This window comes from Panicum virgatum, chromosome 8K (genome assembly GCF_016808335.1).
Source record: "Panicum virgatum strain AP13 chromosome 8K, P.virgatum_v5, whole genome shotgun sequence".
NCBI classification, from domain to species: Eukaryota; Viridiplantae; Streptophyta; class Magnoliopsida; order Poales; family Poaceae; genus Panicum; species Panicum virgatum.
Genome location: NC_053143.1, coordinates 55,245,880 through 55,349,776, shown reverse-complemented (window position 1 = coordinate 55,349,776; position 103,897 = coordinate 55,245,880). Strand labels below are relative to the sequence as shown.

The 103,897-nt window shown below is 43.9% G+C and overlaps 8 protein-coding genes and 4 long non-coding RNA genes across 14 annotated transcripts; 5 read left to right on the top strand and 7 right to left on the bottom strand.

Annotated features, from left to right (window-relative positions):
- Positions 1-2,448: 2,448 nt before the first annotated feature.
- On the top strand, positions 2,449-5,661 carry LOC120645298 (disease resistance protein RGA5-like). Its single transcript, XM_039922099.1, has 3 exons — positions 2,449-2,919; positions 3,026-3,415; positions 4,572-5,661. The coding sequence occupies exons 1-3, from the start codon at positions 2,507-2,509 to the stop codon at positions 4,894-4,896; spliced, it is 1,128 nt and encodes a 375-aa protein (XP_039778033.1). The 5' UTR covers positions 2,449-2,506; the 3' UTR covers positions 4,897-5,661.
- Positions 5,662-10,487: 4,826 nt separating this feature from the next.
- Positions 10,488-21,753, top strand: LOC120645999 (probable disease resistance protein At1g59620). Its single transcript, XM_039922698.1, has 3 exons — positions 10,488-10,835; positions 11,111-11,452; positions 21,241-21,753. The coding sequence occupies exons 1-3, from the start codon at positions 10,488-10,490 to the stop codon at positions 21,751-21,753; spliced, it is 1,203 nt and encodes a 400-aa protein (XP_039778632.1).
- Positions 21,754-26,244: 4,491 nt separating this feature from the next.
- On the bottom strand, positions 26,245-28,680 carry LOC120645297. The gene is made up of 2 exons (XM_039922098.1): positions 27,771-28,680; positions 26,245-27,186 (listed from the first exon to the last, which is right to left on the bottom strand). Exons 1-2 carry the CDS (start codon positions 28,349-28,351, stop codon positions 26,640-26,642), a joined length of 1,128 nt encoding a protein of 375 aa, XP_039778032.1. The 5' UTR covers positions 28,352-28,680; the 3' UTR covers positions 26,245-26,639.
- Positions 28,681-28,720: 40 nt separating this feature from the next.
- On the bottom strand, positions 28,721-31,811 carry LOC120645295 (protein ALP1-like). Its single transcript, XM_039922096.1, has 2 exons — positions 31,379-31,811; positions 28,721-30,109 (listed from the first exon to the last, which is right to left on the bottom strand). Exons 1-2 carry the CDS (start codon positions 31,524-31,526, stop codon positions 29,070-29,072), a joined length of 1,188 nt encoding a protein of 395 aa, XP_039778030.1. The 5' UTR covers positions 31,527-31,811; the 3' UTR covers positions 28,721-29,069.
- A 4,512-nt stretch (positions 31,812-36,323) lies between these two features.
- Positions 36,324-37,082, top strand: LOC120645296 (zinc finger protein ZAT8-like). The gene has a single exon (XM_039922097.1). It carries the CDS (start codon positions 36,465-36,467, stop codon positions 36,939-36,941), a length of 477 nt encoding a protein of 158 aa, XP_039778031.1. The 5' UTR covers positions 36,324-36,464; the 3' UTR covers positions 36,942-37,082.
- A 4,560-nt stretch (positions 37,083-41,642) lies between these two features.
- LOC120645294 lies at positions 41,643-43,411 on the bottom strand. Its single transcript, XR_005664223.1, has 2 exons — positions 43,048-43,411; positions 41,643-41,815 (listed from the first exon to the last, which is right to left on the bottom strand). It is a non-coding gene; the product is annotated as an uncharacterized LOC120645294 (long non-coding RNA).
- Positions 43,412-44,411: 1,000 nt separating this feature from the next.
- On the top strand, positions 44,412-44,900 carry LOC120645998 (zinc finger protein ZAT18-like). The gene has a single exon (XM_039922697.1). It carries the CDS (start codon positions 44,412-44,414, stop codon positions 44,898-44,900), a length of 489 nt encoding a protein of 162 aa, XP_039778631.1.
- Positions 44,901-52,685: 7,785 nt separating this feature from the next.
- Positions 52,686-55,067, bottom strand: LOC120645293. Of its 2 annotated transcripts, XR_005664222.1 has the most exons (3): positions 54,662-55,067; positions 53,134-54,523; positions 52,686-52,905 (listed from the first exon to the last, which is right to left on the bottom strand). It is a non-coding gene; the product is annotated as an uncharacterized LOC120645293 (long non-coding RNA). The 2 variants fall into 2 exon arrangements; XR_005664221.1 differs by lacking the exon at positions 52,686-52,905 and having other exon boundaries at positions 53,092-54,523; positions 54,662-55,056.
- A 25-nt stretch (positions 55,068-55,092) lies between these two features.
- LOC120645997 (GDSL esterase/lipase At5g03610-like) lies at positions 55,093-56,020 on the bottom strand. Its single transcript, XM_039922696.1, has 3 exons — positions 55,913-56,020; positions 55,222-55,786; positions 55,093-55,107 (listed from the first exon to the last, which is right to left on the bottom strand). The coding sequence occupies exons 1-3, from the start codon at positions 55,966-55,968 to the stop codon at positions 55,093-55,095; spliced, it is 636 nt and encodes a 211-aa protein (XP_039778630.1). The 5' UTR covers positions 55,969-56,020.
- A 13,952-nt stretch (positions 56,021-69,972) lies between these two features.
- LOC120645292 lies at positions 69,973-71,330 on the bottom strand. The gene is made up of 2 exons (XR_005664220.1): positions 70,830-71,330; positions 69,973-70,388 (listed from the first exon to the last, which is right to left on the bottom strand). It is a non-coding gene; the product is annotated as an uncharacterized LOC120645292 (long non-coding RNA).
- Positions 71,327-76,183, bottom strand: LOC120645291. Of its 2 annotated transcripts, none has more exons than XR_005664218.1 (3): positions 76,059-76,183; positions 74,589-75,971; positions 71,327-71,441 (listed from the first exon to the last, which is right to left on the bottom strand). It is a non-coding gene; the product is annotated as an uncharacterized LOC120645291 (long non-coding RNA). The 2 variants fall into 2 exon arrangements; XR_005664219.1 differs by having other exon boundaries at positions 71,329-71,419.
- A 2,020-nt stretch (positions 76,184-78,203) lies between these two features.
- LOC120646425 (zinc finger protein ZAT11-like) lies at positions 78,204-78,983 on the top strand. Its single transcript, XM_039922995.1, has one exon. It carries the CDS (start codon positions 78,291-78,293, stop codon positions 78,777-78,779), a length of 489 nt encoding a protein of 162 aa, XP_039778929.1. The 5' UTR covers positions 78,204-78,290; the 3' UTR covers positions 78,780-78,983.
- Positions 78,984-103,897: the final 24,914 nt, after the last annotated feature.

Sequence of the window (103,897 nt, the reverse complement as noted above, 5' to 3'; positions counted from 1 at the left end):
TCCTTTTTTTATATTTATTTTATTTGAGTCTTTGAAAAATCATATTAAATCATAGAAAAGTTATAAAATAGAAAATTAATTTTTTTTCGACTCCATATGAGTAGATCTATGCAGTAAACATATGATATAATATAATTTAGTAAAAATAATATTTTTACTTTTAAATATATATTTTTTCTATTTAATTGATATCTATATTTTTCATGGTCCAATTATGATCAAATTTTTATAATGGTCTAATCATTAAATGATTGAGTTGTACTAAACATTTCATACTCATTGCATCATGTATGGCTGAGTTATAGATTTAGGAGTTTAATTCTAAGCTAATTAGACTCTTCGGTTTCTCAAGACTAAATAATCCAATGACCATGAAATTTTTACTGCAGATCAAGAATATAATTATTAGCTCACCATAAAAGTTCACCACAATTGCTCCACGGAAGATGTATATATGAATTATGAAAAATTCTTTTCTACACTCGCTTGTTGCTACTCCCACATGTGTATCCCATGATATAGGACGTATCTGATCCAATAACAAGTATGTATGTGTTGACGACCAAAATTGGCATCACTGGGCGTACCGGTCTGACCGGTATGCATAGACCGGTCAGACCGGTCAAGTTGACTTTGCCAAAATTCAGATTTGACTTAACCATTGCGTAGCTCTTGTCAAGACGATCAAAATGCATATATGGAACATGCAATTTGGACTTCGTATGAGAGAGTTATGGCTCCGGGAAGAACTGACTCAGACCCAGACTGGTGAGACCGGTTGACAGGGGTGGTCAGACCGGTCCGGACAGCCCAGTCCGAGTTAGAAGTTGTATTTTGACATGAAATTAACTAGGGTTTCGACTCCTAATGGGGTAAGACCATCCTTACCTATAAATATAAAGAATTACGGCCGATTGAGGGAAGCCAATCGATCAAATAATACAACTTTTATCTTTTTATCTTTTCTCTTTGCCCTAACTTTTCCCAATTTTTTAATTGTTGTTCCTCCTTCGTGTCTACGTCGATTGCGGACGTTCTAGGTGGCCTGCCGACCCTAGAACAGCTCTGCGTACGCCTGCCCCGACGGGTCCTTCCCAGGCGACGTTTGTTGGTTTCGCCGCCGGTCTGCCCAGCGACATATCCAATTTTTTAGCGCTGTGTCGTGCCGTCGCTCGCTGCGCGTTCTAGCGCTTTGGTGTGTTGGCCCTAGGTCTGCGCCAACAGTATGTCAAGTATGTGTTCATACTAGAATATCTATGATGTATATATGTTGGATATGTGACCATACATTAAGTATATAGACATACTTATTTTATATATTAATATTAAGAGTATAATCATAGTATATTAAAAAAATAGGGATGCTTTTGAAATTTTTCATGTATATACATTTGAAGTATCTTAGAATAAGTATATGAACATACTCAAAGTGATAAATAAGTATGCGGACATACAGACGATAGTATACTGATGACGAGAGTAGCTACACGCGAGTGTAGAAAAAACTCGTCCTATGAATTATATCATATAAATATTTGCTGCATAGATCTACTCATATAACGTCCAACAAAATTTAGTTTTTTATTTTATGATTTTTTAATTTACTATGATTTTCCAAAAATTCATCCAAAATAAATATAAAAGAAAAAAAGAAAAACCACTAAGAAAAACCACCCAAATAGATTATATGTTTGGTATCGTGAGTTCGAGAAAATAAAATACCCAGTTTTCAATTTCAGGATAGAAATGTGAACTTGGCTTATAGTTCAAGAGGTAAATAAAACTTTTTACTTATCTTAAGAAATGACTATTGTTACCACTAATTACCTATAGCAATTGCGATTGAAAACCATATTATTTATTTGGTTTTGTGGATTATTAATATGCATATGCATTGGAACTACAAGAGTAACATCTATTAAGTATTTGATTGGCTTTATTTTCTGTATAATATTTTCTTGATACTTGATATTGCTTTAATTAGATCGAATCTCATTACAAGCTAAAACAACACCCTTTGTGGAATAAAGCTCTCAGACCAATTTTTTTTTATTTTGCTAAATGATGAAACGAGGAAGACATGCACCAATAAACTAAGGCCAGTCCAATGTATGGTTTCATTACATAGTTACATAGAGTAAAAATTTAGTAACCGAGCCAGATGAGTGCTATGGGTTTGAAACTCCTTTCACATTCAATGAAACTCTCACTTTTCTTTTCTAATAAATATTCTGTCACATCAGTAAAATTAAATGCCCATAAAACTCTACAGAGACTAGGCTACTCAACGAACTCCACTCAATAATTTCGAGACTTGGACCAGCAGTATAGGGGGACTTCTATAACTCACGGTAGGTAATACGTCCCTTTCTCATCATCATCAGCATATGCCAGTGGAGGGCTCCACGAATTGATTCCTCGCTCCACCGATAAAGACGAGGGTCCTCCACCACCTGCTGCTTGCTGCGCACAATCCCAAACAATCAGGCAACCTGCTCAACGAGCCATGGAATTCGCGACAGGAGCACTGGGCACTCTGCTTCCAAAGCTCGGCCAGCTGCTCCAGGATGAGTACAACCTGCAGAAGGGAGCCAAGAAGAACATCGAGTTCCTCACAAGGGAGCTCCGGAGCATTCAAGCTGCCCTCCGCAGTGTCGGGGAGCTGCCACCGGAGCAGGTCGGCGAGCTGGTCAAGATCTGGGCCTGCGATGCTCGGGAGCTATCCTACGACATGGAGGACATCGTGGACACCTTCTTGGTGCGTGTCCAGGGCCCTGAACCCCCAAGCAAAAAGAGCTCCAAAAAGTTCTTTAAGAAGATGAGGGATATTGTCAACAAGGCTAAGACTCGTCACGAGATCGGCCAAGATATCATGGACATCAAGGAGCGTGTCAAGGAGGTGGCCGAGCGACATGAAAGGTCAGCATCTCTCAAACATTAATGTATTTGATTTTTAATTTTTCTCTTCTACAATTTCCTCTTATTGCCATATTGATTTCGAAATTTGCGTTGTTTTCTTGTATAGGTACAAGGTCGATACTATTACACCTGCCAAAACCTCCGTTGATCCTCGCATAACATCTCTGTACACTAAGACGGCTGACCTTGTCGGCATTGATGAGGCAAGGGAAGAACTAATCACAATGATGACAAAAGGAGATGACATGTCCACACAACAAAGGATAGTTTCTGTTGTTGGATTTGGAGGATTAGGCAAGACAACGCTTGCCAAAGCAGCGTATGAGAAGCTTAAGGGGCAATTTGATTGCACGGCCTTTGTTCCGGTTGGTCGGAATCCCGATTTAAAGAAGGTTTTTAAGGATATATCAATCGATCTTAATATACATTTCAATGTAGAAATATTGGATGAAAGACAACTCATCGACAAACTCCGAGAATTCTTGGAAAACAAGATGTGCGTGTCATCAGAAACCAAATAATGCTTCTACCATTGATGAAATAAGTACTTATACCTTGCACTTGTTTATTTAGCTAAGTTTTAAAGTAGTGCTTACCTTGCATCATTTCTGTTTCTCAACGAGCCCGTTTACCACCACTAGGGCGATTCCTTATCTGATTAGAAAAATCACACATATAATAGTCCTTACCACTACTACAACTCATATGTGCTGTCACCTAACACTCAGAAATGCTGGCTCCTATTACGAGTAGGTACGGATAGTCATCAGAATAGAAATTTGCAAACAAAATTCATAAATCACACGTTTTAAGTGTGAAATGTGCATGCATATGGTATCTAGTCTTTGAACTCATGAGCTCCCCCTTGCACGATACTTATCATCCCAACTATATGTCATAGCTACACATAATAGGGATTTGTATTCCTTTTGATCCTTATTGTCTAAAACTTTGATTCACTACTTGGGGACCTAAATAACTTTAAATCTTATTATTACTAATTGGAGACTTATTTCAAGCCTCCACGTGAAGCCACCTAGGATCCTGTGTGGAATTTGTACAAAAAATAGAGAAATCCAAAAAATTCTTACAAAAATTATGAACATTCGGTCATCAATAACTCTAAATATAATAGCCATTGGATTTGTTATCTTTCCTAATAAATCACCAACCTCTGCAATTATGAAAATAGATAAAAAAAACTCCTAAACATGTATCTAAATTACCCAACTCTGCTGTTATTAAAAAAAATCTAAAGTAGCCCTCTAATCTTCATGTAAATTACCTATCTATGTCATTATAAAATAATGCAAATAACCCCTAAATTTGCATATAAATTATACAATTATGTCATTATTAAAAGTTAAAGTAACCCTTAAATCTGAATCTAAATTATATAATTATAATGAAATATTAAAGTGCACCAATTCCAAATTTTAAATTACAATTTATATCATTATTAATATTATTAATGTTATTATTTATATAAAATACTACGTTAGATATGTGTCACCATCTATTTATGTATGATGAAAGAGATAAAAATAAAAATTCACAAACAAATGGTTCTATTAAATATACATACATGGAGGTATAGATTCTATAGATTGTTTTGGTGACTCATGACTTTGTTTGCTCTATCATGGTGGTAGGTACTTCATTGTTATTGACGACATATGGAAGACACAATCTTGGGAAATAATCAAATTGGCCCTTGTGGAGAACAACAATGTAAGTAGAGTAATCATAACTACTCGTACACATGAAGTTGCCAAAGAAGCTGGTGAGGTTTACAAGCTACAACCATTGTCAAATGAGAACTCTAGGAAGTTATTCTTTGCAAGGATATTTGGTGGTGAGAGCAAAATTTCTGATACTCAACCAAATGATGAGGTGTTGGCTTCTTTTGGATCACACAGTGCACGGATCGAGTGGTGTTCTTTCACCTTTCACATGAGTTACAACAAAAGATCCTAGACCTAGTACATGAACAAAGAGAACAAAAGAGATAAAGATGATGGACCCTTGCTGCTGTCCCTTGAACTGTAGCCGGCCATCTCCGGTTCGGTGATGGAGATCCGCACTAGGGCGGCGACGAGCGACGCAGAGACGTCCCGGGCGTAGCGGCATAGTCGAGGACGATAGCAGCGTCGCCGGTGGACAAGCGTCGCGGGTCAGGGGCGTCGGTGATGGCGTGGTGGCGCTTCCCGCCGCTGCAGCCGACCCTCTCTGATCGGGTTAGGGTTTTGAGGTGGGAAACAGTGGCGGCGGCGAACCTTGTATTCTAAGCCGTCAGTCCCCACCTCTTCTTTATAGGGCTGCGCGACGGGGGCCCACCAACCTCGTCTTGGGCTGGGCCCCCGATCAGGACGCGAGGTCAAGGGATCAGTTGGCCGTTGGGCCAACTGGTGGAGATCAATTCCAACATTCTCCCCCTTGATCTCCTCTTATACTTTCACCTTTATATCTTTTACTTCCTTTCATATTTCATCACAGATTAATGCATAGAGCAGTTTCATTGTCACGGTCGGTTGCCGATAGATTCAACAGCTACAATACATGTCTCTGTTCTGAAATAGATACTTTAACTTTGGGGCCCTTTATTGTCCGAAAAATATAGGCTATACCATAAACCCATGTCGACCGTGTGTTCTTTGTACACACTGGGCGCCAAGCCTTTAATAAGTGGATCCACAAACACATGTCTGTCATTCTTTTACTCAACACATTTCAACATAATTCCGGACTTTCTCCTTTACAACGTATAACTTTGTGTCAATGTGTTTGGCTCTACACTTGACTCGTTGTCATAGGAGCAAACTACTTAAATGGTTATCGCTGTTGTCAACCATTATCAAAACTCCGGGTACAGGTTCCTTTAACCATTTTGCCTGTCCCTCGACCTCGTATCATGCTATACCATGTCTTTGCATCACATTGATGTTAATTGTTTTATTTTGGAGATTTTCCACACAAAAACTCCAAGTGTGAAAGTTAGCGACAATTGTGGATTTCGCTACATATTTCACAAACTCTACTTTTGTACTCACAACCCTTTGAGAGCACTAGTTATTTCTTTCTTAGCATGAGGTCGATATTCTCAATTTCATTCCAGTGATCTATATCTAGATTGAACTTTTGCTAAAATGACCCAGATACACGAACTATGTCAGGGTAAATTCTTTACTTGCGCGCTCATAAAGCCTCCAACAGCTGAAGCATATGGAACTATTTCCATCTCACACTGGCTCCTGGAACACTAAAGTTCCCAAAACTGTCACCCTTGACAATAGGAACATGCGTAGGTTTACTCATATGCATACTTCATCTCTTTAAAATCTTTTCTAAGTATGCCTTTGTTGTAACCATAATACCCCTTTCTTTTTATCTCGATGAGTTTCAATTCTTAGAACGAAAACCAACCACCGAGATAAAAAACTTGAGGACAAGAATTCTTTATCTGAAATAGCATATTAACACCACCACTAGTGGGTAGGGTGTTATCTTTAAGTTGTGGAAATAAAATTTCCCATTCTTTAACTTTCCTTAAAACTATTGTCCTCCTCAATCTCTTTAAACCCAAATTTTCTTGCTATTTCTATGAACTTTAGATACCACCATCTCAAGGCTTTAAATGGGTTTCTTCTTGTGATATCTCATATATTCTTTCTTTCCATGACAAAACGTCAAGTAGTGTCATGTAAACATTTCTTCTCTTTGTGTGAAACTTTTGTCACAAGCCTTGCGTTATATCTTTCACCATTCCCTCTAGAGTCACATTTCTCTTTGTAGGTCCACTACAACCTACTGTGATGACTCTTTTAGGAATCATTTTCCTTTTCCATGGACTTAGCCCATAGAATTCTTGTGACTTCTTCAAATGAGGTGGAATCAACCTCCATTTCTTTTCTTGGCACATTATTTTCTATATAGGGCTGTTGTTGCTCTTTGCCAAAAGGCAATGGACTCTATAGGCTCTTGCATAACAAGACCCTTCTTTACATTATTCATCTTTTTTTGAAAAACTAACAACAGGTGTTGTATACAACATCAACAAGTATGAGAAACTTATTGCTCCTGAATCATCGAAGTGGACACGCATTCCTACTTCTCTTCAAGGCTTAGGTCTCTACATACCATGCTCCCCCAGATTATTCCATCTTCTGTAAAGATGGCATATCAGTAAATCTCTTGTTTGGGTTCCATCTGTTAAAGACTTTATATATGCTCTGAAGCACCGTCTTACTATCTTTGAGGGTTGTCCAGTATGAATACTGGCTAACTCACTATCTTCCTTTTGGAACTGTAAAAAGGTCCTGGAATTTAGCTATTTCTTTACATAGGGGTATCAATATAGTGACCGTTGTACTCCCCCTGGCGGTCACATTTATCTTTGATAGATCATCTTTTACTTTCAATGCATAGTATGCATAATATTGTCCATTATCTAAAGTGCAGGGGAGTATCTTTCTTAACTATTTCACATTTCTCCCCCTCGAAATGTGGCATGAAATTTTCTGCCACAATTTCGAAATCTATTCATAACTCTTGTGAATGAGGGAACTTTTATTACTTCATCCACATGATTACATCATATAGGACAAAGTAATTTCTTAATTCGTATGGGTGTACTTTTTTCACATTTCACTCCGAGAACTCAACAGAGTCCTTTATGACCAGTAATTTAGCGAGTCACGCTCGCGTATCATCTTTATCTTGAGGTTCGTATGTAACTTTCCATTTTTCTTAAACTCATTAAGTGCTTAATCACTATGACACAATAGAAGTGTCCGATCAATTTTAGAATAGCATAAGAGATACTCCAAAGTTCTCTCCCAGTATGGGATGTACCAAAAGCACATGAGTCATCACAACTTTCTCCTGCCATGTAGGATGAAACTATGCCAATTTTAACCGCAATGCGGGTATTATTTCATACTCTTCCTGGACATAGATGCCAAGATGAGATCGTGTTCAATCATTAATTCAGAAATTAATCCGAATATTCCATGACACACATGCTTAGTCTGACGTTGGTCAAATTAGCCGTGCATGCCTTATTACATCTCTGACTGAACTCAAAATAAATTCTTTTTGATAGAAAGTACACAAGAGACATTTCTCAAACTGAACTCTTATTACTCTATCTTCTTTTCTTGGATCAATATCCATGAGTACTTTTCCTTTTAAGCCATTCTTTTACAGAGAATATATTTTCTGATGCAATGACTTTCTTTCTTTCTTTCTGAGTCACAAGTACCTAGTTCATTTTCTTTTGTCCCTTCAAGAAGGACTACGGGCAAAACTTTGTCTGAAAAGACAATAATCAAAACTTTAAGTTCTATTCTATATCACCGTTGGGCAGAAATAGAATAAAACATCTTTCCTCTACATTAAAATCGCATCACCGTTGGGCAGAAACAGAATTAATGTATGAAAAACACAATTAACTTTGAAACCATATATATGTTCCTCAAAAGTAAATTCTTCCGATGGTTCGAATTTAATTAGAGGATGATTAACTTTATTGCAGCGGAAACAAGAAAATACATTTCTTTACTTTAACAGCAGTTCTTTATGTATTCTCTCAAAAGTGTCACTTTGATGCAACATTTACAAAAGACTTTAAACTTTAAGCTATGACTCATAAAATTATAATATTGTTATCATCAACGTTGGTCAGAAAATAATAATACTATAATTAACTTTAAATTTCTCTTCTTTGAGAATTTTCTTTATGATACCTGTTGTAAGGACAAACCAATACTCAACCTTGAGACTTCAATTGGCGAAATAATGCCAAAACTTAACTTTAACTTAAGACAACATAAGCTTTTCTGAGACTTTAATCTTTAAATGTGTCTTTGACCACAGGGAAAAACTCATTTAAGACCTTTAAACTATTCTTCCAATTAAATCTTCTCGTTGGTTCCGACTTAATTGAAAGATAACATCATTGTAGCAGCGGAAAACCTTTTCTTTACAGATACAGTACTTTGTACTCTTTAATTGTACTTTGTACTCATTTTCTCTCTAAATAATTTATCTTGTTGGTTCAAAATTAAATAGAGATAAAACTGTACAAAACTTACTCAAAATAAGCTCTTTAATCATGCTCTTAAAAATAATTCTCCCGTTGGTTTGAATTAAAATTAAGAGAAACAATTTTAAAACTTTGGAGCGGAAACATATTGAAATTTCTATTTTCAGAAGCAATACTGTGAAATTTTATCTCTAAACAATATACACGTTGGTGCAAATATGAATAGAGATCAAATTATAACCGAATCCATTCAAAACTGTATTGAAAAAGCTTCGGAGAAATAGAAAAACAATAAAAATCATAACTATGCAGGCGGCCCATAGCTTGGTCGCCTCCACTTGGGCCCGGAGCCCGACAGCCAATGGCCGGGCCGCCAAATTGGCCCACCGCGGTGTCTCCCTCCCACGCCCGCGTGGGCCGCTTGCCGGCCCAAGAACGGGGCGCGATCCTGGGCGGCGATTTTGATCAGACGGCTGTCCGTGTGTTCTGCTGGAACAAAACCCGGCGACGCCGGCGCCCCCCAAAACCCTAGGTCATTTTCTCTCCCTCCCCTCTCTCTCTCTACCACAGGATGGCGGCGGCGGCCATGGTGGCCACAGAGGAGGTGACGAGGTGGCGCCGCCGTGGCTTGCTCGCCGGCGCGCGCGCTCGCCGGTGAGTGAGCACGCCGCCGTCGAACTCGCCGTCGACAGCGCCTAGCTTTCAAGCTCGCGCGCGTGCGCCCCGGCGTCCCGATGGCGAGCGGCGGCTCCCTGTGCTGCGCTCCGGTGAGCGGCGGCGCAGCCCTGTCCCACGCACGTGCGGCCATTGGTGGTGCATGGACGATTTCTGTTCAATTCGAAATCGATTCGCTTTTCCTTGACTTTTGTTTCGATTCACATTCGAATCTTTCTTTCCCGACCTCGATCTATACGTGTGTAGGCTCTGATACCTTTGTTGGCTTCTTTTGGATCACACAGTGCACGGATCGAGTGGTGTTCTTTCACCTTTCACATGAGTTACAACAAAAGATCCTAGATCTAGTACATGAACCAAGAGAACAAAAGGGATAAAGATGATGGATCCTTGCTGCTATCCCTTGAACTGTAGCCGGCCATCTCCGGTTCGGTGATGGAGATCCGCACTAGGGCGGTGACGAGCGACGCAGAGACGTCCCGGGTGTAGCGGCGTAGTCGAGGACGATAGCAGCGTCGCCGGTGGACGAGCGTCGTGGGTCAAGGGCGTCGGTGATGGCGTGGTGGTGCTTCCCGCCGCTGCAGCCCACCCTCTCTGATCGGGTTAGGGTTTTGAGGTGGGAAACAGTGGCGTTGGCGAACCTCGTATCCTGAGCCGTCAGTCCTCACCTCCTCTTTATAGGGCTGTGTGATGAGGGCCCACCAGCCTCGTCTTGGGCTGGGCCCCCGATCAGGGCGCGAGGTCAAGGGATCAGTTGGCCGTTGGGCCAACTGGTAGAGATCAATTCCAACATGAGGCACTTGATAAAATCTTTAGGAAATGTGATGGAATACTGCTAGCTATCATCACAATGGCTAGTCTTTTGGCGGGTAAACCTAAGGAAGAATGGTCAGAGGTGTACCGCTCTATTGGTTTTGGCAATAATAAAGAAAACCGACAAATAGAGGACACTATGAAGATACTATCTTTTAGCTACTATGATCTACCTCCTCATCTAAAAACATGCTTATTGAATCTAAGTGTGTTTCCAGAAGATTTTTTCATTGAGAAAGGTCCTCTGATATGGATGTGGGTAGCCGAAGGTTTGGTTCGTGAGAAGCAAGGAATATCCTCATTTGAGATTGGGGAGGGATACTTCAACGAGCTTGCAAACAGAAGCATGATCCCGTTGGTAGAGAACAAGGAATGGGGTGTCACGGTATGTGGTTGTCAGGTTGATGATATGGTACTGGACCTCATCCGTTCCATTTCGTACGAAGAGAATTTTGTCGCCATATTAGACAGGAACAAAGAATTTGGGGAATCATCATCATTGCAAGGTAGATCTGCTGGCAGATTGGCCCTCCAAAATAATGATAGAATCATGGAGTCCCATATGGACATGCAACAACTAAGGTATTCCTTTCATTTGAGTGTGATATTGACATGCATTGGGTCCCACTTTCAAGCTTCAAGTTTGTACGTGTGCTACAGATACACATTTCCATTGGGAGCATGAAACGTCACCCCCATCTAGAGCATCTCCGAAATTTGCTTCACTTGAGGTACCTCCGGCTAATTGGTTATGACATTGGTTATGAGCTTGTAGAAGAAGTAGGAACTCTAAAGTTTTTGCAGACACTAGACGTGGAGGGAATGCAGACGGGGCATATGGTAACTTTTAGCATAGGCCTTCTAACACAGTTGCTGTGCTTGCGATTTAGAGGCATAGTTTGTAAAGTGCCAGATGGGATTGGTACGCTGACGTCCCTGGAGGAGCTGCAGGCATGCTTTTTGGAATCCGGGGAAGAGACAATGACGAGATTTGTGAAGGAAGTTGTGAGAAACCGCCCAATTTGATATTATTTTAAACGAACCGCCGGTCATTATCATTCAGATGAGAGTTAACACGTGCTTGCCAGAGAGCGTGCCACGTGTTATCCCACATCTAGAGACACGAACAACCGACACATTATTCATCCAAAATAATATCAAATCCGGTAGTCCCGGTATGTGCTCCAACATACGCCCAGGATCAGCATATGCACACACCGTTTACAATCGAATACATCGCCAATAGTCCACAAAGAGCAATTTTACACACTTAATATTACAAGTTTGATATAGGTGGGTTCAAACTTCCTTTACAAGCCTTGGGCTCATGAAAGTCATATTAAACAGAAACATAAAGTTTATTGCATTTACATGCTCTCACGAAGCTCGATTACGATAAAGACTTACTAAAGTAATGACGCCTTGCTCAAGGACATCATTACAGCCACCACGACCTACTCTTCCCCCGCGTTTGGATCAGCGGGGTAGAAATGGCCAAACACCACTTCCGGCTCACCTGCAACTAGGTTTAGAAAGCACCCTGAGTACAAAGGTACTCCGCAAGACTTACGCGATTAAATAAGCAAGGATCATGTATTGGCTCGAGTAAAAGCTTTAAGGTTAAATAATTATTGCATAAGCACTAGCTCTCTACACTATCACCTATTAGAATTAATTAATCTTGCCCAACCCAAACACTTTTAGTTGATTAAGAGAGTAATAACAATAACCAAAAGATCATTGACAAGACATGATTCCAAAACCAACAATACCGAAACTTTCTAAGAGGAATTCGGCGAACCAAGAGCTTGCTCATGTCCGAGAGCGCGGCAATTCGAATTGGTTATAACCTTGCAAGGGTGTACTACTTTACCCACACGACGCAAGGACCATGCGACTCACCCAACCGGCCAAAGTTGGATAAGGGGGTACTCGCGTCAACCGTTCCCAACATGGCTCGATCATTGAACCTCACACCTAGCTTACGAGTAGAGACTTAGTTCCACCAGGGACATCTCTAAACTTTCCTACACATAGGTCCACCTGGGGACACACTAAGCCTCTCTGCATAGCCCGTAGCCACGTAGCTAGGACTGCACATCAATGATCAAGTCAAAGAAGGTAATTGGCTCATCCGTTCCATTATATTGGATATGTGGTAGCACGGAAAGGTGCTCAAGTCTGATGGCATCCACTCGGTCCTTAATCGATCCAAGCGGACTATGCCCATGTGACTTCATTCTCTAGCCCCTATCATTCCGCTCGAATCTCGATACTACCCAACTCTTCACAACCAAACCGAACCAGTGCGCTCAAGGGTAAACAGTAAATGTGATCCTCCAAACCATTCCTGTCTAGCGAGCAATGTAAGTATTCTAAGCAGGGCTAAGCATCTAGTCAAGTTAAGTAATTAACTAACTAACTAGTGCCAAGAACAAGGATAACAAATCAAGGAAGGACTATGCATCAAGATAGGTACAACAATGCAATACATACATACTAGACATAACCCACATTACCCAAGTGACATAACTAAGCTAGTCAAATTAGATAGGTGCAAGGAATTATGCTTAGCTGCTTGCCTTGGTTAGCTTCGGACTCGACAATGAACGGGACTCCGGGTTCAGGCTCCACGGACTCGGTGGGCTCCACGGGTTCGACCTCCGACGGCTCGGTCACTAAAATGCATGAATGCGATACAAGAATTAAGAAATGAACTAAACAACAAGAATAAATTATGAAATAATTTGAGAAAGCAGAGAACAACACAAGGAACTCATGAAAATTGGTTGTGCAGTAAAAGCATTTTCCTATAAATAAACATAAATAAAACAGTTCTCAGCCACTCTAAACAAAGTAAATCAGAAAAGGAATGCAAACTAAACTAAACAAATCCAAAAAAATTATCTTAGATACTAGGCATGAAAAAAAAGCCAACAAAACTAGTTTTACTATTTTCTCACGTTCCAGAAAAAAGTTCTATAATAAACCATTTTCGGACAAAGTATAAGAAAACAAACTAAAACTTTGATAAACAGCAAGGAATCATGTGAAAAAGTTACACCACTGAAAACTACACCTCACAAGGAGTCTAACAAAATTTAGTTTGAAAATTTTAGAGCAATACACAAATAAATAAGCATTAAACTCACTTTTGGAAGATAAAACTATAGATAAATCTACAATACAATAACATGCAAAACAATATTTTTCTTGAGTAGATCTAAGCTAGAGGAATCCAACAAAACAAGTTTCACAATTTTTGGAGCTATACATGAATTTCTACACATTTTACAAAATTGTAGAAAAACTAAACCTAATAAAACCCTAGCAAAGTGCTAGGTGCACCCGGGTCTGGCCAGCCCAGAGGCCGACAGGACGGACCCACTGGCCAGCGGCCCACCCAGGCCAGGTCAAGGCGAGGCCGGCCTTGACCGCGGCGTGGGCGCGGCCACGGCGTCGCGCGGCGCGTCGCGCGTGGCGACGGCGACGGCAGCGCAAGGCGGCGCCGGCGTGGCAGGGCCGGAGAGGGGCCGAGGGCGCGCGCACGGGGTGGAGGAGGAGGCGGCGAGCCTCACCGGCTACTTGGACGGCGGGGAACGGCGGCGGAGGAGCGGCGCGACGAGCAGGGGCGGCGGCGGGCGGACCGGCGCGGCGGCGGCCCTGCAGGAGAGGGGAAAGGGCCGGATGAGGGCCAAAATCAAAGGAGGAGATGGAAGAGAAGCTCTCCCTGCGAAGAATCGAGCTACGGCTCACCGAGGGCGACGAATCGCGGCGGCCGGCGGAGCTCGAGCTTGCGGCGTCAATGGAGGAGGGGAACGGATAGGGTTAGGGTTTGAGGGGGAACGGGGCCGGGGCGGGGTCTTGAGGCGAGGAGAGGAGGGAGGGGTTGGCACGGAACACGAGGATGGCCGGCATGTGGCGCGACTGTTGGAGTAATGGGCTTGGCCCATTTATTCTAAAGCATTAAAAGAATTTAAAGCCCACTATTAATGCTAGGGAATCAATGTTTAATTCCGTACCGGGAATTGAGGAGGATCTCAACCGACTTAAAAGGTGGACTTCTTGTACACCACTTGTGAAGCCGGTAAGAGGAGGACGGTGAACCACACGCGCGCGCGCTCGCTCGCCTCGCCGAGCCGGGCCGGGCCGGGCCGTGGCCGTGGCCGAGGCCGAGGCCGAGGCCGAGGCGAGGCGCGGCGCGGCGCGGCGCGGCCGGCCGGACGGGCGGTGCGGTGCGGCGCGGCGCGGCGCGGCGCGGCGCATTTTGCCGTTGACAGCAATTAATCGTGCGATTAAACGTGCAATTAAATCTGTAATTAATGGCCATAACCGCATCACCTAAATGACTCTGATGGTGTCCAGGTTCAACGAACCTGAGCACCTGAGTCACTATATAAGGAGTGCCATTCCCCTCATCCATCCTGCACCAGAGCACTGAGGCAACTCGGCTCCTCTCTTCTCCCTCTCCAGTTGCAACAACTGAGTTCCCCAACGCTAATTTCTGCGCGCACAGAATTAGCGTGAGCAGGCCTCCGAAACCTTGCTCGCCTTGAGATCCTGCACGGGATAGGCGGACAATCAGGTTTTTGGGTAACGCTTTAGCGTGACTGCTCAAAAATACTAAGGCTTTGCCCGATTGTACGACTACTTCCTGGTGGACGAGCCGAACGACTACGTCGACTACATTCTGGTGGCCGAACGACTACGTCGACTACATCTTGGTGACCGTTCGTGGGACTGCACTGCGAACTTCTTCCTGCACCGATTTAGTTCGACTACTTCGACTGAGGCCAACCGAGTAGATGTCTACTCCAGTTGGTAACAGCGCAGCCAATGCCTCCGGCAACGGCCCCGCTTTAGGGTACTCCCTGAAACTTTGGTTATTTATATTGTTTATGCTTATATGTGCGATAAGTATAAACATGTTCACATGTTTTATTTTACTCCTTAAAGTCATAGAAATATTGCTAGTTTATACATTTAATTTTGGAATTAAAATATACCGAAAGTTGCCTAGATTTCTAACAATCCAAAAACCTGATTATGTTAATAGGCTTTCGGTATCTAGCTTTGCTGCATCAATCAAACCATCACCTTTTGATGGTTCAAATTACAAACGTTGGTAAGAGCGGCTTATACTGTGGTTAACATTATCGAGAGTGATCCATGTGAAAGAGGGTAAGCCTGAACAATTCTCTCCAGAGGAAGGGAGTGCGTTCGATGAGGCTGATATCCTCTTTCGAGGCTTGATCATTAGTGTTCTCGGTGATAACCTGGTGGATTCTTATATCCGGCTGCCAACTGGCAAAGCTTTGTGGGATGCTCTTGAGGCTCAATATGGAGTATCTGACGCCGGGAGTGAGTTGTATATCATGGAGCAGTTCCTTGAGTACAGGATGGTCGAAGACCGTTCTGTAGTGGAACAGGCTCATGAAATACATACTCTGGCAAAAGATCTCAAAAATTGCAGCAAAGAGTCCCCATGTGTGTTACCCAATAAGTTTGTGGCTGGAGGTATAATCTCTAAGCTGCCACCTTCTTGGAGGGACTTTGCTACTTCTCTAAAACATAAGAGACAGGAGTTCACAATAGATGGACTCATAGGGACTCTTGATGTTGAGGAGAAGGCGAGAGCAAAGGACATACGTGGGAAAGGAGTTGTTGGTGCTTCAAGTGCCAATCTTGTTCAGAAGAACAACTCCAACAAGAACAAGAAAAAGCCACCGCAGAACCAACCAAAGACTAAGAAGACAACCACTTTTAAGAAGAAGAAGAAGACGGGAGCTTGCTATGTGTGCGCTAGTACGGATCACTTTGCTGCAAAGTGTCCGAACCGCAAAGGCAACAACTCCGCCAACATGGTTATTAGCGAGCCTGGAGGAACTTCGGGGTACGGTAATTTATTACCTACTGTTCTTTCAGTCTTTGGTTCACCCGAGTGGTGGGTTGATACTGGTGCTAATATTCATGTTTGTGCTGATGCTTCTTTGTTCTCTTCTTACCAGACCGGCGGGACTTCCTCCTTGCTGATGGGGAACGGATCACATGCGCGTGTTCTTGGTGTTGGTACGGTAAATCTGAAGTTTACTTCGGGGAAGACCGTGCAGCTGAAGAACGTGCAGCATGTCCCCACCATCAAGAAGAATTTAGTCAGCGGCTCTCTACTGTGTAGATATGGTTTCAAATTAGTCTTTGAGTCCAATAAATGTATCTTGTCTAAGTTTGGTACTTTTGTTGGAAAAGGTTATGAAAGCGGAGGTTTGTTCCGTCTTTCTTTGTCAGATGTTTGTAATAAAATTGCATACAATGTTATTAACGTTGATGAAACAAATGTTTGGCATTCGAGGCTTTGTCACGTTAATTTTGGTTGTATGATGCGCTTAGCTAATTTGAGCTTAATTCCAAAGTTCACTTTTGTCAAAAATTCTAAGTGTCATGTATGTGTTGAATCAAAACAAACTCGTAAGCCTCATAAGATCGCGGAGGCAAGGAGCTTGGCACCCTTAGAATTAATTCATTCCGATTTGTGCGAAATGAATGGAGTGTTGACAAAAGGTGGTAAAAAATATTTCATGACTTTGATTGATGATAGTACTAGATTTTGTTACATCTATTTGTTGAAGTCAAAAGATGAAGCTTTACACTACTTTAAAATCTATAAAGCTGAAGTAGAAAACCAACTTGAGAGAAAGATCAAAAGAGTTAGGTCAGATCGTGGTGGCGAGTATTTCTCAAACTTATTTACTTTATTCTGCGAGGAACATGGTATTATTCATGAGAGGACGCCTCCCTATTCACCTCAGTCAAATGGGGTTGCCGAAAGAAAGAACCGCACTCTAACGGATTTGGTTAACGCCATGTTAGATACAGCGGGACTTTCCAAGGAATGGTGGGGTGAGGCTATATTGACTGCATGTCATGTCCTAAACCGTGTTCCTACAAAGAATAAAGAGATAACTCCTTTCGAGGAATGGGAGAAGAAAAGGCCAACACTGTCATACTTACGTACATGGGGTTGTTTGGCAAAAGTGAGTGTGCCAATAACCAAAAAACGTAAGCTTGGACCTAAAACTGTGGATTGTATCTTTCTAGGTTATGCTATTCACAGCGTTGGATATAGATTTTTAATAGTGAAATCTGGAGTACCTAACATGCATGTTGGTACTATAATGGAGTCCAGAGATGCTACATTTTTTGAAAACATTTTTCCCATGAGAGATGAAACAAGTTCATCTAGGCAAGAGTTCATCAAGGATGATGGCTCTGCTGAGCCGATAGAACACAATGAACATACACTTGTAGAAAATCCTGAGGAGGATAACAATGATGCTCCGAGAAAGAGCAAGAGACAAAGGACTGTAAAGTCTTTTGGTGATGATTTCATTGTATACCTCATAGATGATACACCCAGAACCATTGAAGAGGCATATTCATCTCCTGATGCTGACTATTGGAAGGAAGCAGTAAGGAGTGAGATGGATTCTATTATGTCTAATGGAACCTGGGAGGTCGTTGAACGTCCTTATGGATGTAAACCGGTTGGATGCAAGTGGGTGTTCAAGAAAAAGCTTAGGCCAGATGGTACTATTGAAAAGTACAAGGCTAGGCTTGTGGCCAAGGGTTATACACAAAAAGAAGGAGAAGATTTCTTTGACACTTATTCACCAGTTGCCCGATTGACCACAATTCGAGTGTTACTTTCCTTGGCAGCCTCTTATGGTCTTCTCGTTCATCAGATGGACGTTAAGACGGCTTTCCTCAATGGAGAGTTAGAAGAGGAGATCTATATGGATCAGCCGGATGGGTTTGTATCAAAGGGTCAAGAAGGAATGGTTTGTAAGTTGTTAAAATCTTTATATGGTCTCAAGCAAGCGCCTAAGCAGTGGCATGAAAAGTTTGATAGAACTTTGACCTCTGCCGGCTTTGTTGTGAACGAAGCTGACAGATGTGTGTACTATCGCTATGGTGGGGCTGAAGGAGTGATTTTGTGCTTGTATGTGGATGACATACTGATCTTTGGCACTAGCCTTAATGTGATTAAGGAAGTCAAAGAGTTTTTATCTCAAAATTTTGAGATGAAGGATCTGGGAGAAGCTGATGTTATCCTTAATATAAAGCTGGTAAAAGAGATCAATGGTGGGGTGATTCTTACACAGTCTCACTATGTGGAGAAGGTGTTAAGTCGCTTTGGTTATAGTGACTATAAACTTGTCTCAACACCATATGATGCCAGTTTAATTCTTAGAAAGAACAAAAGGATAATGCGAGATCAGCTGAGATATTCTCAGATCATTGGTTCATTAATGTATTTAGCGAGCGCTACAAGACCTGATATCTCGTTTGCTGTAAGCAAACTGAGCCGGTTTGTTTCAAATCCGGGAGATGATCATTGGAAGGGTCTTGAAAGAGTAATGCGCTATCTGAAGGGGACAATGAACTATGGAATTCACTACACCGGGTACCCAAGGGTACTAGAAGGGTATAGTGATTCAAATTGGATTTCTGATGCTGATGAGATAAAGGCCACAAGTGGATATGTGTTTACACTTGGTGGTGGAGCTGTTTCCTGGAAGTCTTGCAAGCAGACCATCTTAACGAGGTCAACTATGGAAGCAGAACTCACAGCATTAGATACCGCCACTGTTGAGGCTGAGTGGCTTCGTGAGCTCCTTATGGACTTGCCGATAGTTGAAAAACCGTTACCGGCAATCCTAATGAACTGTGACAATCAAACGGTAATTGTCAAGGTGAATAGTTCAAAGGATAACATGAAGTCATCTAGACATGTGAAAAGGCGGTTGAAATCTGTCAGAAAATTGAGAAACTCCGGAGTTATAGCCCTGGACTATGTTCAGACGGCTAAAAATCTGGCAGATCAGTTTACAAAGGGTCTTTCACGAAATGTGATAGACAATGCATCTATGGAATTGGGCTTGAGACCCACGTGAGTCATTCTATAGTGGAAACCTGTCCTATGTGATCGGAGATCCCGTGAATTAGGATGGTGAAACAAACTAAAGCCTGACTGTGAGAAGAGAACCTTTGTGAAAAGGGCTCATTCCGTGTATAAGGTGCATTTCTCTTCTAATCTGTATGGCAGGTTGGTCTATACCTTAATGTGTGCCATGTGGTTTCTTTTAAACAAATGAGTTGTTTTCTTGAAACAAAGATGTTGTCCTACAGAACATCTGAAAGGAACACACCTATATGAGTTTGACCACTGGTCATGGTCTATGAGAATTGGGTATTCTCTAGAAACTCATGAAGGGCCTGGAGTATGACTTATAAGCTCCAAACCGCGGGGATGCTTTTGCAGCCTAGTACCAGTGTAGGGCTCTGGTCAAACTTGTTTGCACAAAACTGGCAATTCAAGGCATAGTCCATTGCACAGTTGTGAATAAGTGTAGCCTTTGTCCTAGATGGAAGTTCAACTTAACAGTCTCTGTCGAATACTGGTATATCAATGAGAGAATGAGGGTATTTCTAGTGTGGCTTAAATTTCTTGGTGGGGATTGTTGGAGTAATGGGCTTGGCCCATTTATTCTAAAGCATTAAAAGAATTTAAAGCCCACTATTAATGCTAGGGAATCAATGTTTAATTCCGTACCGGGAATTGAGGAGGATCTCAACCGACTTAAAAGGTGGACTTCTTGTACACCACTTGTGAAGCCGGTAAGAGGAGGACGGTGAACCACACGCGCGCGCGCGCTCGCTCGCCTCGCCGAGCCGGGCTGGGCCGGGCCGTGGCCGTGGCCGAGGCCGAGGCGAGGCGAGGCGAGGCGCGGCGCGGCGCGGCGCGGCGCGGCCGGCCGGACGGGCGGCGCGGCGCGGCGCGGCGCGGCGCGGCGCGGCGCGGTGTGATGTGATGGCTATTTTGCCGTTGACAGCAATTAATCGTGCGATTAAACGTGCAATTAAATCTGTAATTAATGGCCATAACCGCATCACCTAAATGACTCTGATGGTGTCCAGGTTCAACGAACCTGAGCACCTGAGTCACTATATAAGGAGTGCCATTCCCCTCATCCATCCTGCACCAGAGCACTGAGGCAACTCGGCTCCTCTCTTCTCCCTCTCCAGTTGCAACAACTGAGTTCCCCAACGCTAATTTCTGCGCGCACAGAATTAGCGTGAGCAGGCCTCCGAAACCTTGCTCGCCTTGAGATCCTGCACGGGATAGGCGGACAATCAGGTTTTTGGGTAACGCTTTAGCGTGACTGCTCAAAAATACTAAGGCTTTGCCCGATTGTACGACTACTTCCTGGTGGACGAGCCGAACGACTACGTCGACTACATTCTGGTGGCCGAACGACTACGTCGACTACATCTTGGTGACCGTTCGTGGGACTGCACTGCGAACTTCTTCCTGCACCGATTTAGTTCGACTACTTCGACTGAGGCCAACCGAGTAGATGTCTACTCCAGTTGGTAACAGCGCAGCCAATGCCTCCGGCAACGGCCCCGCTTTAGAGTACTCCCTGAAACTTTGGTTATTTATATTGTTTATGCTTATATGTGTGATAAGTATAAACATGTTCACATGTTTTATTTTACTCCTTAAAGTCATAGAAATATTGCTAGTTTATACATTTAATTTTGGAATTAAAATATACCGAAAATTGCCTAGATTTCTAACAGCGACTCGCGAGGATGGACGCCGGCGACGGCGATGCGTGCGGGCGGCGCGCGGAAGAAAACAGAGAGGAGGGAGAGGGAGATGCTGACAGGTGGGGCTCGGCAGGGGATTTTCATTTTCTTCTCTCTTTTTTTCCAGGGCTGTGACAGAACTGGGCAGCCTCAGGGAGCTCAGGGTGCTCTGCACTGGTGTGTCTTGTCGGTTGTCGTTCAATGTGAGATTACAAGTGGAGTCCCTGCGCAACCTCGAAAAGATGGAGCAGCTGTCACTGATGTCCTACGATTCTATAGCACCTGCAGATACAACGGCATGGGAAGCAGCTGGCTTCCTTCTCCCAGCACACCTCCAGCGATTGATTGTGACTTGGGTACGCTTCTCTCGGCTCCCATCATTCTACATCAACCCATCGCATCTTCCCAAGCTCTCCCACCTGTCGCTGAAGGTGGTTGGAATCGATGAGCAGGACCTGAGAATCCTCGGCGGTTTGCCCGACCTCCATTTCCTCGACCTGGATGTGTGCTCCACAACTAAGGATGGATTCGGATCGGATACGGATGAAATCGGATCCAGATGTCACATTTTACCACATTTTAATCCGAATACAAATGCGAATGCGGATCTCATCGGATACGAATACAAAACGGATAGTTTGAATCCGAATTAGGATCCGGATACCTTCTCGATTTGAAACATAGAGCTATCATGAGTATCAGTTTATTTTGTCAACAATTTTATAGTAAATCAAAATCATTATACAAGTAGTGAGTAAAAGATTAGAAGATAACTAATAGAAAAAGAATATAATTATCTATGCATAGCTTTTATATTAAATATATAATACTAATTATAAATGTAAAATAAATAAATATTTAAATACTTAATAATTAATATATAAAAAGATTTTATCATTAAATAATTAATTAATTTGACTCGTATTAAATAATTTTAATCATGAAATAAATATATTAAATAGTTAAAGTTAATTTTTATATCATTACTAATTTTAATAAATATATTATTAGTTATCTAGCTTTCTAAGTAATTTAAATAGTGTGCATCATCAAGTAATTAGGTATAAAGATAAGTTTAACATTGTCTCACTAGTCACTTTTTCTTTGCGGATACGGACGAATACGGATGTGATCGGATATTCCTCGAATACGAATATGGAACCGGATAGAGAAAAGTTCTTAAAATCGGATTCGGATGCATCCATATGACATCAATATTAAAATTGAATACGAATACGGATATCCATATTTATGTTTTAAGCGGATATGAATACGGATAATTCGGATGTTCAGACATCCGGATCCATCCTTATCCACAACTATGGAAGTGGTATCTCTAAAAGATGAAAGCTGACCCTGCTACCAGGCCAAACTCGAGCACACAATTAGTCCACGTCTACAATAAAATAACATCAGTTGGATCACCAACTTATTTAATCGGACGGCCAGAAAGCTACTGCAAGTTTCCAGTTTTTTGTCAGAAAATAAGAATTTGTTTCCAGTTCTAGGTCCTTCTAAAGCACGGGCTGAGTTACTCCAGTCTCAAGCTGTCACGTGGCATCATTAATCTTTGAAAAAATTTCCATCCCCATGGCGCGTTACTCGAGTGCTCAGCTCCAAAAAAAAAAGTCAGGAACTCTTCCCCTTCGGGTGATTTCTTTCTCCTACAATGCTTAGTGTGGTCTCATATATTATCACGTCATCTTGAGACCATGTAAAAAACAATAAATACAATAGATTGTCTTATAAGCTGTCTCATAGTAAATACATAATTTCTTAATTTGTGTATAGAAAAAAGAAATATTGTAAGTTACCTAGCAACAACAACTCGTATAATGGTGAGAACGTGATCTTATAGTTCTTAATTTTAGCCTATGAGGCATTTGTCTCACGAAACAACCACTTTATTCTCTCTCTCCCTCTCCGCCTGGTGATCAAAAAATTCTATGTGGTGGACTTGCATGAAACGATCTATGATACCGCTGATGTGTAACAATGCACTTACCTTTATAACTTCCCATATTAAGTGAGGCTTAATATATCATCATTATTTGGAGCAGTAATTACGGTGACCAATTTTTTTTTTTTGAGAGCTAATTATGGTGACCAATTTGACAACAACAATCATATATATATGGCCGTGTTTAGTTGCTCTTCTAGAATTTTTTGAAAGAGAATTTTGTTATTTAGGAGTATTAAATAAAATCTATTTATAAAATTTTTTGCACGGATGGATTGTAAATCGTGAGATGAATTTAATGAGCCTAATTAATCTATGATTAGCAGATGGGACTGTAGTATCGCTGTTGCAAATCATGAATTAAGTAGGTTCATTAGATTTGTCTCGCGATTTACAACTCATCTGTATAAAAAATTTTGTAAACAAATTTTATTTAATACTCCTAAATAGCAAGATTCTCTTTGATGTGATGGGGTGTAAAAATTTTGGGGAGGGATCTACACGGCCTATATGGTGCCCATTTGAATCGCTTAGGAGCAACGTGAATTAGGCATTCCATTTCATAAAATGGAGATCACAATAGATGATAGTGATAGGCAAAAATTAACCCTCAGGAACACAAGGTATCTCATAAGGAATAACTGGCAACTCATTTTCTTCAACATTATTTTAGATCTGAGATGTCATGCAAAAGCTGGAGCTAAGGTCATGGTCTGTGACCAATATCTACCGCAGCAAAAGCAACTCCCTTTCTTCCTCTAATATTAGTTACATTTCCTCACAACTTCATGCTAATTTAATACGATATATTCTTTTCAATGGATTATAGTTTAAACTTCAGCTCCTTAATGAAAAAACTGCTCAGGCACGGTCGTGAAAAAAATAGTTTAAACTTCAGATATGTCTTTGGTGTACCTGTCCAATGAAGTATCAACTTTAAGTTTATTGTAGATAAACACACATACTTCAAACTTTATATTAACTCCCCGTATCCTAATGAGAACGGAGTTTCAACATGTGTATGGTCGACAATGCATAGATTTTCTCTACTGATGCTCTCGCAATATGCTCTGCCGCTATAGATAAAACAAATAAACAATAGATTCAAAGTCCTCGCACATGTTTAAATTCCAGTTATATTCAATAAACAAACAAGTAGGAGTATAAAAGATTTTCTAACATAAAAAACACTAGCTAATAAACTCCACAAAGGGTGCGCGGCGCCAGGTTTCTAGTGCAATAGTAATCCTACTAGGCCCCTACTTCTTGTTCCAGAAGCTGAGGCGCTTCAGCCTGTGGTATTCAGAGCACCTGTTGGTGCTGCCAAGTGAGGACGCTTCATTTCGTATGGATAGTGTGAGGGCTTCCATGCTCTTGGGCTCTGAAAAAAGGAAGGACGCCAGGACAGCGGCAACATCGTGCCCACCCTGCTGCCAAGCGCCCACGAGCTTTCCTTTCATGTCAGCGTGTGGGAATTCAAGGACGTCAATGACGATGACTGTGGCAGCCTGGTCTTAGAGTACTTTGCCTCGCTTCAGGATGTCAGAGTGGATATCGACTGCCGTGGTGCCTCTGCTGCGGAGGTCGAGCAAGTGGAGGCGGCGCTACGGCACGCAGCTCACGTCCATCCCAACCGTCCCACACTTGACCAAGAGAATAGGAGGTACTAGGGTGAAATGCATTTCTTCTTCTTCTTTCTTCTTTCTTTATTTTTCGACATCGATGGTGTACTCATCCCCTTAGCTACAGAGTATCTATCTGACTTGAGCATATATCGTATTTTACTAACACAATTCAAACATGCAACCAGGCCTAGAATTTTCTTTCATAGTAGACTTCTACTAAGAAAGCTTGCATACATTAATATGAATATCGAATTACGTGTCAAATTCTGAAAACCACGACCAATATTCTAAGTCTATAGCAATATAGCATTCTCAACTCTAAATGCTTAGTGAGAGTTCATATGTCTTGACCAAAATTTTCATCTACTAGTTAGTTGCTCTACTACCTTACTAGGCCCCGCTGTTAAATTGTATGTGTCAAAAGTTATTTGGTTGCTCAATATATTGATATCGATGCGCAACAAAAGATTCTATTATTTATTATCGCTTATCATGTAAGTGAAAAATAGCTTATCGACTCAAAATGGACATCTAATACGGAATTCCCTAGAATCTCCTCTCCTCTTTTTTTAATACTAGATAGACTAGTAGAATAAAAAAACATTCAGGCCTTTGCCTCATAAAACATTCTGTCTGGCCAACACACCAAATGTAGTATCTATTCACTAATTAATCACATATATAGTAATATATATTTCCCTAATTTCCCAGGTGCAGCCAGCAGGCACATCAGAGGGAGCTTGAACAACAACAGTACTTGAAGGAAATCCATTTCAGTCATTGGAGACTAGGAGTTGGGACTTTGAGCAACACCCAATTCCTCAACTTGGATCACGAGTGACACGACTCAGCTTCAACATCGGCAACGTCGTGATGATGCCGTGTCAGCCAAAGCGATCAAATCTTTATAAGCTTTGGCTTCGAACATCAATGTCTCCATTTCATTTTATATTTGTTGGACCAAATGTCTGTCAGCAATTCCACATGATAGGAACGTTTCGGAACTTTGATAGTAACCAAACTCCAAACAAGTTTTGCTCTCAGACTGTGTGTTCCATCATTTCCAATATATTGTTCCAACATTTTTAACATATGAAACAGTTTGCAAATAAAGTTTTGGAGAAATGTTCCGTTAGTATCTTCACTGAAAACTTGGACGTACATACTTTTTTTTCTTCGAACATGATCCAGTATATAAACCAAAGTCAGAGCTGCGCATATATTTTTTTCAGTCGTAAGTGACGTGCCTACAGACAGTAAGCGTATGCAGTCATTCCCCATCAGTCTCAACATCTACTTGTCAAATATCTCACAAGTGTACATAGAGCTAAGTGTGTGTATAGGTATGTGCGATGATTAAAAAGAATCCCCAACTAGATATCAATTTCCCTTGCCCCTGATGAAAACGAAAACAGAGCAACACTCTGTTTCCTCCTTGATATCTCTGTGTTCTGCAAAACCAGCACGGCTGCTCGAACGGTATCCTCCATGTGCTAGGTAGCTATCTGGATCAGGTGCTTGTTTAAATTTTGGGGCAAAACGTAGATTAAACTTGCATTTCAAAAAAGAAGGAAATAAGAACAAATTAGTACACTACTAGTCTACACGCAACCCCTAAAAAATCCGTGTTACACAGAAGCATTAGCTCCATGGACAGCAGGTATATTTGGTCAACCAATTTCACATCACAAAATCTAAAAAAAAGCAAAAAAATCCCTCAGCAAATTTTGAATTCGCCCTCCAAAAATGTATGAAACCACACCACACTCTATCCTGCTCTGCTTTCAGTCTATCTATCTACCAGTGCAAACGAAAACAGAGCGAGCAGGCAGCACTCTGTTCCGCTCGCTGCTCTGCCATCGCTCTCGCTTCCGGCGATTGGCACGCCGCACGGCCGCCATGACCCGACTTACTCCGGTTGTCCCCTAAGTGCAGAGCTCGCCGGAGCTGCTTGCTACGTGCGTACAAGTATCTCCTCGAGGGAGACAGATAGCTCGAGGCGATGGTGGTGGTGCAGCGACGCCGGGCTCGGCGTGGGCGTGGTCTCGGCGCGGCACATCGGGCAGCTGGTGCTCCCCCGCAGCCATGTCCCGATGCACTCGGCGTGGAAGTAGTGCATGCACTCCGGCAGCACCCGGACGGGCTCGCCGTCGTCGAAGTCGGCCAGGCACACCGCGCACGTCGGCTCCTTCCACGCCTCCTCCTTCCGGTACCGGCACACCACAGCCGGCGACGACGCCGCCGCTGACGCCTGCACCACCAGGTGCGTCCGCGACGTCGCCGCGCTCACCTCCACGCTCACGCCCGCCTCCTCCTCGTCGCCGTCCTCCTCCCCCTCGGCGCCGCCGCGCCGGTGGTGGTGCTGCCGGCGCCGCCTCCGCTCGGCGCCGCCGCCGCGGCAGCAGCAGGCTACGAGCACGCAGTGGTACAGCAGCAGCAGCACCGCCACGCACAGCAAGGTCACCAGCGCGATGAACGCCGGCGACTTGAACGCCGCCGGGCTCGTCAGCGACGACCACGACGTCATGGCCTGCGCCTCTGGGGCGGAGGAGCATGACGGGGCCCGTGCCGTGCCGGGCCTTATGAGTGGCAGCGGCAGCGGACAAGGCCGGAGCCAACGATGGTTACGAGGACACCGCTCTCCCTCTCTCATCAGCCAGCACTTGTCGTTGATGCCATTGATGGCAACGTCCATGGTTTTTCTGTCCCCTTGTGCTTGGATACGAACAGCTCGGTCTCCTTGTGCTCCTTCGACGAATCAAATTAACGTAGTCTCATGTTCCATTACATCACTAATGTAAATGCCAGATTAGCTAAGATAATGTCACGGTTAATCCCAGCACTAATCTCTCTCTCTCTCTCTCTCTCTCCCTCTCTCTCTCTCTAGAGTGCTTCTTATTCCTCTGAGGACCATCAACACTGACAACGCTACGCTAGTGAAGCATGGGTGGCGACGCTGTCGGGCGCCGGGCAGAAGACGACCTTGATCTCGCCGGGGGCGACGCAGTCCTGCGGCGTGGCCTCGACATCGGTGGCGTTGGTCCTCGTGTCGGGGCACCGGGCCTTGAACGCCGCCGCCTGCGACGCGCCGGCGCCGCACCCCCCGCCGGGCGCCCTGGCGCCGACGGGGCACCCGGCGGCGAGGTCCGCGGCGCAGCCCAGCGTGGGGCACCGCCGGCCCTCGGCGAACCCGTGCGGCGTCACCACCACCGGCACGTTGAACCCGTCCACCAGGCTCACGCTGTACGCCGCCAGCCCGCCCGGCCCGCCCACGCTCACCTGCGCCACCGTCACCGGCGGCGCGTCGCCCGTCGCGCACCGCCCGACCACCTCGTCGCCGTCCTCGTCGGCGGCGCACCCCGTGCGCGCCACCACGCGGCCCGACCACGCGCCCGCCGGGAACGCTAGCGTCGCCAGGCCCTCGCCGTTGCCGTCCAGCCGCCCCACGGGCTCGCCGTCGGCGTCGGTGGGGAGGGACGGGACGCCCGAGTTCGCGATCACCAGCGGCCACACCGGGTACGGGCACAGGTTGTGGAGGGTCAGGTTGGCCGGCGCGGAGGCTCCCGGCGACGGCTGCCCGGAGGAGGCGGCGGCGGCCACGGCGAGCGCCGAGATCATCAGAAGAGCTTGTAGCAGGCAGCTCTTCTTGGACGACGACATGGCCATGGCGGATCGGCTGCTGCCTGCTGGAGATGGAAGTGGCCGTGGGGTTTATAAAGGGAGGTGAATCGGAGATGGAGGTGGTGGTTAAGTCGCCGTAAACGCATGCATTTCATCGGCACGCATGGCGCCGCCATCTTCCTTCCATCACTCGTCACTCCAAACGAGTCTCTTGCGCTGCTATCAGCATCACACCGACATATGGGCCCACCGCGTCAGAGACAAAAGTCTTTCTACTGGGCTTGTATACTCTTCCTACAATCCGGCAAAATTAAATTACTTCAGGTGGGTTTCTGCGAGTGGAGCAAATGTGAACCTCTAGAGATTTCTAGAAACTACTAGATAGCAAATGGGGAGCAAATGCTTGCACAAGGCTCAACTTGAGAGACATCAATTTTTACCAGTATAGTAACATTTTCACTTCCAAGAAGTTTAGCAAAAAAAAAAAGTAAACTATGCAATTTTTAGGATCACCATGCCGAAGGCACTAACATGATAAACCAACCGAAGGAGCCAGATTGATTTGACATGTTTGCAACAGCTCTCAAGAGGATTACAGTGAGTTCCATTAGTCACGACAGATGCCCTCAGTCTGCCCCCCTTACAACTCTGCAAAACTGAACATCAAAAAGAATTCAGAGCTGCTGGCAGCAGACAAAAACAAGCACAACAGCGCTTTCCTCTTTCATTTTTCACATGCCCCGCAAAGTTTTCCTCCTCTTGGTCACCTGCCGATCAGGTGCTCGGATAGTTTGTCCCGCGCCTTGAGACCGTTCTCGTTGGTTAACTGGCACACCTGCTGCCTGTAATTCGCGTTGTGGTCGCTCGATGACGCTGCCCTTTGCTCGTCAATGGCTGTGTCCTGGAGGTCTATGATTATGTTATGCAGCAAGCAGCAGACATGGATTATCCGGGGCAGCTTATGCTTGTCCGGGCGCCACATCTCCCCCTGCAGGAACTTCCATGTGTCCTTGAACTTTGCCAGGGTCCTCGGACCGACTGTTCTTGCAGCAAAGTGCCTCCTGTTGAACTCGGCGTTCGACTCTGTGAGATCCTTTTCTTGGTATGGCGTGAGGAGCCAGGGAAGAAGGGGGTACCCTGCGTCACTGATCAAGTATTCGCCAATTTCTGATCCATCCGATACCTTCAGCTTGCCGCCATTCAGCCGCTCACCTTTCTCACACAGCTTGAAAAGGCCAGAGCTGTGCAAAATGCTTGACTCTTTCATGCTGCCAGGCCACCCAGTCACAATGTCCGTGAACCTCGTGTCTGCATCAACAACAGCTTGCAAGACCATGCTGTAGTTCTTCTCCTGATCGAGCCAGACCTTACAATTCGGTTCAGCTGAAGAAAGGCACATTGTGATGTGTGTTGTGTCGACAACGCCACAGCAGTTTGGCAGACCATGGATCTTCTCAAACTTGGCTTTGATCTTCTCCATTTCGCCAGAGTCTGGCCAGCGCAGGTGGTGGCTTGCTCGCTCCTCCATGGCCTCAATGAACCTCCAAGTTATCAGTGAGACGGTCGAGTGGTTCACACCAATAGAAGATCCTACAGTCACCAGTGACCCACCAGAGTTCAACCTTCGCAGAGCGATGGCCACTCGATCTTCTAAAGAAAGCACTGTCCCATCAAGAAAGGTATAGCTGCTGGACCTCACCATCATTTCATCTTTCACCAAGCTGCAGACATAGTCGAAAGCTCTTCTTGGCATTTTAAAGACAGACTCAAATCTTTGTGCATCCTCGATAGAAGATAACGTTCCTAAGAAGAAAACAAAAGTCCGGTTAAAATTTCCATAACTGGTAAGGCAGGAGCTCACTTGCAATGAGTTAAAAGCAACCACAGTAATCGCAGAAGAACTACATTAAAGCATTCTATCTAGCTTCACGACAGCAACGTATTTGTCAGGTAGTAAAGCCTACGGTATTTTTCCAATATGCTAGAGTGCATCAAAATCATAAAGTCGTAAAAATCAAGAACATAGGCATAACAAACACATACAAGTAGTAATTACTAAGTAGGTTCCATGTCAAGTACTCCAGTGTAAATATAAAAGTTCATACGTAACCGCGTCAGTCACCTGTGTGACTTCTATAAATAATACAAAAAAGATTTCTTTCAAATACTTGTCTGAAGTTATACTCAGCAAAATTGGGGCATGAAAGTTTAACTTATGAATAATAATAGTCCAGAAACAGGTTTTGGGGTTGATTGTGTTTAGTTAGGAGCTATCTCCTTTCTCAAAGTTACTCAGAAACACAATTTCGTTCATGACATGCCTCTACTTTACCAAATTAGGATTTGAGAAGTCCTGACTATTCTAAGAAATTTATGCAACAAAAAGAAAAAAAAAGTCCAATGTGCTGTGCAAACCCAGGATGGTTGATGTAGGTGCTGCTATGCTAAACAGCTGCATGAATGACATGGTGGACTGAACAATAAGCTAATACATCGTGCTTAGAGCAAGAATAGCTGTGATGTAGCTATCAGTCCTACGGAGCGATCGAGAGCATTGCTAATTTGCTATAGTGAAATTACGACTGAAAGAGGCGTTAATTTCAGACTACCCTGCAGTTTAATTTTAGCCAATCAGCTAGACTAGGCACACACATGAACCAAAAAAACTGAACTTAATTTGTTACCCTGCCAGCATATAGTAATCAGAATTCAGAGCTCAGTACTTGGCAACCTAGATTCTATCCTTCCCAATTTGAAACTCGAATCACACCTAAAACTGGAGTGTTGGCTGTTCATGTACCACGACGAAACAGCAGTGAAACACTTCTGAATCAGGCGAGTGGCATTGCTCCAACTCCAGCATTGCCACCACGCTAATCACGGATACTTCCTCCGACGATCGACGGAACCGCAAGATTAGCTGCGTAATTCATCCCTGGCGCAGCTTAGATCTACCAATCGCCGCCTGATGCTCGGGAGCTACCACCCAATCCGCAAAGAAATCTTTAATCGAGGCGTACGGCCCGCCGGCAGCAGCAGCGCCGGACGGGGAGGGGGGGGGGGACGACGCACCTGACATCCGCACGCAGAAGCCGCCCCACCAGTCGGCGGGCGGGCCGCCGGAGCCCGCGGCGGCGGCGGCTGCCATTGCCGCGGCGGCGGCCTTCTTCTCCGCTGCCGCCGCCTTCCGGCGGCGCTTGCCCCCTCGCACCGGCGGCATGGCGCCGCGGCGACGGAATCGGGAGGAGCGGCACCGGAGCGAGCGCGGGACCAATCAAGAAGCCGGGGCCGGCATGGAAGGCCTCGCCGCGGCCGCGGCGGCGAGGGGCGCGGGTGAGGAGGAAGCTGCGGGCGCGCGGAGGATGCCGGGCATGGGGAGTGGTGCTCCGGTGAGAGACGCGGGGCGCGGGCGCGGGACGCGTGGAGTTTGTGTGGGGGGAAGAAGCAGCGGCGAGAGAGAGAGGGGAGGAGGGCGGAGGAGCACGGCGAGGAAGAGAGGGCCAGCCTTGGCTCTTCTTGTACAAACAACCATGGATTCCATGCAGCTGTATTTCTATTTGTACATGTATACGTATATGTGATGTATCGTGTACGTATGTACAGTAGATACTAGATAGTGGAATGACAGTACGCGTGATACATACATACATATAGTTGTGTAATTCTACTACTGAGTATAATCTTTACATGTGTATAGATGTCTGTATATGTGGAAATATTTATTTACATCGAATACCAAAAAGGCGCAGATTTTACACATCGGGAATGTTGGATGTTTCAGACGTTGATATATAAGCTGGATTGAAAAAAATATGTAAACGAATAATACAACCGATATCTAAATAGGGGTGGTAAAGGGCCCAACATTTTGAACTAGAAAATCTAAGAATCGGGCCCTAAAAGGGCCGGGTTCTAAACATATGTATTTTTGAACTAAAAATTTTAAGGATTTTATTGGGCTGTGAAGAGGTCATTAGGGCCATGGCCCATTACCACCCCTATATCTAAGACAGACGTAGCATGCTCAACTTAATCTTTAAAGTATTTTTGTACCTTTTTTGGTCGTGTCTTGAAAGTAGTTTTTAGGTATACTTTAATTTCCTCCATGTAGTAAAGTGGAAACAAAAGGGGTTGTTGCAGATGTAACCACCCACAGCACACAAGGGAGAAGTAAGGTGGACTCGGTCAACGCCACCCTTGCAGTCTCTTTCACCAGAAATGTTTCTGATTGGAGGTGTCGCCATTAGCCTATCATTGTTGGATTAGTACTGTTTATCCAAATCATCTCGGCAGACCGTACTGCTCCTACTTGCACTGCTAAAATTAGAAATCTCAAGGTCGCTTTGTTCTTCAAAGCTGCTGCTGCTGCTGCCTGCTTCTTCGATAGATTTGAGGATTCTTGGTAGTAGTACTCCAAGTTTTGGATGTGTGAACAGTCAGTAGCATGAAGAAAAATGGTTTCAGTGTCCATTTAAGCACATGGTATTGTTGTGACCATCTTGTCATAAATGAATGAGATGATGGAGAAGCCAATCAAGCCACCAGGAGATTCAGAGGGAGGTGTGTAATTAAGGTCTGGCTGGTCCAATGCATTCCTCTGTTTCGGTGCGATCCATCCTGTCAGGATCCTGCTGCTTTCCTGGGCCATGATAGGCCACCGAGCAAGCAAAGCAGATTCGCCGTGGGCTATTTCTTTCTGTTTCATGGGCTCATTGTCCATTTTCGGCTGAGTTAGTTGCTTGGGGTTTTCTGCTGCTGATTTCGTGGACATTGTTCTGTTTGGCCCATCTTCTAGTTGTTGGTTCGGCCTAAATTTGTTTTATCATATTTGGCATTTGCTTCGTGACCACTTTGGGCCTTCTTGCTTTTTGCCCTTTTGCATAAATCGGCAGTTGGAAATCTAAGTTCAATAAACTATGCCTCCAATTACTAAATCATAATTAGTATATCACTTATTTATTAACTATAATACGGATTTTTTTCATTTAGAAAAGTAAGTCGTAATTGTGTATATGCGTGCTGCCATGTCGTGTGAATGCACACCATCTACTTCCTTTGATCTATAGGGCGTGTTGGGGTTTGAAAACGTCAAATTTCATAACTTTGACTAATAACAAGTATATAAACTATATGCATGCTCAGTAGAGAGTACGAAGAATACGGAGAGTACCATACAACTATAAGGGCCTGTTTGGATCGGAGGGGCTAAAGTTGAGTGCTAAACTACTTTAGCACTTAGCACCTATAAGTGCGTATACCTTTGCTAAAGTTTTTGGCTAAATTTTAGCTCATCCTATTAGCACTAATGGTTGGATACACTATTAGTAATGCTAAAGTTTAGCACTTCCACCTAGTAGTACTTGGATCCAATTGAAAACTAACTAAAACTAACGTCCTGCCCCATGCAGACCCAGCAGCCCCCGTGAGTCAGCCGGTCAACGGGTGGGGCGGGGCCGGGGGGACGCCCCCATCCCCGCCACGTTCCCCGTTACGTATTCCCCGCCCCGTCCCCGTAAGTCTTAACGGGGCAAATCTCTCCCCCATCCCCCATCCCCAGCGGATCCCCGATCCCCGTTGGAGCCCCGTGGGGACTGCTAAACAAGGTGAAAAATACCTCATTATGGTCATCTCAGTCAAGATATAAATAATACAAGTCAATAACAATAACCACTAGAGCATTGAGCCATTAACCATCGATTGTTAGAGTTTCTTCTATTCGACTTGGATCATGTTAGGCTACATATTATATGAGCCAGAATATATTTTTTTCCTTTTTCGGGAACCACGGATCCCCATGGGGCAAAAATGCCCCCCACCCCCGCCCCGCCAGCCCCGCGGGGCAAAACACCCCGTCCCCGTCATTCCTGGGGCAGATCCCCGTGGTTCCCCGGCCCCATGGGGAAAATTGACAGCTTAGACCCGTGTGGGGGTGGTGGTCCATTATTCCTCTTGGCCTTTTGGGCCACATCCTCCCTCCTAGATCACTCCCATTCTTTTCCAAATCACACCCCGGCACCTCTTCAAGCTAGGCAGATAATCTGCAAATTAATAAATCACCGTCTTCTCTCTCTCTCATCCGTGTCTGCATGTGAAAATTTTCATTGGGCCAAAAATTTCATCACGCCTTATCTGTTTTGCTGAAAGAAAGAGAACTGACTCATCGATCAGTATATGAATATAACATGTGCTCCGCGAAAGTACAGTTACTTAATTAGTTCACTATACGTACACCTAATACGCGCTTGACGTGTATGAGAAAAAGGGATAATAATATACGTTGTGAGAATTATATTGGACTTGTGACTTTGGAGATGTCTATATGCAAGGTCATTTTATTTTATCTGGCATGATGTGGACCCTTAACTAACTTGTAGTAACAAATCAGCCAAGTGCTAATTCTTTGGTGCTCATCATTGTAACCCTTATTAATTAACAGACTTGGGGAAGCAGATCAACGTTTACTACTCATTTCTGCAACATACTAGCTAGCTAGCTAGTTCAGTGGAGATGCATGGGATCTGGTGGGAACTGACTATATATTCAGACATGGCATGACGCGTATGTGCAGCGCGCGTTTAATAATGAATTGTATTTCTTCCCTCGGGGAAACATGATAAGCTCGGCGCTAATACCATTGGCGCGTCCAGTAACTACCTCCTACTTGCTGCTGACTTGCTGTGCTATGTTACTTATTAATTGGATCTATTAATTCTTGCATTGGGTCAATGCATATCCACAGTTAGTTTCCACACATGCGGTACGTGCACGATATGGCAGACTCATCATACATCAGTACTGTTGGTCTCATCAGCAGGCAGGCAACAAGCTAGGAAGCATGCTCTATGGCAACATCCAACACGCTATGTTTGGTGTTCCTGTGTTTCAATTCCAGTAACAATCCATAGAAATCTCACGTAAACTGTGTGAAAATTTACTTTAGAGAAGAATATATGAACCACCGTGTTTAATAATCCACATCATGAAAACGGAAGGTTCTTCGATCAGACTCACAATCAACTTACTGATCGACTATTGGTATTAAGGTCGTTGGCTAATCAACACAACCATTTTAATTTGCGTGTGGAAAGACTACGCGACTGGCCTGGCCATTCCATAAAGAAAAGTTGAAGAAGAATAAGCTAGCACTTACCAATAACATCCGCTTTTATTTTGGAGAGCTAGCTAGCATGAGGAATTGATGCAAATTTAAGCATGCTTTTAATTTGCTGTGTTTGTATGTGATTAATCTCTAAAGTCAGGCATGGTCATAACAAATCAGCATGTGTAACGCATTGCCAATCAAAAACAGGTGAAACGCGGCTTTCTCTTTTTTTTTTTAAAGAAGAAGAAGAAGGATTTCAAGTTGTTATCACACCAGATACGATACAAGTTTTATTAAAAAAAGTATTTGCATTTCTTGTCCAGAACGGGCGATTGAATTCTCATTTTCAGAGACTCGCACACACAGTACTGCTTACTTCACGCTGCTGGCCGGTCTTAGTTATTAGATCAAAAGAGTCTCAAACTAATTAAGATTGATCGCCGATTGAGCACTCCCTAGAAGAAATGAAAATCCTCACATACCGCTCTGTTGTGCTGGCAACCAGCAACAGTGCTTTTCTCTTACACCAAATCAACACCACCCACCAGCCAGACAGTAGTACTTTTCTCTCACCGCAAATCAACATCAGCCACCAACCGCACCCAACCGAACAATAAATAATGGATGTCCTTGGGATGTCCTCGAAACTTCACAGGTGACGCCACGAAGCTCGCGTCCACACATCGCGTAATAAGCAGCAAACCGCTGCAGCAGCAACTTAAAGAGCACAGAAGCTTCGCTTAGCTTGTTGTCGATCACACAACACGTGCGTGGCAGGCCCCCATTGGCCAGGACAACGTGTGCTACTAAAGCTCAATTTGCTTGACGCCTTGACTGTGGGTCAATGCAGGCATCACATTCTCTCATCGATCCGATCCTTGCTTTAAACCCTCCATCGACGACGATCGCCTATATAAATCCCTGGCTCTCCCTTACCATGAAAACATTCGTTCGGTAGCAGCAGCTTAAAGCTTACTTCGTGCTCATCTTCGTGCGTGCACACACACACAAACACACACGTGCTCATTCTATTATTACCTGCGGTCGTGTGTGGGCATGGCAACCACCGCAAGATCGTCGACGGCGGCGGACTTGCTGCTCTACCTGTCGCTGTCGACGGCGAGCAAGGTGATCGGCAAGGGCGCCGGCGGCGGCAGGCGCCGCCGGGACCGTGGCGCAGACGGTGCGTTCCGGTGCCGCACCTGCGGCCGGAGCTTCGCCACGTTCCAGGCGCTCGGCGGCCACCGGACCAGCCACAACCGCCCGCGGGTGCGCGCCGACGGCCTCGACCTCCTGCTCGGCGCGCGCCCCGGCAAAGGCGGCGGCGCCGCGAGGGACGCCCACCGGTGCAACGCGTGCGGCATGGTGTTCCCCACCGGGCAGGCGCTCGGCGGACACATGAGGCGCCACAGGGCGGCGGTGCTCGACGTCGCCGCTGCCGTGCCGGAGACGACGACGACGGCGTCGTCGTACAGCGATAATAGCGATGATGAGGAGGGCCACTTGCCCATTCAGTTAATCCAATTCATATGATGAATTAAAAGATCGATGATCAAACTAAGTTTGGTTTGCATTGGCGGTGTGGTTGCATCAGGATTATATTCAGGAAAATTACACAACTAGCTTGATCAGCGCACGCGTGTGTGTGTATATATATATGCATGTGTCACAAGGGTTATTTTATTGATCATATACTGGTTTCTGTAACAAGAAGTAAATAGCTAGTCTATATTATATTGCTTTTTTTTCATACCGGGATGAAGCCGAATATACATTATGGTTAACTAGCTAATATGTCCGCCATTGCTGCGGGAAGTCATATAAAATTATAAATATATATTGATTAGCATAGTCCTTGTTGGTCGAGGACTTTAGTTTTTTATTATTTTATTCGCCAAACGTTAATTCTAAACAGTCTCGAACCCTTAACTCAGCAAACGGTCATGGATTCCGATTAGAACTCCAATTGACGGACTAAGGAAATAATTCTTGCTTTAGAAATAGGTAAAGAATTGCTATATAGCTGCAACAATTTTTGTAAGCTTTAATATGATTTTTTATTATCATGGGTTGGTCTCACTACGGGACACAACACATTTGCCGTGTGCCAAGGGCACACGGCAAAGGCCGGTTCACCCACGGCAAAAACTTTGTTGTGTGTAGCACACGGCACACAACAGCCAGCAAAAGGGCTCTTTGCCGTGAGCCATGTCACGGGCACACGGCAAAACCATTGCCGTGTGCTCTTCTTGACACACGGTAAAATGTGTGAGGGCCACGTGGAATGCTCTCTTTGCCGTGTGCTACTTAGGGCACACGACGAAATATTGGCACCTTAGCCGTGCGCCATGCCCCTGACACACGGCAAAGATACTATATAATAACTCACTCCGCAAAATTTTCTTTTTTTTCTTCTAATTATCATATTGACATCATCAGCTCTTCTACACTTATCCCAACTATATATAAACAACTGCTTCTCCACAGCCTCAACAAGAAGTAAAATAAAAAAATAACTGAAAACGAATGGAAAGGCACAAACCCCTTCGTTCCTATATATATATAACGCTACCTCATGTTGCCACATAGCTAGTCCCTTCTACTAGCTAATTGTTTGGTAATGTCTACTCTAAATGAATCAATGCATGCATGAGCCCTACCCAACATGTACATATCAGCCGGCCCTCTCCGGCGAGGTGGCGGAGCAGTGCGCTATATATATGGAACACAATTGTGATGTATTCAAGGGAATGAAATAATAAATGGTAAAATAAACTAATAAATTTACCTTACTGCTGTTCTCAAATTATTTTTTTTATATTTTTTCTACTCGTAGAAAGTAATTATTTTTTTGCGGCCATGTTCCGACAACACAATTAAAACTTATTGTGTGAGTATGATGAATATGTACGATTATTATTAAAACATTCTAATTTGACTCTGCTTTTGAACGCAGCAGCTAGCACAAGCACACACCATGCACGTCCATAGATGATAGAGCTAGTCACGGCGACCTCCAGCGTGTGCACGAGCTAGACCTGCTACTACAAACTGTACGCGTACATTACGCGTGTCTAAGGAGATTGAAAAAGTCATCAGTTTGCTAGCTACTCCGATCCACAAGTCGTTGCGGTGGGCACACATTGCTGTTATCAGTATTGTGGCTCACAATGCAAAAGAAAGTAAGAGCCGATCGATCAAGCCACCAGTGAAGAATTTATTTATTTATTTGTCTGGTTGTTGCGAATAATAAAGGAAGAAAACAGAACAGGTGATGAGTTTCCTGGAAACTCCAAATTAAGGTGTCAGTGAACGGTGACAGCAGCATGCATGTGTACCTGAGCTCTCGATCCATATGCGATGCAAGTTTCTGAGAAACTTCCTAGCTAGGCTTGATCTTTCTCGCTTCGTGCATAAGCCAAGGGTCGCTCATGGATATGCTTTGCCAACGTCATCTCGTACCTGGATTTGTTCCCTGATATGCCTGATGATAGGTAGCTTGACCTCCGTGCGAGACGAGCTAGCTAGGTCTTAAGCTATGGGATGCACTCTCGCATTAGCGGATGCGATCACATTTATTCCCTTATCTTAATCTTTTGTTTGGGTCTTGATACATTCTTTTCATACTATGTAAACTAGTATGTCTTTTACATGCATGTCTTGGAATATCTGAAGGAAATGTGTATAACGAATAAAATAAGCCAAAATATCGCTATCGTCACATCACAACTCACAGGTCCTTTTTTTTTTTTCTCTTAAGCATGACGGAATGATGAGGACATCACTCCTATGGATATGCAAGAAGTTTCTCCACTGGACATTCAAACCATTCAAGGTCCAATCACAAGAGCTCGCGCGCGACAATTAAATTTAGAGGTGAGCTCGCTCCTAAGCGTTTCTATTAATAATTGTGAGAATGGTTTGCTACCTAATTTTTACAATGTGATTAGGAACCAAGGAGAGGGCCAGGGAACATATGGAGAGGAGCATGGAGGCGTGGAGGAACAGCAAGGGCCGCCAAGCCACATGGAGGCCGAATACAATTTAACTTCGAGCCCACCTCGGAGTCCAGGAGCAGCCTGACGTAAATTGGATGCCCAGACCACATCCGAAGTCCGATTTCGACGATCCACATATGGATGGAAAGCTAATTTCATGGAGCTTCTATTGGCGTTGGTTTCAGCCCAAACTCATTCTGAGTCGTTACGAATTGTCCGAGGAAGTTGGCTTCCAGAATCTGTTCTGGTGCTGAGACATCGTAATTTGGGCTTTGGGCCATGTATCTTCGTTGAGCCCATTAGGGGCGCGTCCAGGGGGGAGCCACGCCCCTAACCCATATATTTCAGTAGCCACCACCCTCATTAGGGTTCGGGTTTTGCTTAGATTCATTCTGTCAAGAACAGTTGTCGCCGTTCATCGGTTTGTGAAACTCCAACTTGTGAGATTAATCATTCATCTGCAGAGTCACTTCATTTGAGCTGCGTTTCTTTCGAGTTCTTGCTTGTGTTCTTCGTTGCGCTTACAGGGATTAGCCTTCTTGGCGAGGTCAACCGGGTTGTGATACGGTTGATAACCAGAGGAGTTGTAGTGCTAAGATTGCTGGATTCGGGTCTTAGGATCTGAAGCCCGATCGGTGTGTCTCGCTCCGCCTACAACGAGAGTTATCTAGAACCTGACGGAAGATCGGGAACCCACGTCCCCATTACGGAAAAAAATATCTGCATTTGTTAGCATGAACGCGTTGATCGATATGATCTAGGTGGGTAGCTAGCTAGCATTGCTTGCACGCATCTGCTTTCTCAATCATTCATCCATCCAGGTGATCGATCGGGGCAGCTAGCTAGCACTTGGTTTCTAGTACTACTGTGACAGAACCGCCAAGTTAAACGGCTTAATTAAGCGTAATGGCCATCATTTGAACGCATCAGGCGCATTAGCTTAATTAAGTGTAACCTGACAGCCTGTTTCCAACCCACAGGCCGATCGAAACACACCAGAAGTCTCGCGCGACGGCGAGCACAGACGGTACCAGCATAATATAATTTCACAAAAATAGATAATAACATATATATTTACACAATCACTTTAAATTTAGAATTTACATAAATTAAATGACAGCAGCGGATGAGAATATGACCTGAGAGGAAGAAATTTGATTGAGAACCAATAAAACGAAATGATAACTATGAACACGTGAGGACGTCACATCGAGCCCACCGATGTTAATCCTGGTTAGCTTTTATACCTGAAACAGGGTAAACAACAAACCCTGAGTATACTAATACTCAGCAAGACTTACCCGACCAGTGGGTATAACTTAGCCCACATATCTAGACATGCAAGGCATTTGGCTGGTGGTTATTTTGCAGAAAAAGCTTCTAAAAGTGGATCCTTAATTTCAATATTTTAGCTCCAAGTTTCCATATGCTTAAACCATCAACTAGCATTTGCACCTTCTAAGCAACCATAGCAAACATTGAAATATTAAAACAAGATAATTAATTCCTAACCATCATTTAAATTCCATATAGCATCACTACGATGTGGTGCTGTGATCAAGGTGCTCATATCCGAGATGCGACGTACGGCGGATCGATCCGATTTAACCTTGCAAGGTGGACCTAACCAACACGGCACGTATTTGCCCCGTCGGACTATACATGCCAACCATTCCCCTCCCCGCCTCGAACTACAGAACCGCCCCACCTACATATAGTCAGCCGGGCTCAATGAGAGACCACCAAAAGTAAACATAGGCATCCCAATTCTCCGCGACTACCCGACTCGCCCTAAGGGGTGGTGATGAAGTTCTGTACTTTCGAAACAAGGCAGTACTCGGCTTACCGGTTTCGACTACCTCCTACTCCCGGCATGCGGTTAGTACAATTCAAACTCGATCACAGGGCCAGGCAACGAACGGTCCTTAACCGACACAGGCGGGGCTAACCTTTCCCCGCCCGGTCTCCATTTTCTTTTCCTTATCCAACCTATTCCAATATTCCATATACTCAAAATAACGAGATAACCTATATCTCGCGAGTGACCCGAAATCACTCGTCTTCTACCGAGTTCTATTAAGCATAGCATTTCTATCGTCCGCTACATACTAGTATAACTCGAGGAGACCTAGAGATCATGCAATTAGGGTTTCAAATAATTCCTGAACCTAATGCACAAGTAATAGAAACATAATATAGGTGTCATAGTTTGAAATAAACGGATGTGCACCGGGGCTTGCCTGGGATGAACACTGAGTCAGTGTTAGTTAGATGATACTCGCTTGGCGAGCACCTGCCTTCGGTCATGCACATCGGAATCCATCCATCCATCTTCTAGATGGGTCCACCATTCACCGTCTTGTGGCTCGGCTTCAATGTCACATCCCTCACGAGGTTCATCTATCGTACCTAAATGAAATGCAGCAATGCATATGTATGAATGCACAGTTCTGAGTTGCTCAACAATATAGATGCTATTATTTTTCCTTCACGATAAAGTTGTAATCTAACAAGTAGCAACAATCATATCACATGGGCAATCGTTTATAGAGTAGTTAACTACATTTCTAACTACCCATGGCATCCTGATCAATGGCACAAAAGAAGTTCACTAACTGCACAAACAAACAGTAGTTGATTCCTATAACATGCAGGTCATGACTTGCTAATAATTAAATAACTCAGTACATAAATAACAAAAATTTCAGAAAAAAATTATTCTAAACAGAAGGTACAAAGAGAAATCTACTCTGTAAAAATCACGTCATTTCATGCATCCATTTGATCCGAACAATTCATTTATTCAGACAACTCTTAGAACAAGATTGAATTATACAGGTCAGACCAGAGCAAAACAGACGCTGAAAATTTAACAAGAGGTCGACACAGGGATGAATTAGCTATTGTGAATTTTTCATGATTTTATATACACAGAATTAATTTTGAGAAAATAAACAAAACAGACATCAATCTAACAAGATTCATTTTTAACTTCTATTCTAGTCATGAACTGGTGCTCAAACTTCATGGACAAGCTAAGCTATTCAAAAAGAACAGTCAGAAATATTTTTATAATTTATCATCAACCTAAACTATTTATCATAATTAAAGTTTACTAAGCAAGGATTAAATCAAAGAATTAGCTACACATGAGAACTGACCACGAAATTTTTATAGCAACACTAGAGTCACATGAACATCTCACCATCAAAATTTCACAGCAAGACATGGCTTCAAACATTAGTTAAGGAAAAGATAAAACAACTAGTCGTTATGTACCTAGTGACACAAAACAATTTGTACAGCAAAAACTTTCAACAAACACCCATCATATTTTGATTCTACTGCATAGAGCTTTTCATAAGGATTCCAGAACAACTGGATTTGCTATTTTACGAATTTTCTACGAATTTCTATTGAATTTCAAAGTTTACAGCTAGAAATTACAAAAGGGTCCTTAAAGCACTATTCATCTGAGTCACAGTCTATTCAAACAGCCCCCTGGATTTTCTTGAATTTCAACCCGAGGTCCCTGGTCGCGAAACAGAGCAGGGGCGGCGATTTCGGGCCCGATTCCGGCGGCAGGGCTCAACGTCGGCATGGGGAAAGTTGGGGAAAAGCTAGAGGGACTCGAGAGCTACCTCTGGATGGTCTTAGAGCGCGAGGAGGTGGTCCGTGGCGGCGGTTCCACGGCGGCCGGCGGCCGGCGGCGGTACTGTGCCGCTGTGGCGGCGTTCCGGCGAGGCGTGGAGGTGATGGCCGGGCCTGGGATCTGCGTTGGGACGAGAGCAAACGGATTTGGGGGTTGGTGGGGGGTCGGCGCTGGCTCGAGCGGCGGCTCGGCGTGGAGGGGCGGCCATGGCCATGGCGGGCGTGGCGACTGGCGAGCGCTCGCAGGCAGGCGGCGTAGGCAAGCTCGGCCGGTGCGTGCGCGAGAGCGAAGAAGAGCAGAGCAGCACGGCGCGTTGTGGCAGCGAGAGGAGAAGTGGAGCATGGAAGAAGCTTCGTGCGACCGGCGTTGTGGCGTGCGCGAACGGCGCCGTGGCAAATTTGGCCACGGTGAGCACGCACGGGGAGGAGAGAGCTACACGTGTGGCTTGATAATTTTGACCAAATTTGAATCTTCAAATCGTGTTTAGCACTCCTAATTGAGGGATGTTACAACTAGGGTTGAAAACGGTAATCTGAACTGTTCGAACAAATTTAATATTTTAAAATAGATATGTATAAAATTGGATGGTGATCATTTCTTATATTATCAAGCACATTATTACAAATAAGAATAAAATTCTGCATAAATTATTTTATGCATTATTTGCTCCCTACAACAAAAAAAAGTGAAAAACATACCGAATTTGTTTCCGAATCCATACCGAATTTTATATCTATCATTTGAGAAAATATAGGATGAATTTGAGGTTTACCTTTTTTGAATCTTTACAAGCTCAATGCTCAAAACAAGAATACAAATTTGTATACAAGATTCTATATCCTATTTATTCGCAATCAAAGAAAAACGACCAAAAAACTGATTACCGAATAATTACCGTTTCCGATCGTTTTCAACCCTAGTTACAACTACGGTCGAGTATAGTATCTAGCTAGGACTTTCTCAGTAAGTTGCTTGCAGTCGTCGTCGACTCAAATAAAGCTGAAGAAAGGAACAAATGAAATAAGGAGCAGCAACCAACTAACGGTAGCTACCTAGTATTAGCTGCACGACGATGATTTGATGAGCCACGCAGATGCTCCAGATAGAACAGAATCCGACACGGACACGGCAAGAACAACGCACCGCGTGTCCGTGTGAAACGAATCGGCACTATTCTCTTTTGTGCCACGTACGCACATCATCATCATCATGTATATCGTCTCATGTAAGCTAGTAGCTAGTAGCAGAAGCTACTATATATATGCAAGTATGCATCGCCTCACCTGCTGCATCAGCATCACGCATCCAAGTCCGGATAATTTCCAATTTAATTATATTTCCAGCAATTAAAACATGGAGCGTTGCTGTCACCATCTCCTCCTCCATGTTCACGGCGGAGAAAGAGAAGAAGAAGAGCACGGCCACCGATCGCCGGCGTGCCTAGACAACGAAGCAGCAGCGGCAGCCGCAGGCACGGCGTCTCCGCCGCGCAGCAATAAGCGTCGTCGCCGGCGCGGGCGGGAGCTGTTCGAGTGCCGGACGTGCGGGCGGCGGTTCGCGACGTTCCAGGCGCTCGGCGGCCACCGGACGAGCCACCTCCGGCGGCGGCCGGCGGCGGCGGCGACGGAGCGCCACCGACGGCCCGAGCCCGCGGCGGCCCACGCGTGCGGCGCGTGTGGGCTGGGCTTCTCGACGGGCCAGGCCCTCGGAGGCCACATGAGGAGGCACCGCCGGCCCAGCAACAACTGCACGGGTTATGATGACGTGGACCTTACGCAGATGATCGTGGACGAGAGGCCGCGTTCGTCGTCCTCGTTGCAGCTGCTCGACCTCTTCGTCTAGATCATCCATCCTCTCTACAAGTCTTCTTCTTGTGTTTAGGAATTCCGATGTTTTATGTGAGAAATAAATGTGTGCCGCAGCTAGCTAGCTGTAAATATCTTTCGTTTCATGCACCTATATATCTAATTAGTTATTAGGTGTGTATTGTTGTGTGATGAGCAAATAAACCATTATTTGGAAACTAAACAATGTTTCCAAATACTATTGGCGCATGTACTATACTGTAAAGTTTGAACTAATTAGCAAAAATACACGAGCTATGCATCACCAATCATGGACGAAGAATTATTATATAATTCCAAACTAATACTATAATTCCAACTGCAAACTAAACCTAATAATAATTAAGCTAATCCAATCCAGGCAATCCAATAAAAACTATCTAGCTAGCTATACCGATCGCTCGCCTCTTCGTCCATTACATTATTATTATTATTATTATTGTTATTATTTCCTTCCACGCATGCGAACAATGGATCCATCATCAAAAGTGCTCTAGGTTTGAGATGCCGAGGAAGGCCATGATGGGCCCCTGCAGCAGCTGCATGACGGCCCTCCACCCAGCCTGCGTCGGGTGCACGATGTCCCAGAACAAGTACTCCTCCGGGTGGTCGCACAACGAGTAGCCGCCGTCGAGGCCGCAATACCCGCCGCCGCCGTGGGCGTCGTCACTTTAGTCCAAGACTGAGCGCTTCTGGAGATCAAGTGAAGAAAGAAGTGAAGCACCGGTTGAATCGACGGTGTCAAGTAAAGCATCGGTGCAATCAACGTACTATGTTCCAGAGACGTTGTCAAGCGTGTAGCATCGGATGAACCGATGCCCCCATCGGAGCAAGCGTCGGTGCAATGACGTCAGCAAGGTGCAACGGCTATCTGCGGATCAAGAGTCATCGGAAGAACCGACGCCTAAGCATCGGTTCAACCGATGGTTCCTGAAGTTGCTGCGGCCGTGTCAGAGAAGCCAACGGCTAGTTCAGAGCACAGAGTGACCGGAAGAACTGATGCCTCTGCACCGGAAGTTCCGATGGCTGCGCAGAAATCTGCCAACGGCTACAAACGGCTTGTTCGACTTGGAGGCCTATATATATGAGTTCCCTCGGCCATTTGAAGTTTGCTGGAGTTGCTGGAAATCTCACACACACCCAAGAACACCTTCAAGCCATTCAAGAGCATAAAGATCAAATCCTTAGTCCTTAGCACAAGCTTTGTGAGTGTTAGTGCAAGGTTAGCTCTTGAGTGAGTGATCAAACAAGATTAAGATCCTTGTGCTGTGGTTCTAGAGTGAACCATCCTTATATCTTGGTGCGCCGGCCTCCTTGGAGCCTTGGTGGCTCGCCGTCAAGTCTACGACCCTTCGGCTTGGTGTGGAGCGGCGTCGACGACATTGTGCAGGGGACGAAGACCCCTCCTTCGTGGGCAATCTCCCTTATTGAAGATCGGGATCAAGGTGACCGTGATTGTGTTCACGGAAGAGACTTGATTGCCGGGAAGCGATACTCTTCGTGAGTGCTTCAACAACGTGGACGTATGGGCGCTTTTGTGGCAATCCGAACCACGGGATAAATCCTCGTGTCGAGAGTTCGCTTCCTCTCATCCCTCTCTTTAAGTTTCCGCATTTCATATTGCAACTTGTGTGCCTTTACTTTCTTAGTTTAGTATCTTGCTAGGATTGGCTATAGGTTGCAAAACTCTTTTGGGATGAGGGTTTCACACTAAGGTGAACCGTAGTTGCACATCTAGATAGCTTGATTTAGTTTAAGTTTTGTGCAAACTAGTTGGAGCCATAAGTTAAGGTTTTAAGAGAGCCTAATTCTGCCCTCCCCCTCTTAGGCTAGAGCACCCGTTCGCTTTCAATTGGCATCAGAGCCGGGACTCACTTCTCTCACAAAGAAAGCCATTTCCATTGGCAAATTTGTGTTTACTGGCTCATTAGATCGGTAGGCTTCACCGCCTAGTGAGTTAGCTCTTAGGGGGAAAGGATGGATCCTTTTAGACCAGCTCCACGGTTCGACGGCACGGGCTTTCAACGGTGGAAGGTTTTGATGCAAGCCCATCTCCAAGCGACAGTGCTAAACGTTTGGAGAGTAGTGAGTGAAGGGGTAAAAAATAATGGTCAACAAGAGAAGCAATATGATGTCACTGCTAAATGCATAATCTTGTCTTCTCTTAGTGACAATGTATTCAATCGTGTTTATTCTTGTGCAAATGCTAAAAGGCTATGGAAGACTATCATTGGAAACCATGAGGGCACGGAGGATGTTGCCAATAAAAGATATCATGTTCTCATTGATAAGCTTAATAGCTTTAATCAACTTGATGATGAGAATGCCGAATCAATGTACTCACGCTTGAACACTCTTGTGAATAAGATTAATTCCTTAGGTGTGAAGCAAATTGAAGACTTGGAACTCATTCGCAAGATCCTTCACTCACTCCGAAGGCTGGACTATGATTTGGTGACCACAATTCTATATGAGAAAGAGCTCGACACGATGACACCAAATCAAGTCCTCAACAAGGCGATTGCCCATGAGCTACGCAATGATATCAAGGCAAAAGCACCATCTTCTTCACCAACACATAGCGCACTTGCATGCAAACAACTCAAGAAGTTGAAGAAGATGGCAATCAAAGGTAACTCAAGTGATGAGGAAGAAGAGGATTCAAGAAACTCCTCAAGTGATGATAAAGAGCCAATGCACCCCAACATCTACAAGCAAGCAAAGAAGATGAACAAATACTTGAAGGAAATCAATTTAGTGGGGTATATGGTCTTCCTCAAAGATGAGCCTCACCATCAACTCATGAAGGTTGAGAAGAAGTTCAAGAAGAACAAGCAAAAGAAGGAGAAGAAGCCCAAGCATGAATCTTATGCCGTATTTGGTAAATGGGTAAGCGGTGGTGAAGAATCAAGTGCAAGTTCAAGTGATGAATCAAACAAGAAATTCACCACCCGTATGGGATCATCATACAACACTTGCTTTATGGCTAAAGGTATGGGTAGCGATGTAAGTGATGATGACTCTGACTCTCCTTCAATTGATGAACTTCTTGACCTTGTTCCTGAGCACCAAAAAGTCATTAAGAAGCAATCAAAAGAAATTAAAAATCTTAATGCTCTCAATGATCTAAATGCTTCTCTTGCTACAAATTTTGAAGATTTGATGTGCAAATTCAAATTACTTAGCAAGAAGCATGAAGAGCTCAAATTAAAATTTGAGAGCATTAATGATACTAATGACTCTTTGGAATTGAAGCAAATTATCCCTTGTGCAATTCAAATCTCTAGGATAGATGCTTCAACTTCTTGCATTGATTTAATTGATGAATCTTGCTCTAACCCTTGCAATGAGAAATGCAATGAGAATGTTGTTGTAGAATCATGTGATTATCTCATTGCAAAGGAGAATGATGAGCTCAAGCAAGAAGTGGAAAGGCTCATGAATGACTTGTATAGATTGAAGGGCAAAGACATAGAGAGCAATGTCCAACATTCTCAAGATAACCGTGAAGATATGGTGAAGAAGCTTGAGAAGGGGTCCACCATGACTTGCTTAAAGTGCCACAAAGAAGGCCACAAGTCCAACAAATGTCCTTAACCAAGGAAGAAGCTTCCGGATGAGAAGAACAAGAAGAAGCTCACAATCAAGAGTTCTCTCATCTACACCAAGCCCAACCGGAGGAACAAAAGCAATAGCACCTCCTATGTGATAAAAAAGAAGACCAATGGCAAGGTGGTTACTCACAAGATTGGGAAGAAGGAAAGGATTTGGAACCACTTCATTTGGGTGCCCAAGGATATCATCACCAACTTGAAGGGGCCTCAAATGGTGTGGGTTCCAAAGAAGACTTAAAGCCAATAACGGCTTCGGGGTATTTGGAGGCTTAGCTTACGAGGTGAAGTGAAGGTTCAAGCCAAAGAAGCTAAACTCAATACTTGGTCATTTGTTGCCCAAGTCCCCCATAATAGGGTAATGATAGCTAGATTTCAATTTAAATATCATGTAGCTCCATTGATTTTTCTAGGATGTTTGCATGCATTGCATCTCCTAGTGTTATATATGGCGGTTTGCTTGTGCCATGATTCAAACCCATGAGCAACCTACATGGTTTGATAAGTGTGTAGAAAGCTACGCAAAGTTACCTTTCATGGTGCATGGACTTCATGAGGTATGTATTTCATATATGTACCATGAACACAAGCTATAGGGTAAACTTCCCAATTGTGTCAAAATCAATGTGCATACATTTGCTTGATGATTCAAATACTAAATGCACACATTTAGGGGGAGTTCATCCTATGGCTTGTGATTTTGAGACTAACATGTTTACAAATTTATCTTTTGTAGTCTCACGTGGAGTTAACACTCTAAGAGAATGTTTCTCACGATCAATGTGAACAAACAACTCTATAAGAGTGATTAGATAAATTGTGCTTTCATGCATATTGAGTCATGCTCTATTAAACTTAAATGCTCATATTTAAGTTCATAGGCTATGTGCTCATACATTTGCTTAACCTTGGTGTACCAAGTGCTCTTTGTTTAAAGACTTTCAATTGGTTGCAAGTCACTTTCAATTGGTACATGCAAGGTAAATAAAGTGTCCCCCGGAGGTATGCAAGGTTCTAAACTCATTCAATTGGTATAATTGTCAATCTCTTATCATTTTTAGAGCTACCTCCATGCATGATATGGCCTAAGCTTTCTAGTTAAAATTTCTAGTTGTGTACTTGATTTTCACATTATCATTTTGTGCACATACTTATGGAAAGTTTAGCTCATGCCATGCTAGTTTCGTGATTTTGTGATCCACCATAGTGAAATTTTCAATTGGTATCTTTATTGATATCATATAATTGGATCATGAGTCATGGAACTAACTCCCTAGGCTACTAATCTTCTTTTGAGCTATATTATTTTGCAAGACCTTTTAGGTGCAAGACCTTTTAGGTGATTTGATTCCAAAGGGGGAGAAATGTGGATCAAAGCAAGGCATGTTCCCAAAAAAAGAGGAGAGATGTTCCAAGAAGGAAAAATATATTAAAAAAAAGGGAAAATGCCGACTGAATCAAATCAACATATGAGAGAAGAGTAGCAAATAAGGGGAGGAACAAAGGGGTATCATGGTTTTAGGGGGAGGCCAAGCCATCATTGGATGGTGGTAAACATCCAAGCGAGTGTAAGTGGTTCAATTTGTTAATTTTTTACAAATTTTATGCTTGCTTTGATTGTGTTGTCATCAATCACCAAAAAAGTGGAGATTGTAACGAACATGGCACCTTTTATGCCATTTCGAGTGATTTCGGTGATCGTATGACAACACAACCAATGGGACTAATGGTTTTGTTAAGTGAATATTTCTAGATCCAAGGGATGAAGTAAAAAGGCAATACAAAGCAAAACACGAAGAAAGAACTCAAAGAAACGCTGAATTGGACGAGTTCTACTGAAATCAGTAGCACCGGAAGAACCGATGCCCATAGCATCGATGCATCCGATGGTTGTCGGAAGATCCGACGGCCCTGCTTTGGTGCAAAACTGAGCGCCTTTGGAGATCAAGTGAAGAAAGAAGTGAAGCACCGGTTGAACCGACGGTGTCAAGTAAAACATCGGTGCAATCAACGTACTATATTCTAAAGACGTTGTCAAGCGTGCAGCAGCCAAGCTTTCAGCACCGGATGAACCGATGCCCCATCGGAGCAAGCGTCGGTGGCTCGGTGCAATGACATCAGCAAGGTGCAACGGCTATTTGTGGATCAAGTGTCACCGGAAGAACCGACACCTAAGCATCGGTTCAACCGATGGTTCCTGAAGTTGCTGCGGCCGTGTCAGAGAAGCCAACGGCTAGTTCAGAGCACAGAGTGACCGGAAGATCCGATGCCTCTGCACCGAAAGTTTCGATGCCTGCGTAGAAATCTGCCAACGGCTACAAACGGCTAGTTCGACTTGGAGGCCTATATATATGAGCTCCCCCGGCCATTTGAAGTTTGCTGGAGTTGCTGGACATCCCACACACACACACCCAAGAATACCTCCAAGCCATCCAAGAGCATAAAGATCAAATCTTTAGTCCTTAGCACAAACTTTGTGAGTGTTAGTGCAAGGTTAGCTCTTGAGTGAGTGATCAAGCAAGGTTTAGATCCTTGTGCTGTGGTTCTAGAGTGAACCATCCTTATATCTTGGTGCGCCGGCCTCCTTGGAGTCTTGGTGGCTCGCCGGCAAGTCTACGACCCTCCGGCTTGGTGTGGAGCGACGTCGACGATATTGTGCGGGGGACGGAGATCCCTCCTTCGTGGGCAATCTCCCTTAGTGAAGATCGGGATCAAGGTGACCGTGATTGTGTTCACGAAAGAGACTTGATTGCCAGGAAGCGATACTCTTCGTGAGTTCTTCAACAACGTAGACGTAGGGGCGCCTTTGTGGCAATCCGAACCACGGGATAAATCCTCGTGTCGAGAGTTCGCTTCCTCTCATCCCTCTCTTTAAGCTTCCGCATTTTATATTGCAACTTGTGTGCCTTTACTTTCTTAATGTAGTATCTTGCTAGGATTGGCTATATGTTGCAAAACTCTTTTGGGATGAGGGTTTCACACTAAGGTGAACCGTAGTTGCACATCTAGATAGCTTGATTTAGTTGAAGTTTTGTGCAAACTAGTTGGAGCCATATGTTAAGGTTTTAAAAGAGCCTAATTCACCCCCACCCCCTCTTAGGCTAGAGCACCCGATCGCTTTCACCGGCGAAGGCGTTGCCGCCCTCGTCGCACGAGCTGTAGTTGTGCGGCCTCGACAGCCACGGCGAGCACCCGAACGGCGGCACCGTGTTCACCAGCACCTTGCTCACGTCCAGCTCCAGCAGCGCTCCCGATCTCCTCAACCACCTTCGTCACCAGCTCCTCCTGCTGCATATATATGCAATTATATATATATATATATATACACACACGGAGAGTATATTCTGTGGCCGGCTATAGAATAGGTTATTCTGTGGCCAGGTAATCCAACGACCCGCATTGATCCGATCCCCAACTATCATCGTTTTTTCCTCACGGCTCATCCGTCCCCCATTATTGATGCAAGCTGAGCGAGTCCCCCGATTGGTTTACAAGCGAGCCGTGCATTTCAAGCCGAGCCATTACAGTAATACCCCATAAATGTCCGGTCCATCATTAGCGTCATTAATCGTATGGCATGATTTCAGGATGACTGACTGGCCAAGCGTTCAGCCAGGTGAGAGTGGGCGGAGCGTCCAGGTGATGCGTTGCCGCCGCAGACGACGCCTCCATCTGGTTACGACCCTTAATTAGCGGCAAAATTGGCACGTGCCAACGATTCCTTCGTTCAATGACTTGAGACCTCTACCATCTTCCATATATTGTCGTAATTTTCCACGGACAAATGCATAAAAGATGCAGATCCCTGAGGCCCCAATTTGTGGTGATTCTTGTCGCCTTGGAGAGCAGCCGTCATCGATGGTAGACGCAGTTCAACCATCATCTGCAAGCCCTGCGACGCCATCATCAGGTATCGTAATTTGTTTATTTTGCTTGAAAACTGAGTTGACAATCCATGTCGCCATTGCCTCACATGCGCAGGTTGTCGTAACTCTGGCAGCTTAGGTGGATATCGTAACTCCGGCAGCCTTCCATATTGCACACACGTCCGATCATCGATTTTCATTGCGACGACGCTGATAATGCAGAAGGCTATGGGAGCAATTCACTCGATGTCCGTCCGTGTCACGGCACCGGTGATGGCGCTATCACGTACGGGAAGTTAAATAGATGTGCTGTATGAATGTATAATTTGATGAATAGTAACTCCTCCTTTGTGTTGTATGAGACAACGACATGATCTTCTTGATTCATCATATTCTGAACGACCCGTTACTACAATGACCCGGCCCGGAGTAAAATTATTATAAATTAATTACGATTTGCCCATTTTCTGTTCCCAAATGACGCTGAGCAGACCTGGCGTACTATTTACCCAGATGCCCTTATCACCTGAAATCATCATAATGAGAACGGTAGTAAATAATTAAAATTTATCCCAAGCCAAAAAGGACGACAAATTATGCATTGGCACACTCACCATACTCCTATCCCTCATAACTATTTCCATTAGAATTATATGTAACAAAAAAGATTAAGTATAAGCAAGCAGAATATATATGAGAAATTAGAGCATAATGCCTCGTAGAAATGCAATGTAGAAATTAAGGAAATACATACGCTCCATGGTACAATCAAAGGCTTGGGGAAATGTAGCTTCTAAAACTGAAAGTGTAAGGAAATAAGGTTACCAACACAGATGCAACACATAATTTATCAGTTAAAATTGCAGTTTTGTGGTATATAAGAATAAGCCCTAAGATCCAGCTGAGGTCGTGCTGATGGTTGTGGCTGTCCAGCAGCATCGGCAGGTGGATGCTACCAGCACCAGTGATGGAACTTACTTCGATGGCCCAAATCCCTTGGGTGGTTTCTACCGAGAATGATTTTAATCTCCCTTGCATTTACTGAGGGGGCCTCATCTCCTTAAAAAAAAAAGGAAGTAAAAAACTACTCAGGTCATGAAACAGGAAACCATAGTTCACGTAAAAAAGTATCGCAGCTCATTGAGAATTTACTGAAAAATTGGTGGTAATCAATAATTTACCTACAGCTATGGTTTGTTAAACTTACTATGTTAAACTTACTAAAATTGCCATGCAAAAAATAATTAGAAAATTTACTATGTGGTGTGTTTACTAGTGTGAAGGGTCGATGGATATATAATAAAATTACAAAGTATTATGCGCTATGGTCTTGCAAGAACATATGAAAATAAATTAGTAAATGAGGTAAAATACTGAAGAGTAAATGAAGATAATGGAAACAGCTGCTAGTCTAGATGGACTTTTTTTATGATTTAGTAGAAAAAGGTTCTGGAGAACTAATCAACTTAAGATTTTGAAGTCAGGCTCCTTTGTAGCCCAAGATACTGAAATTAGGAAACACAGAGCCAATTGCCAGATCCACAAAACAACTGCGTGTTACGAGAAAGCAAGTCTAACCATAACAAATATATCAATTATGATTTCTAAAAAATCTATTTACTCGGATTTCTCGAAATGATTTACTAGAATATATGTCCCTCATACGTGATTTATGATAATCTTTATAAATGATTACTAGAATCTAAGATTGGTAATGGATTCATCAATTTACCAGTGTACAAAAATACCCAGATCAGTCTATTTTCCACGAACCCAATGAGATACTGAAAATAATGAAATCCAGATAATGCTATCTCAATTCATAGAACATCTATAGCATGGCAATTGGCAACTGACATATATCTCTTTGCTGCTGTCGTGGATCGGAAGCTCATTTGCCTGCACGGATAAATTTATCTTCAATACCCACGATGGGTGAGCAAAATTGGGGATTATCAGTAGTAAAAATCACCGAGAAAGTGATGACTCAACAACAAAATAAGCAATCCTGCGCTTTTCAATGGGCACGCACGAAAAAAATGGGGATAGTCCAGCCCCGGGTGATTATGGCTCAAATCATGACTGGTTTACCTGGGCTGCGCCAGTCAATGAACCCCCGCGCGGCAGCAACGATTGTTGTCGATCTGGCCAGAAAATGACGAAGTAAATCTCATCTGCTATTCCGCTTGAAACGTAGAGGTAGCGAATCAAAATAGAGTCATATCAAAACCGGATAGATCCAAATAAAAAAACATCGGGGAAAACACATGGGGGCATTTCACCTAGATGGCTAGATCCCCTTTGGAGGATGGGGGCAGGGGCACCTCCAGCTGCAAGATGCGGTGTTCCTGTGGATATAGCCGGTGGTGGGTTCGAATCAGATTTTTGTGCCGTAAACCTGATGAGCGATTGATGAAGCTTTGGCAATCGGGGGATCCCTGCAATGCCTGAGCGGCGGTGTCTCCGATGGAGTGCACATCCTGCTTCCTGCTCGGCGATAGAATCATCGCGGCGATGTTTGGGCGTCTGTGCGTTATAAGGAACGCGAGAAATTTTGGGATCGTTTTTTGTCTAATTAATTACAATGATCTGGCCATTGTGGCTGAGTCGCTGGGACTGAGAGAGCCGTCAAGTCCAGCCGAGCCGCGCGAGGAAGGCCGGGTGATGCGGTTTGATAGGAACGGACGGAAGGATTATGTGGCCACAGAATGAGTTATTTTGTGGCCGGCTACAGACCATGTGTTCTAAACATATATTTATATATATATATATATATATATATATATATATATATATTAGATGAGGTCGATATATATATATAATATATATAAAATATACGTACGTCGTCGTCGGTGGAATTTGAGTAGTCATTGCCGGAGTAGGCAACGAGCGCGACCGACCCCTTCAAGTCGCGGTCGTCGACGACGCCGGCGTTGATGAGGCTGGCGAGCTGCTGGACCTGCTTGGCGAGCCTGGGCACGCCGGAGGGCACGTCCATGACGCCGGAGTCGCCGAAGGCGAAGTTCATGCCGGCGGGGTCCAGGACGTCGTCCCACTCGTCGCCGAGGTAGGCCGGCGGCGAGGCGCGGTGGCCGACGATCTTGGCGAGGAAGTCCGACTGCACGAGGCCGTCGGAGAAGCGGCCGGTGGGCTTCCGGCCGTGGGACGCGTCCGACATGCCGAACGGGTAGCGCCACGACCGGGACGCCGCGCCCAGGCTCGGGTCCGACGCCACGTTGCCGTTGTCGGCGAAGTCGTCGCCGAACACGAACAGCTTGGGCCGAGGGTCGTCGGCCGCGATGGTGCCGCGGTGGTGGCGGTGTCGGTGGTGGTGGCGGTGCCGCCGGGATAGTGACACATCGCCTGATCGCCGGCGGCGGCCGCTCGGCTCGACTCCGCCACTCGGCCTGCAAATGCAATGATCCAAATAAACCATCCATCATGCATGCATCAGAATATAATGAAAAGCATATGCATGTGCTGCAGGCAAGGAATGCTAATGACTGACAATGGCTGAATGCTAGCTTAATTACCATTGAGCAGGAGGAAGAGGACGACGAAGCAGAGGGCCAAAAGCTTCATCTATCATGGTCGACAATAGTAGTGGAATGAATGAAGGAATGAAGAGAGAGAGAGAGAGAGAGAGAGAGAGAGAGAGAGAGAGAGAGAGAGAGAGACGGAATGATTGATCGATGGATGAGAAACAAAGGGGGGTTTGGCTGTTGTATTTATAGGGCTTTCAGTAGGGTAAACTGTGCTTTCGGTGGCTGCAACAGAATAGCTCAGAGATCCAAACAAACGATCACTCAGTTGCGTCGTCACGAGGAAGGAAATCCGAACAGTATTTAATTTACGGAGAAATCAATCACAACAGTGTTTGTTACGGGGAGAAATCCAGAGCTTGATTTTTCTGTTGATCAGATGGTCTACCACAACTACTTCCCGGCCCCGTGCAGCTCATCCCTCCCTCTGATCTGTCTCCACGTCCTTGCAGATACTTTTTTTAAGATTATTAGCTACCTTTTATTTTGTATACATCCTAATCGAAAATTTAGTGTGATCATCTCCCCTTGCTTAAGCTAGAATGCCATCACAAAGCTTCCAACGAGGAATAAGTTTATTTTTTTGCATAGCAAAACCAAAATAATGTGCATGTATGTGGTGCTAGTTAAAGGTTACTATATTTTATATTTGAGCCATCACGTATGTAGCTAGTAGCTTGTAATTATGTTCTGTATGAATCAAATAGATTGTGGTGATGTGTCAGTTACACATAACTTATCATTAATATCAGGAGCAATTTCTTATATATGTTCCATTGCAAAACTAAAAAAAATCGCAATCCATATTTGCCATCAATATCTCAAGGAAGCATGGGCTCCACATATATATCACTAACATGTAAAACAAGGGATTGTGCCAAATTGCAATGGTAGGAAAAATTGTCAATTGTCAATATATACTCCATTCGTCTCAAATTATTAGTCATTTTATTTTTATTACAGTGTATACTTTTTGTTATATATGCATCTAGATATATGTTATGTCTAGGTGTATAGCAAAAAATTATACATTTACAAAAGTCAAAACAACTAATAATTTTGAACAGCAGGAGTACATGAGAAAAGTTGAAAATGCTAGGTGCCATCAAAGGAAGACAACATATTTTTATTAGCACACAAGTTCATTGCGCGTCCTATGCATTTGAGAGATCAAAGTTGCAATTTTACATAAAAGGAGAACAGGAAAACACCCATTTAAAGAAAATGAGGCGAGTGGTCCGCAAGCGAGCACTTGCTGGCTGCAACATCTTCAGTCTGACACTACCGGAAAACGGGCCTTCAGCACCGGTTGAAGAAGCCCTTAGGCACCGGTTTTCAAACCGGCACCCGCAAACCGAGACCCTTGGCTCGGGTCTAGGATACTGGGCAAACAAGCCGGTGCCTTTGGCACCCATAGGTACCGGTTGGAAAAACCAACCGGTGCCTTTGAGGCTGCCACGCTGACGCAAGCATGCAGCCTCTTTGGTACCGGTTGGTATTTCCAACCGGTACCAAAGAGTCTTGCCCGTTTATCCCAAATTTCTTTTTTATTTGTTTTGTTTATTCTTTGAGAATTTCTATGATCTATATAGTACTATACGTGTACGTCCATCGGTCGTGTTAGAGTTCAAAGAAATTAACTAAAAGTCAAAGTCAAGCATTTAGTTAAGTTAGCTAGCAATTACAATATATATATAAATATACAAACAACACGACATCACATTTAAAAATATTTAAAAATATACAAGTCATGTTTCAAGAGGACCCTCTGTTGATGTATCCGTCATGATAGAACTCGCCTCTAGGATCCAGGATCTCCTTCACAATGAATCCTGCGAGCTGCTCGCACACGGCGTTAATCCAATCAACAGGCAAAGATTCCATGTAGATTTGTGACATCTATAATTTTTGAAAAGATGGATATATATTAATTCACCACGTTAGTATAATTAATTGAACAGAGTTGAGAACGGTATGGACATACTCTGGCATCCTCCGAAGTTTCTTTCCCGCATTCTACTAGACCATGTATGTAGTCGCATACATAGTACCCACACCAATCAGTTCCTTGTTGTTGTCTCGCACACTGTAAAAGAAATAAATCAGTTATTCTATATTTGTGTACGCCTATGCAGAACAATTGATATTACTTAGAGAATTGGGCGCGACCCAACATACCGGAAAATCCATTCTAACATCCAATTATGTCTTCCCTCCACCGACTCCTTTGTTCTTCTTTACAAATTCTTTCCACACCCTGTGCAGGAAATTTATTTTGATGTTGAATAATTGATGTAAAATTGAAAAGGATTTGATATGTGCACATTGTACTTACCTGTTCAATGGGTATAAGAAGTGTTGGATTGCAGACTGTGGGCACCTGATGGAGTCGAACACTGTAAGATTGCCGTTCTCCAAGCAAATTATGAGCAAAACCCAATGATAACTGCAGATATATACACAACCATATTAGACTTAGCATTTATTTAGGAATATAAAAGAGGTTTTACTCGACCAAGACTTACCCATAGTTGTAGGGTATCATTATATAAGATTTGTAATGTTGGCGCATCAGGGCATGGTATATGTTTTGGCACGTCTCCTTGTAGTTGTCGTTAAGAGTTTTCTGGTTGATTATCAATGGCATCATGAAGCCCACCTGATGATGCCATCCTTCTTTCCAGCATCTTTGAAGCTCCATATTGAATGATAAAATACAAATTATGAAGTGCATAGAGTTATTTACGTTGATGACAATCTAAATTTTTTTGATACTTACAGAACCCAAATTGTGATGATAGAGACGTCTAGGGCTTGTCGATCATATATGGCATGTAGATCTTCGAAGTAGACCCAGAAGTCGTCCTCACCACGATAGAAATCATGGTCATGATACTTAACTCCAAACATATTCATTTCTTCGTTGGACATGCGCATGTACCATCTGTGTAAATTGAAGATCTGTGTGCCTAGTTTGATCTCATCCTCCTCAGTGACAAGAGGTTTCCCAAGCTTGAATGGATGAGCAACAACTTCAACAATTGGGATATCTACGGTCCCCGCTACCTGATCAAGCGTGAATCCTGTTTCGCGAAGAAATTCCGCCTCTTGTTCATTTGGTTGCCTCAGCACCAGGAGGGGCTCGAGTTGCTTCTGTACTGAGCCTAGCTGAGGAACAGTCTTTCCACATTTCTTATTTTTTCTCTGCTGCTGTGCCTTTATCAGCGTGCGATCAAAGTCCGAGGGTAGTTGTTTCGGTCCTGGTGGGTTGTTCAAGCATGAGTAGACTTTGACTGCTATTTCTCGATCTACTGGTACTCTCTTCTCTTGGACTTTAGGTTTGAAATATTCTTTCACCTCGCGATCCACTTCCTCGTCAAGTTCCTCTTGGGCCAGCTCATAATCTAATTTCTTCTTAGGGCCTATCTTCTTTTCAACCCTTTTCTGCTTCTTGTTTGTGGGTCCAGGCAGTGGGAGGGATGCTGTCTTTTTCTTTCCTTTTCCTTCTGGTGCCGGAGGAGTCGGAGTACTACCGACCCTCTGCTCAGGTGAAGGAGTTGGATCGCTATCAACATTACCATAGTCGAGTGGAGATGGTTCTGAGGGAGACGGATCCACGGGAGCCTTGTTGTTCGTAGTCAGTTTGATGTCGGCCTTGCGCCATAGAACAATCCCGTGTAGTGCATCTACCAACGTCTTCTCTCCATCACCTCCAACAAAATCGAGCTCGAGATTCTCATTAATATGGGTCGGTTCAACTATCTGCTTGACTGTGACAGAGGCGTAGCCTGGGGGTATCGGCATTCCATGAATTGTACCAGCAGGATTCACGGGTAGGGCAGACCCGTGTGCTACCTGAACAGATATATTCTTTACTCGCACATGGAGCTCGCATGTTGTTGGAATGGTGATATCATCGACTAGGTACCTCTGCTACTCTGGTGGTGGTGCCTCAGCTTGTACATTGGGCACCGCTGTGGATGCACAACTACTGCGTCGCTGGTCGGTCGGGCTTATCACAACATCCTGCGCCTGCGGGGCACCGATGGTCCTTTGGCTCAGAGCCTGCTGCACTGCCTCATTGACCCTTGCGTCCATATGAGATTCCAGTGATGCAACTTTTTTATTCATATCTTCTTGTATAGCATGGATCTTCTCGTCTTGTTCAGCCTTGCTCCTTCGATGAGTCTTATATGAGCTATCTCCGGCCCAAGCAACTTTCCATGGCACCACGCCGATGCCGCGAGCTCATCCAGGGTGTTCAGGATTCTTTAACGCCTTGGTCAGCTCATCGTTCTCCCTTTGAGGCTGGAATGTTCCTTGTTTTGCCTCATCTATTGCTGTGACTAGATCGCGGGCCACTTCTTCCATATTCCCAGGCACGACCAAAGTTCCATCCGTTGGGTTGAGTGTCACACTGTTAGCAAATAACCACCACTTTGATCTATCCGGCCTTTCCTAAGTCGCCGGCCGGATGCCTCTATGCATAAGGTCTTGCTCTGTCTTCTGCCATTTCTTTACTGCCTTCTTGTACCCACCTGCCCCAAGGTGGTGGCTGTACTTTTTTTTTCCGCATTTCTTTTGGCCTGTTCATATTTTTCTTGTGCTTGCTCAGATAGCTTGTACTGTTTAACGTCCTCCCAGTAAGATTTAACTTAAGAAAAATCGTTCCAGTCTGGTTCCTTATCCTTATTGATGTAATTGGAGAACAACTTTTTCTTGAATGTTGCAAATGCAAGGGCCATCTTCTTCAAGGCACACTGCTTCACAAGTTCTTCATTGACTTCATCCAGAAATGTGAACATATCCTTCAGTTCTGTCCGCAGCATTTCCTTCTGGTGTGGAGGCACAGCGTGTTGTTGTTCTTCTGGATTGCTCGATTTCCAGAGTCTTGTGGTGATCGGAATTCTCGTCCGAACAACAACCCCACATTGTGCGACAAAATTGGTGCTAGCAGCCTCTGGAGCACATGGACAGCCCTCTGCGTCCACTTCTGTGATGACCTGTCTTCCTTCAAATTTTTTTGGTCGGACGGCGCCTCCCTTTCGACTTCGATGCAGATCACGACTAAATGTAACAAAAGATATATTAATCTCAAATCTAATATAGTTAAGTCACCATGCATAATTAAGATACATACTGAAACAGGCTGCTGAGGGGCCATCGGGGTAAAGTCATCATCCCCGTCACTGCCATCTCCGGACATATTCAGGAACGAATCGGCTGTGCGGGCCTCTTCGACACCAAATTGTTCAGCGGCGTTGACCCTTGTATCTTCGTTTATAGCATCCATCATGTACTTTGCGGCGGCCTCCTCATCATAGGGATCCATTGTTAACTGAAACCCTAAGTGTCAATTAGTGTTAGTGTTAGTGGTATTGTGTGTGTGTCAGTGAGTGAGTGAGTGAGTGAGTGAGTGAGTGAGTGAGTGAGTGAGTGAGTGAGTGTGTGTGTGTGTGTGTGTGTGTGTTAGTGTGTGTGATTCCTAGCTCAATATGTAGAGGCACATTAGCCGATTCCTAGCTCATTATGGAGAGGCGGCGGCGGAAGAAACTCTTAGAGTGTCGGTGTGAGTGTTAGTGTGTGTGAGTGAGTAACGCGTTAGGGGGCCACACTCTAAATTTAAAGCATCGAGGTGTTCGAGCTCGAGAATTAATTGAAGTCTTTGAATACGTGGAATTTACATGTAATGAGTTACAGAGGAGCTTGATAAATTGAAGTCTTTGAATACATGTACATTCAAAATAAATTTAAGTCTTAAAAATACATGTCTATTTACAATAAATTGATGTATTTGAATACATGTACATCTAATTAAATTACACATGTAAAGAAAAAGTCATAAAAAATTGGCATTGACATGTACATTATTCACTGCAAAAATTAAATAGAAATTATTTCTTTTTCATTATTCTAAATTCTCTACATTTACTGATTTGTTTTTCATTATACTAAATTATACTCAATTCTCTATATTCTTTTTCATTATACTAAATTATACCCAATTCTATACATTTTTTTATTATACTAAAATATTCACTACATAATTAAATAGTAGAAATAGAAATAGAAAACAAGAAATTACACATTATATATAATAATTAAGAGAAAAAATGAAAATGCAAGAGCCGGCGGCGGCGCCATTGTTGCTTACGTCAATGGAGGGAGGTCGGCGGGACTGGTGGAGGGGGAGCAGCTTGACGCGGTGCAGTGGAGGAGGCGAGTCGGCGCGCGTCGCGTAGGAGGGCGCCAGCGTCGCAGTGGGGTGGCCGGCATGCTGCAGGGTGAAGGGCGGCACTGTGGAGGAGGCGAGTCTGCTCGCGGCGTCGAGGAGGGCCGGCGACGGCGATCGAGGACGGCTCGACCATCGGAGAGGTAGAGGAGGTCGACGTCGACGACGAGGTTGGAGCATGGAGGTCGCCGGAGTCGACGTCCACGACGACCAGGTTGGCGCGGGCTAGGGCGCGCGGAGGAGGGCCACCGGCGCGGGCGGACGCCACCGGTGGAACGCAGAGAAGAAGCGGCGGCGGCGGTGCATGACGAGGCGGCGGCGGCCGCACGACGATGCGGTGGCAGCGGCACGACGATGCGGTAGCAGCGGCACGACGATGTGAGGGCGCGCGACGGCGGTCGACCAGAGGAGGCGATGAGCAGTGGAGAATTGGGAGGAAGAAGCAGAGGAGACGAATTTATACCCCAGGCCAAAGGTACCGGGTAAAAAACACAACCGGTACCTATGTAGGCCTTAGGTACCGGTTGTGTCTCCACCCGGTGCCTTAGGCTAGGCTTTAGCACCGGTTGTTGACCCACCCGGTACTCTTGGCAAGCCTAAGGTACCGGTTCTTGGCACACCCGGTGCCTTAGGCCCCAATGGGCGGGAAATGAAAATCACCTATGGTACCGGGTGGACTTCTAGAACCGGTACCTTAGGCCTTTTGAAGTTCACTTTTCTCCCTACTTTGACCGACTTTGAACGGAATTCTTCCGTATCTCAATGGTAACGCGATGTAGTTTGGGCTCCGCGACCACAGTTCGACCCCCGCGCGACGTCCCATTTTTTTACCCAAATAGGACGCCAAGGTACCGGTTGGATTTTCCAACCGGTACCAAAGGTTCTCTTTTCTTTTCGCCTTTCTTTAATTGCCTAATAAATCTGATAAATGCCTAGTAAATCATTTAATTGCCCAATAATTATATGAATTGCCTAGAGATTCAGTTAATTACCCAATAAATAAAATAATTGACTAATAACTAAAATAATTATCTAATAATTTTGTTAATTTCTCAATAAATCATTTAACTGCCAATTAAATCATTTAATTGCCTAATAAATCTGATAAATGCCAAGTAACTCATTTAATTGCCCAAAAATTATATTAATTTTGTAATTAATCATTTAATTGTCTAATAAATCATTTAATTGCCTAATAAATCATTTAATTGCCTAATAAATCTAATAAATGCCTAGTAAATCATTTATTGCACAATAAATCTGATAATGTTTTTAAATAATTTTACACGAGTTAATCATTCAACTAATGGAATATTAACGATGGTCCGCTTTACAATTGTCCCTTCATTGTGATCATGACGTGCGTAGGGAGCCTCCTCTTGGACTCAAAGAATACTTGTGTCAACCTCCACTGCGAACGGAGTCATGTCTTCGACCTTGTTGTATTCTTCTTCATCTGTGACATCGTCGACTCCCACAATTTTTCTTTTGCCTGCCAGAACTATGTGGCGCTTTGGCTCATCTCCCGCACCTACAAAACTTGATTTATTTCTAGACTTGTCCTTTTTTCGTTTGCTAGACATGTCCTGCACATAGAAAACTTGGGTGACATCCTTAGCTAGGACGAATGGTTCGTCTCGATAGCCAAGCGCTTTGAGGTCTACTGTTGTCATTCCGTACTCGTCGATATCAATACCTTTTCCTGTCAGCTTAACCCATTGGCACCGAAATAGTGGGATCTTCAGCGGCCCATAGTCGAGTTCCCAGATCTCCTCAATGTAACCAAAATATGAGTTTGTTTGTCCACTAGAGTCTGTGGCATCTATACGGACACCACTATTTTAATTGGTGCTCTTGTTATCTTGGGCTCTTGTGCAAAATATGTATCCATTAATTTCATATCCTTGGTACATCAAGATTGAATTTGACAGACCCCTGGCCAGCCAAGCTAGCTGCTCATGAATTTCATCGTTGCCCATAACTTTCTTCTGCAACCAGGTGGCGAATGTATCATTATGATGGTTTTTAATCCATGTCTCAGACTTCGAAAGGTACATGATTTGGACGATTTGCATGTGCTCCTCCATGGACAGAGCCACCAAGACTGATTGTTGCAGAACTGTGAGATGTGCTTTACTCAATGTGGCATGATCGTTGGCATTTACTGATTTTCTTCCAAGTGTGCCCTTTCCAATCAGTCGACCCTCATGCCGTGATACTGGAACCCTATTGGGTAGAGTTCATCCACATAGTCAACACAAAACTCAATCACCTCCTCTGTGACATAACCCTTCGCAATGCTTCCTTCAGGACGAGCCCGATTACGAACGTATTTCTTTAGGACTACAAAATATTGTTCAAAAGGGAACATATTATGAAGAAAAACAGGACCGAGAATGCCAATCTCCTTCACCAGGTGAACTAGAATATGTGTCATAATATTGAAGAATGATGGAGAAAATATCATCTCAAGAGTAACTAAACTTTAGACAACATCCTCTTGTAGCCTGATTAGACTCGATAAATCTATTGCCTTCTGAGAAATTATGTTGAGAAACGCACAAAGCTTTATGATTGTTGCTCGAACATTAGCTGGTAGAATACCTCTTAGTGCAACTGGAATTAATTGTGTCATCAACACGTGACAGTCATGGGACTTTACATGTGCGAATTTCTTCTCTTTCAGGTTTAGTAGCCTCTTTATGTTCGAAGAGTAGCCTGATGGAACCTTGATACTATTCAAACAGTCAAACATACTTTGCTTCTCTTCCTTGCTAAGAGTGTAGCACGCAGGACCTAGATAATGACGTCCTTTATCCCTTTTTTCTAGATGTTGGGCGGCCTGTTGTTTCAATCGTTGAAGATCTTGCCGCGCTTTGAGTGTAGCCTTAGGCTTACCATAGACACCAAGGAAGCCTAAAAGGTTCACACAAAGATTCTTTGTTTGGTGCATCACATCAATTGCGTGGCAGACCTCTAAGACTTCCCAATAAGGTAAATCCCAAAAAATACTCTTTTTTTCCACATAGGTGCGCGTCCGTCATCACTCTGCACTGATCTGTTGCCAGGTCCTTTTCCGAATACTACTTTTACATCTTTAACCATTTCAAACACCATTTTCCCACTACGGTGCCTAGGTTTCGTACGATGATCTGCCTTTCCACCATAGTGATCATGCCTCCTCCTTAATGGGTGCTTGATCGGAAGAAATCGACGATGACCCATATACACTATCTTTCTACAGTGCATCAGATATATGCTGTTGGTTTCTTCAAAACAATGGGTGCATGCCCTATAACCCTTATTAGACTATTCGGACAGGTTGCTTAGTGTGGGCCAATCGTTGGTTGTTACGAAAAGCAATGAACGTAGGTTAAAATGTTCCTCTGTGTGCGCATCCCACATAGCAACCCCTTCATCTTTCCACAACAATAGAAGATCGTCAAACAGTGGTTTCAGATACACATCAATATCATTACCAGGTTGCTTGGGGCCGGGAATAAGCACCGGCATCATAATGAACTTCCCCTTCATACACAACCAAGAAGGAATGTTGTATATACAGAGTGTCACAAACCAGGTACTATGGCCACTGCTCTGCTCGCCGAAAGGATTCATGCCATCCGTACCTAAGCCAAATCTTATATTCCTCGCATCATTTGTAAATGTTGGGAATGTTCTGTCCACCTTTCTCCACTGCGACCCATAAACGGGGTGTCTCAACATATTGTCTTGCTTACATTCTTCTTTGTGCCATCGCATCAATTTTGCATTCGTTTTGATCATGAACAAACGTTTCAGACGTGGTATTAGAGGGAAATATCACATCACTTTTGCAGGCACCCTCTTCTTGATACGTATCCCGTCAACATCGCCTGGATCATCTCGAGGGATCTTATACCGACATGCGTTGCATACAGGGCACGAATCCAAATTTTCATATTCACCACGATATAAGATGCAGTCATTAGGACAAACATGTATCTTCTGTGCTTCTAATCCAAAAGGACAAACAACCTTTTTTTTCCTCGTATGTTGTTCGGGCAAGGTGTTACCCTCAGGGAGTAAGTTTTTTTTATAAGTTTCAGCAACTCCTCGAATCCCTTGTCAGACAAACCATTTGATGCCTTCCATTGCAACAATTCTAGTGTGGTACCCAACTTTTTGTGGCCTTGTTTGCAATCTGGGTACAACAATGTTCTGTAGTCCTCCAACATACGCTTCAGATCTCTCGATTCCTTTTCTGTTTCGCAAACTTCCTCAGCTTCATGCAGCATCTGACCCAGATCATCTTCTACAACGTGTCCTTCAGTATCTTCTTCAGGCTCACCCATTGCAGTGTCATCAAAAAAGACACCGTAATTAGCTGCAAAGTCAGGAATCCTGTCCTCTTATTTTTCATTATTTTCCAGCATAATTCCTCTTTCTCCATGCTTGGTCCAAACATAGTAGTTCGGCATGAAACTACTATTGAACAAGTGACTGTGGATGGTTCTTGATGATGAGTAATTTCTCTCATTCTTACAGAATTTGCATGGGCAACGAATGAAACCTCCATACTTGTGTTTCTCGGCCACTTATGAACTCATGCACGCCATCCATGAACTCCTTTGAACGCCGGTCGGCCATGTACATCCATTGCCGACTCATCTGGGTTCACAATTCATTTATATACATCATAGATTGCCATAATAATTCATTCATAATATCAGATTTATTAGTCAATTATTATAAATAGGTTTATTGAGCAATTAACAAATTTATTAGGCATTAATCAGATTTATTATTAAATTAACTAATTTATTAGTCAATTATTTAAATTTATTAGACAATTATTTTAATTATTAGGCAACTAATTGATTTTCTAGGCAAATATCAGATTTATTATGCAATTATCAAATTTATTATGAACTATCAGCAAATTAATAGATTTATAAGAGAACAAGAAATATTATTACAACATGTACAACTATAAACTAAATAACTACATCTAAATAGAACAATAAACTAATTGCAAGGATAATTAATATAACAACTATAAACTAAATAACTACATCTAACAATTAATTTCTAAATCATGGAGGAAAAAATACTAACCTTTCAAAAAAATTGCAAAAATTCCCATCCCCTCCCCTCACTTGGCTGCCATGAACAGTAAGTTCACAACAGCTTAGGGGGGCTATTTATAGGCACGGGCTAAAGGCACCGGTTGGTGCTAATGACCCGGTGCCAAATCTAGCGCATGGGCACCGGGTCATATTACCAACCAGTGCCTAAATAAGGAGCATCAAAGGCACCGGGTCGTGGCATAACCCGGTGCCTTTACCTGCACCATAGGCACCGAGTGATGCCAAGAACCGGTTCCTTTGACGCCGTCGTCATTTGGTACCGGTTGGTGGCACCACCCGGTGCCTATGCTCTAGTATTGGCACTGGATCGTGTCATGACCGGGTACCAATATCACTCCCTTGCGCCCAGTCCAGGCTCAGTACCGGCTGCAACAGCAGCCGGTATCTTTGGCCTGGACCTTTGGCCCGTTTTCCAATACTGAGAGCAGCCTAGTGTACACTCGTAGTGTGATGAATCCTCAAATCATCCTGTTTAGAAAATATATAGGCTCCCTCCAATTCAAAAACATATCATTATAAGATCCTTGTCAGTTAATTTTTTTTCAAACTTTAACCATCAACATTTTATAAAAACTATAAAGATTATTCATAGTGTACGACAGATCCATCAATATCTCAAATTGGCACATGAGCATGGCGAGTATAGACGTTGGATTGGAGAATTCCAAACCAGATTTTTAATTTTCAAAATAAATAAACAATGAATTATACTTGGATCGCAACTGCAACCGCAACCGGCAATATAATGGCCGTGTTTGGATCCAAGGACTAGAGCTATTTGGGTTAGAGCTAATTAGCTCAATCAAATAGCCCTCCAATAAAATAGCTCTTGACATGTTTGGATCCAAGAGCTATTTAGCCTTTAAAACACTTTTTTCCAATCATTGGAGCCCTATTACCTCTCTTCTATGGTGGGCTCCCCTGAAATAGCCTAAATAATCACTCTTTGGGTGGGATAGTTTTTTGAGGTAGGCTATTTGCAAATAGCCAAAAACTAGTCCTCATGTTTGGAGATTTTGGGCTATTTTGAGCTATTTTAGGCTAGAAATAGTTCTAGCCCTTGGATCCAAATATGCCCAATTACCTTGATTTATAATATAATAATTTTGGAAGCGACGTGACAAGACGAGTCCTAGGCGTGCGGCATGGAGGAACCTGATGAACCAATGGTGATGAAACCCTCATCCCGGTCGCGTCCCCCACGATGGATAATCCTCGACCGCTTCATCCACCGAAGCAGCCACGCCGACGCCCGAGGGGACAGCACCGCCTCGGCGCCCTCCTCCACCTGCACCGGCAGGCCCATCCGCGCCTCCCTCCGGGTCGCCGCCGCCGCCGCCTTCCCCGCGGTGTCCCGCCTGCACCTCCACTGGTCGGCCAGGCTCGAGTTCAGCGGCTGCCTGCCGGAGCCGCGCCTGATCGCCGCCCACGACCACGCCATCCTCTTCATGGCGATCGTACCCTTGGAGGGCTGCAGCGACACCCACGTCTTCCCCATCGACCTCTTCGTCTACTCGGCCTTCTCGTCGCCGCCGGCGCTCCACCGGCTCCCCGCCTGTTTCGCCGGCGGCGTCAGCACCCCTGACGAGGACTTCTACTTCAAGCCGTACAGCCGCCGGCAGCAGCGACCCATGCTGGACGAGGAGATGGGCATCCTGTGCCACGGTGGCGACGGCGAGTTCACGGTGGCGGATTTCACCAACTTCGGCCGCGACGACGGAGAGCTCTGCCTGCTGCGCCACCGCCATTATTCTGCTGGCTCGCAGAGGAAGATCGGAGCAGAGTGGATGGTCAGGAGCGTGCGGTTTCCCCAGGGCCCCAGTGATCACTACTGGATCACCGACGCCGTCGTCCCCGTCGACGGCCGCTTCTTGTGCTGGGTCGACAACTACCAGGGCAACCTGGTCGTCGACGTCCTCCTCGCCGGCGACGAGAGCAGCCCGGGTCCGGTGGAGCCCCGCTACATCCCGCTGCCGGACGAGGCTCTGGGATCTGACCGCCTGGATCCCGATGGAGACTGCCCTGACAAAGCCCGGTGCGTTTGCGCCACCGCCGGCGGCATGATCAAGCTCGTCTGCATCGAAGATAGTAGCCCAAGCCGTCGTCGTTCAGCTGATTTCACTGTAAGATCATGGACGTTGTCCGACATCCACCATGGGAGATGGCACAAGGATGGTGATGACATGGGAGCTGCCGAGTTCTGGGGCATCTATACAGTGGCCATCAGCTGAGCCTTCCACGGGTGAAGCCGGAGTATCCTCTGGTGAGTTTGGTTGATCCAGATGCCACCTGCTTCCTCTTGAAGGCGGGTCACGGCGTCTACTGGATGATTGAAGTCGACATGAGGAACAAGCTAAGGTGCTCAAGTCGAGTGCGCGGTATTAGGCCTGCTAATGGGGATGTACCCGCCACTTCCCCGCCCCTATCCGCAGCAGTTTAATTAATTTTTGCCAACCCGCCCCCACTCAAATGTTTAATTAATCAACCCGCCCCACCAATGGTGGGTTATGCATGGGTTGTTGCTGTGCAACATATTCATCCACAGTTTAATTAATTGCAGCTGTGTCCCAACAGCAAGCGATTCCTTGTCTGCACAGGAGAAGCACTCGTCGCATGGCATACTCGGGAGCCTCATCCACTGCTTTCGGTTGGGATCAAATGCTTCCCAGGGCATCAAGCTACAAGCGAGATACACCCAAAGCTCAACAATGCCATATTTCCTTCGCAATTTGTACAGATATCCACTGTTAATTAACAAATTGAATCTTTTATTCAGACAAGAAAGGGAAGGGTAGTCTGATATGCTTGACCAAGCAAGGCAGTCTTGAGACAGGTCATCATGAAGGCCTGGAAAATAGCAATCATTCGATCTGTTGCCACTTGAATCACCTCCCGACTGAGCCTTCAGAATAGGTTTCTGCTCATTTAGATGTACTTCTGCCATAAACTCTGATCCTGCTGACCAAACAGCCTAAAGAGATGCAGAACCAAAGAGCCTGGAAGGGCAACCAGGCTTTTCGAGTTGCAATCTTGTAACTCTTCCATTCTTTCTCTGATCTATGAGTCAAAATCGAGGGTACGAAACCACAAAGTTCACAGGCCAGCTCTGGAAACAACAAGAGAGAAACTATGTAAAACTGCACAATATTCTTGATAAGCTTCACAGCTAATCTGGACTAATAACAGAGAATATAATAGCTACTTCTTCAGATACAAGACCCACACCAAAACATTCATATTAATAGTTGACATCTTGCTAAGAAATATCTTCAGAGCTGATTTCAGACTTTGCCGTATCAAGAATCAAACAGAATTATAAACTACAGCACTAAAAATCTCAAAGGCATACTCTCCCATAGAAAACCCATTCCACCCTCCCAAAGAAGAAAGGAAACAATTACCACGCATAGCATAAATGCCACCACCAGTACTGTTATAAAGAGAGTAGCCCACACTAAGTATTCTTACCACAAACATGGAGATCTGCGTTGATGACCCTATTGCAACTTAACTGAAAAGAACTAAGAGCAGGGATAAGAAGTCTGACCGTGCAAAGGATAAGCTTCTCAGAACTCCCTAACTCACTTCATTGGTGGGATATGTGTACAACCAATCTTTGCAACAGACCAAAGCTTGAAGAGTTTCTGGTGTCATTGAGCTTCGATTGTCACTAAGAATCCAACCGCTCAAGCTGAATGCAGATTCAGACGAAACAGTGCTAAGTGGAATTGCTAAAAAATCACGTGCCATTGCTGACAGCACATGATACTTGTTGGATCTTATGATGCACAGTGATGCACTAAGTCAGAATTAGCATGTGATTTGTTACAAAGACCAAGAAAAAGGGTCCATTTAACTAGCATCCCAAGAAGGTACAAGTTTCAACGCCAAGTAAATTTAAAGCAGTAAACTTAAATCTTCCTAATGCATGTAAAACCAACACCAAGCCAGCCAAAATCAGGTTGTGCATTTTTTTAAGAAACTAAGTTGTTGCAAAATGCAGTATACATTTCCATGGCATGACTAAATTTTTAGGTGTAAACTTAGACAGCTTGCATCTGCTGAACCACTTGACGAACCTCTGACAAGATAACCTTTTCTTTCTGTCTCCGTAGCTCTTCCTTTACTAGCTTGGGCCTGAATGAATGATAGCTTGGGTCTGAATGAATGGTAGTAATTGTTAAGGCAGATGTTACTTGATATGAAAGCTAGCTTTTTCTGTATCTTCAAAAAGAGAGAGAGATAACAGGTTAACTAGTAACTGATATATCAAATTTTAACTCCCAAGACATATGAGGAAAAAAACTACAGCATCGAAATACTTCCATAAAATTTTGATTAGAATTATTTCTTAGTCACTAGAAATCTTTATGCTAATATCTAGGGCCTGTCAGGCATGAATACTAGCTAGAACTGCATTAATACAAGGATAAAGTCCATTTTTGGCCATCGAACTATCGTCTGAGTCCGGATTTGGCAATCGAACTCCAAAACCGGACACCCGCGGCCATCGAACTGTTAATACCAGACACGTGTGACCATGGACACCGATCCGCCCTGGTTTTGGCCCTGTCACCCTCCCACGTCGGCACCCCATGGCCAAGTCAGCACGGCTGACTCAGACCGTGCTCCTTTTATGGGGGGGGGGCAGTGCGGGTTGGAGCACTTATTCCAAAAAAAAAAGAGCGGGTTGGAGCTCTGGGGAGGCGGCGCTAGGGTTTCCATTCAGAGGGCGGAGCCATGGCGAGTTCAAGCAGCTTGAGCAGCATGGGAGGTCCTCGATGGGGCTCAAGGGAAGGGGGAAGATCATCCCCTATCCCTTACCGGCAGGGCCCCCTTGACTATTGGCCTCCGGTCCTCTGCAAATGCGGCAACAAGGCGGGAAGGTTGACTGCGTGGAGTGATGAAAATCCTGGGCGAAGATTCGTCAAATGTTTCAGTGCTACGGTGAGTGGTTGTGTTGTCTTTGGTCGATTCGGATTTGGTTTTGTTTGATGGTGTTGACAATTTGTGCATTTGTTTGATTTCCTTTTTGGATGGAATAGCCGGCAATGGGAGGATGCGACTTTTGGCATTGGGTAGATCCACCGCCGTCCCCCTTCCTCCGGGAGCTTCTTATAGATCTGCGCGACGCCGTGAGAGCACTGAGGATGGAGAACAGAGAGCTACAGGGGCGGGTTAGTGATGCAGCACAACAGCAGATTTGGCCGGTTTATGCAGCAGAGGAGCAGAGAGCGTTGGCTGAGCCAATTGGAGCAGAGACGGTTGCAGTGGTGACTAAGAAGGCAGAGGAGAATGCTGAACTGAGATGCAGGATCTGCTCACTAGAGAATGAAGTGTTTATCTTCAAGTTTCTTGTGGTGACATGTGTTGTTGTAGTGTTAGCAATGGCTTGGGTTAGCATTGATATGAGAGATGAACATGAGATAAACATGATAGGGAGGATAACACATCACACATCACTGACTTAGCCCAAACTGTCTGGTAGTACATAACACATCACAGTACAAGAGAGGAGATGAGAGTGACAGTACAAGAGATAGGTAAGCATAACATGGAGTTCGGCATAAGAGTGACTTAAGGCCAAAGTGTCCGGCAGTACATAACACATGATCTGTGACAGTTGCACTAGTTCTGGTCACCAACTCCTTTGATCTGGAGCATAGAACTTGGTGCTGCTCTCTTTGGTTTCTTCTTTGTTGGTGGTTTCTTCATTTTTTTTCTTGAATTGCTTGAATTTGCAATGTATGTCATTGCCTTCTTCATCATCCTCCGAAGAGCTGTCATCACCGGGTAAGAAATCACTGTCACTGCTTGTGTCGTCTAGAACCTACTCTTGCACTTGCTTTCCTTTATCAATCTTGCTGGGGCTGTACCACTCCTTCACAAATTTTATCTGCTTCTCGACTTCTTCCCTACTCTTGGTCCTGCATACCAACACTTGCGATTATAAATCATGAGCTTCCATCTCATCATCTTCAATCTCAACTGTTGGGTCCTCCTCAGCTTCCATCTCATTCTCAAAATCACTGACATTCGCTGCTGCTTCTCCATCATCTGACGGCTCAACAACTATTGGGTCCTCGATATATATATCTGCTACACCACCTTCCACAATGCAATTTTCCATTTCAATGCATGATTTATCATCAACCAATGCACGCAACCCATTCACTAGTTCCTTTCCTGGGAAAAGCCAATGTAGCAAAGCACCTAACTCAACATTGCAGTGGTCTTTTAAGTGCCCCATTATCTCAGGAAGTGAGATTTTATCTCGTTCAATGTATGACATCCCCTCTTCTCCACCACAATAATGCAGAGCCCTACTAGTCCTCACAAATTCTCCATTGTAATGAAATCTGACTGCAAGACTATCCAATGGGTCCATTATTTGATGTTCTGTACGGAGCGCAATAAACAAAAACGGATCAATCCCCGGACACAATAAACAACTTCGCAAATCACATGGAAAACAATTGAATATTCGAGTCCCTAGACAGACAAATCCGCAAAGACAAATCCCCAAAGTCATGGGATTTCGCTCTGCATCTATCACTTCATGAAGGAATCAAACCTTTGTCCGCCGCCGCAGACGCCTCGTCCTGAGTCTCGTCACCGCTATCGTTGCAGCTACCGCCTCCAGAATCTCGTCGCCGCGGCCGCAGATGCCGCCGCCGGATCCTCGTCGCCGCCGCCCTCGCTGGCCGCCGCCTCCGCAGGCGCAGGCGCAGCCGCCACCGCCGCCGCTAGGGTTTCATTTGGGGTGTTTTGAGGGACGGCGAACCGACGAGGAGGGGCCGGGGTCGATGTATACGCCCCATCTGAGTCAGCCGAGCGGGATCCGAGTCAGCCGTGTTGACTCGGCTGACTGCTGTTGACGTGGCTGGCTGACTAGGCTAAAACCAGGGTGTAATGGTTTCCATGCTCGAACGTGTCTGGTATTAACAGTTCGATGGCCGCGGGTGTCCGGTTTTGGAGTTCGATTGCCAAATCCGGACTCAGACGATAGTTCGATGGCTAAAAATGGACTTTATCCTTAATACAATACCAAGCAAAGAATTGGTGGAAGTTCAGTTCTTATTTTGTCTGGCAATATCTAACACAGCCATCAGCTACTGCTAGATTGTCTTAAAAGAACACAGCCAAAAGCAAGACAGGAATTGAACTTGTGACACTACCAATTTTCAGCTCCCTTTGAAGATCTAATACTAATTTGATTTCAGTTCTATTTGAAGGCCTATTTAAGAAATTAGCATGACCCCAGCTCCCTAATCAAGGAACATTCTTTGCAACAATTATGGCTCACCTACTATGCTCAAATTGCTCATCTCCCACCACCGTGGCTGTGTTTAGTTCCTCCAAAGTTTCCAAACTTTCCGTCACATCGAAATCACATCGACACATTAAATATAGCAAATGACGCATGCATGGAACACTAAATGTGAGTAAATAAAACAACTTATTGCACAGTTTGGATGTACGTTGCGAGATGAATCTTTTGAGCCTAGTTAGCCCATGGTAGGATAATATTTACCACATACAAATGAAAAGTGCTACAGTGCTTTTCAGCTTCACTTTTCGCAAACTTTTCGCATCTAAACACAGCCCGTATGATCTGTGCTGCAGTTGTCATGGACGCCTAGCTAGAGGTGTGCAAGATCAACTCCTATAGCCTTTCATGCCCCACTCTCCAAGCCAATAAATGTAGGATTCCCATTTTTTTCTCTTATAACCAAAACTCAGCACAATAAGTTGATGCCAAATGGTGACTCCCAACATGGCATTGATCGAAATTTAAGGGGCTGCAATAAGTTTAATCCCACCACATTACTACTAGTACTATATTCTAATCCAAGTTAATGTTTTCAGGTACCATTTTGGTTAATGTTAAGAACATCATGATGATGTCGCTCTGGATGCTCATCAAAACTAACCAAAGGTCAAGAGTCATGGTTTACTTGAATAGTGGTACTGGGAAACTAGATTTCAGTATGGCAACAGCGTTAAAGCATGCCTGCATACTCATAAGCCAAATGTACCTGGCCAACCTCCCGGTCTACTTCTGCCACCATTACTGCTCCGATCCCCAAGACCCCAAGTGTGGATGCAACATGGGTGCATGGTACGGCGCTACTAGTATTAGTATGTGAGTATGTCACGAGGTGAATGGCCAGCGCAAGCACACGCATCAGGCTTGAGATAAACTAATCTGATGTGTCAAGTGAAATCCACATGTACATGTAATTACCTATTCGAGCAGGCGCCGCCGTCCGGGCGGTGGAGAAGCACCTGCAGACGTTCCACCACCGGGAGAGGAAGAAGCTGCCGTCTTTCCTCAACTAGTTCGGCTGGTGCACCTGGGACGCCTTCTACACCGACGTCACCACCGACAGCGTCAAGCGCGGCCTCCAGAGGTATGCCGGACTGTTTTGTTCACCGGCGAGATTAATTCCTCCTCCACCTGCTCTGCTCGATCTTGTCCTCCTAATGAATCAATGAATCCTCCTACAGCCTGGCCGAGGGCGCCGCGCCGCCGCGGTTCCTCATGATTGACGATGGCTGGCAGCAGATCGCCGCAGTTCCTCAAACTTCAAGTCGATGGTGGTGCCGAATCCAGGTCCATCCACCTACGGCTCCTGCGATGGGGGTGTACAGAGGCCTACAGCACCTCTCTCATAGATCTTGGCATCTTGCAAGAAGAGGAAGAGAGCGAGCCGTTGAGGAAGAGGAAGGGGTGATGCAGAGGAGATGGAGATGCGAGGTGGAAGAGGAGTACCTCGATCCGTGGACGTCGGAGGAGGGGAGGTGCGGCGGCGACGGTGGCCGGCGGCGGCGGTGTCGCGCCTTCATCTTTCTCGCGGGATCTCGATCTGTTTTCTTCACCCAGTCACCCACCCCACCCCAACCCGCAAGTGCAGCACACCCCGCCCCAACCCGTTGGCCTCTAAATCCGTTACTACCCACACAAACGGATCCCCATTCGAAAAGCCGCCCCAAAATCCCCATCTGACCCCGCCCCACTAGCAGGCCTAGCGGTATATGAACGAAGAAGAGGAAGAATGGTGCTCCGCGAAAAGGGTATGCAGGAACTGCTTTGATGGTCACTCGTTTATCCCCAGCGAGATCTCCACTTACTTGAGCTAGCTAGGATGCAATCAAAGGCCTACATGGTATATATTTAATCTATTTATAAAATTAAATGTATTTATATGATGGTAGCTTAATTATATTGAACTTATAACTATATGCTGCTAGTAGGTCATATATATATATATATATATATATATATATATATATATATATATATATATATATATATTCCATCCAAACTATATATATTGGTCACTTTAGATTTCTTGTATGTCAAACTTGTCTAACTTTGACTAATAAGGTTATGAAAACTAATGCCAATATCTACAACATTACATTAATCCACCATAATATATATTGATAGTGTATTATTTGGTATTGTGGAAATTAACACTTCTTGATAAATTAAACTTCGTCAAATAAAGTTAGAGAGTTTTGACTTAGTACAAAAGTAAAAGACCATTAATTTGGAATGAACAGAGTGTATATGTACCCTCAATGCAAGGCCAATATATGTTATGAGCTCGAGCTTACATCAACAGGAGCTAGGTGGGCTGATTATTTTTATTAAGGCGTGAAAGAGGTTATTACACCGTTTACTAATGATTTTTGTGTTGTATATAAAGAAGAAGGCGTTTGGATTCCTCCTCCAGAGAAACAGGGTAATTAAGCTCAATAATGCATATACTAGTATGTCCACACATGATTATTTTTTGTGTCGACTTGCTGTTTGAGTCTAGAGAAGAAGGATGTGGTCAATTCATACACATATATGTGCACACATGATTATTGACTATTGGGTCGTTGTCACTGATATGTTGAAGTAGTTTCGTTTCTAATCTCCAGTTTTGGTCACCAACCAGAGACAACCGAAAACGCAGTGAAAGTTCGCAGGTAGGCAAACACGCTTAACTGCCAGCTGCATTTCCGATCCAGAGACAACTCCATGTAGTCTACATACTGAAGTAATCAGTGGGTAACTTCTATTTTCTGAGGACCAAATAAATAACTAGCACTTTGGCAAAAAAAAATTCTTCAGTATTAAACTATGGGAAAATTCAACAACTGGTGGGATAAGAATGAGCTAGATTGGGAAAAGGAGTGTGTGGAACATTCCGACATATGGCCGTTTAATTTGCTAGACTTGGGCAGGAAAAGCTGGCTGAACTGTTTGGAGCATGTATGTGAATTTTGAAGTTTAAAAATTAAAATATGTAACTTAGAATTGCAATTCAAATTAGACACTTCCGTGGTGCCATATGTAAAAGGCCGCACTCTTATTCTCTTGATGAAAAACATGCTGTACAAGTTACCGAAAAAGTTGCAATGTACTCACCAATTATATATGCACGCACTTCAATAATTAAAGTTCTAGCAGCAATAATTTTTTTTTCTCGAATACGTAGGAGACCTGCGCATCATTGTATTAAGACGAAAAGAGTTTTACAACCGTGCAGGACTTGTGTGTATGCATGTATGCATCAGCCGGCTTGTTGCTATAGATACTGAAAGAAAACTGTTACGTAGTAGAATTGTAGATACATGGCGTAGTATGGCTGACGCCACGCATACGCTCGGATCGCACGCCTGAATCTTACGTAAGAAGTACAAGTGGCACTGCGTAAGCACAAGTAGCTAATAAACCATTTTATTGTGGAAAAAACTCAGAAACTCACCATGTGGCCATGTGGCTCTAGCTGGCAATAATATTGGATATCGAGCTTGACCTTGACCTTGACTCCAAAGTCTACAAAGGCATCCATCATCACCATGATCCCTACTCCTATATGTATAAGTAGCTGCACCGGCTCACCATGACAACATTCTCGATTCGATAGCTTTCTTGTTGATTGTTCATCATCAAAGGCTTAACAGCTGCTACTGCTTGGTGGTACATTATCACGTACGGTGACCATCAATGGGCGACGTGGCCACAACAAGAAACGCGCCGGCAGCGAGCACGGCGAACCGCCTCCTGCTGCTGCTCTCGCTGTCGCTGTCGCCGGCGAGCAAGGTGATCGCCAAGCGCGGCAGCAAGCGGCTCGGAGCTGACGACGCGGGGGCGTTGCGGTGCCGCACCTGCGGCCGGAGCTTCTCCACGTTCCAGGCGCTCGGCGGCCACCGAACCAGCCACAGCCGGCCGAGGGTGCGCGCCGACGGCCTCGACCTCCTGCTCGGCACGCGCCCCGGCAAAGGCGGCGGCGCCGCGACGGACGCCCACCGGTGCAACGCGTGCGGCATGGTGTTCCCCACCGGACAGGCGCTCGGCGGACACATGCGCAGGCACAGGGCGGCGGCGGCGTTGGATGTCGCCGCGCTGGGGACGACGATACCGGTGTCGTCGGAACAAGGTGATGACGAGAATGAAGCGGGCCACTTGTCGAGTACCTTAATCCAGTTCATATAAGTGATTGACACATATATATCGGTGTCATGCAGAAAAAGTTAGGTTTGGAGTGGTTGATATATTATATACTGGCAGCATGTTCATTAGCGATGAACGCGTAAACGCGTCAGTTTCATTTATTTTTGTATTTGTTGTTGCAAAGACGACCATTATTATATTGATAATTAACTGGTCAATGAAACGATCAAAATTTCAAGTTACTAATAGCAGTGCAAAAATAACCATGTGTCCATATACACAATCTTTGTCATCTGTTGTACGTTCTAGCTGGGTTTGTTATTTTTCTTTTTGAGATTACCTCATATACTCAAAACACACGCACACTCATATTTATGAATGCACGTACACAAAGTGCTATCCTTATAAGCATCTTTATAGTTGGGTTCGTTATTTGATCAGCATGGTCACAAGGGATGACGCCAACAACAAAATTAGCCTGATCTTCTAGATTTCCCATGCCACAAAAAGTGTATATATTGATCTCATGCATATAGCTACCACCACCTTCAGGTATGGAATTTTGAAAAGCGAAATATGTTTCAAGTGCGTACCTAGTTATTTTGTTCTATTTTTCTGGACAAGGCATGGTAAACCTACAGTGCACTCGCAAATTCACTATTATATATTCTTTTTTTGTAATTCTTTATTCGCCACTTAGTGTGGGAATATATGGATAACTATTTTTTTGGAAGAGAATGACAAAAGTTGTAGCATATATAGTCACCAGACATCCAAAGCCCCTAAAAACTCCCTATTTGTGGGAATATATATTCGCCACTCCCTATTGATCTACAAACTCTTCGAATTGCAATGGATCGGAAGACTTTGGTTTAGACAACATTCTCGGCTAAGGAGGTTTTGGCCCAATTTAATGTTGCGAGCAGTTTTAGTCTATGGCTCCATTTCTTATGTCGTGTTGAAATACATGTCTCCATATTGTACAGGAACTCTCCCTAACAGTCAAATAGTTGTTGTTAAGAGGCTGTTAGAGAACTCTTAACAGGGGATTGGTGACTTGAAGAATGAGCTGGTTTTGCTCGCGAAGTTGCTGCACAGGAACCTGGTGAGAGTTATAGGCATTTGCTAGGAGGGGCAGAAGAAGTTGATCGTCTATGAGTTTCTCCCCAACAGGAGTCTTGACAACTTCATCTACGGCAGTGGCGGATCTAGGAATGGATTAAGGGGGGCTGATTTTTCTTCTTCCTCTCCCTTCCTTTCTTCTTCCTCCTTTCTCCTCAAAATGGAGGGTGGCTCCATTGTTTGTGGGGTGGGGGGGGGGGTGCAGGAGTGCCCCCTATACCCACCGCTCACCATCCCTGATCTAAGGTGATACACTGCATCGTTAAGTTTCATAGTTGAAATTAAACTAGTTGCTACTCCCTCTGGTTTTTTAGATGTTGTATTTGTTTTATCTGAAGTCAAACTTGTCTACTTGTAACACCCAAAATTTAAATTTGTTTGAATTCAAAATAAGTTTTATTTAAAATGATCTTTGTGCTTTGAGAAAAATAATAAACAACTTTCTATTCATCTCTCTTTTCCTCTTCAGACCGGCCCAACTTCCTTTCTCCTCTCTCTTTCTTTTTCTTCCCAACTCGGCCCAAATCGCACCCGAGCCCAACTCTCTCCCTGGCCCAACCTGCCTCCCTCCTCTCTCCCTTCGCTAACATGCGGGCCCCACTGATCAGGGTCGTCCCCTACCTCTGGCGCCTCGCCTCTCTGTGCTGCACACCGCTGACCGGCCGTTGCCCCGCGCCCGCTCACCTCTCTCTCACCACCGCGGCCGCCTTTAATGCTCGCCATCACCCCCACCTCACACCCCCTCCTCTCCCGCCGGTTACAGTCACACTCCACGGCCACCTCTGGTGCATTAGAATTTTTTTAAAACAAATAAAGAAATCAGCAATACGGTTCAAATAAAAATATATTACACTTTAAATCATAACTGCCTAAACTATTTTAAATTTTTCAGTTGACCCTTAAACTATTGTTTTATGACTAACATAAAGCTGACATGACAATTACTCAACCCACACGATGTAATAACTATTCCTCAACTCACCTTTCTGTTTTCCTACTGAGAAATCGACAATTAGGCGGTATTTACTTTGAATTTTGTTTCTGTGGGCTATTGGGGTAGCTGAGCACATGATCTTTAGAATCTACCATGTTGAAATATACAATGCATACATGGAATAATCTAGAAGATTGTGGAAATCACACGAAACTAACTTTGCAATGCATGGATAAGATCATACCATGGTAAGAAGGTTCTAGAAGAGTGGAGAGCAAGTATGAGTAATAGTTGTCATGCTTCATGGTGAAGTGTGAAATTTTCTAGAGAAAAGATATTAGTATGATAGGATAAAAATGAAGAAAATTCCAGAAATGTAGAAGAGTGTAGAAGCTGGACATATGACAACACCATATGAGCCATATGGAGTCTCATATATATATATATATATATATATATATATATATATATATATATATATATATATATATATATATATATATATATATATATATATATATATATATATGGGGTCACTCCCCTCGCCGGCCACAAGCCATACCATGGCATAAAGGGTCAAACAAGTAGGAGATAGCAATGTTGTAATGTAGTGTAGTGGTGTGTCATGGTAGAATAGCCATATAAAGATTGTAAGTGTCCTCTCGTGTTGTATCAAGTTGAGTTGTAGAAATAAATGTTTGAGTTCTCTCGTAGAGAGTTGATCTCCCATATTAGAGTTGGTGTGAATGTATCCACGAAGAAAGTAGTGTGGTTAAGGGTTCACATAAGGAGTCGGTGCCAAGTCTAAGAGCGCCGATTTCTCAAAATACAGCATTACCATCATTTTCTTTTCCAGTACTAATAAGAGAGCTAACATGGTAACTAACCCAAATTATATCAAGTAGCAACTACTCAGCAACTCACATTTGTTTTTGTAGAAAAAGGATAATCGGCCTGAAATCTGCTAGGAAGTGATCCTACCACAAAATTTTATTTAGGCCAATAAAACTACCACTATGCTACCACACAATTTCTCTCATTGAGCCCACATACCCAATATCTATAGCATGCTGAGCATGATGAAATATATATATAAAATAATTGAAGAAATTTAGAGATAAAATTTGACTTATAGGGACAATATCTGTCGCATGCAAGACCGTGTCCTTGATAAATACAAAGGCTGAAGTCATAACATACTTAAAAAATGATGATGCGGACATGCGGCGGACTGATATGAGGCCTAAGTAACTGAACAGCTAGCACCACTTATTGCCTCCTCCCAATTGTAAGCCTCATTTACATCAAGGCCACCATACTTACGGAACAACTCTATGATTAGTCTTTCTCTAGGATAACAGGTCATGAAATAGACATGTGTCTCAAGAAATAATTTATAATCACTTGATAAGACATTTGTTACATTCAGAGGGGGGGAAATACTATTTGCAAAGTGTATAAATTGTTTCAGATATTGTGGATACATTGAAATCAAATGTGGCTCGCGAGAGCATAAGATGTGTTCCACGTGACCAAGAAACATAATCAAATCATTTGATGAACCAGATGGGCAATTGGCTTTGTGCAATTTAATGTTCCGATTGTGCTCATTAACATATTCAAATCATCCAATGTAAATTCACCATTCATACTCTGGCCCCTAAAAAATGTTGTTGTAAAACAATTTATCCATGATGATAGAAATTGGCACCTTTGGTAGTCATCTGCAGTGAAATCTGTCCATCTGGGAGGGTTACTTCTTCTGTAAACATGCTGCTACTATCGTTGACATGTTGTGCAAGAGTGGTAAACCTGAAATATTACAACTTGATCATTAGTGAAACAAAAGCACAAAGAGCTCTTTGAATTCAATTGCAACATTTATTTTTTAATTCATCATGAAAAAAGTCAATGTCAATTCAATGCAATCCAAGTATTGATTGTATTCACCTATTGAGCACATGCGTCGTGAACTTGAGTAAGAAAAGATCAATTGTGATTATATTGTTAATGAAGCAAGATAATAATAGAATTTTATCCATGACTTGTCTGGCTAAGAAGCATTGTTCAATCAATCAAAATTAATAGATTTTGAAATGAACACATTCAATTGGGATTGTGCTGTTGTATGATTAAAAATGATGGTCTCAATAATTCCTCTTTTCCCAATAAATGACATGGTCCAGAACTTGGGTCCTTCCATACTATATACAATTTAACAATCAACAAAAGAACATAAAACAAAAGGTAATAGGTGACACACAAAAAATATTTTAAACTTACTTTTCTTCGAGTAGCCTGGGACAAATATGAAACGTAGTATTCCGCTTCAACACAAAAAACAGAGATGACTTTTAAGGCGCACAAGCACAATACTACCATATGTTACTGTCTGAAAAGGACTCATATATAAATATCGGACAGCCTGAACATTGAGTAGTAGCATAAGGTAGTATAGCTAGGTAGTATAGGTAGTATAAGAATAATATGGGAAAAATCATTTGTTTATTCGAGTTATACCAGAAATTAGTTTGTCTTATATCAGAATTTGAATGCGCATGAAACTTTGTTCGAGACTGTAGCAGAGCCTATACTAATTTCATTGTTGCTTTATTAATGAAATAATTGATTGAATTCCTTTTCTTTTCGAAGCAAGGTTGAATCTCAATCTGCATACTATATTCCCCCAAATTATTTGTTTATATAAGAAACAATACTAAACATTTATTATCATTGAGCTCAATCAGTACAAGCATATAGTATACTGATGTACCATATGGGAACTAATCATCATTTGGAGCAGAGATCAACTTGGCAACAACAATATGTAGGAGCGCCACGGAAGGAAGTGCAGCGGACTAGCAGGGGAATGTCGATCTGCTCCCTGCACCGGGACGACACGCTCCTGTCGGCATGGGGACGGGAGCACGCAGCAGCAGCCGGCACGGGGACGAGGAGAACGCGGTGGCCGGTGGTCTGCGTCTTGGCGAAGACGCAAAGGAGACCGGAACGGGGACCATGTGGTGGAGGGAAAGAAGTTATGCCCCTGGTGGTGATGACAACATGGGGAGTCGACTTGAGCTCCGGCGCGCAGGGAGGAGGTGTGCAGCGGCGGCGAAGAAGAATGGGTGCCAGAGGAGTCTGGCAATGGTTGAGAACATGAAAAAAAAATCGATCCCCTAATTAATATTGCTAGTAATCAATATCTTACCCCTATTAATTGATGGTGGGATCTTCTCTATACTACTATATACTACCAAGTAGTACTATTGTGCGCTGTAAAAGACCTCAAAATGAAATCTAGAGCAATACCGTTAATCATCAAGGTCAATCACTTATTCGCTGAAGTCCCAGGAAAAGGACTTTGAATCTGCATCCAACCAAATGAAAAAAAAGAAGAAATAATTTCGGGCTTGTTTGGAACAACATATGGATCGTAGAAAACATAGTGATAAGATAGGAATGTGATGACATAGCAAAGGAATGGGAAAACACAGGAATATCGATGTCACACCCTAAGATAATTAACTTTAAGATGTGAATGTCTTTTAGAATTTGATTTCCATCTTTAGTATTTCCGAGAGTTTTCCCAAACTTTTTCTAGAAATTATTCTCATTCTCTTTTTTCGGATCTAAAATCTTTATCATGAGTTCCAAATATTTTTGTTTGGATTTCTCGTGTTCCAAATTATCTCTAGGATTTTCTTCAGAACTTTAAAGATATTTTTTGTGGATTAAAATATTTATCTAGAATTCTCTATATTTATTTTAAACCTGAAAACATATTCTGGATAAATGATTTTTTTCTTTTTTTTCTTAGAATGGATTCAACCTGTTTTTGGCCCAATCCAATCTAAACCCTAGAACCAGCACATGAGCAAACTTGAACTTGGCCATCGTCTTGATTGCGTCGTTTGTCACGTTTATGTAAACCAAAGCTTCTCGTTGAGGTTCCAAATCAATCCTCCTCGTTTCCCCTTTTTTCTGCTTCTCATAGTTTATTTGCTCATCAAAACTAGCTGATTGCCTCTCACCGCCGATCGCCTTCCCCCACTAGTTGGCGTTATCCAGGACCTTTCTCTCTATAGTTCCCAATATCTCGTCGTAGTCGAATCGAGCTGTTTAATCATCGTCCGCGCTTCGCAGCCCGTTTGACCCCTGTCTATCCTTTTTTTTATTCCCTTCCCTCTGCAGTTGAGTCAATGTTATCCTAAACATTAAAGGGTAAACAGTCAGTCACCCTTTATTTAGTATTTAATTCGTTTAAATGGTGTTTAGACGGAGTTAAACGGCCTAAACGGTTTGGCATAATAACATTAAAATATACATATTTATGTATGTAAATGTCAAAATATGCTAGAAAGTCTACAGATTTGCACATATAAAAGTAAGCATTCTGCCAAATAATTTTTTTGGAAGAAGTTTAAATCGCACAACAATTCATATACTTACAATGCTAGTTAGTTCGGTATTGATTGTCGTAGTTGTAATCCTCCTATTGACTAAATTATGAATTAAATGGTCATTTAGCTCATTTAACCATGTTTAACTCGACTCTATTTAAACGTTTTAGATGATTTTTAACGGTTTAAACGGGCCAACTGTTTAATTCACCGTTTATGGCCTAAACAACATGGGTGACCTCTGTTTACTATTTAAACACTGTTTAAACGGGCTAAACGACCGTTTAGGCGAACAGAGAGTTGAGTTGATCCTGTCTCGGTCATCTCGTTGGCTTGAGCTGATCCAGTCGGTTCCACCTCCCTATTGTTCTTCTTTCCCTGTCCCAGCTTGATCGGTCCAGGCCAACACCAACCGAACCTGCTCAGCCAGCCCAGGTTCAGCTCTCGGCCCATGGCCAAAACTGTCCATGCTATCTCGGTCTAACCCAACTTGGGAATTTGGCCATAACCAACCTCTTGTACGGTAGCTATGGGGGAGACAGAGCTTTTGTGATCTAACTCCTGAAAACAATATAATTTCTGCTGTTTTTTGTGTCTTATTACCAAATCTGCAGAAAACGCCCTAGAAGTTTAGATCTTTTCAACCCAGCTCTACCCGTGGTATTTTATTGATCTAACCCTAGCTTTTGATTTATTCGCAAGAACTATTTTTTGTCAGGCACTGTTTTCTGTGTCTCGCAAAAAAATCAACAGCTAGCTCTCGCAGTCTACAGTTAATCGCGACTAGGACCCTTAATCACCGTTTAGCCTGAATCACCATTTTAAATCCGTTTCCGCCCATCTTGTTGAATTAGTCTTGTTATATCATCTAGTAGTGTTGACGAAGTGAGATTCTATTTTGAAAAAAGTAATATAAATATTTAAACTAAAGAGAGTTGGAGGTGGACCTAAAAATCACCAATTTGCACCCAAGGCACATGCTTTTCTGTCTTGTATGTACATACATTGAGATGCAACCATGACTCACCATGACATATATACTGTGCTTGTGCAGGAAACACCACCCAAATTGGAATGCGAATGAAACTAAGCATGCAGAACCAAAATACAGCACTCGTCGTGTAGCCACATCAACGCTTGGGCAGGCATGCCGCATGCCGTGTTCCTATCAGATTCATCCGGCAGTTCGGCGGCGTCGCATCCTTGATGAAGGACAGTGTAACGAACATGGCACCATTTATGCCATTTCGAGTGATTTTGGTGATCGAATGACAACACAATCAATGGGACTAATGGTTTTGTTAAGAGAATATTTCTAGATCCCAGGGATAAAGTAAAAAGGCCATGTAAAGCAAAATACGAAGAAAGAACTCAAAGAAACACTGAATTAGATGAGTTCTGATCTGATGGTTGTCGGAAGATCTGACGCCCTGGTGTTTGATGCAAGTCTGAGCGTCTCTGAAGATCAAGTGAAGATCATGTGAGGCACCGGTTGAACCGACGGCATCACGACAGGCATCGGTGCATTGGGCATACTATGTTCCAGAGACGATGTCAAGCGCCCAGGAGAAGATCCTTCAGCACCGGTGATGCATCAGAGCAAAGCACCGGTGTAATGACGTCAGCAGGAGAGAAAGAGGCCAACGGCTAGTTGAGTGTTGTGAGTGACCGGTTGAACCGACGCCATGTCATCGGTTAAACCGGTGGGGTTGCAGACAGTGCGTTAGAAGCTCAACGGCTACTTCGGGTCTGAGAGTGACCGGATGAACCGACGCTACCCCAGGCAGAGGCATCGGTTCATCCGATGGTACGCAGATTTGTGCTGACCGTTGGAGCAACGACTCCACGACTTGGAGCCCTATATATATGGCATCCCCCGGCCATTTGAAGTTTGCTGGAGTTGCTAGAAGTCACACACACACCCAAGATCATCTCCAAGCCATACAAGAGCCCATTGCTCATATCCTTATCTTTTCGCACAAGCCTTGTAAAGTGTGAGTGCTAGATTAGCTCTTAGTGAGTGAGATTGCAAGGCCTTGAGCCTTTGTGCTGTGGTTCTTTAGTGAACCAAAAGAAGAGCTTGGTGCGCCGGCCCCTTGGTGCTGTGAAGCTCGCCAGCAACGTCATCGACCCTCCGACTTGGTGTGGAGCGGCGACGACACTTTGTGCGGGGGACGTGGAGACCCCCATCCTTTGTGGAGAAGCTCCTTAGTGGAACCCGGGGCCAAAGTGACCGTGATTGTGTTCGCGGAAGAGACTTGGTGGCTGAGTAGCAATACTCTTAGTGAGTGCTACAACAATATGGATGTCGGTGTGCCTTTGTGGCTAACCGAACCACGAGATAAACACCCGCGTCAAGAGTTTGCTATCTCCTATCCCGCTCATTAAGCTTCCACTTTTCATACCAGCAATTTATATGCCTTTACTTTCATAGAGTAGTTTCTTGACTTGAAAGGCTATAGGTTGCTAAACTCTTTTGGGATAGGGGTTTCACACTAGAACAACCATAGTTGCACATCTAGATAGCATGTTTGAGTTTAAGTTTTGTGCAAACTAGTTGGAGCCATAGGTCTAAGTTTTTTAGAGTGCCTAATTCACTCCCTCCCCCTCTTAGGCTAGAGAACCCGATCCTTTCAAGTGGTATCAGAGCCGGGACTCACTTCTCTCACAAAGAAAGCCAATTCCATTGGTAAATTTGTGTTTACCGGCTCACTTGATCGGTTAGGCTTCACCGCCTAGTGAGTTAGCTCTTTTAGGGGAAGGGATGTATTCTCTAGGACCTTCTCCACGTTTCGATGGCACGGGCTTCCAACAATGGAAGTTTTTGATGCAATCACACCTCCAAGCTAAGGGTCTAAATGTTTGGAGAGTAACAAGTGAAGGGACTAAGAGCAATAGTCAACAAGAGAAGCAATATAATGCTATAGCCAAGTGCTATTTTAAATTCTCTTGGTGAAAATGTTTTCAACCGTGTGTTTGCTTGCGAAAATGCTAAAGTTTTATGGAAAACTATTAGTGAGAACCATGAAGGCACAAAAGATGTTGCAAATGAAAGATATCATGTTCTCATTGATAAACTTAATAGCTTCAAGCAACTTGATCATGAAAATGCCAAAACTATGTACTCACGGTTGAATATTCTTGTGAATGAGATTAACTCTTTAGATGTGAAGAAAATTGAAGATTTGGAACTCATTCGCAAGATCCTTCACTCACTCCGAAGGCCGGACTATGATTTGGTGACCACAATTCTATATGAGAAAGATATCAACACAATGACACCAAATCAAATCCTCAACAAGGTGATCGCCCATGAGCTATGTCATGATATCAAGCCAAGAGCGCCACCTTTTTCACCAACACATAGTGCACTTGCATGCAAGCAAGTCAAAAAGTTGAAGAAGATGGCCATCAAAGGTAGCTCAAGTGAAGAGTAAGAAAAGGAGGCATGCCAAAGCTCCTCAAGTGATGATCAAAAGTCAATGAACCCCTACCTTTACAAGCAAGTAAAGAAGATGAACAAATGCTTGAAGGAAATCAACTCCATGGGGTATGTGGTCTTCCTCAAAGATGGGTCTCACCATCAACTTATGAAAGTTGAGAAGAAGTTCAAAAAGAACAAGCAAAAGAAGGAGAAGAAGCCCAAGCATGAATCATTTGCCATATTTGGTGAGTGGGTTAGCGGTGGTGAAGAATCAAATTCAAGTGATGAATCAAACAAGAAATTCACCACTCGCATGGGATCATCATCCAACACTTGCTTTATGGCCAAAGGTATGGATAGCGATGTAAGTGATGATGACTCCGACTCTCCTTCAATTGATGAACTTCTTGACCTTGTTCATGAGCACAAAAAAGTCACTAAGAAGCAATCAAAAGAAATTAATAACCTTAATGCTCTCAATAATATAAATGCTTCACTTACTACAAATTTTGAAGATTTGATGTGCAAATTCAATTTGCTTAGCAATAAGCATAATGAGCTCAAATTAAAATTTGAGAGCATTAAAGATACTAATGACTCTTTCAAAATGAAGCAAACTATCCCTTGTGCAATTCCTATCTCAAGGATAGATGCTTCAACTTCTTGTATAGATTTAATTGATGATTCTTGCTCTAACCCTTGCAATGAGAAATGCGATGAGAATGTTGTTGTAGAATCATGTGATAATCTCATTGCCAAGGAAAATGATGAGCTCAAGCAAGAAGTGTAAAGGCTCATGAATGACTTGTATAGATTGAATGGCAAAGGCATAGAGAGCAATGTCCAACCTTCTCAAGATAACCGTGAGAACATGGTGAAGAAGCTTGAGAAGGGGTCAATTGTGACTTGCTCAAGTGCCAAAAAAAGGCCACAAGTCCAACAAGTGTCCTCAACTAAGAAAGAAGCTTTCGGATGAGAAGAACAAGAAGAAACTTACAATAAAAAATTCTCTCATCTACACCAAGCCCAACTGGAGGAACAAAAGCAATAGCACATCCTATGTGATCATGAAGAAAACCAATGATAAGGTGGTTGCTCACAAGGTTGGGAAACAAGAAAGGAGTTGGAATCGCTCCATTTGGGTTCCCAAGGATGTCATAAACAATATGAAGGGGCCTCAAATGGTGTGGGTTCCAAAGGAGACTTAAAGCCAAGGAAGACTTTGGGAGATTTGGAGACTTAGCTTACAAGTTGAAGTGAAGGTTCACGCCAAAACAAGCTAAGCTCACAACTTGGACATTTGTTGCCCAAATCCCCATAAGGTAATGGTAGCTAGATTTCAATTCAAGCATCATGTAGCTCCATTGTTTTTGCTAGGTTGTTTGTATACATTACATCTCCTAGTGCTATATATGGTGGGTTGCTTGTGTCATGATTCTAATCCATGAGCAATCTACTTGGTTTGATAAGTGTGTAGAAAGCTACACAAAATTATCCTTCATGGTACATGCATCTCATGAGGTATGTATTTCATATGTGTGCCACGAACACAAGCAATAGGGTAAACTTTCTAATTGTGTCAAAATCAATGTGCAAACATTTGCTTGGTGATTCAAACACTAAATGCACACATTTAGGGGGAGTTCATCCTATAGTTTGTGATTTTGAGACTAATATGTTTCCAAGTTTATATTTTGAAGTCTCACGATGGAGTTAACACTCTAAGAGAATATTTCTCACGATAAATGTGAACAAACTACTCTATAAGAGTGATTAGATAAATTGTGCTTTCATGCATATTGAGACATGCTCTGTTGAACTTAAATGCTCATATCTAACTTCATAGGCTATGTGCTCATACATTTGCTTAACCTTGGTGTATCAAATATCTTTGACCTCAAAGACTTTCAATTGGTATTCAACTTATTTGGTATCATTTGCAAGTCACTTTCAAATTGATACATGCAAGGTAAACAAATTTCCCCCGGAGGTATGCAAGGTTCTAAATTCTTTCAATTGGTATAATTTTCAATTCCTTATCTTTTTTTAGAGCTACTTCCGTGCATGATATGATCTAAGCTCTCTAGTTATAACATCTAGTTGTGCACTTGATTCTCACATTATCTTTTTGTGTACATACTTATGGAGAGCTTAGCTCATGTCATGCTAGTTTCGTGATTTTGTGATCCATTGTAGTGAATTTTTCAATTGGTATCTTCATTGATATCATATCATTGGATCATGAGTCATGAAACTAACTCCCTAGGCTACTAATCTTCTCTTGAGCTATATTGTTTTGCAAGACCTTTTAGGTGCAAGACCTTTTAGGTGATTTGATTTCAAAGGGGGAGAAATGTGGATCAAAGCAAGGCATGTTTTCCAACAAAGGGGGAGAATCAAAGGAGGAATCATGGTTTAGGGGGAGGCCAAGTCATCATTGGATGATGGTAAGCATCCAAACAAGTGTAAGCGGTTTCAATTAGTATCAAGCGGTTAAATTTGTCAATTTTTGTAAATATTATGCTTGTTTTGATTGTGTTGTCATCAATCACCAAAAAAGAGGAGATTGTACATGGCACCATTTAAATGCCGCATGCCGTGTTCCTATCAGATTCATCCGGCAGTTCGGCGTCGTCGCATCCTTGATGAAGGACAGGAACAGGATGCCCAGCCCAGTCGAACATGCTAGAATTGCAATAGCGAGGCCCAGCTACATTAAATTGGGCCCCCCCATAGTCAGTATCTTGAGCCATTTCAACTCAACAAATGGGCGGCCCACTCAAACGGTTCCTAGGCTTTTCTTCTTCCTCCGATCAAAGCACTAGAAAGCTAAGGTTGACCAGTGTCCAAAAGTCAACATACCAAACAACATTTACAATCAAGAAAACTAGTAGCACCGACATTAGTCAAGACACTAGAACGATTTCCTTTCTTTTCTAGAAAGGAATGTATGACGATCCATCGTCCATTGGGTGTACGTAGTACTATCAAAGCATACATATTGTAGTACTTCTGTTTTTATTTACATATTGCATTGGGTACGTTCTACGTTAAATTTAACCAATTTTTCACTATACTTATATAAAAGAGTAACATTTGTTTACAATACCAACTTATTTCATTAAATCCACCATGATAGTAACATTCATAGTGTGGTTGTTGCGATATTTACCTGTAGACTTGGTAAAAGTTAGCTAAATTTGATTTAGAAAAAGGCTAATACAACATGAAAATAAAAATGGAGAGAGAGAGAGAGAGATTTATTTTGATGCGATTCAGTTTGATTTTGACTTTTGTTGCCCAATAATCGGAGTACAGTAGAGCTGAGGAGGACAAAGAGGTGGCCATGCATTTGGCCTGTTGTGACCAGGGTTTACCTTTTTGTTTTTTTTCCGAATCCCGCCAACTTCTGGAAACGAAATTTCGGCCGAAATTCGCTAATTCCGAACGGAAAGAAAATTCAAATTCAAAAAACGAAATTCCGATGAATTCCAACCAAAATTTCGGTGATTTCGACCGAAATTCGGTGTTTTTCGACCGGAAAATGATGTCATTTGTGATTTTCCTACTGTTCCCGAGGTCAAATGAAAAACTTTTGAATACCAACTTTGTTCAGTTTTTCGAGATCTACAACTTTTGTTTTAGGAACTTTTTCATTTGAGCAATGGTTTGAAAATTTTGGCAGAGTTTCCCCTGATTATGTGTATATTGACAGTTTATAATGCATAACATATATATAACTCCATAAAACAATGACAAATACACCATATAACACATAACTCATGTCCAAAGTCCACACATATAACGCAATACATCCAAAGTCCATTAGAATTATTACAATCCAAAGATACAACAGAGGCAAAGGCATAGTCCATACTAAGTCCATGTAGCATATTCTCTTCATTTAAATATTTATGTGAAATGAATTGAATAAGTAGAGGAAGCAAAACATATAGATAAATTTTATTGATAGGATACGTACCTACATTCTTCAGTCCTCATATCTCTCTCCCGGTGGTCCCTCATACGGCTCGTCTGTTGGTGGCAAATACACGTACGTAGGTGGGTGATATTGCAACTGTGGAGCTCCATATGGTAGGTAGCCGTGATAATCAAATAAGGCAATGCTGCTCTTTTTCATCATACAAACTAGCATAATGCAAGTCAATATATACAAATACTTTTAGGGTTACATACTATCCTATATCACATAGTACCTAGGTGACATGAATCAATCGACTCTTAAGTTCATCACTAATATTGAATACAACTCATATCCAAAACGTTGGAATGATTTTTTCTATACATTCCATGTCACATTGTCACTAGACTCTCAAATCAACTAACAAATCCTAATATTTCCTCTAACCCTAGCATCCCCATTGCAAAAACAGCATGAAATTCATCACATATCACCACTAACTAACTTAGATCAACATCAACAAGCATCGCCATCACAAAATAACCTCTCATACAGGGGCGGATCTACAGGGGGGCTGAGGGGGCTCCAGCCCCCTACTGCCCAAAACTCCATGGAGCCCCCCACAGCCCCCCTAAAATTTTGGAGACCATTGATGAAGGAAGGGAGAGAGCAAGTAAGAAGAAGGGTCACCAGCCCCCCTGTCTTCCATTCCTGGCTTCGCCACTGCTCTCATACCTTTCTTTCCAGGAGCCCGCGTCGAAATCCGGCCCCTAGAAGCGGTTTTCCGCCGGTACTGCAGCGAAATCCGGTCAGGGTGTCCGCGGGAAGCCGCCGCGCCTTCCCGGCAGCGGGATCTGCTCCCTCCCGGTCGGGATCCGGTGATTTGGCGCCGAAATTTCGGTTCTGGGCGGCGGAAGGAGCTGCTGGCGGCGGCGGACAGGCGGAGGGATGTAAGGGGAACAGAGAGGCGAGCGAGGAGGGGACTGGAGAAATGCCGAGCTGCGTCGGGGCGGAGCCAGGTGTGTTGGGTAGGTTAAAACGGTTAACGGGTCTATTAATCGTTAACGGGTCCGAACCCATTTAGTGATTTTAACCAACCAAATCAACTTATTTTTCAATTATTTCAAGTGCTACTCGCTCAGAAAAACACCTAGTTTTTTATCATATTTTTTACATAATTTTTATAATTTTTTTTGAATTTTTAAATTTTGAAACGAAATATACCGAAAAATACTGAAATTTCTTTTCCCGGTGTATAGCGAAAACGAAAAAAATACCGAAATTTCAGCGAAATTCCACCGAAAATGTTAACCCTAGTTGTGACTCCTGTGTGAGATCCACAGAGATCACTTGCATGCTTTCCCCGTCTATCCCCTTGCATTGACCCCTTCCTCCGGCCGGCGCGCCGCCGCATCTCCTCGCGTCGAGATCAAACGAAATCCCTCCCGTCGAATAGACATCTCCTACGGCGGCGCCATGGAGCGATCGCGACGACGCCCCCGGCGCCAGAGAAAGCCCTCCCTGGCGACACGGGCGAACGGCCACGGAGCAGAGCGGACGAATCCCTCCACCTCTCCTCCTCCCCCGGCGACAGCCGACGCCAGCAGCTGGCTGATCCTGGACCGCTTCGGCCACCTCAGCCGACGGCGGCGCGGGGTCGTCCACGGCGACGCCACCACCTCGTCGCTCGCCGAGGACTGCACCGGCCGGCAGATCCACGCCTCCCTCCGGATCGCCGACCCCCCCCCCCGCGCGGTGTCCCGTCTCTAAAATCTCCGGCTAAGGTAAATAGCGTTTGGGTTATGGAACAGCTATGAAGAGCTATAGCTGCAGCTAACCCCATTTAGCGGTTTTATTAAAAAATTAAAAAATGTAGAAGAATCCGGTCAGTATATAAATACTTAACAGCAGTACAAACCATTAGACATTAGTGCATCACAAAATGACAAACATACATTAGTTCAGTACATGCTACATAGTTCATCATAGTTCACATAATGACACAACACTACATAAGTTCAGTACATGCTACATAGTGCATCACAGAATGACACAACACTACATTAGTTCAGTACAGGCTACAGATACATCAATACACCACACAACAGTACATTACTGATCACAAGAGTACAAGACACTTGACATAAACATTACTGGATCACCAGTTCATCATCACATGACACTAATAAAACTGATAAACATAGTAGTGCTAGTGCATCTACTCATCAGAGCCAGAGGAACAAGGAGACTTATCAGAATCAGAGGATCTCATTGAGATGTCGCCATGGACATCTTCTGAATCAGACGAGGATTGTTGCACTGAATGATCACGCATCAAAGAATGCAAGCTCCTCATTTTTTGTTTCTTCCTCCTAGGGCGCATAGGCGCATGCCTCTTTCTTTTTGCTTGAGCTTGTGATGTTGAATCCTCTTGTGGTGCTGCATCTTGTGATTCATGTGGTGATTGATTATCAAGGTCATCTTGTAAAGGTACAATACCAGTAATGAACTCATTTTCATAGTCAGCCAAGACATCATTAACTTCCTTCTCCAAAGGATCTCTGCCTTTTCTCTCCCTCTTGATCCTTGGCTTGGAGTTATATTTCACAAACACAAGGTCTCTCATCCTATCATGAAGTAGCCTGTTGCGCCTCTTTGTATGAACCTATGAAGTAGTAAACACAAGTCATGTGTAGATGATATAAAAACAGCAATGGAATGTGAACATTGGAGTAAATATTGAATTTAGAGAGCTAAAGATAGCACAATTTGGAACTACAGAAGAGTCCATTGATGGCACACATACCTGCTCAAATACTGACCAATTCCTCTCACAAGCTGAGGAACAGCAAGTCAAAAGGTGGTTCTCCCCTCCGATGGCTGGCCACAGTTGCCGTCGCCGCCGCCGGTTCAAGAAGCCAGCGTCGCCGCCGCCTGGTTTCATGGGTGAGGAAGAGGAACTGAGTACTGAGGAGATATCTAGGGTTTGGGTTACTGGTTCAGCTTTATATGTATGGAAGATTTGGGCCGTGCCACTTCACTTCGGAATTTGGCAGCCCGCGCTTTATTTTGGGCCTAGAGTGGCTTTTAGCGTCCGCTAAAATTCGGCCCATTTAGCGGATATATCCAGCTAACATCAGCTATTAGCGGTTTACAAATCATAGCGTTAAAAATGACATCTCGTAGCGATTGAGCTCTCCAGCAGCTATCTCCGGCTATAGACCTCCACTGGGCGGGCAGGCCGCGGATCCGTGCCCTCTTGGGGACCGACGCCATCGCCGCCCACCGCAACTCCATCCTCTTCGTCTACTCCTGCTCCTGTTCCTCCTCCTCCTCCTCCTCCTCGCCGCCGTCCCTGACGGCGCTCCCCCTTGCTTCCACGGCGGCCACACCGACCCCCACGAGCTCGATAGCTTCTTGGTCTACTTGGTCTACTCCTGCTCCTCCTCCTCCACACCGACCCCCACGAGCTCGACTACTTGGTCTACTCCTGCTCCTCCTCCTCCTCCTCGCCGCCGTCTCTGACTGCGCTTCCCCCTTGCTTCCATGGCGGCAACACCGACCCCAAGCTTGACAGCTTGTTCCATCCGCACCGGAGGCAGCAGCAGCGTATCATGTTCGAGGAAGAGATGGGCATCCTCGGCCATGGCGACAATGGCGAATCGTTCACGGTGGCGCATCTCGCGCACCGTGATCACCAGCTCCAGCTCTGCTTGCTGCACCACCCGCCGCCTCCTGCCGGCGCTCCAGCGGGATGGAGTCTCGGCACGCTGCAGCTCCCTCCGGACACCAAGATCAATCTCTTCTCGTGGAGGACAGATGCTGTCGTCTCCCCCACTGACAGGTGCTTGTGCTGGGTTGATTACTACAAGGGCATGCTGCTCGTCGATGTCCTCGCCGACACCCCAAATCAGCAGCAGGCCCATTGCATCAGCCTGCCGGCTCAGGCTCTCAAGTCTGGCCGGATCTACAACGACGCCGGCGACCCTGACCCGTTCCGGTGCGTATGTGTCACTGACGATGGCAGCATCAAGTTCACCTGCATTCTTGTCAAGGATCCTCCTCCTCCTCCTCCTCCTCCTCCTCCTCCTCCTCCTGAATTCACCATCATCACATGGACTCTGGTTGACATCAACAAAGGCAGCTGGAGGAAAGATGTGGACACCATCATGGGAGCTGATGAGTTCTTCGGTCTTTACAGTGCTACGGAGAGCTGCAGCCTTCCACGGGTGCAGCCAACTTTTCCTGTTGTGAGCTTGGTAAACCCTGATGTCATCTGTTTCCTGCTCAAGGAACAGGACCGCGAAGTTTATTGGATGGTCGAGGTCAACATGAGGAGCAAGGTGCTGCAGTCTAGTGCCCTCTATATCAATGAAGAAGAAGAAGAACAAGGACATCCCTCTGAAATGGACTGCAGATTCTATGGTCACTACTTTATCCCCACAAAGTTCTCCTCTTACTTGAGCAAGGATGCCATCACAAGGTACTACTGTACTGCATCTCCCGTTCATTCAGTGTTTTGTGTTTACCTCTGCAGTTGCTTGTAGCACTTTGCATAGTCTTAAAACTATTACTAGCCAGTTATATATTGTTCTGCTTAATTAGGAGCGCGCTATATATGATAGGTAAATCAATTTACTACAGTAAGGAATAGGGAGGCTATGCTGATAATTGAAGTTCCTACTACAGCAGTGCAGCTACTAGTAATCAGGTATCAGGAATGTCTAGATACAGAAGGAACCTTTTCAGAAATCTTGAGAGTGAGCATGACTTTGAAAAATAGTCACACTACTGCTGCTCCTAATAATGTAAGACACTGAAAAGTAATATAGGTGCGTCTGAACAATGCCAAAGTATCATTAATTTGCAATTGCAATGTTTTTTCTACAAAATAAGCACGAAGATGCAATAATTGCTTGATATGGTAACTGTACATGGGTAAAAGTAATCAGGAGATGGAATGGATAAATGAGCTAACCAGTGCTTTCTTTCCTGCAGTCGGAAACTAAGTGATACGATGCAGAAGGCTAAAGAGGAGAGAGCGATGCAGAAACCAAATTAAAAGTGTAATTTGCGAGATGGTTAATTAACAGCCTTTTGAAGAATTGATGTATCAGCTTGAAGACGTCCTTTACTAATTTTGTCTACTGCCGAGGTTGTGAAGCTACAAGCAAGAGCTGTTTGTTTCTGTCAACTTCCATTGGTTCAAATGCTTTACAAGCACATTTGCTATAATTTCAAGAGCTGGGATGGGAATTTTACTTTATTTGAAAGATTTTAAAGTTATCAATAAATGGACATGCTGGGGCTATAACTAATGCTAAATATAGGCTTAGCAGTAGCTCAATGCATGGTGCTTTGGTTAAGCTGGTTTAATATATATGTAAGTACAATGTTCTTCAATAACAAGTCAAATTTGGTTCCGCTCTATCTACAAAACTTAATTATTTTTCTAGGATCATTGCAATCTCCATTCTTATCTGCTGATGACAAGTTGTTCGTTGAGACACGTATGTGCTATGTGTGGAATCAGCTGCTGCCAGGGGTATGTGTTTATTAGTTTGGTTGCGAAAAGGGTATGAGATCCTGTAAAAATTTGAACGAAACTCACTTTAGCAATTTTCAACTGAAGATTAGAAGGACTAAACATCTAATTATAAAATTAATTACACGGATGGATGGGAAATCACACTACTACAAAAACGTTGATTTGTCCCGGTTGGGAAACCACTGTTGTCCCGGTTTCCCAACCGGGAACGCCTGTCCGGGACAAAAGGGGGTGCCCTTTTGTCCCGGTTGTGGCAACCGGGACAAAAGAGGACTTTTTGTCCCGGTTGGTAACACCAACCGGGACAAAAGGTGCCCCAGCGCCCACGTGGCTGGCGCACCCTTTTGTCCCGGTTGGTGTTACCAACCGGGACAAAAGGTCTCTCTTTTTTTTCATGTTTTTCTTTTCTCAATTCTTTTTCTATTTCAATTATACTTTTGCATTTCAATTAAACTTATGTATTGGAATTCAGTGTGTATGATCTCCACTAATATATACATATATATATAGTTACTTATATAATATTTGTCCTAGATAGTTTTCATATATAAATTAATTCACTTATATATATATGTATACACATATCTATACATGTGAATTCCTTTACATATGAAAATGTCTAGGACCAATATTATATAAATATATATATACACATATATATTATTGGAGTGCTTATATATATAATACATACATACTCCATCATATTTGCATAGGTATATTCGTTCTTAATTACATAGTAGAATTTGCCTTTTGGAAATTTAATACATACATACATACTCATAAATAGAAATTTAATACATAGACACACATATATATTTACATAGTTATATTCGTTCTTAATTACATATATACGCGTATATTGTCATATTTACTGTGATTGTCAATATTAGATATTCCATCATAGTAGAATTCGCCTTTTGGATCGAGGACTTGCTCAACAATAAATCCGGAGAATTGTTCTTGAATCGCCATAACCTTTTCCTCCGGTATGAGTTTATCGCGCATCTCCCCGACCTATGGAAAAAGGGGATAATTAATTTCGACTAATTAAAATACGAGTTCAAATATTAACAAGTTTTTTTACTTACTTCCTCCTCCCAATCTGTCCAGCCCTTTGGAGGACCTACCAGACCATGGATGTTCTCGCATACATAGTATGCGCACAATACAGTGCCTGGTTTCTGCCTCATACACTTTAAGAGAGAAGAAATTATCAGGTATTTACATGAATATATAATAAAACTAATGAATCGTGCAACGAATCATCCAAGCGCGTACCGGAAAATCTGTCTTGATCTTCAATTCCTTGTCAAATTTGCCTGGATGATTTTTAGCGAATTCTTTCCAAACCCTGTGCATGATTAGAACAATTATAGTCAAGTAACAAAGTGATTCAAATTATCGGTCATGGACGGAGTAGTGGTAGAATTACTTTTTCATCATGTTAAGAAGATTTTCGTATTGTTCTGGAGGTCTCCTCAATGAGTCCATAACCACGAGTAGGCTCTTCTCGGGAATTATGACAATTAGGACAAAGTGTTCACTGCAAGATTATACGGAGGCAGTTCTTGGTAGTTAAGGTTTAAACAATTCGATTATAGAATAGAAAGAGTTAGACGGAAGGAATCACTCACGCAAAGTTGTAAGGAAACAATATCATTTGCTTGTTGTGATGAACGCTTATGTACTTGAACAAGTTTTGGAATATGTCATCGGGATTGTCCCGTAGAAGCCTCCAATTACAAGTAATTGGGTCGATGAAGCCGAGGTGAGAGTATCCCTTTCTTCTGCAAGTATGTATCTCCATTCTACATGATACCGAATAAATCAAGAGATCAGTATGTTGAGATCATGCAAAACAATACGTAAGGACAGTAAAATACTTACAGAACCCACAAGCCGACCATAGAGATGTCGAGGGCCTCCTGATGGAATAGTTGGTAAATTTCTTCCCAGTTTATCCATATAATGGCCTCCCCCCGTAAGAAATCGTCATCTTTAATCTTTGCGCCCTGCATGAAGATGCAATCGGCCATCGCACGCATGTAGTGCTGGTGCAGCTTATACATTTGCGTTGGAAGCACAGACACTACTTCGGGGGGTACAAGAGTTTTGCCGATCTCAAACGTCCATTTGACGACCACATCGGCCTTTGGAATATCTTCTCCCGCTGCAATCTGAGCGGCCGTCAGGTTTGATTCTTTCAGAAATGTAACAAAGTCTTGTTCTTGCGTCGTCTGTCCCACTACGAGAGGCTCTATTGATTGTTTCTTTTGGGCTCCGAGCTGTGGAACGTCGGACGACGACGACTTTGATTGTCTCTTCTTTTTCTCAGTAGTTTTGATAATTGTGCGTTCGTAGTCTGAAGGGGGGTCTCTCGGAATGAATTTTCTCTTATTTGCTTCGCACATTCCCTTAAAAAATTTCAAATCTATCGGATTTATCACTTTCTCGGGCTCCGGCTTCGGCTTCGGCTTGAAGTGCTCTTTAACTCTTTCTTGAGTTATCCGATCGCATTCTTCAAGGCTCATGTCCCAGGGTTTAATAGGAGCCTCCTTGGTTTTCTTCTTCTTTTCCTTCTTCTTTGGAGGCTCCCTAGCCGGTGCAGCTACCTTCTTTGCCGGCGGCCGTTTCTGCTTCTTTGCCGGCGGCGGAGGGGGTGACCATGGAGGCGACGGTGACGCTTGAGTGTTCATCGGCGCATGAGATGATGGTGATGGAGAATGTGCCGGTGAACCTTGCCGAGACAGTGCTGCCCTTGGGGAGTTTTGCGGAGATGCCGGTCTTGGAGAGGCATGCTGAGATGCCGGTCTTGGTGTTTGATCATCCGACTTTAGGACAATGTAGCGCTTATCCCATAGGATGTAGCCATGAATGGCTTCTGCTAGTGTCCTCTCCCCATCGCCTCCAGGAATATCAAGCTCGAGCGTCTCCCAACCCTGGCACACCTGCTCCACGCCAACTCTTGTGTATCTAGGCGGAATTTGCTGCTCGTGGTACACGTCGCCTGGTTCGGTTGGCATGGCGGTACCGTACGCAACAGTGAACATTAAGTTCTTAACGGCAGTCTGCAGGTCACAAGGTGTCCGGTGGGTGATCTCATCCACTGGAAATCGCTGCGGGGCCGACGCTTCAACTGCGGCCTGGATCCCCGTGGGCTCGGCAGCGGCGACGTCTGTGGAAGCGCAGCTGCTTTTCCGCTGAGACAGGTGATCGGCTGCGACACTAGGCTCTGGAGGCAACGTTTGCGCTTGCTGTTGCTGGCTCATTGCTACGGCCACTTGGCGTTGAACCTCTTCCTCCAGTCTTTGATCGTGTGACATGAGCCGTTCCTCTAGCCTTCGCAGGTGCTCCCGCTCATCATTCTTTCTTCTTTGCCGGCTTCTATATGAATCAATGTATTCCCTGAACCCATACTTCCACGGAACCACGCCTTTGCCTCTTGTGCGGCCCGGATGCTCTGGATTCCCAAGGGCGTAAGTCAGCTCGTCCCTCTCTCTATCCGGCTGGAATGTTCCCTCGGCCGCTGCTTGTATGGCCTCCTGTAGTCTCTGGGCTGCTCGCTGGATGTTTGGCCCATAGATGCAGTCACCAGTCAATGGGTCCAAGCTTCCCCCGTGACCATAAAACCAGGTCCTTGACCTTTCAGGCCAGTTCATGGTCGCAGGTCGGATGCCTCTGTCAAGCAGATCCTGCTCCATCTTCTCCCATTTGGGTACTGCAAGCTTGTAGCCTCCTTGGCCTAGAGTGTGATGGTACACTTTCTTCGAGGCGTTGTCTTTGGCCTTCTGCACCTTCTGAAGCCCAAGCTCTGAAGACTTGTATTCCACAAATGCATCCCAGTGACCCCTGAGCTTTTCGAGCTCGCCGGTAAATACGGGTGTGGTCCCGGTCTTGATATATTTCTTCGTCAAAATTTTCTTGAATGATCGCAGTTGTTCGGCCATCTTACTCAGGGTCCAGCGCTTGCATATCTCTTCGGATTCAGCTGGAACCGTGAAGTTTTTCTTAAGCTCCCGCCAGCACCATTCTTTTTCTCTTTCGGGTACCGCATCCCGTTCCTCGCTTGGATTGGAAGCTTTCCAGAGCCTAAAGCTGATCGGGATGTGGTCCCTGACAATACATCCGGATTGTCTTATGAATTTTTTGGCGGCAGCTTCTGGAGCGATCGGTTCGCCATCTGGACCAACTTCCGTTATAATGAACCGCCCTTCCAGTTTTTTTGTTGGGCCTCGCTTCGTCTTTTTCTGCTGCGACGATGATCCAGACGGCTATAAAAAAACATTCATAGTATTCATATAGATTCAGATGAAAATATGATTGTCACTACAAATAAGTATAGTTTTGATATGTACATTAGCACTTTGTTCAGCAGCAGCGTCATCCTGAATAGATGGTGCCTCAATTCCATCACCGGACATATTCAAATATATGTCGGTATTGCTGCCATCATCAGCTTGTTCAGCGACATCTCCTTGACCTTCGCCAATCATATTCAACAGGAACTGTTCGTCTTCCGCGTCTGTGTGTCGCGGGTCCATCGTAACTAAAATATGAATACAAATAAAACCCTTAAAAATTATCTAAATAATCCACTCCAGAAATTTGCGGCTAGGGATAGGCGGAGGGCCGAGGGCCGAAGGCGAAGGGCTCAAAGCCGAGGGCCGGAGGCGCACTGGGGCGAACGCGGAGCCGGGGGGGACGTGGGCTCAGGGCGAGCTATGAGCAGAGACGGAGAGAATGATTCTTTTGCATTGGGGGCTTCCTTGCTAGGCTTTATTGAATTGGGTCCATATATGATACTCTCTCCATGTCAAAATAAGTATAGTTTTTTGCATCCAAATTTTGTCCCACAAAGAATGTAGTTTTAGCTTGTAATGAGATTCATCTAATTAAAGCAATACTAATTATACTCTCTCCATGTCAAAATAAGTATAGTTTTTTTCCTATATGATTTTTTTGTTTGATTTTCTTTCTGGAAGATCACATCTAGATATAAGTGTCACTATCTAATGACTACTTGGCTGCAGGTAATTGTGATGGATGGGGTGCTTCCATCAAGTTTGGCCCTGTCCACATGATATTTTAGGTGGTCCATTTAGTTTGCCACAAAATTCTAAGATCTTTCAATCTACGTGCAGCGCAAGAGAGTCATCGGGGTCTTATGTTCTTATTGACATGTGGTTTTTTATCACTTTTTTGTTAAGTCCAAGCCAAAAGATTCTCAATTTTAATTTGAATCATTTGTTGAGTAGAAATTATAATATCTGTTGTCAAAAAGGAAATTATCATCAATTAAAGGTTAGGGCTCGGTTGTAAGACGTATTTCGATTACCAAACTTTACCAATTTTTTGACCAATAATTAGTCAAATTATATACATATATATTTAGTGCACAAAAGTTACATCACTATATTCATACTCAAATCAAAGGAATTTAATGATGAAGATTCTGTAACTAGCAACTAAGAATATATAATGATGAATTAAGGGTCAAAATCTACCGAGACTTTCTCCTATAACAAAATACAGCCGACATTGATAGAGCAGGCGAAGTGCTAGAGTAGGTAACACTGTCAAGTGACACCATAAGAGTATGAGACAAATTCTAGATGAGGACATCACAGATCGGCATGTGTAGTAAGACAGAAGTATCCACTAGATGAGGACATCACGAACTCCCGATCTGTAAAAGAACAGATCGAAGAATACCCACACAACAGGGCGGCGGCGCGGCGGCGTGCAGTGGAGGCCGCCGACGAGGGCGTGCGCGCGGAGTGGAGGCCGGGGGCGGCGCTCGCAGGGAC

Coding starts and splice junctions, on each gene's coding strand:
- LOC120645295 (XM_039922096.1), bottom strand. CDS start 31,526: ATGCCGCCGGTGCGAGGGGGCAAGCGCCGCCGGAAGGCGGCGGCAGCG. Junction 30,110..31,378: donor CTTCTGCGTGCGGATGTCAG/GTGCGTCGTCCC, acceptor TTTTCTTCTTAG/GAACGTTATCTTCTATCGAG.
- LOC120645997 (XM_039922696.1), bottom strand. CDS start 55,968: ATGATAGATGAAGCTTTTGGCCCTCTGCTTCGTCGTCCTCTTCCTCCT. Junction 55,787..55,912: donor CCTCTTCCTCCTGCTCAATG/GTAATTAAGCTA, acceptor TTGCATTTGCAG/GCCGAGTGGCGGAGTCGAGC.
- LOC120645999 (XM_039922698.1), top strand. CDS start 10,488: ATGGCTAGTCTTTTGGCGGGTAAACCTAAGGAAGAATGGTCAGAGGTG. Junction 10,836..11,110: donor ACAAGGAATGGGGTGTCACG/GTATGTGGTTGT, acceptor CGTGTGCTACAG/ATACACATTTCCATTGGGAG. Junction 11,453..21,240: donor TGACGAGATTTGTGAAGGAA/GTTGTGAGAAAC, acceptor GCTGTGACAGAA/CTGGGCAGCCTCAGGGAGCT.
- LOC120645998 (XM_039922697.1), top strand. CDS start 44,412: ATGGAGCGTTGCTGTCACCATCTCCTCCTCCATGTTCACGGCGGAGAA.
- LOC120645296 (XM_039922097.1), top strand. CDS start 36,465: ATGGCAACCACCGCAAGATCGTCGACGGCGGCGGACTTGCTGCTCTAC.
- LOC120646425 (XM_039922995.1), top strand. CDS start 78,291: ATGGGCGACGTGGCCACAACAAGAAACGCGCCGGCAGCGAGCACGGCG.
- LOC120645297 (XM_039922098.1), bottom strand. CDS start 28,351: ATGGCCATGTCGTCGTCCAAGAAGAGCTGCCTGCTACAAGCTCTTCTG. Junction 27,187..27,770: donor GGGGGGTGCGGCGCCGGCGC/GTCGCAGGCGGC, acceptor GTCGCTGACGAG/CCCGGCGGCGTTCAAGTCGC.
- LOC120645298 (XM_039922099.1), top strand. CDS start 2,507: ATGGAATTCGCGACAGGAGCACTGGGCACTCTGCTTCCAAAGCTCGGC. Junction 2,920..3,025: donor GTGGCCGAGCGACATGAAAG/GTCAGCATCTCT, acceptor TTTCTTGTATAG/GTACAAGGTCGATACTATTA. Junction 3,416..4,571: donor GAATTCTTGGAAAACAAGAT/GTGCGTGTCATC, acceptor TCATGGTGGTAG/GTACTTCATTGTTATTGACG.